General features: G+C 44.8%; 1 protein-coding gene and 1 long non-coding RNA gene across 4 annotated transcripts; one reads left to right on the forward strand and one right to left on the reverse strand.

Moving 5' to 3' along the window:
- Positions 1-13,679: 13,679 nt before the first annotated feature.
- Positions 13,680-94,445, reverse strand: E2F3 (E2F transcription factor 3). 2 transcript variants are annotated; one of them, XM_039237454.1, is made up of 7 exons: positions 93,665-94,445; positions 27,125-27,236; positions 25,236-25,437; positions 23,589-23,747; positions 20,498-20,612; positions 18,601-18,736; positions 13,680-17,331 (listed from the first exon to the last, which is right to left on the reverse strand). In XM_039237454.1, exons 1-7 carry the CDS (start codon positions 94,052-94,054, stop codon positions 17,069-17,071), a joined length of 1,377 nt encoding a protein of 458 aa, XP_039093385.1. In that variant the 5' UTR covers positions 94,055-94,445; the 3' UTR covers positions 13,680-17,068. The 2 variants fall into 2 exon arrangements, with proteins under 2 accessions (XP_039093385.1, XP_039093384.1); XM_039237453.1 differs by having other exon boundaries at positions 25,236-25,455; positions 93,665-94,443.
- LOC120235249 lies at positions 93,927-116,734 on the forward strand. 2 transcript variants are annotated; one of them, XR_005529350.1, is made up of 4 exons: positions 93,927-94,018; positions 112,173-112,252; positions 112,623-112,801; positions 114,434-116,734. It is a non-coding gene; the product is annotated as an uncharacterized LOC120235249 (long non-coding RNA). The 2 variants fall into 2 exon arrangements; XR_005529351.1 differs by having other exon boundaries at positions 112,683-112,801.
- The last annotated feature ends 27,445 nt before the right edge of the window (positions 116,735-144,179 follow it).

A 144,179-nucleotide genomic window follows, 5' to 3' on the forward strand; every position in this document is an offset into this window, starting at 1 on the left:
GCACTAGTCTTGATCTACTTTTCATAGAGCAAAGATTAAACGTCCTTCATTTTGAATGATTCTGAAATGAGCAGCTTATATATTTTTATGAATCATCGTATGATCTGGTCCGCACACCCCTTCCATTCTGCCATTCCTGTTTATCGTTTTAGGAGAAACTCAGCACATATCAATCTCTTACTGTTGAAAGCATAATGTGAGTCAAGTGCTCAATGCTGCAATACGTTGTTAAAATACTTCTAGGCATACGGAAACCAACTTGACAATAAACTATTTTTTAAAAAATAAATAAATAAAATACTTCTAGGCATTTTTTTAACCACCTTAAACTGCTCTTCTTCTACCATCTTAGAATGTATACTGTTTTCCTCAGATCTTTAAAAATGTTGACTTCCAGAAGAGGCCCTTTGTCCAGTGGTGGAAGAGCCGAAAAGTGAGCCAAAGTAAGAAGGAGTTGCTCAGAGCCAGAACAGAGCCAGAAAAAGTGTCTTTGTAATGATACCTGAATCTGTGCAATGAACATGGTGGCGTAAGACTTTTCTTGAACAGTCTGGAAAGTCTCCTTAGTTACACCATTATATAAGTAAGTTTAGAAGGTTACATTGAAACTACTCTATTTTTCATCATTGAAGCAATAGAAACCTTATTATAATAGTTAACTCTGGAGGCACCTGGGTGGCCCAGTTGGTTAAGCATCCAACTCTTGATTTTGGCTCAGCTCATGATCTCATGATCAAATATTTGTAGGGGTGCCTGGATGGCTCAGTAGGTTAGGCATCCGACTCTTGGTTTTGGCTCAGGTCATGATCTTATGGTTCACAGGTTTGAGCCCCATGTGGGCCTCTGCACTGACCGTGTGGAGCCTGCTTGGGATTCTGTCTCCCTCTGCCACTGCCCCTCCCCCGCTCGCTCTGTATCTCTGTCTCAAAAGAAAAGAAAAGAAAAACTTAACTCTGAGAGTTGCTGCTTTCCACATCATGTGCATCGGGTCTCCTGCAAGTGGTCCTGGGTGGGGCAGCTTTAAGTGATAGGAAGAGGCCAGAGGATGGTTTCCATTTCCTTTGCTCATTTTCCCTCGTGTCCTTGACCTCGTAAGGACAATGGTCATCCTAAACCAGGACAGGCTTTCCTAAATGACGCAGAATCCCATTAAAAGGTGGGCACTGCTTCGGTTATGCCAGATGATTGTCAAAAGGAATAGGAGAGGGAAAAAATTGGTAATTTTCCCATGAAGAAAGTTTGTAATTTTAAGAAGCTAGATAATTAAAAGATAAAAATGTACCTATGAGTTATAAGTATTTGCCCCCAAAGCACAACAAATAGGGTAAAAAAGAGCAGAGTCCTAAGCATGGTTTTAAACTGGGTTGGGTGCCTATTTCCACAAATATATATATATTTAAATGTATTTATTTATTTTGAGAGAGAGAGAGAGAGCATGCACATGCAGTGCCTAGGGAAAGGGGCAGAGAGAATCCCAAGCAGGCTGGGAGCTGTCAGCACAGAGCGTCGAGTGGGGCCGGAACCCACGAACCGCGAGATCATGACCCAAGCCAAAACCAAGAGTCAGATACTTAATTGATTGAGCCACCCAGGCGCCCCCACAAATATTCGATGGATTATTGCTTTATTGTCTCTGTTCTTCCATGAAGCGCATGCTGCGATTGCCAGAATGGGAATAGCAAAGCCCAGGATGCCACATACTAGCGCTGGGTGGTCAGAGGGGATTTGAGCTTTGGGGATGGGCAGTGAAGGGCATGTGATCCAAGGGTGATCCAGGTCAAAATCACCCAGGCTGGAATAGCCTAAGAAGCCACGGGCCTCAGAGAGCGAAGGAGTAAGAGAAAGCAAAAATGATGGGAAATGAGCCATAGAATTTGGAGGTGAGACAGAGGCAAGAAGGAACAAAGCAGCAGGAGGGTTCAGAACTGTCTTCCTCACTCCAGGTCTCCGCTTCCCACCGGTATTTTCATGAAATTAACTCTGGAAGCTGCAGGGCACAGAGCGCAGGGGCAGTGAGGGCTCCCGCTCTGATCAGCATCTCTACTGTTGGCACCTGTCTATGAGCAAGTCGTGCCTGGGGCCTTTGAGATGTGACTGTACACAGCTGGACAAGGGGGCTGGAGGAAAAGCAGTTTTTGTCAAGGGCAGCTCCTGGCGCTCTGTCTGCACAGGTCAGCGTTTGAAAGAAGGGCTAAGCAAAGCACTCTGTAATCCTGGTGCAGTAAAATGACGTTTTTCTGTCTCCTTGCCTCTCTTCGGAGTTTTTTGTTTCTTATTTATTTCTTGGTTTAAAAAAAAATGATGAATTGTAAAGCTTTGCTTTTCTCTTAATTCTACCCAACTCTTGAGTTTTCTCTCTCAATCAGAGGCCTTTACTGCAGCGCACAGCAAGGAAAAAAAAAAGATGACCTCAACCTATGGTGTGTTATTCCTCTATAATTAATTAGCAATCAGATAGGCAAGGAAAATATCACCTTTGGTGCTCTGAACACCTGTCTGTTATCAAAGAGGCTGTTAAACCATTACCTATATTCTTCTTGGGCCTTTAGGGACCAAATGTGAAGAAAACAATTTTAGGGGCACCTGGGTGGCTCAGTCGCTTGAGCATCTGACTCTTGATTTTGGCTCAGGTCATGATCTCAGGGTTTGTGAGATCAAGCCCTGCTTTGGGCTCTGTGCTGACAGTGTGGAGCCTGCTTGGGATTCTCTTTCCTCTCTCTCTCTCTCTCTCTCTCTCTCTCTCTCTTTCTCCCTCCCACTCCTGGGTCATACTCTAAATAAATAAATATTTTTAAAAATTTAAAAAGGAAAGAAAATATTTAAATTGTGTAGTGATAGGTAGTAGCATGGAAGTTTTGATGCTTAGTAACAAAGACCTGTGAACTCACCATGTAATTTAAGCATGAGGCACTGATACTGTCGCATCAAACTGTGCTCAATTTATCAGAATTGTTTTCGTGGATTGTGCTTTTGGTGTCGTATGTCAAAAGTCATTACCAAACACAGGATGACCTTGATTTTATCCTGTCATTTTCATGTTTTGTGGATTTGTGTTTTCTATTTAGGCCAATGCTTTTTTCTTTCCCTTTCATTTTTATCTTTTCTCTAAAAGTTTTTGGTTTTGGTTTCATTGATTTCAGCTCTGATTTTTATTATTTCTTTTCTTCTGCTTACCTTGTATTTGCTCTTCCTTTTCTAGTTTACAAAGGTAGAAGTTTAGATTATTCTAGATCTTTCTTCTTTTCTAATATATGCATACAATGCTATCAATTACCCTCTAAGCACTGCTTTTGCTGTAACCCCCAAAATTTTGGCAAATTACATTTTTACTTGCGATTACTTCAAAATATTTAAAAATTTCTCTTGAAATTTCTTTGATCCGTGTGCTATTGAGAAGTCTGTTTAATCTCTATGTATTTGAGGGTGTTCTACCTCTTTCTGTTCTTGATTTCTAGTTTAATTTCACTGTTGTCTGAGAACATACTTTGATTTCTATTCTTTTAAGTTTCTTAAGGCATGTTTTGTGGTCCAGAAAGTAGTCTACCTTGTTCTATGTAAGCTTGTTGTTGTTGGGTGAGACTTTCTGTGAGTTTCCATTAGATCTAGCTGACTGATGGTTCAACTGAGTTCAACTGTGTCCGAATGATTTTCTGGCTGCTGGATTTGTCAATTAGTGACACAGGGGTACTGAATTCTCCAGCTACAATATTGGGCTTGTCTGTTTCTCCTTGCAGGTTTTTTTTTTTTTAATGTTTATTTATTTTTGAAGAAACAAGAGACAGAGTATGAGAAGGAGAGGGGCAGAGAGAGAGGGAGGCACAGAATCCGAAGCAGGCTCCAGGCTCTGAGATGTCAGTGCAGAGCCCGACTTGGGACTCGACTCACGAACTGTGAGATCATGACCTGAGCCAAAGTCAGAAGCTTAACAGACTGGCCACCCAGGTGCCCCTTAATTGGTGTATTTAAACCATTGACACTAAAAGTGATTCTGGATAGTAGTTGAAACAATATCTACTGTATTTGAAAAAAAAATCTACCATATTTGTTACTCTTGTCTATTTGCTGCCCTTATTACCTTTTCTCTTGATCCACTTTTACTTCTTCTCTTGTTTTAATTGAGCATTTTGCATGATTGTATGTTTTTCTCCTCTGTTAACATATCATTTGTACTTCTCATCAAAACATTTTAGGGGTGCCTGGGTGACTTAGTTGGTTAAGCATCGGACTCTTAGTTTCTGCTCATGTCATGATCTTGGGATTGTTGGGGCAGGAAGACTAGAGGTGGCTGGAATCGGGTTCGTCTTTTCCCACGTCATTTAGGCTCTGACCAAATCCATGTTGGTTAAGATCTGGCAAAGTGATTTTCCTCGAGGGCAGGCCTGTGTTTAGGAGACAAAACACTCCAGGCATATTTCAAAATAGCTAGTTTCGCCTTCCCCAGGGGGAAATATTCTTGGATCTTTCCCCTGAGAATCTGGTGGAGTTTCTGAGGGAAAAACTGGCATAAGTGTGAGGGGCCCTCCTGAGATGGGGTCCTCAGGGGATCTTATATTCAACACTCAGACCCCGACAGTTGGTCAATTGCCTTTTAGATTTTCACACCACATGGGGGCACCTGGGTGGCTCAGTCAGTTGAGCGTCTGATATCGGCTCAGGTCATGATCTCGTAGTTCATGGGTTTGAGCCCTGTGTTGGGCTCTGTGCTGACAGGTCGGAGCCTGGAGCCTGCTTCAGAGTCTGTGTCTCCCTCTCTCTCTGACCCTCCCCTGCTCACATACTGTCTCTGTCTCAAAAATCAACATTGGAAAAAAAAAACTTAGACTTTCATGCTACTTGCTGGTTCCAGGGGCCAGTTCTGCTCTGGATACGCTCTCATTCTCCATGTATACTTTTCTGTCCAGTTTTCAGGGGAGGGCTTTGTTCTGAATCTCAATTTTCTGTTGAATCCAAGGAGAGTTGTTAATTTTCACATTGTTCAGCTTTTTTCTTGCTGTGAGGACAGAAGAACCAACTTCCACGCTCTTTACATGTTGGACCAGAAACCACCCACCTTTTTTGGTACAACTGTGAGCTAAAAACAATGTTTGCTTTATTTAGTTATGTATTTATTTTTAATACATTTTTTGAAGTGAACATAACCTTACGAGTTTAGTGTCTTCAAAGTATAACAAAATAGGAAGCCCGGAACCGCGTCACCTGGCCCTTTCTCTTCTCATCTCCTCCTAGTTCAAAATGCTTGCATTTCTTAATAGCCGGCATTCTTTGAGGTCTGCAGTGGGGCTCAACACACAATTTTTGCATTTTTTAAATGGATGAAAAAAATGAAAAGAAAATATTATTTTGTGACTAGTGAAAATTACACGAGTGTCAAGTTTTAGAATCTATCATTGTTTTACTGGAATATAGACCTGCTCATTTATTTACATGCTGTATATGGGTGTTTTCATGCTGCATGGACAAGGTGAGTAGTTTTGGCAGAGATCTTAAGATCCACAGGGCCTAAGACGTTTATTATCTGGCTCTTTACAGACAAAATAATCCAATCCCTGTTCCTACCTTTTAATATATATGTATATATATTTTTAATTATATATGTATATAATTTCATTTTATCTCTGGGCTACATTCTTGGTAATTGTGTCAGATTTACTTCCCAGTTTATAATGGCCTCTTTAGCTGTATCTAATCTGCTAATTTAGTCATAATTTACCCCCTTTTCTTCAACAATTATATTTTAAATTTCTAACATTGTATGTTTTTTTCTTTTTCTAATCTATGTGACAGGCTTTGATTATGTTTTATTGTTTATTCATGTTTTTGATGTCATCTTTTATTTCTTCAAGCATTTCGCATATATTCATTTTATATTCTGTACCTTTGAGGTCTAAATCTGATGTTACTGCTTCTGCTACTGATGCTGCTTAGTTGCCTCATGTATTTGATGATCTTTGATTGTGAGCTCACATTTGGTACATCAAGTCTGCGGTCCTACATGAAAGACCTGTCCAGGAAGGATTTTGCTCTGCGGAAAGCCAGGGAGATGACTATCAGCGGAGCGTCAGAGCCTTCTTCCAATATCTCTGGCTTAATCTGGGAGTCTGAGGATCAATACCTCATTCTTTCTCTGTTGGCCCAAGACTTCTTGCCCTCGATTCCAGCATCAATATTGGCAATTAAAGTGGTGCCTGTCTTTAGGCATACCTGTCTTCCTCTGTGCATGTCCCTCTATCTTTCTTTCCTTTTTTTTTTTTTGTTTTTAATTTTTTTAATGTCTTATTTTTTTTTGAAAGAGAGAGAGACAGGGCATGAGCAGGGGAGGGGCAGAGGAAGAGGGAGACACAGAACCCAAAGCAGGCTCCAGGCTCTGAGCTGTCAGCACAGAGCCCGATGTGGGGGCTTGAACCCACGAACTGTGAGATCATGACCTGAGCCAAAGTCAGACTCTTAACCGACTGAGCCACCCAGGACCCCCTCCATCTTTCTTTTCTGCTGAATTTTCTTTTTCATTCTTCTGGCCGTCGGGAATTTCCAGTAATCTCAGCAAAATAATAAAATAATGCTTTTTCTATGCAATCTTGATGTTTCATCACAGGAGGGTTACCTGGCTCCCTGGTGTGCCAAGGCAGGAATCCTATCCAGTCCTTTGTTCTGTCCTTATGACTAAGTTTTGCCCCCACATGCTGGTTTATTTCCTCCCCAGGACCAGGTAATAGAATTATGTTCACACTTTCTACTTCCTTCTTTCCTTTGGTACAGCCCTGTGCCTGCCCTTGTCTTCAGCGCTCATTTTATCCCCTTAACAGATCCCCAAACCCAGAGTCAACAATGATGGTATCTTCTCTTTGACCAAAGGAACACCCGTTCTTTGGCATCTTGCCAAGGACAGAATTCAGCTGTGGTTCTTTCCAAGCATCTTGGGTGTCCTGCTTCCTCCCATTTCTAAATACACACAGCCTCTATTCTCAGCCCTAGCCCCCTGAAACATGATCTCTTTGTTGGCATGGCTTAATTTTTATTTACTGATGTCGTTATTTCAGGTCCCTCCTGTGGAACTACAGTGTTCTTTCTTGCTCTTTGGGTCTCCAGAGTGTGGCCTAAAGCTAAATGCTTTTCTTTCTGGGCTTACATCACTGCCCATATACTGTTCTGTCGTTTTTAACTTGATAAGTGACTTCTAGAGTTGTCGGCGTCAGTTACAAATGGCTTCAGACGAACAGACAAGGCATATGAAAATACTTTGTAAACAAAAAAGCCCTGTACCATGCTGAGGGCTATGCGGGGATGAGATACACAGTCTAACTCAGGCTTTGGCTGAGGCAAATGCCCTTGACTTTGATCATGGGGAGAAACTGTCCTAAAGCCTTCTGAAGCTGCAAAGCGGTCTGCACTGGAAGAGATCACTGAGTCTTTCAAGGCGGAAATGGAACATCCTATTTAGAAGTGCCCACCGATGAAATGTGGTGTGGGAGAGTAGAAGGGATTACAGCGCTAGTGGACAATCTGGATGGGGAACTTCTGGAAGCTACATTAATTCAAAATGATGAACTAACCATGACAGCCAGGCTCTGGTTCCAGGGCTAAAACTAGGAAGAGGTAGATTTCTGTCACGCATGTCTGAGAACTGGGAAACCTTACAGATATAGCAGGAAGAGCATTGGACTAGGTTTCTGGAGACCCTTTTTTTTTTTTTTTTTTTTTTGGATGAAGAAAAATTGATTGCTAAACCATCACACGATGAAAGCAGCTCCTTGCTATGAGGTTGCCTTCCAGCTCAAATTCTGTGATTTTATCACCATTACCAGGTGACATGGCTTTGTCTGAGTTGAAAAACGAGGACTCGATTAGTGGTTTGCTTCGTGTCTCTTAGTTCCCTGGGTTCTAATGCCCATGTTTCCGCGTTCCTGGCTTGTACACAGTCGGTCACTGAAGGGGACGTAGGAAAGAGAAGACACAGCCACCATCTCCCCCTGAGAACTATTTCCAGCTCTTCCGTCACATGGGAGACCCAAGTCCTAAAACCTCCCAAAGGAACCATGGCTGGAGTTTCCAGTGTCGTTTCTGAGCCACATTCCTGATAACACGGGACTTTGTTCCCCATTTCCCATTGCACTTCCCAGACACTGCAGCATAAGGAACTCCAGAACTTTCTGACAGTACCCTTCACAGACACAGAAAGCACAATTGTAATTTTTAGTGTTGTAGACATTTTAGAATATTTTAATAAATTGCTGTTTGCCTTTCAGCCTTCACCTCCTAGATTTAAGGGCACAATGAAAAGCCTTCTCTGTCCATTCTCTAGATCATCCCAACTTGCAGCTACAAATTCTACTTCTTTTAACTTCTGATGGACTCCTGGCTGACGCCTTCTCAATAGCCAGAGCGGGAGTTCTCACTAAATGGCCCAGTGCATGACCAACCATTTAAACGTGTCGTTTTCCTTCATGATAGCAGGGTTGCTGTCCAGGTCTACATGGAGGCTCCCCAGTTCCTGAGACCCGAGAAAAATAATTCATTGGTTTATTGACGTTTGAGTTATGCTTACCTGGGCAATCTTCTACAACCACTCCTTCACCTCCATGCACAGGCCCAGGACTGGGGATTGGCCCCCAGGCCACCCCAGGTGAGAATGTCATTTGGTAAAGCTCTTCGGTAGGAAGGCTGCATCCTTCTTCCATTTCTGTTTCTGCCTCTAATCATCCGATCTTCCAAGTCTTTCAAATATGGCTTCAGAAAGAAAAATTGCTTATTTAAGATCTGGCCCCCAGTATTTACTTCCAGCTAAAACTTGTTCCTTCCCCAACCAGACTCTAAGCTTCCTCTTGCAGATAGGAACTATGTCTTTTTCTGTTTGGACTCCAGAAACTACACAGTGCCTGGCATATAGTAATTGCTGTATCCTTCAGTGACTAAATGAATCAATGAATGATTTCTTTTCATGGACACACTGTATGGGGGAATGCAAGGAACTTTTCTGTTATTTGTTATCTCTTAACATTGCTGAGACTGGCTTCTAAATATTTTTGAGGACACTCCATTTCTAAAACAATATTCAGACAAGGTTCTGTATTATATTTATACATCCCAGCCGTATGCTCACCATTTTATTTTATTTTACTCTATTTTGTTTTATTATTTTACTTCAGAGAGAGAGGGAGAGTGCAGCTGGAGGAGAGGGGTAGAAAGAGGGAGAGAGAATCTTAAGCAGGATCCACGTTCAGCATGGAGCCTGACATGGGGCTCGATCCCCCCACCCCATGATCATGACCTCAGCTGAAATCAAGGGACAGACACTCAACCAACTAAGTGAGCCTCCCAGGTGCCCCTGTATTCACCTTTATAATGGATGTAGCCCTACACAGTTGATTCAATAGTATCTTGTCTACATTTTTTCAACCGCTTTTATATATGGGCAATTCTTGTTTTTTTCCCTAGATCCTCCACCCCTACCTTCAGTAGTTCACTGGAAGAAGGACTATATCTTTGTATCATTTTGTTCAGCTTATACCACTGGCTTGAGTACAGAAGAGCCGCTGACCAAATGTGGAGACCCCTGGGTAGGGTAGCAACTATGGTGGATGACAGAGGTCAGACAATCAAATTGGGGAGATGGGACTAAGGATCTAAAGAAGATGAGATACAAAAATGTGGGGGGGGGGGAAAGGTACACAATGAGGAAGGGGACAGACAGCACAGATGAAAAGCTCACCACACCATGGTGTTGTCTCTGGGCTTTTCTTGTTTGTTTTGTTTGTATCATTTTTATTTTTATTTCTTTAGACACTTTAAATGCTTATTTATTTTTGAGAGAGAGAAAGAGCACGCAAGTGGGGAAGGGGCAGAGAGTGGGGGTAGGGGGTGGGGGCGGGTCAGAGGACCCGGGGTGGGCTCTGCGCCATAAGCAGAGAGCTGGATGCGGGGGCTCGAACTCACAAACCATGAGATCATGACCTGAGCTAAAGTTGAACACTCAACAGCTTGAGCCCTCCAGGAACCCCTGTAACATTTTTAAACTCCAGACTCATCTGCAAAATAGGAATAACTCCCTCATGTATGGTTTAGGTGGTTATTATGCCAGTCACTCTTCTAGGAACTGGGGGCACAGCAGAGAACAGCATGAAGTTCCTCTCCTCACTGAGCTTACATTCTACAAGTAGAGAAATAACAGATACATACTTTAGCCAGTGATGTATGCTCTGAGAAAACATAGAGCACTCATAGAAAGCACTTAAAATAGTATCTGGCATTCCAGTAGCCAAAAGGTAGAAACAACCCAAATGTCCATTAACTGACGAATGGATAAACAAACTGTGGCATATCCACACAATGGAACATTACTCAAGCATAAAAGGAAAGTACTGACACAGGCTTGAGCATGGATGAACCTTGAGGACATTGTGCTAAGTGAGAAAAGGCAGACGCAAAAGGTCATTTATTGTAGGATTCCATTTATAGGAAATACCCAGAACAGGCCAATGCGTGTGGACAGAAAGCAGATGAGAGGTTGCCAGGGCTTGGGAGTAAGGCTATGGGGTTTGGTAACAGGAATGGGGTTTCCTTTTGGGATGTTGGAAAATGTTCCGGAACTCACTGCACAAGACTGTAAGTGTACGAATGTTGCCAATGTTAACACATTAAAAGAAATAGTACCTGGCAGAATAGGTATTCATTAAAACTTAGATTATTTATTATTCTTCATAGCAAAATGAACAAAAATCTCCCAAATAGAAAATTACCTAGGTGATTATGCTAAGTGAAATTAGTCAAAGAAAGACAAATCATGACTTCACTCATATGTGGAATTTAAGATATAAAACAGAAGAACATAAGGGAAGGGAAGCACAAATAATATAAAAACAGGGAGGGGAACAAAATTTAAGAGGCTCTTAAACACAGAGAACACACTGAAGGTTGATGGAGGGGTTGTGGGTGGGGGGATGGGCAATATGGTAAGGGGCATTAAGGAGGACATTTGTTGGGAATGTTATATGTAGGGAATGTTATATATAGGGAATGAGTCACTGGATTGTATTCTTGAAATCATTATTGCACTATATTACTCCTGAAATCATTATTGCACTATATTACTCCTGAAATCATTACTGCAGTCATAATTTGCACACTTGTAACTTATAGCCTTTTCATGTGTAGGCATTAATAGCAGTAACTGCAGACTTCAAGCCGTATTACAAAGCTGTAATCAAGGCAGTATGGTACTGGCACAAAAACAGACACTCAGATCAATGGAACAGAATTGAGAACCCAGAAACGAACCCACAAATGTACAGCCAACTCATCTTTGACAAAGCAGGAAAGAATATACAACGGAATAAAGAGAGTCTCTTCAGCAAGTGGTGCTGGGAAAACTGGACAGCGACATGCAGAAAAATGAACCTGGACCACTTTCTTACACCACACACAAAAATAAACTCAAAATGGATGAAAGACCTAAGACAGGACGCCATCAAAACCCTTGAGGAGAAAGCAGGCAAAAATCTCTTTATCCTTAGCCACAGCAACTTCTTCCTCAACATGTCTCCAGAGGCAAGGGAAACAAAAGCAAAATGAACTATTGGGACCTCATCAAAATAAAAAGCTCTGCACAGCAAAGGAAACAATCTGCAAAAATAAAAGGCAACCGACGGTACGGGAGAAGATATTTGCAAACAACATATCGGATTAATGGTTAGTATCCAAATCTATAAAGAACTTATCAAACTCAACCCCCCCAAAAATAATCCAGTGAAGAAATGGGCAAAAGACATGAATAGACACTTCTCCAAAGAAGACATCCAGATGGCCAACTGACACATGAAAAAATGCTCAATGTCACTCATTGTCAGGGAAATACAAGTCAAAAGCACAATGAGATACCACCTCACACCCATCAGAATGGCTAATATTAACAACTCAGGCAACAACAGATGTTGGTGAGGATGTGAAGAAAGAGGATCTCTTTTGCACTGCGGATGGGAATGCAAACTGGTGCAGCCACTCTGGAAGACAGTGTGGAGATTCCTGAAAAAATTAAAAATATAACTACCGTATGACCCAGAAGTTGCACTACTAAGTATTTATCCAAGGGATACAGGTGTGCTGTTTCAAAGGGACACATGTACCCCAATGTCTATAGCAGCACCATCGACAATAGCCAAAGTATGGAAAGAGCCCAAACATCCACCGATGGATGGATGGATAAAGAAGATGTGGTGTATATATATAGAATACACACACACACAATGAGTATTACTCATCAGTCAAAACGAATGAAATCTTGCCATTTGCAACTACATGGATGGAACTAGAGGGTTCTATGCTAAGGGAAATTGGAAAGAGAAAGACAAATATCATATGACTTCACTCATGTGGAATTTAAGATACAAAAGAGATGAACATAAGGGAAGGGGAGCAAAAATAATATAAAAACAGGGAGGGGGACAAAACATAAGAGACTCTTAAACATAGAGAACAAACAGAGGGTTACTGGAGGGGTTGAGGGAGCGGGGATGGGCTAAATGGGTGAGGGGTATTAAGGAATCTACTCCTGAAATCATTGTTGCACCATATGCTAACTGGGATGTAAATTAAAAATAAATAATACAATAAATTAAGAATAAAATTTAAAGAATAAATTTAAAAACTTACCTAAATAAACAAAATTAGTAAATAAATTTTTAACCACTGGAATGCTATGCAGGCTTTGAGGAGAGTGAATGTGGTCTGTAAGTACAAACTTGGAAAGATGGCTGAATTTACAGTGAGGACACACAAAAAAGCTGATGAGGGTATACTTTATGTCGCAATTCACACGCACGGGCACATGCATGTGTAACTGCTGGGAAACGATGTGAGGAATATGCATCAGAAAATTGAGAATAGTGGTTTCCTCCGGGGTGAATAGCTGGGGGAGGGGGGGCGGCAATGGTTTTGTTCTTAACCTTTATACCCTTGTGTATTGATTGATTGGTTGTATGTATGTATATATATATATATGTATATATATATATATATATATATATATACACAATACACAGCAGTTTGGGAGTTTAGATGACAAGCTCAGCATTAAGAGTATGAGATGGGGTGCCTGGGTGGCTTCGTTGGTTAATTATCTGACTTTGGCTCAAGTCACAATCTCATGGTTTGTGAGTTTGAGCCCCGTTTCGAGCTCTGTGCTGACAGCTCAGAGCCTGGACCCTGCTTCAGATTCTGTCTCCTTCTCTCTGCCCCTCAACCCCCTCCCTCAAAAATAAATATTAAAAAAACTTTTTTTAAAAAAGAGTATGAGATGGCCATCCAAAATTCCTAACCTGCTCCTAGGTGGCATTAAAAGGGATACAGAATCTTGGACAAGAGAGGTAATTACCCATCTTGAGAATTAAAATCTTTTGGCTTCAGACTCATTATGAGGAATAAAACTGGACTTGTCCCATAGTGTAGGAATCCTTCAGTATCTGGACGTGGTTTTTGCAGGTGGCCAGAGAGACAGCATGTTCTAAGTGCTAAGCACAACACAGGTGCTTCACAAGGATGTCCCGTGTTCTCAAAGTCCCAAAGAAAGGTTAAGGCACGGGATGTTCTTCAGCTTCTGGGCAACCTTTCCCCTGGTTAAAGCGTGTCTTTAAAAATAAAGTTAATACAGGAAAATGAGATAGTATTAAGAAAAGCCATTTACAAGTCTGAACTCTTAAAAAAAATCATTTTATTGATCCTTTACCATACAAAATTTATTCAAATTACACCCATTTGAAGTGGTAAGATCACAGCTAGAGAGAACAGGTGTACCCTGTAACAAATCTATTTACAAAATCCATCATAAAAGCTTTTTTTTTTTTACATTATATTACATATTTTCTTTTTTAAACTAGCATACAACACAAAGCTAAACCGATTAGTAGTTTGCCTACTCCCAATTGTGGGAGAAATACTTCCTTTTGACAAAATCACGTACCCTGTAGGAAAAGAAATTCCCACAATCTGACTTGCCACGGCCACCCGAGTCACTCTGCAAAGCCATCTTCCTTCAGACCTTCCTCTCACACACAGGCTGTCATGCACGCCTCGAGTTCTTTCTTTCTCCTGAAAGCTAAAGCTTTAAATACTGCAGTTTTATTTACAGATCTACACTTAAAACAACAAAAACGGAAACAAGAACCACGACGAAAAACGAAAACGCAATATGACACTCTTAAAAAATTACAAACCAGCTAGAAAATACTCTGGCAGTGTTTACAAATTAATTGCTATTTTTTTTTTGTACAAAATTGGTAGATAATGAAAATGTGAGGAGACTACATATCAACTTAAATAAAACGACCGCTATGCACAGATCTGTACATATGAACACACACCTAACACTGTTTGACAGCTCATGTGTTGCCCTTTATACACTTTATTTTGTAAGGCTCACGCAGTCATCATTTGCACACTTGTAACTTTCAGCCATTTCATGTGTGAGCGTTAATAGCAGCAACTCAATGGTACCAGAAAACCTGCAGACTTAGTACTTAAAGTAACACAAATCCCGTAGTACTAACCCACTTGGTATGCCAGATACTATGTCAGAAAGAAAAGGACTAATGCAAATAGAATACAGCACGGACATCTAATTAAGCTACACCAGTTAAGCCCACTAACTGGGGGAAAAAAAAAAGTCTTATGCATGAAGGAACTCTTTAAGACTTATTAGTATTCCTTTCTTTTTTTTTTTAAAACAATAAATACGGCATTATTACATTACGCAAAGGCTTCGCGAGAAAGTCAACAGAACACACAGCAACCTAGCCAGGTGAGCTCAGTCTTTAGACTTTGGAAAAAAATCAGCTTTGTGCCGCTGGCAGAGAAAATTAGACAAAGCTGTAAGCAGAGGCAGCTAATCAGATGAGATAAATATGGGAAATGGGGAAAAGCTTGGCATAAATGGTTTCCCATACAGGAAAACACCCCACAGTGCATTTCTAGTAGGCACTTGACACAAAGCTCCCCCTCCCTCCCCCACCCCAGTGCTTCGTCACGGACCACACCGCTATTTGTACCAAATCCAGTGTGTGTGAGAGAGGAGGCTGGGGACAGAGGCCGAAGAAGAAAAACGAGGAAAATCTGCACCTTTGTTTTCCTTCCCAAACACACACCCACGCACACCCACACACAGAGTTTAAAGTGCTGGTGTCATTTGATTTGACCCCACCACCACTTTGCATATTGTGGAAATCTACCTGGAGTAAACTGGCTGGGGCTTTCGTGGTTTGTTTTGTTTTGTCTTGTTTCGTGTTTTTCCTAAGGGATGTTTTCGATTCAATTCAACACAGGAACCCACTGCTACCGTGTCAGGCACATCGCCTTTCAATTTAACTGTCTGTCTCATCTTGAGGTTTTTGTTTTTGTTTTTCCGTGACTCCCTCATACCTGCAGGTCTTCAGCGTCCAAGGAGTGGATGTGAGGTACCAGGCCACCTGCCCGGGGTGGGGGGAGAAGGCTCTCTCCCGGGGCCCATGGGAAAGCCATTCTTGGACGTACCTGGGAGGAGGTGCCTCCGACACGAAGCCTCCAGCAAGTGGGGGGGGGACCCCATCCCCGAAGAGTAAGGCGGGAGGCGCCCTGGCATTCTATCGCTTCTTTTCCCACATCCCGGCTTCCCTTGGTTCAACTCGACTCCTTCATAGAGGAAGGGGGCCCGGGCTCTGGCCAGGACTGCAGCCCCCCAGGCAGCGGGGGCGCCCTGCTCTTGCCAGCGTTAAGTGAATGCCCCGGGACAGAATGCCACTCACATGGCGGGGATGTCTTTCTCCCCGGAGGCCTCTCCATCTGACCCCATCCTGAGAAGTGGTCTCCCTGAGTGCAGTGTAAGAGAGCCCTTGCCCTTGCCCCACTCTTGGGGCCCGGCGGGGGGGGGGGGGAAGGGGGAAGGAAGCCCGAGGATGGAGGGATCCACACCTGTGGCTCCCTGGGACCTGCTCTGTCATCTGACCTGGTTTTCCTCTCGCGTGGGCCACCCGTGTCCGCGAGCCCCGGGCCCCACTCGCTGCCAGGAAGGGAAGCGAGATGGAGCTGGAGTTGGTGCTTCTCGCCGAGGCCGTGACACCTGCGTCCCTGGCGTCTAGATGCTCTGATCAGTAGAGGTTCTCTACCTCTGCTTAAATCATTCCAATGAGCAAAAAACCGTTTCAAAGTAAACAATTAAATTGAAATGGCGATGGGTGCCACAGGAATGCTTCAATGGCGGCTAAAAAAAAAAAATTTTTTTTTTTTTTAAAAAGCCTAAAACAATCCACAAAGAACTCCTAAGTGAGCGTTGGCTACAAATCAACTTTAAACTGACAAATACGTTGGGGACGGGGACTGGGAGTGGTTAACGGAGCCAGGAAAATCCACACCAGCTTCGGGCGGCAGAACGCGAGGGCTCTTCTGGATCCGCAACAGAGAGTGGAAACCGGGGTTCTTCATCCGAAAGGCTGTGCGGGTTCTCCCGACCTCCTGGCGGGACGCGCGGCCCATAGCTTACACTGAATTATGACAGTAATTTAAATATTCCTAAGAAGAGCTGAAGAAATCCATTTCGTACTTTTTGCATGACTTCAAGTTCACAGTCCCTGCCATTCCATTCCATATTAGCAGACCCCCAAAGACATGCATTCTGCGGAGAAGGCACGGCTTGAAATGCTATTAAGGAAGATTGCTGTTTTCGAGTGGGCCAGGTGGCCAGACCCCATTCTACAGCCCATCCATCAGGCACAGCAAGCCAATCCGGGAAGGGAGTGGGGGAAGAAAAATGGGGTGAGAGACACCTGATTGCACATTTTCTCACTTGCTGACTCATCCAGGAGATTTGGGAGCCTGGGGCAACGCAGGGCTTTCCCAAGGGAGCCTGCAACTGTGCGTTTAGACAAACAAAAAAAAAATTATTTTTTTTCCTTAAATTCATGAAAACATCAGCTTTGTTCTGAAGTTTGTAGTTTACTTCATGATACTATCTTGGAGGAAGAAGGTAGGAAGGGACAACACTGCATGACAGGTGCTCTGGTTCCATAATAAAAAAATATTGGTTTATAAGGAGAGTTCACACAATGCATAATCAGCTACACATAAAATCTTCCACCAGTGGGAGCTTTTCCAAATCGTAAGCATCGAAGAGATCGCTGATGCCTTCTTCCTCCCCAAGGCTTAGGAGATAGTCTTCTTGGAGCAGCGGGGGCAGTAAGTTCACAAATGGTCCTTCTAGGTTGGAAGGAATTTGGTCCTCAGTCTGCTGTAAGAGGTTGGCTGGGGAGGCCAAAGGAGAAAGGTTTGCCATAGAAATGGAACAATCGCTATGTCCTGAGTTGGTTGAAGCCAAGTCTAAAAGGGGGGAAAGTTGGGGGAAACAAAAAGAAGTTAGGAGCCAATCAAATGGACTTTTTGGAAGAATACGCATGTTGCTGTTAAAAGCATGCGCCCTTTGCTGCGATGATCAGAAGCCCAGACCGCCGCGTGCTGTTTGCAGCGACTGGCCGCCGGGCTCTGATCTGGTCTGACTCATTACTCTCTTGAAATGTCTGCAGTTAGCAAACAAGTATACAAATCGCTTCAAAGATCAGAGGCTAACAAGTTCCAACACTTCTTTCTGCTATCAGTTAGTCACTATTTATTTACTTATTGAGAGGGACAGATCTTGAGTGAGTGAGAGGAGAGAGAATCTTAAGCAGGCTCCACACTCAGCACAGCACGAAGCCCGATGTAGGCTTGATCCCGCGACCCTGGGACCATGATCTGAACCAAAATCAAGAGTCATTGGATGCTCAACCAACTCAGCCACCCAGGCACCCCCAGTAAGTCACTATTTAAAGGAAAAACAAATCATAACATCTGTAGTGAAATGCTGGCTTCTGAGCAGGGCTCACCGACTCTAACTTTGCCTTTTTTGAACTAACTTTTTAAAGATACCTCTAAAAACGCACATAATAAGGCATATCCACTTTGGATTTGTTCTGAAAAAAAAAAAAAAATGGCCTTTCATTTTACCATCTGAGGTGCTGTGTGTGTTTTTTTTTTTTTTTGCTCAATAGATCAGACCCTATTCACTTCAATCACCCCTATTCTTGCTGCTATATTGGGAGACAGTATGGGGGAACATTAAATACACACACCCCCGTCTGCAACTGAAAGAGAGGGGAGAAGTTAGATTTTCCCCTGGGGGCTATTCCTCCCATATCTTGTCCCCATCACACTGGGGGCAGGGAGGGCGGGTGGAAATTAAGTTACAGCTTCTTCTGACAAAAGGCTTTTCTCTCTCCAAACTTGTTGCCTTTCAGTGTAGCGATGATTCACCCGGCCAGCTCACAACAGCTTCACTCCGCACTTGAGCTGGTTTTCCAAAACACTGTAAGCAAACAGTTTTGGCTGATCGCGAAGCCTGAGGGACTCCATCCGCCGGTGGAGGAGTCCTTTGCTCAAGATAATGATTTTATTCTGTAACTAGTCAGAATGTCTTTTTTAAAAAAAGTTACCTTAATAACGTTTAATAGCAGAAGTTTTTATTTCGTGCCTAGACATGTGGTTCTGACAAAGGATCCTGCTAGTCACCTTCCTTTTGAACATAGTTTCCAAATGAATAAGTGGAATTTTTACCTTTGGAAGGGGGTTTCGGGATATTCCCATTGTGGTCTTGGTTGTTTGTTTTCATTGGACTGTGTGTTTCTGTCTCTTCTGGACACAAATACACCTCAATGGGCCCTTGGGTACTTGCCAAATGTATTTGTAGGCTCTACAAACAGAAGAAGCAAGAAAAGTTCAAATTCAGAAATGAAAGCTACAGTGATTTTCATCTAAAAATGGAAAGTAAGGGTAATTTTCATTCTTTCCTTTGCTTCTTCACTGGTGGCCCATCCCTGATCAAGAGCAGGGGCCAGCAAACTGCAGCCCGAGGGCCAAATCCAGTCCATCCACTGGCTTTGTAAATAAAGTTTTATTGGCAAAGAATCATGCCCATTCCCACGGTTTATGGATTGCCTCTAGCTGCATTTTTTTTTTTTTTTTTTTTTTTAACTAATAATATAATAATGGCAGAGGTGTGCAGTTGAGTTGTCCCAACAGAGACTTACGGCTCACAAGGTCAGGAATATTTACTGCCTGGTCCTTTACTTTTTTTTTTTTAAACGTTTATTCATTTTTGAGAGACAGAGAAACAGAGTGTGAGTGGGGGACGGGCAGAGAGAGATGGAGACAAAGAATCGGAAGCAGGCTCCAGACTCTGAGCTGTCAGTACGGAGCCCATCGCCGGGCTCGAACTCACAAATCATGAGATCATGACCTGAGCTTAAGTTGGACGCTTAACTGACTGAGCCACCCAGGCGCCCCATTGTCTGGTCCTTTAAAGAAAAAGTTTGCTGACCCCTGCCCCAGAGGAGGTGAACTGTGTTCTTTAAATATATTCCTTCTTTGCAAACTATTAAAAGGTCTTTCAAGTGTTCTACAGACAGTATTTCCAGGCTGTCATTCCTATCTGGCAGGGCTTTTTCATGTGAACTTTAACAACCACTGGACGAATGGCATTCTTAAGTGCTAGGAGCAGAGCTTCATAAGAGAATGTGGCACACTAACATCTAAAACTCTTCTTCATCTGGGTCACAGAGCTATTATTATCATTTAAGGTGAGAACTCTACCCTACATGGGAGTTTGCAAATCTCATTCTCTTATTTTCTATGCATTTCCTTTTTGCTATGTTTCTTTATTGTATAGTTACAGTCCAGGCCTATATTAGTGAAGATTATCTGAAAGCAACCACAAAAATACGCTCCCTACTTTCTTATAATACTCTATCAATTCAGCCACAGCCTTGTGTGATTTCTTAAAAGTAAACATGTTATAAAAGATAAATTCTGAAAATGTGCTAAGGTACGTTGGGGGGTTACTTTTTTTTTTTTAATTAGGGAGATACTTTTTTTTTTTTTTTTAATTTTTTATTTATTTCTGAGAGACAGGGAGAGAGGTAGCATGAGCAGGGGAGGGTCAGAGAGAGAGAGGGAGATACAGAATCCAAAACAGGCTCCAGGCTCTGAGCTGGGCTGGCTGTCAGCAAAGAGCCCGACGCGGGGCTCGAACCCACGAACTGTGAGATCATGACCTGAGCCGAAGTCGGACGCTTAACCAACTGAGCCACCCAGGCGCCCCTGGAGATACTTTAAAACATTTATACCTCTATTCCTGGCAGGTCCAGGGCAATCAACATAAAATTCCCCAATGGTTCAAATCAATCAGAACCACCAAATAATAGAGAAAGAAAAAGTACAAGAGGGACAGGGCGCCAAACATTGAGTTCAATGCTGCTATGTTAAATTTGACTTCTGGGGCACTCAAAGCAAATGAACTGTTGAAATGTTTTTTAAAGTTTGGGTTAAGTAAAACAGATGGGAAGAAGTATCAAGTTTTTTGGAAGATACACCCTTTGTCCGTGTCTCAATGATTCCTTAACTTCAGGCATTTCAGAAAGATCTCTGCAGATGAACAAAGACATTATCTCCTTACCTCTATTGGGTCAGGCACTTCAAGTCTTGTTTCTGGAGGGGCTTTGACAACTATAACAGTTTGGTCTTTAAGGCCACTAATTTTTCGAATATCTTGATATGTAACGTAAGCTAACGTAGGGAGCGTTAAGGAAATCTTCCAGTGAATTGCCTCAGATGTACCCACTTAGAAGATAAAAGAACAGATGCATGGAAAAATTCTTTGATGTATTTTATGACGTAAGAATATATCGGTGTCTCCGTCTAGATCTTTAAATATATGGGATCTCACATGAATCTTCTTTTCTGGTTGATATTCTAAACAACAAGACAAAAGCACAGCTTTTCCCTGCCCATTTCTAAAAAGCCCATGGCTACTTAAAATATCAAACACAGAAACGGAATAGTTAAACTATCCAAAGAAAACCAAAACCCAATTTGTTCAAGGATTTTCTAGCCATGTTCTTCTGGAGCATGGACATTCCATAAACTTCAGAAGTGTTGTCACTCAAATTGAATGATGGCAGATCCCAATTTACAGGGGAAAAAAAAAGTTCTATTACCCATATATTTTTTGCAACTCCAGTAACTTCTATCTGCTGCTTAACTATTAGCAAACGTCAGCAGCCACTCAAATGAATGGTGAGTAGCAAACAGATCTTTTGGCAGAATTCAGAAGACTGCTCAGGCAGATGGCTTGTTTTCTTAAGGGCACCCGGGCTGGTGGTGATTCTATACTGCCCATTGATAAGAGTGTCATTATTTCTCTGCTACAAAAATCATCCTCTGTATGGTATTATTAACTGTAAATATATCAGCATTCACAAGGAGGAAAGCAGCTTCCCAAGGCTCTGCAACTGAATAGATTTGAGACTCACCCATAGGAAGAGAGAGCAAACAGTATTTCAGTACCCTTGCTAATGACTTCTGTGCACTGAACAATTCTTTGGAGTGCCCAGCAGCCAAACCTGAGGATATCACAAAAAAATATGGTACCAACTGCATGATGAAAGTGTTCACGTGAGATTGCGTAGAGAGACACGTTCTTATTCGGCAGTAAAAGAACTCACACAGCTCTCTTCTATAAGGCACAAAGAGTAACATAATTAATGTACAAGGTCTTCTAGCCTGTAGTATTTTTTATGTGAGCCCACAAAAAATGCCTACGATAAAGCAGCAAATCACAACTCAATGAAGGCCTTTCTGCAGGTAATGTAATACAGCAAATAGAGTAAATGATCTGACATGTTTAACACGGAAATAGGGTTTGGGGAGCCACGAGGCAACGTCTCTTAGAACAGTGGACTTTTATTAGACATTGAAGGAAGCTAGGAACGTGCTGTGCAGAAAAAAGCACATTCACTTCATATCTGTATATACTTTTAGGGGCATCTTTACAGACTATCTATCTGAAGTCTCAACAGTTGAGACAACAGCTAATTCAGTGCTGAGCTCGATGGGACAGGCTCACGTGGGAGTCCGGGTCTTAGGTCCCCATTTATTTCATCAAGGAAGCAAACTGATGGTTATGAATTTTTACCGAGAACCCTCGGGGGAAATGACAGCCAGGTACCTACCCCCCGGCCCCCTGTCAAAAAAGCTATGTGACAAGAACTTATTAAAATAAAAACTCATCTACAATTACTCAACATGCTGCAGGAAGGAAAATTTCAACACATTTGTGAACAAGCTGTACCACATTCGGAACTGAGTGGTGAATTGAAATAAATTGTGCAAACACATTTTCTAATCTTACAAACTTAAAAGGACTTCCACTGTGGCTCCCTCCTGAATTTGCTTTTTTAGGTTAGCAGCTCCCCACAAGGAAGCTTTCAGGTTCTGGAACAAAGGCCCCAGAGAAAGCCAATGTAGGGGACCGTGCTGTAAGCTACACGTCGCAGAGAGCGACCAATCACAGACAACCGCCTCGTCTCTTCCTCCATGGGGCTCCCAACGGAACCTTGAAGGAAGGAGCCCCACTAGAGTTATTCTTGTTTCTTTCCTGGGAAACCCACTCTGGCCACCACTGGGGATTCAAATCATCACACCTCTTCTCCATGTCACTAATCAGCAGCTGACAAGATGAATCCTTTGGTCAAGAGAGAGCGAGCAATCGCAGTTTCAAAACATGGCCTGAATCGGAAAATATATGTCCCCACAGCCTCCAAGGGAAAGCCTGTCAGACATAAAGGGTCATGTGGAATGATCAGAAGCGGGGAACGCAAATTAGAGAGGAGGTGTCTTAAACTAGAGAGGAGGTGTCTTAAAACATGGGCTTTGTCTTCTTCTAGAAATTGAGAATATTGCAAAATCTTGTCAGCATGATGAAGTAAGCCATACATCCTTCTTGTTGGAAGGACAATGATGAGCAGTTTTCCCGTGATGGCCAACAGATTGTCAGCCAGTTGACAAGAACTGGCTTTAAAATTTTTTTATTTCCAGAGACTAATGGCTGTAGATGAATGGATGAACTGAGATGTCTCAAGCCTGGGGGTTGGAAGGGGTTCTGAAATCAGCTCTTGATGCTGTGAACCAGCATTAACGCACGGGAGAAGTTACAGTGTGTTTTTTCTCTACTCTTTTTATTCCTTCAGCTATAGCCCAGACAGATTCAGCAAATTCCAATTGCTCCAATATCTGACAAAAAGAAAATAGAATGTGAAAACCCCAACAGTGACAGCTAACGCCCACCAAAAATCTGGGGAGCCAAAGAGGAATCTGCTGGATGTTGTCATTAATATTAACACCGACACCTTACGTGTCTTATAATAGGGCTGCCTTACACTAGGAGTGTGTCCATATGTCCCAACCACATGAATAACATGATTAAAAACAAAACAAAGAAAAAAAAACAACAAAAAACACCCCACAGTTACCACCTGGCTATCAAAATAGATAGGAGAAGATACCATCCAGTGACTATCCTTCCATAAATACTGAGCTCTAAAACAAAGGTACGTGGATTTACACACACACATGCACACACACACGCACACACACGGACTTGGGTGAAACCAGAGTAAAAGTCTACTTGTGCGTAAGAGTCAGCCTGACAACTCTGGATGTAATCTAGAAGGCACTAACCCCCAAGGAACAGCTGACACAAAGGATATCTTTGATTCTCTGAATCCTCGGTTAGCAGTTTGAGGTCCAGGGTGCAGGTTTGGATCAGCTCATCTAATTTCTTCTCTTCCTGGCTGAGCTCGGTCACTTCCTTCGACAGGCCTTGACACTGGGCCAGCGTGCCCCCGTCCTCAGACAGACTGCAGCCCCTAGAAGCCCAAACACAGACCCATCGTGGCTACTTGGGAGACCGGAACGGAGGTAGGGGGAGAGGGAGGGCAGGGAGAAATGGTCTTTTGAGTAAATGTCTCCTCTTTTTTTCTTTTTATAAATTTCTAAAATGTTTGGTTATTTTTGAGAGAGAGAGACAGAGTACGAGCGGGGGAGGGCCAGAGAGGGAGGGAGACACAGAATCTGAAGTAGCTCCAGGCTCTGAGCTGTCAGCACAGAGCCCGACACGGGGCTCGAACTCATGATCCATGAGATCTTGATCTGAGCTGAAGTCGGACGCTTAACTGACTGAGCCACCCAGGAGGCCCTAAATGTTTCCTCTTGACACAGAAGGTCACGCTGCTTGTTAGCCGATTGTTAAAATCAGAACATTTATACACATATTTTTCCCGCACAGAGTCCTTCACCTCTCCCACCACAGAAACTAAATGGGAAAAAAACAACAATCCCAAATCCAACACTGCTATTTTCAGGTTTCTCTCCTCCAGAGGAGGCCTGTTTCTTCAGAAGGCTCAAATGCAAAGGGTGAAAGGAGGGCCTCCTCCCTGCCACATGCGTCCTAGGGGGACAGAGAAAGAGAGCGGGGAATGGATGGAGAGACATAGTGAGAAAAATGTGAAAGAAAAGACGAGGAGTGGTTCAAAACGCAACGAAATATCATCTGGAAAGTACAAAAGACCTAGGTGGTTTCTGAGGGCCTCACGCCACCCACCGACAAGGAAAGGAGGTTAAGGGAACAGATCTGTGTGCGATATGGGAGGACAAAGGCCACCACCCAACAGGTTTCTCTCAACCACAGGCCAAAATGGGTCACTGAGTCGTCACAAAATTCCAGAAAAGTACCAGAACTTACCCGCTCATCCTATCGTGTCTGGGGTAGTATTTTGCCCAAAGCCACCCTCTAAGAGATTTGTTCCTTCCCACAACACTTTCAAAGCTCCTTCTAAAATAGTGGCTCTTCAGGCGCTCCGTCTAATAATTCATGAGCGGCATTATCATCCATTTAATCACGTGTGTGGCTGACAAGTGCTAACATCCCTGCTTTCCAGAAGGAGCCGAGGCAGCTAAGTCTTGCCTCAATTTACCCAGAAAGTGAGGTGATGATCTGCTGTTTGTTGAGCCACGGATAAGGATAACGTGGCAATGTGTTAACACAGGGCCACAGTTCATTTCCAAACGCCTGTCAGAGATAAGCCAATGACATGTTCCTTTAGCTTTCACACGTGAGCACACACGTGGCATCACCACGAGATGGATGGCATTTTACTTAACATCTGCAGACCCCCTCTCCCCACCCCCCCAATGAATCCCAGGATCCCCTGGCTTGAGGCTAATCAAGCTTTTCATCTCTGAATGTATCTAAAGAGAAGGGCTCTGAGCAAAGGAGGGGCAGGGAGAAGGGAACCGCAGAAATGGAGTGTGGACATGAACGTGAAGCCTGGGACGGGGTCATGGCTTGTACTCACATCCATTGCACGTTGTTTTTCGACTTCTTCTTGATGAGGTGGATGCCTTCCAGCACGTTGGTGATGTCGTAGATCCTCCTCTTTTGCACTTTGAGTACCTCCGCTGCCTTGTTCAAATCCAAGACCCCGTCAGGGGACTGGCTCAGTAGCTGAATGAACTTCTTGGTGAGCAGACCAAGTGATGTGTCATACCGTGTTTTTTCTGAGGGAGATTTTGGAGCTTAAAGAAAAACAAAAGCCGAGCGGGTGGGGGGGGACAGGGAAGGGGGAGAGGTAAAGAAATGAAGGGTTTCTTTGCAGGTAGGCAAGCCCTCTTTCCCGCTGCAGCCCAAGTATTAGTGTCAAAGCAAAGCTGTTGCCGTCATTGTTGGGAAGTTATGGAAAGTTATGCAATGGCTTTATTAGAAAAGGAAAGGGGCGCCTGGATGGCTCAGTCAGTTAAGCGTCCGACTTCAGCTCAGGTCATGACCTTGGGGTTCACAAGTTCGAGTCCCATGTTGGGCTCCGTGCTGACAGCTCGAAGCCTGGAGGCTGCTTCAGATTCTGTGTCTCCCTCTCTCTCTGCCCTTCCCTGGCTCACACTCTGACTCTGTCTATCTCTCTCTCAAAAATAAATAGGGGCGCCTGGGTGGCTCAGTCGGTTAAGCATCCGACTTCGGCTCAGGTCATGATCTCACAGTCCGATGGTTCAAGCCCTGTGAAGGGCTCTGTGCTCACAGAGCCTGCAGGCTGCTTCAGATTCTGTGTCTCCCTCTCTCTCTCCCCCTCCCCTGCTCGCTCTCTGTCTCTGTCTCTCAAAATAAAATACATAAAGAAAAAATTTAAAAAAATAAATAAACATTAAAAAAAAGGAAGGGACAGGACAAGTTCCTGTTTGATTAAAGCATTTTACTGTGAATTTTTCAGGAGTTTCTACTTTGGCTTACCCTACTCCTCGAGTCTAGTGAAGTATCCTATACATGGTAGGTGTTCAACAATATCCGTTGAGTGAATGAAAAAGTGCTGTAGCCTCAGGGGGTGAGCACGTGGGAAGCCTAACCTGCTGGGGCCCGGGCTGCGAAATCTCCCCAGCACTTCATGACGGGGCCTTAGACCCAAGCTAACTGGCTTTGCAGACGTGTGTGTGTGACTTATTCAACCACTCTTTCAAATAATGCCTCCCACGGATGAAGAATACCGAAAGCCTTTCAGTGGAATGGCCCCGTCCCTCCTAAAGGCAATGTCCTTATTCAATATCGTATTTATTCTCTGACAGGTGCGCAGGTCAAGGCCTTTGCTGAGCAATACACACCGTTTGCGGACTGCCTAATTCATAAACTCCACGAAAGGGGCGACCAAAGCCTAATTTAGCATCCACGTTAAATGCCAAAGACATAAAGGGCTGCTTAGCTGTTGCCAACCTCTTTTTCTTTCTCTCCCAGAAGAAGCAATCGATGGCAAGGAAAACCAGCTGCAGCGTACTGGTGTCTGTCAGTTCTTACACTGCCTTATGCCGAGTTAGAGAGTCAGGCCCGGCGCAGACATTCCTGACTCTGGCTCGCTTTGTCTACACCCGGGTGAGCCTGCTCTCCAAAGTCATGTCCGTTAAGGAAAGTTAAAATTAAATTTGATTATAGAGTGGCGCCAAAGAACTTGTATTGCAAGCTGAAAAGTGACACCACACACGTTTAAAGAGGCCTCCCCTGGAGTCGGTATTCAGGTCCTGAAGTGCCTCCGAACCTTTGCGGGGTGTCTGCGGACACTGTACTTACTTTTCAGGATAGGAACAGAGAGAAATGAAAGAGGCCACAACACGCCAGCAGTATTCACACCGGGGCATCCTCCCAGCCGCAAGCTTTGAAAGGTGGGAAGCCCACACCCAGGAGGAGAGGAGATGAGAGCATCCTTACTTTTTGGACTATCTGGACTTCGCAGCGCGGCTCTTCCTTTGCCCTTGGGGGTTTTTAAGCCATCGGAGAGGTACTGATGACCGCTTTCTCCCAGCTCCAGCCTTCGCTTGGCCTGCAATGTGAAAGCATGAGCGTTGGTCACTGGGCACGTGGGCAATCGCAAGGGGTGGGGCTGTCTGTGACCCCACCCTGCCATGTGCCGAGGGCCGGGCTAGCACTTCAACCCTCTTCACCTGTGCCGGATTCCCCATCAGACGGACATATCCAGTGGTCCTTCAGGATTAGGCTCAGGAGCCGCCTTGTTCAATCATTCATTCATTCATTCATTCACTCATTTATTCATTCATCATACGTGCCAGGGGTGGGGCAAGACACCAAGAAGACAGCTGGCATCGTGGAACATAAACTCGCTTTTCCCTCGCAAAACTTTGCCCCCATCTCTGATCCGGGCTAGACCCCTTTCTCCTGCTCCCGCAAACGCTGTTTTGTTTTTGTTTTTGTTTTCTAATTTTTCAATGTTTTTTTACTTATTTCTGGGAGAGACAGCGTGAGCAGGGGAGGGTCAGAGAGAGAGGGAGTCACAGAATCTGAAGGAGGCTCCAGACTCTGAGCTGTCAGCACAAAGCGCTAGAGATCACGACCTGGGCCAAAGTCGGACGCTTAATGGATTGAGCCACCCAGGCACCCCAAAGGCTCTATGTTTATTTGTATCCTCGCACTTAGTGAATATCAGGGTTATTTTACTTATCTGTTTCTCATTTCCTTTAAGGCAGGGACTGTTTCCCATTTATCTTTGTACACCTAGTGCTTGGCACAGAGCCTGGGCTTCTGTAGGTATTCAATCACTCTATTTATATTCAACGCAAGAGTGATTGAATAGTAACACAACTAGTCACAGACCACAAATGGTCATTCATCAGAATAACAAATACTCCAAACGCTCCATCTTGGGCTTCACCTGCTATTACTGTCTCCGTTTCCATCATCACACCTGACAGGTGAGAGGTCTTCATCCAAGTTTGTAACTTAATTTCACTTCAAAAATATCCACCTAGTATCTACGGACGGGGCACCGGACTTAGGGAGCACAGGTAAAGCAAGACAGGTTAAGTGTCCCTGCCTCCCTAGTGCGTAGAGTCCGCGAGTAGACAGATCATGAAGTAACTGTTGTGTGCTAATGTTTGGGTGTGACAGGTGTTTGGATGGGAATGGCACCACCAGACACCCGACATGGCCCCAATCGAGACATCGAGGCTCATTTTCAGGGCAGACTCTCTTAATGAGATGCACAATTTCATGGGAAGTCCTCAGGACGTGGAAACAGAACTTCATCGGCTGATAACAGATACCCAGCTTCTCTGAAGAAAGCTATCAGCTCATCTCGCTCTGGTCACTACAGTGGGTACCAGCTGAGTGTGGCTCATCTGAATCAACCCGTGCGCCAAGTATAAAATACACACTGGATTTTGAAAACGTGCCCCTACCCCCCAAAAAGGGGCAAAACCCATCACCAACGGTTTTTATATAGATTACATGTTAAAATGATATTTTGGCTTTATTAAATATTATTAAATCAGATAGAATTAAAATTATTTCACCTGTTTCCTTTCATATTTTTTTTTACTATGTGGCTTGTATTGTGGCAGGCATTATCTTTCTTTTTAGTTAAATGTTTATTTTTAACTAATTAAATAAGGTAATAAATAATTTTAAAATGTTATTTTTAAAAATGTAATGCTTATTTATTTTTAAGAGAGAGTGCAAGCAGGGGAGAGGCGGAGAGAGAGGAGGGACACAGAATCCGAAGCAGGCTCCAGGCTCCTACCTGTTGGCTCAGAGCCTGACGTGGGGTTTGAACCCATGAGCTGTGGGATTGTGATCTGAGCTGAAGCTGGGACACTTAACCGACTGAGCCACCCGGGCGCCCCCACACATTATCTTTCTATTGGGCAATGCTGGGCTGAAGTTCACTCTCAAGGCCTAGGAACGATATTTGGCAAATTTCTCAACTTCATTTTCCCCTCCCAAATCTTCTGTCAAATCCTTGTGTGGGCCTGGTGTTTTGTTTGGCCCAGCAAGCGCTCCCTCTTCATGAGGGGAAAACCCTCTGATTGTCTTTGGGGAGCACCCCTTCCCTGTGCCAGCACATCTGTGCACACGGTGACCCAGCTGATCTCTGTGTTCCATCCTCCCCTCCCCTACAGTGACTGGGCCCGATGGCCCATGACCAAGCCTGGGTGAACAAAGGTCAACCCAGGAATTTTTCTAGAACTACTGGCAAGAAGCGGTTGTGCCGTAACACTAAGGTTGACAGAAGCCAGAAGCCACCTGACAACAGAGGCTCTAGAAGGGAAGATGGAGTGGAGAAACAGAGAAGAGGGTCTGAGGTCACCATTCAGAACTCTGAATCAACTGCTAGGCTGCAGACAGCAGCTGGTCTCCCCCCAGACATCAGCTAATAAAAGCTTTCTGCTGCAAGCTCTTTGAGCTGGGGATATGGAAGTGTGGTTCTGAAAGTGACAGCCCATAGGATGGGCTGAGTTCACGTGGGCCACAGTGCAGTGTGATGGCAAGCCCCATCAGAGTGGCAGCGTGGGCGGGCTACTTCTTGTGGCCTCCAGGAAATTACCACCAATAGAGGCACGCTTCGTGGGTGAGTAGAGAGGGGAACAGCTTTGCTCTGGAGGACTTTTCTCTCCACAGAAAGCAGTAGAGACGCACAGCTCTATTTCCTCCGCATTAAGGTCCCCAGAAGGAAGCCAAACAGGAGAAGAGCTTGGGACCCAGAACTCTTGGGCTCCTGAGTCTGTCAGTTCTTCCTGAACACTCACAATGAAGAATTACTCACTGGCCAGCAACCTGGGGGGCTATTAGTTTTTCCTCCCCATCCAGGCTACTGTTCCAAATTGCTTTGAGGCGAAGACCTACGGAAGCAGTAAGCTTGTAGGCTGGGGAAATTCCCAGGGATCTGTTGCTAAGAAACAGAGCTCTAACTTCAAGGACCAGGACCAGGACCAGGCAGGTTGTGTGACTTTGGATAGCTGAACCAATCTAAATACTTGATGGAAAGTCTACTAAATCTTAAAGGCACTTGTACTGCTGAAGAATCCTTAAGTCCTAGAATCCTGAAGATTGATGAGATCTCAGCCTCTAAGGGAATCACTCACCAAGCCTGTAAGTCTACACCAAAAAGAGAGGGGCTGTGGAGGAAGGGCAGCCCAGCAAATAGTCCTCGAGGGTAGAAATTGGGGGGAGGGTGTCTTTTCAACTACACAAGCTATTCCTACGGAGGAGACATGACAGGCTTTGAGAGGTGACCCCTGCATCATTTTCCTTTCCCAGATAGACGTTTCTGCCAGGTTATCCTGGTGGCATTCCTCCGCCGTGTAGAGAAAAGGCTGAACTGGATTTGAGACGAACGCATCCTGGTACTTCGCACTTACAGGTCGCAGACCTGAGGACGCGCACACTAACTGCACTCTCTTGGGAAAGAGCTGGCTGAACATTTGCTGGATGATGGAGCAGCATTGCCTTAACACATTCAGGCACACGTGCTTAGTAAAAAACAAAAGCAAAACCAAGACACTACACAGGAGGTTTTAAGCAGTACATGTGGTCTCTGCTCACACCAGGGCAGACGGAAATCTCTCTCCATCAGCTCAATTTTTGTTTGCTCTTAGTGTGACCATCTCCCCGAACCGTTGACTTCTTCTGTTTATAAAGAGGTCTTCATATCACACGGCCCCTATCAGTAAAGCAACTCATCTATCTGGTGCTCAGTGGAAGCCCCAGCCATCTGGCCCTGAGTAGGAATAAAGGGTGGGTGGGAGATGGTACGGAGAGCGCCCACGTGGTGTCTTTCCGAGGTATTATCAAGGGTGGCTTTATTATAAATGAAGTATGTTTTCATTTTAGAACCTAAGCCCAAGATAACACATTGTATTGTTAAATTGCTGTACAGTTAAATTGCTATAAAATTATTACTTACTTTATTTATATTAAATAAAATAATAAGAATAACTGTCACACAGCCTGCTTGGACACCCATAGTGTCTGCTTGTCTGCCATTTGTGGCCCCTATGTTTCCCTTCGGGGAAGAAACTTCTCCATGGTTCTTAGTTCAGGTGGTTTCTTTGTCTCGAAGCCTGATAAGCAGAAAGGCTGACGTTGCTCAACATCTTAGGCTGGCCCTTCCCAACAAGGGTTCACAGAAGAGTACTGTAATCTGGGCCCACCAATCACTGTATTCCAGTATCCCTTGGCTAATGGGCCTATGACCAAAGCAGGAGAATCGGCCAGTGCTGGGACTGTGGTTAGAAACTACGGGGAAAGTACTGGGTTCTTTTCATTGGGAGTTATTAGTAGGATGTAGCCTGGAGCTTCCTGGGAACTGAGCCACCATGGAAGTAAAGAGCTGGAGAGACTGAGTCCCAATGCCTTCAAGGGAGGTGCTAGAAATGGCCATGCCCAAAGGTAGGTCTACCCAAGACTTCCATTTTGTATGAACCAAAAGATTCCCTTTTTTGGTAGAAGAAAACTGAGGTAGATGACTTCTACTTGCATCCCGGAGTTCTGATAGATGTAGCATGCAAGTATTAGTTAGAACAAAAGGAATATCTGAGTGCTTATAAAGTATCATGCACCATGGTAATTGCTTTCCACTTGATTATGTTATCTCCTTTTCACAACATCCCTACAAGGTAGTTGTTATTAATTCCTAGTCTACAGGAGAAGATGGAGGTTTCGAATGCTCAGGTAACTTCTCCAAGATCCCACAGTCAGTCAATAGGCCTCCTCTAAAGCCTATGCTTATAACCGCTTTAAGGATTGTGAAAAACTGCCACATGAAAGTATGTGAAAAGTGATATTACACTGATGCCACCTTTAGGATAAACCTAGAGCTTTATTTATTTGAGAGAAAGAGAAGAGGGCATGCGCACACAAGCGTGAGTAGGGGCTGGGCAGAGGTATATATATATATATATATATATATATAAAGAGAGAGAGAGAGAGAGAGAGAGAGAGAGAGGGAGGGAGAGAGGGAGGAAGAGAACCCCAAATCAAGAGTTGGACACTCGGGGTGCCTGGGTGCCTCAGTTGGTTGGGTGACTGATTTTGGCTGGGGTCATGATCTCAAACTGTTCATGGGTTCGAGCCCCGCGTCGAGCTCTGTTGTCAGCTCAAGCCTGGAGCCTGCTTCAGATTCTGTGTCTCCCTAGCTCTCTGCCCCTCACCTGCTTGCACTGTCTCTCAAAAGTAAATATACGTTAAAAAAAAAAAGAGTTGGACATTCTGACGGGGCCACCCAGGCGCCCCAAACCTAGAGTTTTATTTTATTCATAACTTGAAATAAAAAAAAACTTTCCTTTATACAATAAATGCACATGGAAATTCAGACAGCACAAATGTGTATATGAGGAAAGCAAATCTGTCTCACTCCTGATCCCATTCCCTTCTTCAAAGGCAACACAATTAAGTTCCTTTGATCTCCTTTTAGACAGCTATGTGAATATACATATGTACACAGATACACACCCCTGCACCTTATAAAAAACTGTACACCAGTGATAGCATTTATGAACACAGGCTGACCTTATTTTTCATAGCTATATAATTCTGAGTTTATTAATAAGCCATAACTTGTTTACTTAACTAAACACCTACTAACAGCTCTCAACACTCTCCTACTACAAGTGGTCACCATGGCACTATGGGGTAGGGATCACTATACCCACTCTGCACTGAGGCAGAGAAGGTAAGGGTTTACCTTAATGAGTCACAGATGCCAGGATTTGAGCCCATGGCTTCCCTGGACTGATGGAAATGGCCCTTCTGTTGCCGTAGCAACTTCTGGACTACTAAGGCCTGACTCTGCCATCACAATGCACATGCGTGCTCCGGGCTGTCTCACCGGACCACGAGCTCAGGTCTTAAGTGGCCTTGCACACAGCATGCACTCAGACAACTTTACTTCTTTATTTTGATCGAAACAAGGAATAAATCTCCAAAGTCTCTTGGCAGGTAGAACACAAAGCTCTGAAATTACAACCCATAAGTTTGGTATGTATGTATGTGTAAGGTACTTACACACACACAGACACGTGCATGTATATGTATACATATGTTGGAGATTCAGCTCTACATACTTGTAAAGATTTTCAAGAAATATAAAGGGGAAAAATTAAAGTAGCAGAAGGATTTTATAGGGCTAAAAAAAACTATAAAACATAGACTTCATTATAAAATTTTCCATGTATCCACAGAGGAAAAAAGTCTTGAAAGACCCAAATCAAATGTTAATGGAGGTTATCTCTGAGAAGTAAAATTAAATACGGGGTAATGACCTCATGCTTATAGTTCTAACATATTTATTGGACAAAGTAATATGTCTTTAAATTTTTTTTTTTAATGTTTATTTACTTTTGAGAGAGAGAAAGAGTGCAAGTGGGTGGGAGAGGGTCAGAGAGAGAGGGAGGCACAGAATCTGAAGCAGGCTCCAGGCTCTGAGCTGTCAGCCCAGAGCCTGACGTGGGGCTTGAACTCACAAATCTCAAGACCATAACTGAGCTGAAGATGGATACTTACCGACTTAGCCACCCAGGCACCCCAAAGCCATGTGTCATTATACATACAAAAGTTACACCTTCTAAACTAGCAATCCTGCTCTTCGGAGTATATTCTGAGAACATTTATGTTGTTTCTAGGATCTGTCTATTGAAAACAGTCCAGCTGGTTTCTTGAATATTTATTATTTTTCCACCTATGTTCAATGTAAATGCCCAATTTCAGAAGAAAAATTCAGTAAGTTATTGTACATTTATATAATGGAAGGTTGTGCAATTAATAATGCTGTACATCTATATATATATGTTTTAAAAAGTAGGGGTGAATGTAAAATTTTATTTTTGTAGGGAAATTAATTATATGCATAGGAAGAAATGATATCTAAGGATATATATTAAATAGTTTAAGAGTATTAGTCTTTGGGTGGTAGGATTAGGGTGATCTTATTTTCTTCTTTCTGCATCATTGAAAAGTGATTGCGGGTACTTGCATAACAAGACAAAAATTTCCATTTGAGGTTAAAGAAAAGAAGGCTGCTGGTTTGTGTTTTAGACTGTTGAAAATCTTCTGTACCATTCCGGAGGCATAGGGTATAAGTTCAGAGCAGAAACGGGCTATACTACCAGAGACTCATCCCAGGCTCACGGTGGGGAGGGAAGTAGTGTTCTTAAGTACCATTGGGCTGAGCCACAGGAAAAAATTAAATCAAGAAAAAGGCATGGTCCATAGTTCACACACTGAACCCTAAAATAAACTCCCTTTGCCCCAGTTAATAAGAGATCCAGGCAAAGGAATGAACCAGATCCATGATACATTCTGTCTCACGGCCAAAGATGAGACAGGGCATTTCGAACAGAGGAAGAAGAGAAATAAAAGATGGAAGATCAAAAGATCTGAGGGCCAGGTTAAGGTCATTATAAAACTGGATTATGAAATAATCCAATGGAGAGAATCTCTAGTTCAAGACCAGACCACAGCTGAATCCCACTTGGATTCTGGCCATCCTTGGGTCAGTAGGTTAGGGCAGGAGGATTTTAAGAAAGGAATAGCCAGTTTCCAGCTGTGACTACATATTAACTCAATCTGGCTAACCATTTTAAAACTCATTAAATATTTATTAAGCACCTGCTGTGTACCCAGCCCCACACAGGCTGATGATTATACAGGCAGCACAGTGGTCCCTCCTATAAAAGTGGCTGCAGACAAGCAAATAATGGGAAATGCATGATGAACACCACCATGAGCCCAGGGCTGGGGACAGGAAGGCAGCAAGGGGGCCTGGACGGAGAAGGCGGTGGGGGTCTGGAGAGGGTGGTCCGTCTCAAGAGGGCTGTCCAAGCATGAGCAGAAGCAGAGAGACTTGGAAGGGCCCTGGTTCAGGGGTGCTGGTGAGTAGGGAGGGGCGTGGGTGCCGAGGGTGCAGAAGGGGCCACATCACAGTCCCTTCTGTGCCACACTTGGTGTCCCTTTTCGAGATGAAGTTACCCAGGATGAACAGCTCTAAAGTCCTCTCCAGCTTTCCTCAGCCAGGGTCAAGTTCAGAATTGACCAGGAGCAGCGTCTCTATGAGCTATTAGGTAGAAAGCCTAATCAGAGAGCAAAGTGTCTCCTAACAGGTGGGGGAACTGAACGGGAAGGCAGTTGGAGGCATGTAGAAACAGCAAGTGTGTGTTTCATCTTGGTGAAGATTTCCCCTTAAATCCCGCATCCCAGCCACCACCCGTGGAGAGTAGAGTCCCTCTTTTCTCTCGTGCTCCTCCCCCATGCCTCCTCGCCCCAGCTAAATTCCCCCGTCACTGGGTACCTCAAGCACCCCCAAACTTGGCCATTTTTTTTTTTTTTAGGCTACAGATCTAGGGTATCTTCACTATAATTTGTGTTTGCAGACTGGTCTAAGCTCATACATACGAATGTTTCTAAAGGAAAAGAAATTAGAACTTCCGGAATCGAAGCCATTTACTCATGAACTGGTGGCTGCTTCCCTTTCTACAGACATTTGTTTTCTTTTTAAGAATAATCTGAGGGATACCTGGGTGGCTCAGTCAGTGAGGCATCCAACTTTTAATCTCCACTCAAGTCATGATCTCACAGTTTCATGAGTTCGAGCCCCACATCAGGCTCTGTGCTGACAGTGTGGAGCTTGCTAGGGGTTCTCTCTCTCCCTCTCTCTGCCCCTCTCCCACTTACGTTGTCCTTCTCTCAAAATAAATAAACATTAAAAAAATAAAAATTTGAGACAGAGCGCCTGGCTGGCTCAGTTGGTAGAGCATCTGACCTTCGATCACAGGGTCATGAGTTCAAGCTTCACGCTGGGCATGAAGCCGACATAGAAACCAAACCAAAACAAAACAAGAATGTTTTTTAGATAACTTAAAAATAAAGTAATGCATATGATTTTTAAAAATCCTCTAGTTCAGGCAGCTAGTAATGGCTACCTCCCCAGGGAAACCAGTTTTCTTATTTCTCCTGGTGGTCACTTCTGCATCTGTTAAGGAATAAACTTGCACAGCTATTTCTGGAAGAAAATGTCCAGCCCCCAATGATGACTATCATCCAACTGAAGATGACCGCACCTTTTTATATCCATCACATCTTTTCCTCCATCATCTCAGGTATTCTATCAAGTCCCCACTATTTCTCCTGAAACTCCCGGGCCTCCTGCTGTCTAGACCCTAGACTGACTGTTCTGTGAGCCTGTTGCAAAGCTCTCTGTCCAGTGATTTTCCACTCACTGTCCAGTGTGGAAGACTGAAGGCGACATCTGTCCCTTTATTTGACTGCCGAGCCTCTGCACCTTCCTGTACAAGCGGAGAACTCCCTGCACTCTTTCCCGGCTTCCCCAGAGCCTGGACCAGTCCTGTCACCTCGGCGGGAGGACGGGCATGCACTGCTGCCCCGGACCCAGAATCTGGAGGTGCTCTGGCAAAGCCGCAGGCCAGCTGGTGACGGCTGCCAGAGCCCAGGAGGAATCGCTAGCGCCACTGGGCTCGCTGTGGTTCGACATTCTGACTGTGGTTCTGCCTCCTGATCCTTCCTGGTCCCTGCCCGTCCTCCAAGCTTGCTTCTCTAATCTCCAATATCCTTCAGTAAATCCCTTCGCTGCTTAAGTCAAGCCGGGGTTGCATTCTGTTGCCTGCGACAGAGTCAGGTTCCTGATCCCAATGCTAGTCGACTGCTTTCCTGGGACACGTCCGAAGAGCAGTATGGAAGAGGAAGTTGGAGTCCCTGCATATCTGACATGTGTATTTCATCCTCACACTCGGTAGTTTGGGTAAGTAGAGAATTTCTAGCTGAACATCGGTTGCCATCAGCAGCCACAGCTCCAGGGGTTTTTAGGGCCAGTGTTGATGATGAGAGACCTGGAGCCACTGATTCTTATTCACTTGGAACTACTCGGTTTCTAACCTCTCTGAGAGATGCCCAGACTGTAAAATTTATTGTAAAATTTCGTGACATCTGTTCAGGTGCGCAACTTTTCTCACTCACTGTGTGAGGGACTCTGGGCTCCTAGAAGCTACGGGGTTGGCCTTGAGCTAGAAGAAATATTTATGTTGCAAATCATCCCCTTTCATTTTCTCTCATTTTCCTGGATTTCCTATTCCTCTTAGAGGGATCCTCTAAAGCTCTTATTTTCCATTTCTTTGCCTTTTTGTTCTACTGAGTCTTCCTAACATCAAATCTAACTTCCATTCACTACAATGCTTTGGGGTTTTTCTTGTTTTGTTGGCAACTAGATTTTTCATTTCCAAGACTATTTGCTTTGCTTTTGCTCTGATCAATCCCTTTTTATAGCATCTCGTTCTTATTTTATGAACAGGAGAGCCTCTCGTTCACCACTAATTACTTCTCTTAAAATTTTCTTTTGTTTCCTGTTTAATCTATTTTCTCCATTGTCTTCTTTTCCTACTTAAAAAAAAATCTTAGCCTCACATTATAATTGTTGTAGTCCTTTCTCAAATGTCTGGTCAAGCACCGTGTCTGTCCCTATTTAAGAATAAAGCCAAACAGTGACAAGTAGAGACTGTACGACTCAGGATGAGGTGATATCCTTAAATGGAGCCAATCCATTTACTGTGAGATTTCTCAAAAACAATTTGGGGAATAGACTCCTAGATTCAGCTGCTAAAAGCTTGAGTCTCGTTTTGAATAATTAAAAACAACATCGACAAACTGTTTATTGTTATTTTCATAGGGTTTCAAGGGAAAGGAGAACTGTGTGAGAATTTGCCTTTCTTTTTTTAAAATAGTTTTTATTTATTTTTGAGACTGAAATAGACAGAGCATGAGTGAGGGAGGGGCAGAGAGAGAGAGAGGGAGACACAGAATCTGAAACAGGCTCCAGGCTCTGAGCTGCCAGCACCACGAACCGCGAGATCGTGACCTGAGCCGAAGTCAGACACTTAACTGACTAAGCCACCCAGGCACCCCGACAATCTGCCTTTCTGAGCCAGATGTGTCTATGTATTTAATTCTCACTCATCAGTGCATAATGTTGACTACCCCACCGTATGTGAGGCATCATGCCAACCACTTCCATCATAAAGGTTTCTTTTGCATGGATGAGGGGCAGATGCCCTAATATCCTTTCTACCCAAGGCTCTACCCCAATAATTGAATACAGATCTTAAAAAGCAAAAAACCTTGAAAACCTTTTACAGGTTAATTCTGTATCTATATCAAATTAAGAGTAAATGAATAAGAAGCTTAAGAGAAGGGCTTGATTAATAATGACATAGATTTAATGTTATGCAAACGAAATAAGAGAAAATAAGCAAGATTTCTAATAATAAGAAATATTGGGATAACCCTTTCTATAATAACCATTGCGGTCTCTCAAATGGAGAGGGCAAAAGGTTTTTACCCCCCCCCCCCCCCCCCCCCCCCCCCCCCGCTTAATTATTCTCTTTCAAGTCTACACTTTTCATGGAGGACTATTCAGTTTATCTTGATGTTCTGCTTCAATTCCTCATTTTTGGTTTTAGGATTNAAAATAAGCAAGATTTCTAATAATAAGAAATATTGGGATAACCCTTTCTATAATAACCATTGCGGTCTCTCAAATGGAGGGGGCAAAAGGTTTTTCCCCCCCCCCCCCCCCACACACGATGCTCAAGCTTAATTATTCTCTTTCAAGTCTACACTTTTCATGGAGGACTATTCAGTTTATCTTGATGTTCTGCTTCAATTCCTCATTTTTGGTTTTAGGATTTTACTTCACTTCAATACCAAAGGAATCAACCAGGAGCTAATGTTTTCTGCAGAAGGCCAGATAGTAAATATTTTAGACCTTGCCGGACACAGCCCGGTTTGAGTTCTTTAACTTTTCTGCTGCAGGAAAGCAGCAGTCACATGTGGGCTTTGTTGTATTTCAATAAAACTTATTTACATAATAAGCTGGGGGCCAGTTGGCCCAGGGGCCACAGCGTCTGGACTCATGGGACAAACCATTATCTTCCTCCAATTGATGTTTTTATTAAAGGATATTGACATTGCTCACAGCAAATACTGAAATTCTAGGAAGTGAGCCAATCATGTTTTTGGATCACCGAATTATGTCTCTGTCAGGCTTAGGGGGTATATGTAAGAACTAAAAAGAAGTACTAAAAATCCAGCAAATTTGAGCTGTCCATTTGAATAGCTGAACCTCAGCTCATCCATAGAAAACAATGACAAAGACACAAAGAGACTCCTTTTTACGTCCTCAATGATTTATAGCCAAAGAGATAAGTTATAGATGCAATGAAGAGGTATAAACAAATTCTTACTATGGGTTTGACAGATCAATTTTAGAGAAAATTAATTTAATTGCTTCATGATTTGTACTAAAAAAAACCTCTCAGCAAACTTTCTCCCATTCAGTTATTGTAGAAACATCAGAGTAACTATTCTGAATCAAACCAGTGCATCCACAGAGGATGACTTCAGAATGTGGTTGGTAAAATGGCTTGTGGCACATTGAGAGCACCTTAAACCTCAGAAAAACAGCATGTGTTTAATAACTGCCGTGGCTCCAAAGGACAGGGCACTTGGTCCTGGGGGACACAGTTTCACAAACTGTCCCTACACAGGCACATGATAAATGGACTCCAAGAAGTAAGAGCACTTTTGAAAGATTTATGAACCTTAGAACTCAATGAAGAACTTCCTCTTAAAGTAGTAAAATGTTACTTTAAGTATTATGAAGAACAGAAAGCAGACATCTGCTTGTCTTGCGTCATGTCAGGAATATCCAATACTTGGACAACTGACTGGAGGATCAAAGAGTGCTACTTTCCCATTCACTAAACTTTCATTTAGTGGCCAAGTTAAATTCCTATAGTTTTCAGGTTATAACAAAGTAAGGAGGAAACTGGGTGGAGGCCAATAAATTCCAAGTTGAGAAAACGAAGTGGGGAGTCCAGGGAGGTCAAAGTAGCTTGAATTTGGACAAGAGCACTGAAAGGAGAGAACTGGTCAGAGAGAGAATCTTGGAAATCTGCAGAAGGTCCTTCTTGAGAATTCGGCACAATACAGTGTATGTAGGTGAGGAAACTAAGCAAGGCCTGGAAAAACAAATGCCTGAAAGAAACAAAACTGCAGAGTGCCTAGAGTTCCCAAACGGCCTAGAATTATAAAATTGTAAGCACACTGTTCCTTCAATTGTTTCTAGCAGACAAACTAGGAACCCCCCCCCACCAAAAAAAAAACAAATATAAAGACCAAAACAAAAAGGAGCCTTCACAATTCAGAGGCACAGGTAGAGTATTCAGAAGGGTGTTGCTGCATTGGTGAGACAAAATTAGCCCTAGAATAAATGCTGCTCTGGTCCCATCCTACAAAGCAAGAACTGAAAGATCAAACTCTTCCTGAGAAACTTAATTGCATCTCAGAACAAAACTGAAGAATATTTACATAAGTACAAAAATGTCCAGCACCCAATAATGACTATCATCCAACCGAAGATTACCTGGCTTCCAAGGATGCATGAACATATGACCCAGATTCAGGAGAAAAGTCAGTGAATCAAAATTGACCCAAAACCAACACAAAAGTAGAGTCAGTTGATAAAGACAGAAAAAAGTTAATGTGACTGTACTGACTATGTTCAAAAAGCTAACTGGAGATACCAGTGATTTAAACCTACAGATTAAGCAAGTTCAATGAATCCCAAACACAAGCAAACATGGAGAAAACCGTAATAAGGCATATCACAATCTAACTGCTCAAAATCCCTGATAGAAAAATCTCCAAAGCTAGTGGGGGTGGGTGGAGGAATATGTGGCAGAGAAATAAAACAGATTTCTCATTTTTAATAATATAGCCAGAAGACGGTACAGCAGCATCTTTTTAAAACTAAAAGAAAAGAAATTATCAAGCTAGAATTCCATACCCAGCAAAAATAGCTTTCAAAATCCAAAGGCAAATAGACTTTTCCTGCAATATAAAAGCTAAAGGAATTTTTTTAAACCAGTAGGCCCACAGTAGAAAAAATACGAAAGGAAGACCTTCAAGCAGAAGGAAATGATGCCACATGGAAATATGGATCTATACAAATGAATTGAGTATATAAAAAATGGTAACTACACCGTAAATATGTGACTTCCTCTTCCCTTATATTTAAGTTTCTGTGAAAGACAATTGGCTAAACAAAAATAGTGAATTATATCATGGAATTTATAACATAAGTATAAGTAAAATGCATAATACTAGCATAAAGGCCAGAAGAGAAGAAATGGAGCAATATTATCATAAAATAAGTGGTATAATCTTAAGCATACTTAAAGAATGAGGAGGGGTAAGTGCAAAGAGCCAAGAACAACCGAGACAACTTTGAAGAAAAGACCAAGGTCAAGAGACTTGCCCTACCAGACACCTAGTCTAGTATTGTAAAATTACAGTAATGAGTGAAACGTGTACCTGCAAAGGAACAAGCAAAGAGACCAAGAGAATAGAACAGGAAACCCAGAAAGAATACCACACACACATGAAAATGTCATGGATTGCAAATGGAGCGCTGCAGGTTGTTGGAAAGGATGACTGTTTTTTGTCTGTTTTATTGAAGCATAGTTGACACACACATTAGCTTCCGGGGTACAACTGGGTGATTCAGCTACATCATTCATTCTGCTAAGCTCACTACCTGTGTGGCTATCAAAGAACGACTATTTAACAAACGCTGCCAGGACAATTGTTCATCCGAGAAGAAATAAAATAAAACTGGATCCCTACCTCGAACCACACACAAAATTCAACTTCAGATCTAAGTGAAAGGATCAAACTTCACAGTGATGAGAAGAAACAGAGGAAATATTTGGCTTCAATTGTTTCTTAAACAAGAAAGAAACACACAAATAATACATGTGAAAAACTACATTAAAATTAGCTCTGGTCATCAGAAGACCACAATAAAGTCAAGCCACAGGCTAGGAGAAGGTATGTGTGATGCGTAGAGTCCTAAAGATTATTATCCAAAAAAGATAAAGGATTAGAAACTGGTAAGAAAAAGGAATATAACCCGAGCAAAAGAGATAGAAGACAGGAATGGGCAACTCCCAGAAGAGGGCACCTAAATGGTCAAAATATTAAAAGATATAATCGGGGAAATGTAAATTTAAAAGAAACACTCTTTCCTGCTATCAGATTGGCAAAAAACCGCAAAGTCTGAAAATACCAGGTGTTACAAATACGCACAACTGTTGCACCTTGCTAGTGGGCAGGGGGTTGGGGTGTAAACCCTCTGGAAAAAAGTTTTATCTGTACTTAGTGAAAACCACCAACCCCTCTGCATGCACCGTGAATTCCTGTACATATGACAAGGAAGCATAAAAAAGATTTTGTACCAGGCGCTAGTTACTGACACTGATGAATCACACAAATTCTGAGTAAAACAAAACAAAACAAAACAAAACTAAGCTAAACAAAAAAACACCACAGAATGGACATGGTGCCCTTACATAAAGTTTTAAAACAGCAAAAACCTTATTAAATAGCCTTAGGGTACTACGTGTGTAATATGAGCACACACACACACAAGACATACACAGAAAAGTAGGAGAAACAGGAAATATAGAGAAAAAAGAGAAAAAACAATTGGGGAGGGAAACAAGAATCTTCCTGCATTTAATGATGTCATCACATGATGCCCTTCTTTCTATCCTTTGTATCTGAAATATTTCATACAGTTGATTTTAAAAAGCGGGTAGGAGTCAGCTAGCAAGGGAGAATTATGGGTATGTGACCAAGCACTGGAAGGGTAATCTGGCAATATTATTGACATTTTAAACATGCACAACCTTTTGACCCCACAACTGTACTTCTGGAAATCAATTTATCCTAGAGAAATACTAAGAAAACATGCACAGAGACACACGTACGAGGACATTTGTTATAGGATTATATTTAACAGCGGGAACTTAAAAAAAAAACAACAACATTAAATGTCTGTTGTCTGTTAACAGGGGGATGGTTAAGTAAACCACTGTGCATTACACACCCACACTGTGGAACATTATGTGGCTGCAGTGTTCTACAATGAAGTCCATCTTTGGCTTTACCCAGTAGGAAAAAAACCAAGTCAGAACACTATTTGCAGTACGGTCTCCAATGCAGAAACAAAAACAGCCACTGTTGACAGATACATAGGAAAGGCCTCGAGGGGAAGCCTGTCAGTGAGGCAGAAGGCAAAGGGTGGAGGAAGGCAGGACCCTCTACTGATGGAAGGTGGGCAAGTATACAGTGTCTCTGTAATTCATTTTCAATTGGTGAAAATAGAATATAAACAAAGGAAACACATGTTAAGAACACAATAATAGCCAAGGCACCAAAGAAATTATGAGAGACCTGAGGAACTCGAAGTTAAAGGTAGGAAGAGTGGGGGTGGCCCCCACTTAGATGGTGGGATCCTGGGGGCTGGGGTGCAGGGGGCCTCCAAAGAGAATGACAAAGGACAAAGGTCAATGAAAGAATGAATGGATGACAGGAAGGAAGGAAGGAAAGAAGCAAGGAAAGGTGAGAGCTTTTGGATTTTAGAATTATTGGCTGTTTCTATAATATCAATTCTCTACATGTTCTCTGTAGTTCAGTACCTCCCAAATTTTTAGAAAGTTAACTAAAATTTATTCAATGCTTACTGTGTACTTTCATATGCGGTTGATCTTTGAACAAAATGATTGGGGCACCGACCTGTTGTGTGGTCAAAAACTGCGTATAAATTTCTGACTCCTACCAAACCAAAACTTTACCAGAAGCCTTAATGATGGCATAAACAGTTGATTAGCTCATATTTTGTATGTCATGTGTACTATGTACTATGACAATAAAGTAAGCTACAGAACAGAAAATGTTAAGAAAATCATAAGGAAGAGAGAGTACATTTAACTGTGCCATACTGTATTTATTTTTTAAAAAATCCATGTAGGAGTTGACCAGCACAAGGTCAACTGCACATCATTTTAATTACGGAACAGTGGGTCCTCTAACAAACCTTTAACTTATTATGGTGATAATGTTTTTGTATTTATTAAAAAAAATCAATGCATAGGTGAAGGAGATAAAAGGTACAACTTCCAGTTATGAAATAAATTTAAGTCCTGGGGATGAAAAGTTTTGATGAAAAAAAAAATTAATGTAAACACAGTGACATCAATTCTGGGTGACACGGACTATTCAGAAGCATATGTCACACAGTGTCCCGGTAACGGGAAGACTGCAGAACAGTCTCTTCATCTACTCGTGTGGGTGATACTTGGTTTTCAGAGCTGGTGTTGCCGGGGTCAGTGAGTCTCCACCAATAATCCCGGGGGGTTCACCACTCTCACCAGGGCTCCTCCTTGCAGGATCACCGAAGAGCAAAATAACTGTGGAAAATCTGACTTCAACTCCAATTCATAGGACCCTCAAGAAGGTAAACAAAGGATTAAGCAACTCTCGAGGTGAGAGAATCAACCCCAAACACCCAGACCAGGGCAGATGATGGACCCTCCATTATCTCCACTGTTTCTCTCCCAATACCTTCCAGAGAAGCTTCGTAGGGCCCTGTTTGCGGGAAACAGAATATTAAAAAAGCAGTAGCTACCCATATAAGCAAGTTTTGCCCCTTTGTCATGGAGGGTTTTACCAACAGGCCTATGACCCTGCGTTTGAGAGGTCTCCAGAGTTTGAAGGACAAGATGGAGTCCCGGGCAAGTGAACACAGTTACGCCGATAAGATATGTGTTGGCCCCAAGATGAGACTTCAACTTTTGTAACACCAAGGAGTAGAAATTTACCTCCAAACAGGACCACCCACAAGTTTTCTGAAGTGGAGGAAACATAGAAAGGGTCTAGGATGGGGGTTCGGAAATGAGCCAGACCAGGCCAGGTAGGTAGGCAGGGCGGCTCATGGGCCATGTTAGTTTCAGCGAGTCCTGCTCTAGTAGGTACTGGTTCTTTTTTTTATTTAATTTAATTTATTTCTGAGAGAGAGACAGCGTGGGAAGGGGAGGGTCAGGGAGAGAGGAAGACACAGAATCTGAAACAGGCTCCAGGCTCTGAGCTGGCTGTCAGCAGAGCCTGACGTGGGCCTCAACCCACAAGCTGTGAGATCATGACCTAGGCTGAAGTCGGATGCTCAACTGACTGAGCCACCCAGGCCCCTAGTAGATAACCGCTTCTGCTTGACCTAGGAATTTAAAGACCACCCCCCTCCCCACCTGGAAAACACACAGAAGGATCCTCTTGATCTTTAAAGTTTTTTTTTTAATTTAATTTAATTAATTAATTTATTTTAAGTGTTTTTAAGTGTTTTTTAATTTATTTATGAGAGAGAGAGACAGCGTGATCAGGGGAGGGTCAGAGAGAGAGGGAGACACAGAATCTGAAGCAGGCTCCAGGCTCTGAGCTAGCTGTTAGCACAGAGCCCAACGCGGGGCTCGAACCCACACAAACGGTGAGATCGTGACCTAAGCTGAAGTCGGACGCTTAACCGACTGAGCCACTCAGGTGTCCCTAAATTTTATTTTTTTAAACATGTATTTCTTTTTGAGAGCGACAGTGCACATGAGTGGGGGAGGGGCGGGGAGAGGGAGACAGAGGATCTGAAGCAGGCTCCATGCTGAGCTCAGAGCCCCATCTGAGGGCTCGAGCTCACAAACAGGCCGTGAGATCATGACTTGAGCCGAAATCAAGAGTTGGGCGCTAAAGGACTGAGCCACCAAGGTGCCGCTAGATCCCCTTGATGTAAGGGCAAAACAAGATCGCCCTTAAAACAGAAACTACTCTTTGAAAGGAGTCAAGTTCCTGCACTCACATCCTGCAATTTTATGACTCCCCAGGTTCTGATATAGAAATTGGGCGTTAACTCCCTGTTGGGCTAACCTGGGCAAACCTGCTGATAGAGATCATGACTCAGGAGCCTCTGACTTACCCACTAAAGGTTCAGGACAAGGTCTTGGCTTTCTTCTACTTCATAATGAGCCACTGCCTTTGAGGCAAAGAAGAAAAATCAGACTAGAAAGGTCTACGGCAGAGATTGCTACTGACTGTGTATGAAACCATGTTCATTTTCGAAACGCACATAAGAAGACCTTGAGGACACACTAGGAAGAAACGCTATGAAAAATGTAGGACACAGTAGTGGTGATACAATAGTGTTGAAGATCTACAAACTTGGGGATATAGAATTCAACAAACAAGCAGTAAAGGAAAATATTCTTTAAAAGAGTTTTGAAAAAAAGTGCTACGCTAGTGTGATATAGGAAAGGGATGATGATAATGCTAACCTTATTAATAATAAAATCAAGAACAAACTATAAAGTTTATCAAGGACTAGACTTTATCCACAGCAGCATCATGATTATAGAAAAGCAACAATTTGTCTCCATAGGGTCTTACGCTCACGCGGAGCCCACAGGGCTCTCTTGGGGGCCATGAATAAGTGGCGCGTACAGCGAGATGGCCACTCTGATAGGCTGCCTGCCTCCTTTTTTTTTTTTTTTTTTTTACAAGTGCATTTTTTCCTAGTCATTTACCTCTCCCAACTCTAGCCTACCTACCTTAGAATGGTTCTAGGCATCAGATGTTACCTCAATAGATATCTGTTAACAGGCAAACTAAAGAGACACAAGGATCTCAAAAAGTTCTCCCCTTGAACCTGATGACTAGAACAATTTCTCCCTACTCTATACTAATTTCCAGATGTAGGCAAGGGATGGGGGTCTACGAAGGAGAGACTCTTTTCATCTCTGAAGCTCCCACATACATTGGATCTTCCTGCTGTTTCTCGACTTGGAAAGGTCACCTGTGGGCAAAGTGAGTTCACAAATGCATTGCTTTCTTGATGAATGACCCCAAGCGAACCTCAGAGGACTCCACGTGAGGGCTCACCTGAGAATCCGTCTAGACATTCCTATGGCCAGTGTTAACTACTTTGCAGTTAATCATCACCAATGCAAGAAGTACCTACTTAGTAAAAAAATATAAAACACTTATCTGTGTGATAAATAAAACTTCAAGATCTCTGCAGATCATTTGAAGCTTACATATCTGAGAACATTAGCTTTGTAAACTCAAATTGACCAACCCAAAGAAAAAGCCCTGATAGTTTTAATGAAACATACGATTCATGAATCTTGTAATTACGTTGGCACTGTTCTCAACTAATGGACTGACAATCTTTTATAAAATCGATTTCTATTTGTACTCATACACTGTGTGGCTCACTAAAATCCATGCACGTGTAGACAGTCACTTCATAAAAATCAGGGAGGAAAAGAGACAGGACTCTTAGAATCAAGTTCCAACTTAGGAGAATGTTCTTTATGAAGATATTCTCAGAGTGGTATACAAAGGTGAATAAAATAACAAACTCTAGGATCAGATACATTAAAAGGAATGTTATTTCCACCATGTTAGTAGAGTCCTTTAAGTCAGTTTGCGAACTAGAACTTAAAAACACTCTTTTAGGGGTGCCTGGGTGGCTCAGTTTGTTGGGTGTCTGACTTCGGCTCAGGTCATGATCTTGTGGTTTGTGGGTTAGAGCCCCATGTTGGGCTCTGTGCTGACAGCTAGCTCAGAGCCTGGAGCCTGTTTCGGACTCTGTTATCTCCCTCTCTCTCTGACCCTCCCCTGCTCATGCTGTCTCTCTCTCAGAAATAAATTTTTAAAAAACATAAAAAACAAACAAGCAAACAAACAAAACACTCTTTTAAACTGACAGGCTGTGGACTCATGGCAAGAAACGTTGGCCAAGACACAGAGCCTCCCTGGGCCTGTTTCCTCACATGCACAAAGTGAAGAGAAGACCAGAAATATCCCTGAGAGTCTCCCCAAGCCTCACCTACCGATAGAGTTTGCCTCTCGTTCATTTGCATATGCCAGCTTTGAGCAAGATGCCCCAGTGTGTACTGACCAGCACCAGGAAAGTGTTAAGTTCAGCAGAAATTTTTTTTACTTGATTTACAGTTACCAATACAAGGTAAGGGAAATATATGTCAAAAAACCACCGTGGAGGGCACCTGGGTGGCTCAGTCAGTTGAGCGTCAGACTTGGCTTAGGTCATGATCTCGTAGTTCATGAGTTTGAGCTCCACGTCGGGCTGTCTGCTGACAGCTCAGAGCCTGCTTTAGATCCTGTCTCCCTCTCTCTGTCCCTTCCCCCACCCATGTGCTCTCTCTCTCAAAAATAAACATTCAAAAAAAAATTAAACAAACATCGTAGGCTCCTAAGCGAAAATTTAATACCCAGAGTCTCTTGATTTGTGGCTTCCTCTGTAGCCAAATGCAAACCTCCTTCCTCAGCTCCTTCAACTGTTCAACCTGAGGTGTGACCAAGGCACGCTTTCCCCACTGGACCCTTTCGTGAGCTCTTCCCTTGGGCTCCTAAGGGTTTGGTTCGAGAGGTGACTAGAGTTGTAAAAGGGATGAGAGAATCTCTTTCTGTCCCCACCCTATTACCACACTGTTTATGACCAAATGGCACCCTGGTCAAAAGAGTTTGGGACACCTTTACCCCAGGGCCACCGTCAAAGAACACTTATTTTATTACGAGCTGTGCCCTGTCTTCAGGGAAAGCAGGAGGTTAAGAAAGTGGTGTACTCCATCCTTATCTCCCTGTTTGGCCAACTAGGACTCGCTTCAAGGAAACCTGTGCAGCAAGGGGTTAGTTAATAAAATCACAGGGCTTCTAGGAGGGAGAGTTAACCGCTCCTGAAGACATAACACTATCTGATGGCAGAAAGGCGGTAAAAGGTCTAAAAAGGACAGTAGTTTAGATAGCAGATGCTTCTGGGAGTCAAAAGCTTCCAAAGAGGGTTCAAATCAATCTGCTAAATGCATCAAAGCAGAGCCAGTGGGAAAGCCTAAGGCTGACCCGCATCCCTGCCCTCCGCTAAGAAAATCAGCAAGTCTATTACAGTGAAATACACAGGATTCAGAGAGAAATGGGTTCTTTAGAAGATGAGAAAGTCACCCGAAAGGAGGTGATTTAAGTTTCAAGCAAGTTGCAATTTCAACTACAGGGTTCTTGCTCTGACTGCCTTTGTCGTTTTCAAGACCACTTTCTCGCCTGCAACATCTGCTCCCAGTGACGGTCCTCATCACAAGCCCTGCCTGGCTCCCCACCCTTGACATACTGATTTAGGTGTATGGGTGTGGTTAAGTACGGGAGGGTTTTTAAATGCCACCCAGCTGATTGTAAAGTCTAGCGGGTTTCAGCACCACAGCTGTAAGCTGAACCCTGGCTGGCAATTCGGTCCCGAAGGCGCTGCTGTTTACGGGAAGTCCGCCTTAACTGGCCAAATACAAATAAGCACAATTATGGTGTGGCCAACACTCATCAGGGGTAAATATGTATTCTGTTCTGATATCAAATTATTTTTAAAGGCAGAGGGGCAAAGGGCAAGAAGGAACAAGGACGCTTTTGTAGAGGTAAGACAAGGCTTCAACGCCCCAAGACTTCTTAGCATATTATAGGAACCAGTTTTGCTGGTTTTTTATTATAGGACAAAGGGAATCACTGACCCAATCGCAGAATCTTGGATGTAAGATGTTCGAGTCCAAAGCATTCGTGAGATATCCCTGGGACTTGTGCAAAAACCCAGGGAAGCCTCCTACTAGAAGAACACCACCGTCAAAGGACGGACATTGTTGGTGGGACTCTTTACATGCTTCCGTATCAAGAAGATAAGGCCCAAACCCCGTCCACCTAGAAGGCAGAACTATAGGCTTGTAATTTTCCATTAAGAGACTAAATATGACTCGTAGGGCCACGGGTCTCACACCTGGGCAGACTCAGAGCCCCCCGGAGGGCTCGTTACGTGCAGACTGTTGGGCGCCACCACACAGGGTCTCTGATCTGCGGATGGAGGAGGGGGATTTGCCTTTCTGATGAGCTCGCAGGTGACGCTGATGCAGCTGGCCTAGGGACCACACTTTGAAAACCCCTGTTTTCTAGGGCCCGCAAAAGGCCCCATTCTTGATTGGTACCAAGAAGTATTTCCGTCCTGCTTCAGGCTTTGTGACAAAGTGACAAATTACCTTGAGTAAAATGAGGCACTGTCTTAGAACCTTGTTCTCCTGGAGAACAACAGTTCGGTTAACTTCATTCATTCACTCGTGAGTAAATGTCACCCTCGGAGGAGACAGTAGAAGAAGTGCCTTAAAAAAGAAGGACCCAAACATTCTTTCCCAATAATAGTTTGCCCATGGTTTGTTTCACAAGAGAATAGTGGCTATTTTTCATTTATAAAATGTTTATGATGTGGCATTTAAGGGGAGGCAAAGGTGGGCTTTATAACTAAGTGGTTGGGGCCACTGAGTTATATCTGGAAAAAAAATAACGTTGAATCAGTACTTTACAGAACACAAAAGGAGCAAATATTTAAATGAAAAAAAAAAAAAAAAAAAAAAACAACCCACAGGGGCGCCTGAACGGCTCAGTCAGTTGAGCGTCTGACTTCAGCTCAGGATTCGAGCCCTGCATTGGGCTCTGTGCTGACAGCTCAGAGCCTGGAGCCTGCTTCAGATTCCGTGTCTCCCTCTCTCTCTGCCCCTTCCCTGCTTGTGCTTGGTTCCTCTGTCTCTAAAATAAACATTAAAAGAATTAAAATAAATGAATAAATAAATAGCCATAGAAGTTCTGCAAAACACACATGCAAACAGGTCAACTTCTCTATGTGTGTGTAGAATGGGAAGAGTGGAGAATACTTTTTCTTTCTTTCTTTCTTTCTACTTATTTATTTACACAAAATTTTATTTATTTATTTATACAAAATTTTACACCGAGCCCGATGTAGGGCTTGAACCCAAGAACTGTGAGATGATGACCTGAGCTGAAGTCAGACGCTTAACACACTGAGCCACTCAGGTACCCCTCTTTTTATTTTTTTTAAAGTTTATGTATTTATTTTGAGGGAGAGAGAGAGCGAGGTGGGGGCAGAGAGAGGATCCCAAGCAAGCTCTGCGCTGTCAGCACGGAGCGTGACGCAGAGCCTGATGTGGGGCTTGAATCCATGAATGGTGAGATCATGACCTGGGCCAAAATCAAGAGTCAGATGCTTAATCAACTGAGCCACCCGGGTGCCCCATGGAGAGTGCTTTTTAACGGACTCAAAGTCTGAAAGCCATAAAAGAAAAAAGTGGAAAAACCTTGCTACATGAAAATTAATGTCTGTATGGGGCACACAAAACCTCAAAGATTAAGAAAATGACAAACTGAGAACAGTATTTGGAGATCATATCATGGACTCAGAGCTAATTAACCTCCCTATTCTATAAAGAGCCCTACAAACCAATAAGAAAAAGGTCAACAATCCACTAGAAGAATAAATACAGGAACATACAGTTTGGAAAAAAACCAAACCAAAACAAAACAAATGGACTTTAAATATGATGTCCAATTTCACACTTAAAAAAAAAGCATGCACATTCAAACCATATTCATATTTTATTTTGCATATCAGATTGGCAAAAAGCCAAAAGGGTTGTGACCTCCTCTGTTTGTGAGGTTCTGGTAAGTTGTGGTGGGAGTGCAAAAGGAGGCAATCAACACCACCACAAATTCACACGCACGCATCGTCTGGCCAAAATTCCACTCCATTCTGCAGTAAACTAGAGAAACACCTGCACCCGTACGAACTGATATACATGTGCCACGTTGTTCGTAATAGGCGAAGGCAGAAAGAATCCAAGAGTCTACTCATGGGAGATTGATTTAATGACCATGGCACATCCATACAATGGAATATAAAAAATACCAGGCCGTTCTATGCGTTCTGGAAAGCTCATTAAAGTCTATCATTAAATGTAAAAGCGAGGTGGAGAATAACATACAGCTATCTTTTCTAAGAAAAGAAAGTAAAAAACACTTAATTTTTTGAATTTCCATGAACAGTAGAAGAATTCACAACACGCTAAGAGACATGATGACCTGTAACGGCACAGCGTTTGCGGGTGGGGGGTGGGAACAGGCTAGAGAGCAAGGTTTTCAAGAGTACCTTCTTATGAAAGTTCCTTCATAATAGGTATTAAGATCAAATTGTCAACTATATCACAAATGAGAAACTTTGGTGTCCACAAACATTTTTTTTCCCTCTACATGTTTTCAGCACAATTCAAAGCCAAAACACACACATACACACACACGCACACACACACACACAAGTTCTTAGTAAATACCAGTCAAGTGATAGGGCTTGGCCGAAGTTATTGACCTCCAGGAGGCCAGACATTGGATGGCAAAGTCCACTCTAAATGCAAGGGCTTTCCAGAACGGCATTTACTACAGCGGGCCTCTGGAGATGAAAGAAGCCAGGCTTTTAGTCTTACTGGACCATTCAATTTCTATAAATACCCTCTTCCAATTAAGCCAATGAATTTACATTTCTTTGGAGCCCATGCTTTTAAGGGAAGCTCAAATGTTAGCCCTAGAATGCTTTCCACTTTGTGGCACTTTGCCCCCACCTTTGTTTTAATAAATAAGCAATCAACATCAGCACGGACTGTAGGCTTTGGGAATATACAATTCCCCAGATCAGGCAAGAAATGCAACCCACCCTTCCCCCACCTCTCAAGCCTGTCTCTTATCTCACTCAAAGATGAGGCAACACCTTCAGATACTGTACAAAGTACACCTCGGTGGGGGGGGTATACAAATTAGCGATAGTAATAACTTGAGCGTTTTCAGTACCTCTGTGTCTTCCAGAAGAGATGCCAGCTTTTACATATTTCCTAAAACATCATACTTTTAAATTCATTCCATATGTTTAGACTTACAGAACATTTGCAAAAATTTAATGTAAACCTTATACAAATGTGATACAAAAATTTTATTTGTTATTTTTTTAATGTTTGTTTATTTCTGAGAGAGAGAGAGAGACAGAGTGTGAGTGGGGAAGGGACAGAGAGAGAGGGAGACACAGAATCCGAAGCAGGCTCCAGGCTCTGAGCTGTCAGTACAGTCTGATGAAGGGCTCAAACTCACGAACCACAAGATCATGACCTGAACAGAAGTCGGATACTCAACCTACTGAGCCACCCAGGCGCACCACAAAATTTTTTTAAAGTAATGACAAACACGTTTAACTTACTCTGGGCTCATGTCAAGGCTCCAGAGCTACAGTTCCATGATCGTCTGTCACAGATCAAGGAGAGAGAACCAGTCTGCTGACCTCCCCTGTACCAACACCTCTCCATGCCCGGGATTCCCAGGAGGATGTCTACCAGTGGCCAGGAACGTGCCAGTCTGCACTAGCTCCTCGGAGAGCCCACTATCATTCCTCTTGACGTGTTTCTAAGCCAACGCATGGACAGCACTCATGACAAAACCCAACCAAAAAAAGCCCACTTCACAAACTAGCTTTGCACCGTCCCCTGCTCGGTTTAGCTAAAGTTACCACCTGGGATCCACTTGGAAAAAGAGAATGGGGATGGATGAGTGAAAAACTTTTCACATCAACCCTCAGGAATGACCCTTGAGTGAAATCCTAGTGTGTCACCAGGAAGTAGAGTGTAAAAGACCCAGAGACAGAGTGTGCAGAAGCGCCAGTCTTCCAGTCCTCCACCTAACTCACTGTGTGACCCTGGGCAAGTCACGTCCCCTCTCTGGGCCGCCATTTGCTCATCCCCAAAAGGCAGTGGTGGTACCTGAGGTCACACAAAGGTCTCTTCCGGCCACGCGGAGACTGGAGCTTGAGGTGCCTTGCTTCTGATAGCATCCTCTGTCACTTGAAAACCCGAGTTAGTGGCAAGCATAAATTATGTCGCTGACTGTGGGTTCTTCTGTTGGGGACTGCTGACAATGGATGGATGTGTTGTAACCCAACGCGTGCACAGAGTGACGGCACAGCCTAATCCTTTAGATTTCTGGCTCCTGATTATACAGCAGTCTCGGCACAAGATGACATAATATAAAAAATAAATTCTCTATTTCATCTTGTTTCCTATCCTTGGAGACTGGATCAGTGCATGTTCTGGGGAAGGGAAAAAAATCCCAGAAGATGGCTGCAGGTCTCATCTGGGGCATGGTGAAGGGCGTCCAGAGCCCCCAACACACAGAGCAGTAGCTTCGGGGTTCGGATTACATTTCTGTGCCGAGGGCTGGCGGCGGGCTGTCAGGTCCAAGGCAAAATGGCAAGACTTATGGCATTCACACACACACACACACAATGCAGTCTTGCTTAGCTCATTTGTCCATTGGGCAAGAAACAAGGGAGGCAGTGCCCTTCCCCCACATCTGTCAAAAGCCGCAGAAGGCCAGGCACTGCCTGGTCCTGTTCCCCTTCAAAGTGACATTAAACAGGATAATGGGGAGGTTCCTCTCTCCTCTGTGCTCTGTGGACCCACCAATTCTGCCCAACAGGAAGACACAAGCTAATCCATTAATCTAACTTATTACACTGCATCCTGATACTACCCAAGAAAGACAACTTACAAGACTGTCATCTTCTGGGTCCGAGGTGGCTGCCTTTCTTTATAAAGGTGCAGTAGGACAGTGACATGATAGGAAACGGCTTTTTTTGTTATTAAGATTTATCTGTCTGAAAACTTTTAGCTTTCTGGTTTCCCTCTAACTGCCTGTGCTGCCCTTCCTTCCGGAGGGGGGGGGAGGGGGTGGATGACCTATCTCATTTTTCATTTTCTGGCCAAACAGGTATTTGACATCAGCGGTCAGCCATGCTTCCGCCCTTCGGTGCTGCCCGCGCTGTGACAGCTATCCGGACCTGTGAAGAAGGCACTCGGCGCCTTCAGTTGTAAGCCCCTGCCCTTTTGGCAAAACGACTGCCGTGAGTATGTGCTGGGCCTCTGTTCAAAGTCAGATTTGCCATGCCAGGCAGTATTATTTCATTTCCCCCAAACTTTTCAGTCACAGATGAGAAAACTGAACGCCAGCTAGAGAGTGGCAGAGTGAAGGCATGAACCTGTCTTTCTAATACCCGATTTGTGTCCAAGAGTGAGGTGAAAATAACATCTTTGGCTCTAAGAAGCTACCGAAAGCAAGAAGTACATGGTTTTTTAAATCAGGGTAGAGATCAATGGTAAGATGCGTGTGGGCATAAAAGAAGAAACGTAGGTCTCAGAAAATGGAGAAAACGCACTCATTCCTACACGAAAGGAACACCTTGCTATGACCCGATGTCCACTCCCCACCTGGACATGGGACGAATGAAGGCTCAGGAGACTGGTACCGATCACCTAAGTGACAGGGACTATGAGTGGCCTGCAGCTCGGTGTGACTCCTACCCTCGGGGACCTAGCCTCAGAACAAAAGCCCAGCGGTCCTAATGCCAAAAGTTCACAGCCCAATCCCACAAGCCCCCGTCCATCCCCAGGATGGAGGAGGACTTTCTGCCAACTTTGGATGGACTCTGCAACATCTCCCAAGACTTACTAATAAAGTCTTGGGGAGCCTGGGTGGTTCAGTTGGTTAAGTGACTGGCTTTGGCTCAGGTCATGATCTCACGGTCCGTGAGTTCAAGCCCTGCGTCGGGCTCTGTGCTAACACTGTGGAGCCTGCTTCAGATTCTGTGTCTCCCTCTCTCTGAGCGCCCCACCCCCCGTACTTGTGCTCTCTCTCTCTCTCAAAATAAACATTAAAAAATAATAATAAAGTCTTGAACAGCTAAGAAAATGTGTATTCTCTGTTTTGTTGTTGTTATTGTTTGTTTGACATAACCTTTCATTTCCCAGGATCTTGCTTCCGGGTGGGGATGTAGGTAAGCCACATGGAACTGCAGGGCCAGCGTGCACACTGGCCTCCCACTCTGGGGTCTGGATTCCGCCGCAGTGGGCAACTGATATACAACGGAACACAGGATCAGGTCCACAACATGACGTCAGGTGGAGGTGGAGGGCCCACCGGGGATCCCGCAAGATGCTACGTGCTCTTCTTTCATGAAGGAACTAAGAGACAGACCAGCCTGTGATCTGCCCGATGACACTCTTCATCACAGTGTCAACTGTGAAACTCTACTAAAAAATGGGATATCCCAGGATATCCCAAGGATTTGAATACATGTATTTCACAAAGACTGAACTTGTTACATATCATGAGTAGCCAATAATAAAAATCGCCTTATCTAGGGGCACCCAGGTGGCTCAGCTGGTTGATCAAGACTCTTGGTCTTGGCTCAGGTCATGATCTTATGGTTCATGGGACTGAGCCCCACATCAGGCTCTGCGCTGACAGTGCGGAGCCTGCTTGGGATTCTGTCTCCTTCCCTCCCTCTCCACCCCTCCCCTACTTGTGCCCTCTCACTTTCTCTCAAAGTAAATAAATAAACATTAAAAAAAAAAAATCTCCTTGCTTAAAAGCACCGTATCAAATCATAAGTGTGTGGTGTGGACCTAAGAGTGTAGGAGACACCACAGAGATGCTAATATGTTATTTCTAAATCCAAAAAGCTTTCCAAATACGGCTGGGGAAGAGTGTTCTATCATCCTGAAAGCTAAGCAATGATAAAATAGTGGTAGGAAATTGAAGTAAAATAAATAAAATAATTAACTTTTAATCTGATGGAAGACACGTAATATTGGTGTACACAGTTAACTGTCACATAATCTCCACGGGCAGTAAAGCTACCAGAACTCCCATGGGCTGAGACACGGCCCGAAGCACTACCGTTTTCAGGCAATGTGATCAATAACCACCACGCTGGGGCTTTCAGATGGACAAAGTGGACACTCTGTGAATCACTGAAGGTCTGGGGAAGCTTAGCATCTATGTACATATCTATGTACATATCCAACACGGTACGCCTATGAAGAGAAAAATTAAGAGGGACGAGAGAAGAGCAGGTCTGTGAAGAGATGTCCCAGAGACAGGAGCAGACATCTCTGCACGTGGGGAGCTCCCATTTGGGGCAGATCCAGTGCTGTCCTGTCTACACTGGCCCTCCCACACTGTACCCGAGTGAGAATGCCCGGGCAAGCCCAACTTTCCTTTGACACACTGGTCTCCTTATCTGTCAAAAGATGGTAATGGTGCTCATGAGTCACTTGCTTCACACAAATGTTTCAGAGGTTACATGAAAGAGCAGATTTGAGATTTGTCGAAAAATGATTAATTGAGAAACCTAAATGTTTACTAACGGCTTTATCTACAGCGGTTCACGAAAAGAACTGCGTCCAGGTATAAATACGCATGTACAGAAACACATATATAATTGAAGGTGTTGCAGTATTTCAAATAATTCTAAATGTCGCTTAATTTATTGTTCCTATGTGATGATGTAAGAAGGCATAAAAAGTGGAATGTTATAGAAACTCAAATAATTCTAAACTTTGCTTTAAGAAATAGAAAAGTACAGAAGTTTCCAAGATAACTGGTAAAATGCCCTCTGACATGTGAGGAGCCTTTCCTCTGGTAAAGCAGCAGGAGGTGAATTTTTCCTTTAGATGAACTGGCCGCTGTTAAGAAGCCGGTTACCAGGGTGAGGAAAAGTCACAGGCAGATTGTTTCTGGAGGAGGTGGGGTGCGCGCACTACGGCCTGCAGGGCTCCCTGTACAGTGACAAACACAAGCAGCACCACGCTGGACCCCACAGCCACAGGGGGCCTTCCTGCACCCCATAAACAGAAGCTGGCAGATTCAGCCAGGAAGGGGCAAAGCAACCCACTGAGAGCAAAGACAGTCGTTCATGGGAGCAAGTGAGGCCTGGCGCGCAAATCAGAGTCAGGGGACATCCAGAGGGGCTCCATCTCCCTCCTGCAAACTGCCGGTGGGAATGCAAAATGGCATAGCCACTGTGGAAAAGTTGGGCGACCCCTCAAAAAGTTAGACGCAGACATACCACACGATCCAACGATCTCATTCCTGTGTCTATACTCAAAGAAACTGAAAGCAGGGACCCAAATGGATCCTTCTATGCCCATGTGTACAGACGCTTTCTTCACAGCAACCCAGTAGTGGAAATAACCCATCAAGAGATGAGTGGAATATTATTCAGCTGATAAAAAGGAATGAAATTCTGGGGCGGCTGGGTGGCTCAGTTGGTGAAGCGTCCAACTCTTGGTTTTGGCTTGGGTCATGATCTCATGGTTTGGGAGTTTGAGGCCCGCTCTGGGCTCTGCACTGGCAGTGTGGAGCCTGCTTGGGATTCTCGCACTCTCTCTGCCCCTCCCCTGCACACATGACTGCTCTCTTTCTCTCTCTCAGTAAATAAACTTAAACAAACAAAAAGGAATGGAATTCTGACACCTGCTACTGAGGGGTTAACCCTGAAGATGCTGCGCTAAGTGAAGGAAGACAGACGTGAAAGGGACAAATGCTCTGACCCCACTTACTGGAAGCACTTCGAGTAATCACATTCATAGAGACCGTGAGTAGAACAGGGCTTGCCGGGGGCTGGGAAGAGAGGGGCGCGCGGAGTTACTGTTAATGAGTGCGGAGTGTCTGTTCGGGATGGTGAATACAATCTAGAAATGGATACTGGTGATGGTTGCACCACATTACAAATGTCACCGAAGTGTACATCTAAAAGTGACAAATTTCGTATTAAGATATGTATATATATGTAACTTACCATAATGAAACGAAACAAGATTCTCCAAAGGTGCCCTCACCCCTGCAGGTGCCTCTCTTGCCTGCAAACATTGGGTTGCAGGGTCACCTCACGCCTGCCTCTCTGATCACCTTCCTTCTTGTTCACAGAAATGACTCCTGGCAGAAGGAGGCTCCGATATATCTGGGGACCAGAGTTAAAGCAGGAGGTTTAGGATCCTCGGTCCTGCGTTCATTCCACTGGTAGCTCCAGGCTGTGACCTCCCCTTCCAAATGAAAATAAATCATGCTTACGAGTTTTCATATCGACAGTAACTATCAACACTTACAAACACTTTAAAATTTTTAAAAAAAATTTAATTTTGAGAGAGAGAGAAAAAGAGCATACAATGGAGGGGAGAGGGGCTGAGAGAGAGAGAGAATCTTTTTTTTTTTTTAATTTTTTTAATGCTTTATTTATTTATTTATTTATTTCTAGGAGAGAGAGAGAGAGAGAGAGAGAGAGAGACAGCGTGAGCAGGGGAGGGTCAGAGGGAGGGAATCATAGACTGAAACAGGCTCCGGGCTCTGAGCTGGCAGTCAGCACAGAGCCCGATGCGGGGCCCGAACCCACGAACCGCGAGATCATGACCTAAGCGAAAGTCGGACACTTAACCGACTAAGCCACCCAGGCACCCCGAGAGAGAGAATCTTAAGTAGGCTGACCTGGGGCTCAATTCCATGACCCTGGGATCATTTCCTGAGCTGAAATCAAGAGTCAGACGCTCAACCAACTGAGCCACCCAGGTGCCCCAAGATCATTTTGGAGAGAAACTTCAGTTTCTCTAGTAGGTTCCAGAAAGCAGAGCAAATCCTAAGTAGGAAAAGTGGGCTTTTTCTACTGGTCTCATTGACTCCCTACCAAGGAGCCAAGAGACTGAAAAGGGGCCAAGCCCTCCAAGCGCCTGTGAGTGAATCATTCACACTCCCCAACTCAGGGGCCACATTTTCTCCTCTCCTCTTTGGACTGATGGATACGCTTGGCTAGTTATAAATGCCTTGATCAGAAGTAGGCAGGGGCCAAGGTAAAAATTTACAGTGGCCATCTGTTTCCATTGAGAAATTGTGGAAGAAAGCTCAATGTCAGATAATGTTGACACTACTAACCTAAGTTACTGTGACTTTTCTGGAAAAGCGATTTAAATAATTATGATTTCTTCGGTAGTAATACGCCTGTCACAACATATGCATTGGGTTAAGTACTTGTGGAATAAAGACTACGGTAAAAACAATTCCCTCAAACAAAAGAGGAGTTCAAACTGTTATGAAGCCCATAGTGTATTAACATGGGTAAATCCTTGGTATGTAGTGAGGGCGGTTCAAGGAAGTTCGATGAAGGAGTTGGGGGATGAGGAGATAATGGACGTCCAGCATCTTGGTTAGGCTGGGGTACCAGTGCCTTTAACAACGAGAATGTAGAATCCAAACCCAAACATACAGAAAGAAAAGTATCAGTACTGGTCATTTAACTATTTCCATTACGCATGCTTACGTAAGACACGGTTTGCCAGGTCAATGAGATGTGGCTTCTCTCGTTTCTTTCTCCTCCTTTTCCTTTTTTAAAATAAAGGTTGTAGAGAAACACATCACTGCATTTGTAATCAGTTAGGAGTATACGGAAGGAACTGCAGTTATTAAAATCAGATCCAACAGAGAAATGAGCCAACACACTAAGACGTGAAATAAAAACACAAACAAAAAGGAACATCTGAGTAATAAGTCTGTGTCCGTTCTCCAAAGGACAGCTTGCTCTGTCAACCCAGGCTAAAGGGTGGTCTACACATTCTAGAACTCGGTTCAAAATCTGAGCCATTTTGCATTCCGTTCCACATTGACAGAGTAGTTCTTTGCTGCTACTTATTTATAATTTAATTCCCCCGATGGTTCTAAAAACGAGGGAAGAAATATTTCCAAACAAAAATCATTATTTATACAGCTGGAGTTTCCATTTAGTTAGGAAAATTAGTAGAAAAAAAATGTTTGGTCAGAATTTGAGATAAGTTTTGAATGTTTCACAAAACCTCGTACCACCGACTTCTAAATCTCTTTTGTTAGATGGAAGTCTTTCCCCGAGTCGACAAGGGAGCCCCCTCAGCCCCCCCCCCCCCCAATCAACTAAATTAACGAATTCTGATCTGGGCAGCTCCAGATGCGGTGGAGTCTTTTTGAATCAGCAGCAAAAATAGCTCAATTAAAATACCATCCTAATATGTCGTTTGGTTTTGTTTGAAAATGGAAACCAGCAACTTGCTTGCACGAGTAAGTAGAAGACAACTGTTCAGGCCGGGGTCTACGGAGCAGAGGGCAGAGCAGACAGCTGGCAATTATCTGGCTAACTTAACCAGATAATCCATGCCTAAAAATTCACTCCGGTGCCCAAATTGCCCAGACTGGCTATATTCACGGAAGAACTAACGAGCGTAATTACCAAATCTCCTTCCAATCTGTGCTGCCGAGGCTGTGCCCAGGTGATGTGGATCACGAACTGGTCCTCAGTCCTCCACATCCCCCCAGTGAAGGGCACGCTTGTATTTTCACAACGTTAAATCTGAACACATCCCGAAGTGTCCTATGGCCTTGTGGGACACAGTTATCACATCCCGAATAAAGTATCGAAAATGTCCAATAGACCCAAACTAGCCAATGATAGTGGGGGCCACATCTTAAATGTATACACCTTGAGACAAACCTCGCAGGGAAGAGGCATGCTGTTACGCCTCGTGTGAAGAAATTCTAAAGGAAAAATAAAAATACTCAGAGTAAAAATAGGGAAAGAATCTGCAAGATTATGCAGATTCGTGTTAGCCAAAATTTGAAAGCGTGCCTTTTAGTTTATCACCAAAGTGTGAGACTAACACTCTCACGCGTACGCAGCACTCTGTGCTTATCACCAGGCACGCCTCCACTAATCCTCACAACCATGTAAGGTTCTTCGGGTGAATAGTGTTATTCCCATTGTACGGATTAAGAAAACAGGGCCCTCGGAGTTGCTAAAGCAGAGCTAATGTCAAAACTGAAACTTGAACCCAAGTCTTCTGGGTCCAAGTTGAGTGCCCTTTCCATCATGCTGTGCTGAAGGCTCAAGTTAACTTAACGCAAATAAAAAAGATCAGGTTACCCAGTCAAATCTGGTATTCACCATCACGGAGAGGCTTAGGGTCAACACACGCCATTAAATAAATCTTAAAACCAGGCACAGCTTGAGGATATGGATCGTGCAGGAAGGTAGTGTGAGGAAGGCTGCTTTCCATGAGCTCTATCTGACCCTGGGCGAGGGCTTGCTTCTGGACCCAGTTTCCTAATCAGTAAACACTGAGCAGAGAACCCCTAAATCCCTTCAACATCGCCCTCATGAGAAATCTGAGTGCCTTGTTTTTTCTGTTCACACCTCCTCAGAGTTTGGTGTTAACTCTTCCTCCTTCTGGATATTCGAAGCTTTTCCAAGTCTCTCCACCCTCCCTAACTACAGGAACACAGGGTTCTACGACGCACTTTACCAACTTTGGCCCAATTTAAGAGGTGAACAATATACAAACACTACGGAACAAACAGTTTTAGAATTATTTAATGTCCACATGTTACTATGCTAGTTCCATTTCCAAACTTGATTTGCATCAGTCAATTTTTAGACTCTTCAGGGTAGCAGAAGCCGGAATAATGGTCTTCCCCAGAGACAAATACTACTCCTTTTAAATTGATGCCATTTCAAATGCTGATAAATTCTATTCAAGATCACCAATCACCTGTAATTGGCAATGACATGTTTTACTTCCATAGAAGCTAGGCCCAACCAAGAGACTTCTATTTCTCAGTAGTACACCCCACGCGGCAATACCGACTTCTGATGTTTTAAAAGGTATGAGAGGCTTTCCCACTCCCTAAATGAACTTAACGGTCACACTTTCATACAAATCTGTGTTTGAACTTTACTTGAATTAAAGGGCTTAAATTATGGGCTGCGTGTTTCCTTCACTTTCATGCTTTCTTACCTCTGGTACTTTAAGAGAAGAAGGGAAAAGGGGTTACCACCCCCAAAGCATCGAATGTACAGAGAAAGAGGAAGATCTAGAATATTCATTTTAGCATACTAGGAAAAACCCAAACCCTCCTTTTTTATGAAGACGATCCTTTGATGTACAATCTTAGTTTGACAAAGTTGTCATTGGGGTGGCTCAGAGGAAAAGGTGACTAAGGAAAAAACTGTTAACAGTAACAGCCATTATTATTATTATTATTATTACTCTAAAATAACAAAAGGAACCCATTTTTCTTACTTCCTGTATTCCTTCACGGTTATGGTCTTCAGCAATTCAATGAAATTTAGCAAACTTCATTGTTCCCTGTCTTTTTTTAAGTGAAGAAACTGGCTTGGTAAACTTCTACTTTTATTATGCTCCAGTGGGCTGGTCTCACTATCAAATCAAAGGCCAAGCAACACTCAAGTTACCACACACTTAGGGCTCACTGTTAATTTTATACACGACAAGTTATAACTAACTCAGGCCTCAAGTTCTTCCTCTGTAAAATGGATACACCACTGACCGACTTCAAAGTGGGAAGAACACATAAAAACGACCATGAAATACTTTGAAATGGCCCATCACCACCTTGCTCACCCAAGGCCACACCCATCTGCACACCCGTGCCGTGCAGAGCAACCACGGCAAGGGCCAAGTGCTGTGGCTCTGGCGCCATGTTCTTGGGCACCATTTTCTTGTACCCGCCCGTCTGTGGCCCGTGGTTGGAACCGGTCACTGTCTACATTCATCAGCCAGGCTCTGATTCTATGCGTGTGCCTTTGCTGACCTGGAAGGGCAGAAGGCACTGACTGCTCGGGGCTGTCTGCGGAGTAATTAACAGTGCTCACACCAAGATGAGCGCAAGCATTATAGAGCTTGTGGCAGTGAACGGGGCCTGTGGTCAGGAAGAGGATATTCAGCTCCCTGACTGCCTTCTGGTCTTAAATGAAACAAAGAAGGGAAGTTCCAAGGTACAAGAGCTAAACTGAATAAAGACATTCTGGAAGAAACCCGTTTCTCTACAGACTTTGTAGAGGAAGAGCAAGCAACACGCTTTGGGTGATGCTGAAGAATCCACTGATGGATTTAGATGCTTTCTGTGGGTTAACGATGTAAGTGGCAGTGGGAGGAGTGAAACAGATGCATTACTTGTAAATTTTCTTCCAACACCTTGATGTCACAGTATAAGCCTTATCTAATTATGTCACAAATCATAGTGTCCTCAAGTTCAGGGATTCTTAGATCCTAGTGACCATTCCACCTCCTAATTAGATGGATCACAATTGGAGGGAACTAGTCAGAGGTTTCTTGGCTCCTTTGTGGGGAGCTCACCAGAAGTCAAGCCTCCTGACCCCCACCCCTCCCACGAGAACACTCCTTTCTTTCTGTTCTTTTCATTTTTTAAAAATGTTTGTTTTTTGACAGAGAGAGCGAGCGAGCACAAGTGGGGGGGGGCAGAGACAGAGGGAGGGGCAGAGAAAGGAGGAGACACAGAATCTGAAGCTATCAGCACCGAGCCTTTAATTCATGAGCTGCAAGATATGACCTGAGCAGAAGTTGGAAGCTCCTGGTTCTGAGTTGTCAGCACAGAGCCCAACAGGGGGCTCGAACCCACAAACCATGAGATCATGACCTGGGCCAAACTCAGACGCTGAACCGACTGAGCCACCCAAGTGCCCCCGAGAGCGCTCCTTTCTTTCTACCACAACAGGGACGTGCTGCTGGATATTTCCTTTCATAAATTCTTGCCACAAGTGAATCTGGGCTGTTTTTGATTAATATCCTAACCAAAAGATCACTGGGAAAGCTCTGTCCCTCCCACAAGGGAGGACGGGCTTGGTTTGACCAGCTGTCCCTGGATCTCCTGTTCAGTCATCAGGGCCTGTAATAGCCTCTTACAGTCCTGACCAGGTGAGTGCCTCTTGCAACCAAATAGAATCATTCACAGAAAGTCATCCCAAAATTTACAAAAGATTGTGGGAGAGGGAGCAGGTGGAGAAAAGGAGGAGCAAGAGATTCAAAAGGAATCAGTGGGTCCAGAGCAGGGATGGGATCACTGTTGATAGGAATCTTCACCAATATGAGGTAAGCCAAGATAGGACCTCTATTTTTGCATAATTCCACCAGGGCTCTTAACCTTTCTTTTGTGCCACGGACTTCTTAGGCCTTCTGGTGAAACTACAGATAGATAACCTTCTCAGACTAATGTTTTCATACACCTAAAACAAAACACAAAGGAAACACTTTGTATTGAAATATGGCTATTCAAAATACTAAAAAAGAAATTTATGATACAGTTATTCTTGTACTTTTTTATTAATGCATTAAATAAAAAGATTTACTAGCAGGTCAAAAAACAACTGTAATTAAAAACAAAAATATTTTCTTAAATGTTTATTTAATTTTGAAAGAGAAACACAGAGCACAAGCGGGGGAGGGGCAGAGAGAGAGGGAGACAGGGAATCTGAAGCAGGCTCCAGGCTCCGAGCTGTCAGCATCAAGCCTTGAACTCATGAGCTGCGAGATCATGACCTGAACCAAAGTTGGAAGCGCAACCAACTGAGCCACCCAGGTGCCCCTGTAATGTTTTTATTTATTTTTTTTAAAAGTAAGCTCCATGCCTAACATGAAGCTTGAACTCATGACCCAGACGGAGATTAAGAGTTGTATGCTCCACAACAAATGACACAGCCAGGCACCCCCAAATTACTATAACTGTGAAATGGTGATGAATATACACAATCTTTGGAGATTATCTGCGAACAAGCAATATTGAAATGTGATATGAAAATATCTGCGATTTCTGTGGGTGACGAAGTCCCAGGTGCCACCAATTCTACTGTGGTTTGTCACCACCACATTCACAGTGGAAGGAAATGCTAAAGTTCAGTTAGAGGGTAATAAGTATAAAGAAGTATAATCTAGAATCCAATCAGGATCCAGGTTAAGAACCACACACTGGACAGGGCGCCTGGGGGGCGCTCAGTCAGTTGAGTGTCCGACTTCAGCTCAGGTCATGATCTCATGGTTTGTGAGTTTGAGCCCTGCATCAGGCTCTGTGTCTCCCTCTCTCTCTGACCCTCCCCCCACTTGTGCCATCTCTCTCTCTCAAAAATAAACAAACACTAAAACAAATTTATTAAGAAAAGAACCATGCACTAGACAAAGATCCCTGTAGGGTCTTACTCATCCATGACCCCTGAAATCTCATGAGCACAAAATAGGTACTCAGTAATGTTTGAGCAGGTTCAACAGATAAGTCTGACTTATCTACTGGGTGACCTTTCAAACTCCAAATCTCAGCTAGTCCACCGACAGCCAGCCTACTTCAGCCTCTTCGTTCCTTTAGCAAATATTCACAGAGCACCTAGTGAGTGTCGGGCAAGAACATTCTAGGCACTGGGCCAACACAAGATGCTAACTTCAGATGGTGGTAAGTGTTAAGAAAGAAAACATGAAAACAGGATGAAGAAGGACTGGATGGTGGCAAAGGCCCTTCGGAAGTGTCAGCGGGGTCTTTGATGACAAGATCCAGGGTCGCAGGGAAAGATGTGGGGCCATCCCAGGAGGAACGACAGCAAGTGCAAAGGCTGTGGGGCAGGAAGAAACTTCTCGGCACAGGCTTTTCCTACATCTTGACTTATTCTCCTCTGAAGTGCTCCTCTCCTCCTGGGTCCCCAGGTCCCCTCCTGCACAATGTTGCCCAGTTCATCCTCCTTAAGCACTTTTGTGCTATGCGCCCCTTGCTCAAACATACAAAAAGCCCCCTATTCCTCAACATACCTGACCATATCACACCCTGTTTACTACTCCCTCCCCCTCCCAAACACCAACCCTCAGGCCTCTTTCAAGACCCTGGAAGAGGCTGTGCTCATTTCTCCTGGACCCTTCCCTTCTTCCCTCCCTCCCTAGCATTTTTGCATACTCCAGGCCACAGTGTTTTCTCCATCAGGGGGTTTCAGGGTAGCTGTTCCATAAATCACCGAATTCAACCATAACTCTACTAATCTGACCATTCCTCCAGTGACAGGACATTAAACTCCCCTCAAACTTCTTTCTTGTTTTTGTTTTTTTAAATTTATTTCTGAGAGAGAGAGACAGACAGACAGACAGACAGAGCATGAGCAGGGAAGGGTCAGAGGGAGAGGGAGACTCAGAATCTGAAACAGGCTCCAGACTCTGAGCTGTCAGCATAGAGGCTGATGTGGGACTTGAACCCATGAACCGTGAGATCGTGACCTGAGCCGAAGTCGGACGCTTAACTGACTGAGACACCCAGGCACCCCATCCCCTCAAACTTCTAAGTTCATGGTCTGTATCATACAGCTTGTCTTAAACAGACTTTTGTCCTCTGCTGATGTATATCTAATGGTCTTGTCTTCTAATTCAGCCTGCAAATTCCTTTAGGCGAGCAACACCCTTGCCTGCCACCTGCCACCTCTTCCAGAAATGTATGGAGCAGAAGTGGAGACACAGGCTGCTAGATAAATTTAAAGTCAGCCGACTAATGTCATTATCCCCCTCCAAGTTCACAGACCCACCTCTCCAAAGCCCTCCAGGAGACAAGACAGACAGGTTTGGTGAAAACAGCCACAAACTTGAGACTCATGACAGAGTAGACTGTATTCTAGATTGAGTGTTTCTCAGTGGCTCAGTCAGTTGAGCGCCCACTTCAGCTCAGGTCATGATCTCGCGGTTCGTGGGTTCTAGCTCCGCGTTGGTCTCTGTGCGGACTGCCAGCTCAGAGCCTGGAGCCTGTTTCAGATTCTCTATCTCCCTCTCTCTCTGACCCTCCCCTGCTCACGCTGCCTCTCTCTCTCTCTCTCAGAAATAAATAAAACATTAAAATTTTTTTTTAGATTGAGTTTTTCTTCTTCACAGGTGTTAGGGGTTGAATTCGTTCCCACCTCAAAATGCGTTGTGTTGAAGCCCTTAAGCCCAATGCTTCACAATGTGACTCTTCAGAGACAGGCTCTTTGGAGACAGCGCTGAAATGAGGCTGTTCGTGTGGCCTCTAATCCATAGAGGCTGGTGTCCTCGCAAGAAGAGATCTGGACACACAGGTGACACCAGGGACACACATGCACAAGGGACCGTGTGAAGAGGCAGCAAGAGGGCAGCCATCTGCAAGCCAAGGAGAGTGGACTTGGAAGAAACCAACCCTGTTGGCCTTGGTTAAACCTAACCTTGGTCTAGGACTTAACTGTGAAAAATAAATTTGCTGTTTAAGTCAATCATCAGTGGCATTCTGTTATGGCTGCTCCAGCAAACTAATATGACAGGCGTCTAAATTCAGATACTTCCCAAAAGCAGAGACCAAGACACGGACATGGGTGCAGGTAGTGTATTTGGAAGTGACCCCGGAAGTAGGAGTTAGCGAGCAGAGAGCACGACGCAGGTGTATTATTTAAGGGTGTGTGAACCAGGTCATGGCTATGGATAATGGGGGCTTGATTCTGCTGTGGCCTCCAGGACACCCCCCTGGAACTGTTCTAGAAGGCAGGGACATCTGCCCACTGGCTTCCTTCCATTCCTGAAGGGCACGGGGATGGTAACTCCCTTGACTTGTAGGTTAGTATGTGTACACCCGTGGCTCAACAGAAGCTCCTTGGGAGAAAGCAGAAAGTGAAACAATATGCACCTAAAGCAAGATATGAGTGGCAAGGAGAATCTGATGCTGGCGGAAGCCATCAGAGAGGACTGCGAACAGAGGCAGGACACAGTGATGCCATGTGGGACCAGAGGGAACATAGAGCTGCTTCACCATAGCTGATATGGCTGGTTCTTCCTCCAGAGGCAAGAACACAGATAAGACATCTGGAGGCAGCAGGAGTCTGTGCTGGACCCATTCTGAGGCCACAGAGATGTACCGACGGGTGTCCGTGACACCTGCTTTCCCTCCAGAAGGCAAACATGGACGTCATCAGAGAATCGTGAGGGGGTATCGAGGGACACTCGCTTGGGCATGCTCACTGTCAGCAGACTCTTGCAAATTTTTTTAAAAAGTTTATTTATTTTGAGAGAGAGAGAGAGCAGGGGGAGAAGCAGACAGAAAGGGAGAGAGAGAATCCCAAGGAGGCTGCATAATGTCAGTGCAGAGCCTGACGTGGGGCTCGATCCTACAAACCGCGAGATCCTGACCCAAGTCAATACCAAGAATTGGATGCTTAACCGACTGAGCCACCCAGATGCCCCAAATTCTGTACTTTTAATGAGAATTCGGGTTGGGCTTTTTTTTTTTTTTTTGCTATTTTCCAAAGCTAACCTAATTCTTTTACAATCAGCCTCTTCCCATTGTTGTAACTGGCCTTTGAGCTCTAAGATGAAACCTATGAATTATGCAAACACAATTGAGTTTAGATACTGTATGCTCTCATTCAAATTTTAGGTAGTACCTGGAAGCCAAACCATAAGAGAGATTCTCTCCCCCATCCACGTTTCACCTCTGGAATTGAGTTTTTAGGTCAAATACAGGGCAGTTTTGTACACCAGGTGAGAGATTTCTAACTCATATTCGAGCCACCGTCAGAGACCAAGGAATGTGACTGCAGGGCAAGGTTTCTAAATTACCCTCAGAAATGTCTTCCTTTCCTTTTGGCGAATAGTCGCCTGAGATTTATGATTGAACACTTTTGTAAAGTCCTACATCCAAGATAAAGTTATGCAGGGAGATGCCAGACATGAGTGGTATTTCCTGGTATTTTCCAATCCTCTGAGCCCTATCTTTAGGGTTGCCAGATTTAGCAAATAAAAACGCAGAACACTCAGCTGAATTACAGTTTCAGACAAACAACAAATAATTTTCATTATAAGTATATCTCAAATGATGCATGGGACATACTTCTACTAAAAGCATTTGCCGTTTATCTGAACTTCAAATTGAACTTGGCATCCTATGTCTTACATGGCAATCCTACCTCTCTTAATATTCCAGAATGGAAAATTAGCGAGATTAGAATTTAAAAGTAGAATTTCTATTTAAAATATGAACTTCCTGTTTTAACTCTGATAAACTACAGCAGACCATTCAAAGCATGACTAGTCAGAACAAGCTGCTATTCTAACAGACAGGATTCATTTTAGAAGTGACAGCTCACATTAACAATTAGGGTAGCTCAATACCAAAGGAATACAAGTTTAAAAACAAATGATTCAGGTTCCCCCTAGAAATCAGTGTCGTAAGAACAAAAACTCATGTATCTGTATGGAAAAGAGCAATTAAAAATGTAAGAATATTTTTATTTGGATAGCTCACCACTGTTTACTTAGTGCTCACAAAAATTAAAAATATCGATGGCATTGGGGATAGGGGTTGGTGGGGGGGGACACACAAGCAAAAAGCCGTTGAGAAGTTTTCTGACTGGATCGGAAAGCTTTCGATACCTCAAGCCTTATGGAAGAACTAAAGAATGTCCTCTCCAGTTTCCTCCTCCCCTCACAGTTTGAGAAAATGGTCCTGGATTTTTTTTTTTTTTTTTTTTTTTTTTTTTTAAGGAATTGGCCATAATAGGAGGACAGGACCACCTGAGAGCATGGTTTCTCAACTTCAGCATGATGGATATTTGGGGCTTCTAACTCTTGGTTTGCGGGAGGGCGCAGGGGAAGGCTATCCTGTTTGCTTAACTAACTGCATTCCGCAGCCTCTACCGGCTAGATGTCAGGAGCATCCTCTCCCCTTCCCTCTCTTCAGTTATAACAACCAAAAATGGGAGCAAAATTGTCCCCCATTGAGATTCACTGGCCAAGGAGAACCTTCAGTATCTTGGCTTTTCCTTTTCCCTGGCAACTGTACAGTCCTGAGTTCCGGCAATTTTTAAAAATACCATTGCACGGCAGATTAGAATAATGAGACAGAGAGAGAGAGAGAGAGAGAGAAAGAGAAAACTCCCAACAAATGAAAATGGTCCTAAATTTTTGTAGAGTATAATTAAAAATAAATAGGTCTGTCTGTCACCTCTGTATACATGGAGAGTCGTGTGCTAATACGAAGGCCATCTAGACCCGAGACCTGTCTTTACCCTGTTTCTCCAACTTGCTCCCCATACAGAATAAGAGCTGGCCCTTCTATCACCTTCTGTGACCCACACACACGTCCCCATTCAGTCCCTCTGTCTGAACCCGGGGAAGTAGGTCGTTCATCGTCCCATGGTAGGGATGAGAGAACTGAGAAGTCCTGAGAAGTGAAATAGCTTGCCCAAGCTCCCCAAGTCAAGAGATCTTCAACCTAAGTCACTCCAAAGTCCAACCCCTTCACCACCTCTCTCTGCTGGGAGGGAAAAAGAAAGTCACTAAATGCCTCTGACCTTCACTGTGTTTCCTCACCTGGAAATGACATTTCTTAGTATTTCTCAGAACTGTTGCAATAACTTGAAGGCAGCTTACTGGGCTGTGGGAGGGAAAGGACCAAAGTCCTGGGCACCAGTGAGCCGTGATATCCAGCGATTTCTGGGCGAGTGTAACATCCACCCAAGGTTCCCTGCACTGGAGCGTGGGGCCCATCTCAAAGGCCAGGAGAACCACGCCCTGAGTCCGAGACCTACTCATACTTGAAAATGAACCAGTGCCACTCACTTTGAAAGAGCACTATCAGGAATGCCAATGCAAAGAGTAAACATCATAATTAACCCTTAGGACTTTGAAGAGTGGAGAAGTCAGAGACATCAAGTCTGGCAGGGGAGGGGTGTGGCAAGTGGTGGGAGGGAAGTGACTCGCGCTCTGGGATTCCCTCCTTGCACAAGCTCTGCGTCACCTCCAGGGCTGCTCCAAATGCATGGTGGCAGATATGTGGCCACCTGGAGCCGTAAGCCTCCCTGAGGCCCCCAAAGACCTAGGGGTCACGGTGTTGGGTGCCTGTGGCTTAGTGAACAAAATCACAGAAGGTCTGAGTACAAGGAGGCTATGAAGATTCCAGGTTAAGTGTTCACCATGCAGTCTGGCCCCCACCTCCAGCACAAACGGAATCACGTGTGTTACCTGCCTGTTTTGCAGTAGTTTCTGGACCAAATTATGGTTTGGAAACTTCCAAGAGAAAAAGGAGCAAATGCAAAGTGTTTTGGGAACTCGGTCCATGAAGCCGAAAGGAAACATTTAATTTTGGGGTTACAAAGTCTCAGCAGGGTAAGAAGTAGCTGTAGAGCAAACCTAGGGAGGTTCCGGATTCCTTTTCTGTAAGAAATGCCATCTGTCTGAAGCTTGGATCACTAGGGCCTGGGAAGGGCAAGTAGCGATGGTAGTGAACATCTCTCTACTTTATCCTCGATGCAAAAACAGCCAACGCTGCGCCTTATATTGAACTTTTCATTCTTAATTACTTTCAGACACCTGTTACCCCGTTCTCCCCCAACATCACAGTGGAGAAGGTACACACTGTTGGATGGTCTGGGGGCCAGAAGACCACAGACAATTCCAAGAGAAAACTGTCCCACCCACCATTTCATGAAGCCATATTTAGATTCTGGGTCTAATTTCAGCAGATATCAGCACAGCGGAGGTACAGTTACAGCGGACAGATCGTTTGTCAAGAATGGAAAAACACAGGATGCTGGGGCAACGTTGCACTGAGGGGGGGTGGGTGGGAAGGAAGAAGTGAAGATACGTTTTACAGGAAACGTGGAGAGAAACTGCTACCTGAGTGGGCAGAGTTAAAGCTCTGGCCCTGGGAGGGACCGAGAGCCCAGGTCAGCCGAGGCGAAGCCACAGACAGGACGCCATGGTTACCAGCTGGTCACCACCAGAGCTTCCCGGCACGCCCACCTGGGGCCACAGTCCTAGGGTGACAGTGGGTGGTAATCAGGGAGACACCAGGCACAGGGTGGCCCGGGAAGGAGTTCCAGCCATACCTACAGACAGAAGAAACAAGGCCTGTGCTATATAAATAATAAAACGATTATACATTTACCTCTCAATCAGGAAGGAAACCTTGCCGGCTTTCACAAAATTAAGACTGTGGTCTATGCAGTGCAAGAGGAGATTTCTTTGATGGGCTGCCTTGTTTTATGATACAAGGTCGGGTAATGCGGACTGATTAAACAAATAAGTGAGCGACGAGGCACAATGACATATTTTTACAAAGGCCTGTAAGATTTAGTAGCAATTCCTCCATCCCTACCATCCGTGATTGCTGAAGAAAAAGTAAACGGAATGATCTGGGATATGAAAACAAACTTGTGGGGCGCCTGGGTGGCTCAGTCGGTTAAGCATCCAACTTCAGCTCAGGTTATGATCTCATGATTGGTGGGTTCGAGCCCCGCGTCGGTCTCTGTGCTGGCTGCCAGCTCAGAGCCTGGAGCCTGCCTCAGATTCTGTGTCTCCCTCTCTCTCTGGCCCTCCCCTGCTCACGCTGTCTCTCTCTCTCTCAGAAATAAATTAAAAAACATTTAAAAAAAACCAAACTTGACCCACAAATTGCCAATTTAATTACACATATGTGAGAAATTCACCAAAAACCTAATCATTTATATTCTGGACTAGTATTACAGTGCAGCTAGTCGGTTAGATATTTTAAATTATAATTTCAAATGGACTCATTGTCATAGGCCTCTGGGTCCCATTTTACACATGGAATCAATAGACTCCTACTAATAAATAGGATTACTTTCCTAAGGCTCCCGGTGGGCGCTCGGCTGGACTGGTGTTTGGAAGGCGGTTTCGAAGTTCTCCAAGGACAATTACTTCCCTGATATTCACCCTCAAGAACGGGAAGGACCCAAGAGAAATCAAATCAAGGGGCAACTGCCTGCAAAGGGCAGGCTTAGCCGGGCAGGGAGATGGATTCAGACAGTTTCAAATGCTCCTCTCCGGCGATGGGCTTACAGATCCACCAAGGCCTCTGTCCCTCCATCAGAGAGCTAACGCGTGTGGCGTGTTTGCACGCGATCTACATGGTTAGAAGCTACCCGGGTTGTGACTACGGCCCTTCCTGCCACAACACCCCAGAAGGGGCAGGGCTGCACTCCACAGCGTCCACTGCTCCCAGAGCTGAGGGAGGGCTAAGCTTCCGGCCCAGGAAGCATCTGCTGCACGAGCTCTGTCCCCTCTCATTTGTGTTCTGCTCTGTGGCCCCACCTTGTCCCGCGTCCTACATGGGAACACACACCCTCAGCAAGGCTGACATGATCAAGCCTCGCTGCCCCTGGATGTGAGTCCTTAGGAGAGCTCTTGTTGGTCCTTCCGTTTCATGCAGTACACTCTCTACAAATGCCACTGACTGCCCTGAGGGACACAGAGATGCCCAATACCCCCTCCCAGACAAAGGCCCCAGAAACACCTTGGGAGGGACTCGCTGCATCTGGCTACCATCATGGCTAAAAAGGAGGCTGGGAATTGCTTGGTCTGGACTCCTGCGTCTCCCACTGACTGTCTGGAAGTGTAGCCTGGACAAACTGCTTAACCACTGAACTTCACCTTCCTCATAAGGGTGCTGTGTCTGAAGAAACAGTATATGCAAGATGCTGTGTCCGATGTAAGTCTGGTACAAAAGTACTCAGTAAGGTGGACGGTATGTTTATTACCCTGAATTCATAGTGGATGAGGAGACAGAGCCCCAGGCTGTAAAACTGCAAGAAAGTACAATGTTGAAGACTAATTTTAATGAAAAAGAGAAAAATACACGTATAAGAGGAGGGGGCAGGATTTTCCTTACGTATAGCAAAACATACTACAAAGCTACTGTATTGCAAGCAGTGTGCCATTTTCTTAGAAGGAAACACAGATATCAGTAGAGCAGAGTAGAAAATCCAAAATGAAACCAACACAGATCTGCATGCACGTACACGTACACACACACACACACACACACACCCCACACACACTTTCATATGATAAAAGTGGCTTTTTTTTTTTTTTTTTAATAATCTCTACGCCCTGTGTGGGGCTTGAGCTAGTGACCTCGAGATCAAAAGTCTCATGTTGTATGAATTGAACCAGCCAGGTGCCCCAAAAGTGGCATTTCAAAATCATGAGTCTTGAGGATGCCTGACCCATTCAACAAGGGGAACTAGTCTGACTGTGCATTTAGAAAAAATATAAAGTTAGATCTCTAAAACACACACACACACACACATACACACAACCTTTCCAAGGAGACTAAAGATCAAAATAATAAAATTATTAAGTCAGAATAAAATACAGAGTACTATTTTTTAAATGTTTATTGCTGAGAGGCAGAGACAGAGTGTGAGTGGGGGGAGGGGCAGAGAAAAAAGGAAGACAGAATCTGAAGCAGGCTCCAGGCTCTGAGCTGTCAGCAAAGAGCCCGACATGGGGCTTGAACTCACGAGCCGTGATATCATGACCTGAATTAAAGTCGGACGCTTAACCAACTAAGCCACCCAGGCACTCCAAAATACAGTGTATTGTTATAATTAGGGATTAGGAAACTCTCCCAAAACAAGCCACCGACTTCAAAAACTATTAAGACTGTAGTTTTGTAGTTTTTTATATTAAAAAATGAGGGCACCTGGGTGGCTCAGTTGGTTAAGTGTCTGCATCTTGGATTCGATTCAGGTCATGATCTCATGGTTCGTGAGATAGAGCCCTGCATGGGGCTCTTTGCTAACCGTGCGGAGCCTGCTTGGGATCCTCTCTCCCTCTTTGCCCCTCCCCCACTTATGATGTCTCAGTGTCTCTCAAAATAAACTTTGAAAAAAAAAAAGTACAACTTTGGTAGAAATAGTTCATAGATAAAATTAATAGAAAAATGACAGAGGGGGGAAAAATATGTACTACACACACATGCATGCACACACCAAAGTCCAATATCTGAAACTCGTTAAAAGTTCCAATAATTTAATAAGAAAGTGGTAAATAGCCTTGTAAACAGAAATGGTAAAGGATTCAAAGAGGCAATTTACAGAAATACAAATCAGGTCAGAGATGCTTATGTTTACATCCATAAGACGAGGACAGTAATCATACCAAATTCAGAGGGATGTTGAAGTTTAAATCCGTAAATTCCACGTAAAGTGCTTGAAAGAATCCTGGCACATAAATACGCGGAATAAGGATTAGCCAGTAGCAGTAATAGTAGTAGCTGCGGTGGTGGTAACAAGGATTAAGAAAATCACAAAATAAAAATCGGAGATCATCATCTAGCATCACGAGCAAAGCCATAAAAGGACGCCTGTTATCCAATATTGGAAAGAGAAGAGGAAAACAGGCATCCTCTCCGCACGGGCAGTGGGGACATTGGGGCAGGACTTGCTCAGCCTGTCTGGAAGGCAATCTGGCCTCACCTATGAGCATTTCCCTCCCCATGCCCTGTGATGGACATTCAGTATATAGAAATGTCGCCTACGGAAAGACATGTGTTACAAAAACATGTACAAAGGCAGTTAAAATTGGAAATAACCGGAACCACAATGGCATGGGGAGAGTTAACTATATTCTGACAAATCCATACAATGGGCAGAGTGCAGCTGCGACAGAGTGAACACTGGCGTGGAGATGCATCCAGTGCCTTGCTAAGCACAAACTCCAAGCCACAATTTGCACCTTCGTATAAAACATGTATTTGCAAATAAACAAAAAAGGAAAAGGCCAAGCTGTTATTGTGGTTGTGTCTAGGAAGGGTTGCAGGCTGGGTGGGAAGACCGAGTATTTTAAACTTACCTCCATTGATGGTCTTTGATTTCTTTAAATAAGGCAGCCTGTACTAAAAACAAGTATTTTCTTAACAACAACAACAACAACAACGGTAAGGGCGCCTGAGTGGCTAAGTCGGTTAAGCACCTGACTTTGGCTCAGGTCATGATCTCAAGGTTCTTGGGTTCAAGCCCTGCATCAGGCTCTGTACTGACAGCCCAGAGCCTGGAGCCTGCTTCAGATTCTGTGTCTCCCTCTCTCTCTGTCCCTCCCCTGGTTGTGCTCTGTCTCTCAAAAATATATTTTTTAATAAAAACAAATTTTTAAAAAAGACAACGAAGTTAGTGTTTCTTAATCCTCAGTGGGCACCTGACTAGATTAAGTGTCCACGGCATTCCTTCAACGGCCAGCAGGAGCCCCACCTCTGCAGGTATGCTCCAGAGAGGGGCTATTACAGCTGGTTACTAACAGAATCGTTCAACTTGAACCTGACTCCACTCATAATGTGCTGATCTCATGGGGCATGGAAGGCAAGAGCAGTATCTGCAACCGGCAGTTACACTCCTCGGGGTGAATTAAGAAGCTCGCGTGCTGGTTTGTCAGTGCTCATGTGATTTACACAACACCAAGTTCCCCAGAGCAGCAGATCCGAGCTCCAAATCACGCCAAGCTGGGGCCGACATGTATGCCTATTGAGAACTCTTCTCTTAGGGGCAAAAATAGAAGGAAACCTACCTTACCTAAAAAAGGGCAGCCAACAAGCTGGCTGTTTCAACAGTTATTCTTGTATTCACAGCAAAAGGTGAAGCAAGACCCAAAAGAGCTCACCACGTGGAGACCAGTTACGGTCAAGTATGACGGTGCACGTCGAGATCCGTTTAAAGAAATGTTTCTAAAATTCAACTACGGTAGACAGACGAGGCGGCTCTTTTCTAACCTCTTTTACTCCATGGGGCAAGACGGGATGACCACACCCCAGAGCTGGTTTGGGGAAGGATGGCAGCAGCTGAGTCATGCTAGACCTTCAGAGGTGGCAGGCGTTTTAGGGGCCACACCTTTGGCCACGCTTATGACACAGAGCAGCAAATGTCGGAAGTCAGGGGCTTAGAAAAGCTGATCCTCACACTCTTCAGCAGAGCAGGAAGCAAGAAATGAGTACCTCCCGCCTTTTTCTCAACCTCTGTAATATAATCAACCACAAATGGCAAACTTAAAACTGTCACTGTCACCAGAAGTTGTTTTGGCTGAAGGTGGACGGAAAGGGGGCGGGGTTGACCACCAAAGGGCTAGAGAGACACTTTTAGAAAGAGAACCATCAAGACAAACCTGGGCCATAAGAAAGCCACATAATCTTTCACATGCATTTTCAAGGCCCAGCCTTCTATCAAAAGAAGCCATCGTTCCATCCCAAACACTCCTTTTAACACAGCAGTAATTAATTACACCGGTTACTTAGAAACAGCGCAGGGTTTGGGCTGGTGAAGAAGTGAAAAATTTCTGCCACTCTGATTAGGGTCCTTTTTTCCTTTTTCCATCCCTCTTCATGGAAAAAAAATCAGGTTAACATCTTTTTTTTCCCCTAGTTTCTAAGTTTAACTACATATATAAATAAAAGTCTTAACTAATCAAAATTTCTGATCCCAGGCTTTTGATTATAATTTATATGATGGCTATTCATACCCATTCAAACAGTGGGTAGTCAAAAGCTTTTTCGCACAAAGAAGTGTGGCATCTGCTTAATGCCTTTATTGGGGCTAGGGGACAGGAACTGCCCGGACAGTAACCGAGTAGCTGGCCACTCTGTGCCCAGCTCCAGGCTGGACGCCTTCCCGTGGTCTCTCATTTCATCTCTCTCACAATATCTTTAAATACCCAAATTACCAGACATGTCAGGAGAGTGACCATTTCATTTCCAGATAAGTTTTGTACATCTGGCTGGCAATTTGGTTATAAAGATTTTTAATGGTGCTAGATAAGAGGACCATTAAAAAGAGAAGGAATTAAAAGGAGGAAAATATTTGTCAGGCAAACATGTCAACAGTCTCTGGAGAAAAGGGAGGGAAGCAGTTTCCCTGTTTGCTGGATGATGAAAAGCCCAAAGAAGGCTAAGAATTTCTGTTACCAAGTTCTGGGCTCTGGCGGCAGGATCCTCCCGGAGTCCTCTGGTTTCAGGGAGGGACGCCAGGCCCAGGAAGGGATCAAGGGGTTCTGCCAGCTGTGAACTGTCCTGATACACCCAAGACTATCGCTTGTAAGCTCTGTCGTTATTAGAATTGCACTTCTAGAAGCAACACTGCAGAGCAATTAAGGCATTAGCTCGCCCCCAGCCCTTTCCTGTTGAGAGAGATCTTTTCTCCAACAGTGCCTCTCAAACCTGGGCACCAGAATGACCTGGGGTGGGGGGCTGTTTAACCCCACATGGCTGGTCCCCTCCCCCTGACCCCGGGGAGCTTCGGTGTGACTGGAAAGTCTGCATTTCTAACATGCTCTCGAGTGCTGCTGGTCTGGGACCACATACTGAAGAACCGCTATTCTAAGAAAACAGACCAGAATCTATCAAAGATAAGAAAAGGCTGCTTTTTTTTTTTTTTTAAATGTAGCAAAATCTTTATCAGTTGCGACCCGAGCCACACAAAGGCAGGGAATTTTGTCTGCTGCTGGATGCCCAGCGCCTGCAACGGGGGCTGGCCTGTACCTGGTGCTCTGCGCGCATCTTCTAGGTAAGTCAACGGAATCCGTGGGCTCCACAGTGGAAACCGGCCCACGTGGGCAGGGGTGGGCAAGGGAGAGTGGCTGCATTTGCACCAGGCGGCTCACAGGTTTTTTCCTTTTTCATGGTCACAACAGAATACATTTTTAAGTATTTCACAACCAGCTCTCTGGGAGGGGGGGGGGGGAAGGCTTTAGTTTGTTGTATGTGCCATTTTCCTTGGTGTAAATTCTTCCACCAAAGTGAACCATAAGCTACCATCTTGGCATCACTGAATGCAGACGTGGGGAGAGAGGAGCACAGGTGGTTCTCATAGCAGGTCGAAGGTCTCCACACACCCCTGGGAACAGCTAAGTGTTGGGGAGGCCGCACCAGGGCCGCCCAGCTGCCCCCCTCACGGCATATTTGTGTCTTTCTGGTCCTGCAGCCCAACACTTCTTTGTTTAAAAACGTTTTTTTAATGTTTGTTTTTGAGAGACAGAGCACAAGCAGGGGAGGGGCAGAGAGAGCGAGCGAGCGAGCATGAGCAGGGCGGGGCAGAGAGAGACAGAATCTGAGGCAGGCTCTGGGCTCTGAGCTGTCAGCACAGAGTCTGACGTGGGGCTTGAACCCACGAACCGGGAGATCATGAGCTGAGCCGAAGTGGGATGCTTAACCAACTGAACGCCCCACGCGCCCCCCACCGACACTTCTTTAGAATGCAAGGTAAATGACACATTCCTTCCAAAGCATTTAATCCTGAAAACTCGAAACTCAGATTTTCCATGTGTTTTAGTATGCGGGTGTGAATGGAAGTCTGAGCTACAGAACTAACTAGGCATCCGTTTTCTTTAGGTTAGTGGAAGAGAACAATTGTGGCACTTCCCAAGGATGCAGAACGGATTTATTTTTGTTACCTGCTTCTGTGTGTACCACAGTTAATATTGTCACTTGCAAACGATAATAAACATGGTTTTAAAAAATTTTTTCCCTTAATTTATAAATTCAATCTAATCTTCAACAATGTATAAATTTCCTGGTTGATTAGTGTATTTCAAGCTGTTTAGACTGCACAATTACTACACATGATGAAAAATGTTTATTACACATTTTTCTCTTACCAAGTATTTTATGCATAGTAATCCTTCTCAGTTGAAATTGATTCATTTTGGCTTGTCTATTAAGAATACACAGATGTTTCTTCAATCTCTACAGACAATTGCAATTATTTTTTAAAAATTTTACCTTTTTAACTTGTTTTTTGATATATACGTTTAAGATTCTTTTCTTCCGAGCATTTGTTATTTTTATTTTTAACAGAAGTAGAGTTGACACATATGATGTTAGTTTCAGGTGTACAACATAGTGATTCAACAATCATATACCTCGTGAAATGCTCACCACAGTAAGCGTAGGTACCGTCTGTCACCATGTGAAGTGACTACAATATTATGGACCATGTTCCTGGTGACTGTCTTATCACTGGAAACTTGTACCTCCTAACACACTTCACCTTATTTGCTAAGAGCTGATGTGCACTGGAAGGCAAGCTCTACTTAACAACGAAGGTACCACTCCCAACAGTCAAAGGCAATGACAGCAGACACTTCAGAGTTCAGTGCGTTTAGCACTTCACCCACATTATGCGATTCAACCTTTCCAGGAACTGAGGTAGAACCCCAAATCCGGTGAGGGAAACAGGGGTTGGGGGAAGTAGTGGTGCGCCCAAATCATCAAAGTGTGACATGGTCACGGTGGGATCAACAACCACGTGGAGAAGTAGGTCCTGAGCAGGTCTGTCTTCATTATCCAGGTAAGTAAATGATAAATGCAAAACTTCCTTGGCCTTCCCTGAACTGCAGACTTTGATCCTTTCTTCTGCAAGGGGCAGGAAGCTTCAAGTGGCCAATTCACAGCACGCCTGCCCATAAACCAGAGAAGGCTCCAGCAGGCTGTGCCGAGCACGTTTTCTCTGCATCATCTACCAAGGGTGGGAGCACAGCTCTGGGGTTCCGCCGGGCGGGGGGGGAGGTTAGGCATGCCAATTAAAGTCCGGCTATGAAAAATCATGTACTTTGAAAATCTCTACCATATTTCAAAATGTAAATGTACACCTTATACAGAAGACACATCTACGTGATTCTCGGTTTCTGCTCTTCCTTCAAGGTCTAGTACAATAGTCAACGGGGCCCAGGGTTGATTTTGCTCCCAGAGACACGTGGCAACGTCCAGAGGGAATTTTGATAGTCTTTTTCTAAATTTTTTATCTTTATTTTTGAGAGAGAGACAGAGAGAGAATGAGCTGGAGAGGAACAGAGAGAGAAGGAGGCACAGAACCCGAAGCAGGCTCCAGGCTCTGAGCTGTCAGCACAGAGACCAGTGTGGGGCTCAAACCCACGAGCTGTGAGATCATGACCTGAGCTGAAGTCAGACGCTTAACTGACTGAGCCACCCAGGCGCCCCTAATGTTCATTAATTTTTGGGAGACAAAGTGCGAGCAGGGCACAGTCAGACACAGAGGGAGACACAATCCGAAGCAGGCTCCAGGCTCTGAGCTGTCAGCACAGAGCCCGACACGGGGCTCGAACTCACAAACCACAAGATCACGACCTGAGCCAGAGCCGGACGCTTAACTGACCGAGCCGCCCAGGTGCCCCCCTCCACAACTCTGACAGTCTTAATTGGAGGGGCTACTGGCACGGAGTGAGGGAGGCCACAGAGGCTGCTCAACATTGTAGGATGCACAAGCAGGGCGTCTCCCACCAAACGACGTGTCTGGCCAAAATGTCAGTGGTGCTGAAATCCTGCTCCAGTTTCAAACGCCCTAAAGCTTTCTCTGTCCTCTTCTTCAAGTCTGGAGGCCTGAGAGACTCCATCAACGCTACCTAACGGCCTTCACCATCCTTTATCTTATCATGGGGATTGATGAACATGTTTCATGTTGCCTTTCTCCTAATGAGGGCGAAAGCGTCTGGGCCAGTCCCCTTTGAAGCCCTCAGGAGACCGGAAACTGTATTCTGCACAAAGTGGGTGGGCGATAAGTATCGATCCAACACTCTGCTTTCCCCGAAGGGGATAAAGATACAGAGAAATGAGACGAGCCAACGCTGAAGAGCTCCTGTGGGTGGAGGTGGGGGAGGGGCAAGCGCTAAATTGGGGTCACACGACACATTTCCTATAGGTGCTCTCATTCAATCCTTGGAACCACTGAAGCAGACAGGAAACACTTGTAGGCACCTACAGCTCATAGGTCTAATTTGTAAAAGGTCACATGCTGGTAAGCGACAGAGCACACTTCTGAGGCTAGATCTTCAAGCCCTATGCTCCTCGGGGGCTCCACAGCCACTTGTCACTGGTCTCCAGGGCTCAAAGCGCGCCTCCCTATGGAATTAGGGTGTCTGAGATGCTAACAGTGAAAACAGCAACATGAAAGGAAACTTTACATTGTCAGTGACATCGTCACAAGTTTCGCTACCCGATAGAGCAACAAAGTCGGTCAGTTCAAGGCGTGATGCAAAACAGGCTTAAGTACAGGTTACGAATTTTAAAAATTAATTACAAAGATGCTTAGAATTTACAGAAGTTTTTCCTCCAGAGGAGTACTCAAAGACTCATTTTTAGATGCCAATGTGCCGGAGCTTAAGAAAATTCAAGCTTTTGTTGTTTTTTCGTTTCTCTGTAATCAGCAAAATCAGAGAGCCTCGGAAATCACGGTCCAAAGAGCCATCTTTGTCCAATGCGGAATTATGTGGCCTTTCTTTATGCACGGCGCTCTCACTCTCTAGCTGGCGCTGGGCTTTGAGAGGCTGCAAAGCATTGGCTTCTTGAAGCAGCCAGGAGCCAGGTCCGGACCCGGTAAAGCATGTAATAAATAACATCTGATGGCTGGTGTCTGTGAGCCCTGGCAGTATTGATCCCCCAAATCAACCTGATGGATCTGTCTCGTTCTCATATTACACGGCGAGACGTGAAAACAACGAAAAGGCTTTTGTGGCAACACAATGTTTTTTTTTAAGTTAGGGAAACCAGTCCTGGGTCTTGCCGTTGTTCACGGAGACTTGCACTACGAGCTCTGTGCAAAGCCACATTTCCAGCGCGTGGCCCTCGCTTCGTGGAAGGCTGCCGGCCTCAGCGTCACTCACAACCAACTCCTACCAAATCACCATCTGATGGAGGGCACACTGGGCAGCCCTGGAAGTTAACCGTCTGGACCATCTCAAGTCTCAATTCTCGTCTTAGCCCTCACCCCCACGCTGCCTTCCCACAGGATCGCCGCCGCTCTCCTACTTCCAGGCTCATTCAGTCCATGGCGCCCATACCCGACACGGTGTGACCTGGTTCTCTTCCCAGGGAAATTCTTGCCTTTCTGTTCAGTCGGCAACCTGTTCCAGGCGGGCCTCCACCTGACAGAGTGAAGAGCCTTCCTACTACGGGGCAAGGTAAGCCCCCCGAGGGCAGGGGCGTCCGGCCTGTCAAGGTACCCTGTTCCGGCCGGTGCTGGCGCCTGGCGAGCGGGCAGCAGCACCCCTCAGACCTCCCGAGCCAAGATTCTCAGCGCCTCCCCGGGCTCCCTCCTGCATCACCCGCTTTGCGCCTTGGGTAACCCACCTTCAGACGGTGTGCGTTGGCGACGACCGGGAAGTACAGACACTGGCATCACGGCGGGCATGGGGCACAGGTGCGCCTGCTCACTCTTCTGGGGCCTGCGGGCTATTCCCTCCCCCGGAGCGAGGAGCGGAGACCAGCCTGATGGCAGCCCGCGGACTCTGCAGCGGCTGCGGCCTCCGCCTGGCCGGCTCCGGCTCCAGCTCCAGGACCCGTGCTGTGCTCACCTACGTGCAGGCGCGTTTGCCAACCGTCCCAGGAGATCAGAAGCTCTTGGTATGGCTCTAACTGAACAGGGTAGAGGCAGAGCGCCGAGTACGTGCTAGAGGCTACTCTTATTACCAGGTGAGCTTGGGAAAACACTAGATTCTTTCTTTCTGACGGGCATCTTGAGTCTCTACTATATAATTAATACAGGGGCACAGACCGTGGAGGACAACATCCAGGAATGAGCTGAGATTCTCAGCCAGGCTCCCTGGGTTCTGTTTCGGCCGCCCCACTCCTCAGGGGGGCCCTGAGCCAGCCCCTTAATCCCTCGCTGTCAGGTGCTTCCCATGGACAACAAGCACGCTGACAGTCCCCACTTCATAGGTTGTTATGTGGATAATGGGCTAATGTGCGTAAAGCACTCAATTTAGTGCCCTCCATATGCGCGGGCACTCGATAAACATTAGCTATTATTATCCCACAGACCAGAGACTGCTGAGTGGTAGCCCTTAAGCCAAATCTGTCCTAGAGACCTATTTTGTTTGGCTTGCACATTTTCCTTTTTAATCGAGCCAACGTTTTAAAACTGGTAGATTTCTGGCATTTTAAGGTTGAAGAGCCGGCAGCACGCAAGGCCTGCCCTCCCCTCTGGGAGGCGTCGCCTAGGGCAGGGTCCCGCAGCCCCCTCTTGATAAGAGTTTTGTTCAAGCAGAGCCTGCACATCACAATCCCCTCCCCCTCCACGCCCCCCCCCAAGCCCCCCAGGGAACCAACTCCCTGCCTGACCCTCTAGGAAGGCCAATCCCTCTTCTCCAATTTTACCAACCTATCCAATGTTAGGTTTTATTCTCCCCCCACAGTGACTTCAGTCCAAATGGCCTCACCTTGTGTGACCTGCCTTCTGCTCCCTACCTCTGCCTTAGGATGCTTCCCCAGCCGTGGACAATCCCCTCAATCTTCCGTCTGCACCTAGCACCGGGGCTCCACCCGAGAAAGCACAGCAAAACCATCTGGGACACTTCGGGGGGGAAAAAATACCCATGTCAGGACCCCACCCCCACAGATTGAATTAATCTGGGTGGGGCCCAAGTTTGGGTATTTTGGGGAAAATGCCCAGATGATTTGGGTAGGCGGCCTAGTGTGCTCCGAGACGGCAGACCATGGGAGCCAGGCCCCCCCCCAACCCGGCGGGCACTGCCTCGTCAGGTCCACACATCCAAGGACTAGAAGAGTCTTGTTTTGCTCCCGACTCCTGTTTAGTCTTGCTTGCGAGTCACCTTGTGTTTAAAGCCTGCCTCCCCGCGCAAACTCAACTCACACGTCGTCCGCATCCCCAACGCGGCCAGCACACTGCAGGTGTCTAACGAACACGCTTCTCAAGGACCTGAGTCTTCGGGGTCGAAGGCACTGAGGGGACTTCCGTGATGGAAACGCCACTGACCGACTGACTTCTTGGAGCTCACAGGTTTGGAGGAGGCAGTCAGGACACCGCGATGAGGCTACGGGGAGGCGCACTTGATGGGCCAGCGGGACGGAGGCGGGAAGAGAGAGAGCCCACCAGCAAGGGGACGCACCGGAGGGCCACCTGCAGGGCCTCGCGTGCCACACCAGAGCCGCGCTGGGGGGAAGGGAGGGCAGGACGGAAAAGGCGAGACCTCACCGGACGTACCTCGAACGCTCAGGAAGAGGTAGTTATTAATCTGGTACGTCACAGAAGCAGCCAGCGAAGGCTGCGATTCCGGCCTCCTTCTAGAAGTGAGGCAGAGGGAGAGGTGAGGGATGAGGGGGATGAACCGACCTAACACAAAGAATGAGGGCTGACAGGGAGCTGAGAAGGGGGAACGAAGAAGGCCCAGAGGCTGGCTCCCTGACTCTGGGGGGGCAACAGAGCCCTCCCCTCCCACCCCCTATACTGACTGGGCCTCCACGCGGCCCAGACACCCCGATTTCTGCCATTCAATCTTAAGCCAGACTGTGCAGATGTGAAATCATGTTAACGGTGCAATTCATGTCAACAGTGCAACTTTATTAACACGTTTAATCACAGAAATAAAGGTTTCAGTCACGATGCTATTACTACTGCTAGTACTATCGTAACGAGCTTATTCTTCGGTTCCTTCTCCCAAGTCAGCGCACAGCTTATAAAGGGTGAAGCTGCCCCGTGCCTCACCGCTCCTCCCCGTCACCTCCCACTGTAGAGGCGGAAGTGGGTTTAAATGGACACAGGGCTAGCGCCCCAGCCCCGGGAGGTAGGTACTACGGTCTTCCCGCTGTGCAGGTGAGGACAGGAAGACCCAGAGCAGGTGGTAAGCCCCAAGCCACACGCTGGCAGGCAGAGCTGGAATTAGAGCCCCAGCACTCCGGCTCCGGACTCCATCATCGGGCCCTCGTATTTAGCTGCCCTTTCCCTTTCATCTTTTAGGGCACGGTGAGCCTTTGTGCACATGAGCTTCCCTCTCTCCGAAGGCCTGCCTGCCAGGCACAGAGGGGCTCAAAAGGGATGGTGTTCGGGGCCCCAGGGCTACAGCTCTGGTTTTCTATCTCTAGAGCCTCAGAGGCCCAGAAATAGCAAAGGGCAAAGGAGGGGCGCGCCCCACAGGCTCAGAGTTCACCCCGGTGTCAGGAGTCACAGCGTCTGGGGTCATGAAAACGGGAGCGTGGAGAAGCCCTTCTCAGCAGTTTAGGCAGGAGCTGGCGGGGAGGACCAAGGGCATTTGGCTCCTCGTTCCCTGGAAGACGGGCTCCATTTACCAAAAAATTCACCTGGGGAAAGGAGTCGCACTGATGACAACCGCTGGAACCGTGCGGCCCGCTGCCCCCTGGCTGGGTGGCCGCGTCTATCCGCGGCCCCCTCCTGCCTTGTGGATTACAGACAAGCCACAGGTCCCAGCCCCTAACGAGGGAAGGGACTGCAGCCACCTCAGATTATGTTTCACTTTTAGGCTTCAGGGCTTGAAGGGATTCTATTTTTAAGCGTTCTCGGTTCCACGCATAAAAGAAGACATTTTAATGAAATTAGTTCTGGGTTCTAAGGGACGGTGGCTTCCTCTGCAAGAGTTAACAGGCCAGCCACTTTATTAAACCAGAAGTCTTCCCGCGGGAAGAGCATCTAATCCAGTGTCACCGGCCAAGCACCTAGGGGACCTGTGAAAACCACTCCAGCCACTCAGGGTGTGGACGGCCCAGGATAAAACTTCCAGTAGGGGAACTCCGCTGGGCGCCCGGGGCCTGAACAAAGTTTCAGAAATCCTTTTAGGTTCCATTCTCTGTGAAGTCCATGTTCCACCTTTTAAGTGCCAGGCAATGTCACGTACACAGAGAACAAATTTGTAAACAACAAGGCTTTAAAACTACCACCAGGTTTTTATACAAGTCAGTCATCCCTTCCATTAAAAAAAAAAAAAAAATCCCTTTCATTTAACATCTAAAAGAGAGCTTTGCTTATCCTGAATATCTGAGAATGGGTTGTTACTCCAAGACCCACTGTTCAAAGGTCACTGCCATGGGTGCACATTTAAAAAAATGGAACCACTCTTAAAGGGGGTTTTCTACACATCCCAATTTCCCCATCTAGAGCACATGAGACGTGGTTAACTTTCTCTTGGTGAATGAGGCTTCCTCTAAGAATTCAAAGTGTCCAGTTTCAGCCCTGGCTTTGTCATTAGCTAGCTTGTGACCTTGGGAAAGTAACTGAACTCTGCTGGGGTTTAATTTCTTCCCCTGCAAAATGAAGGGGATTGGGTCAGACAGCTCTCAATGTTAGGACTCAAACGAAGACCACAGAATTCGTCAACTGTTGCCTATGCTAACCTGAAGTGTTATTTTTTTTTTAATTTTTAAATGTTTTATTTATTTCTGAGAGACAGAGACAGCGTGAACAGGCGAGGCTCAGAGACAGAATCTGAAACAGGCTCCAGGCTCTGAGCTGGCTGTCAGCACAGAGCCCGACGTGGGACTCGAACCCACAAACCGTGAGATCATGACCTGAGCCAACGTCAGACGCTTAACCAACTGGGCCACCCAGGCGCCCCATGAAGCGTTATTCTTAAGAGACTGTCAAGTTATAAGATTACTGCCTGGACCGTACAGATAGCCCTAGACAGTTGGGTCAAAGCAACAGAAAGCGGACTGAAGTGGATTACAGTTGACCCTTGAACAGGGCTTTGAACTACATGGGTCCACTTGTAACTTGTATGAGGGATGGTTTGTTGTTTTTATGTTTTGTTTTTCTTGTTTTTTTATAACAGTACTCTCAAGTGTATCTTCTCTTGTGATTTTCTTAGTAACATTTTCTATTCTCTGGGTTACTTTGTTGTAACACTGTGAACAACATGTATGCAAAAGATGTGTTAACTGTGTTATTTCTGGTCAACAGTAGGCTACTGGCAGTTACGTTTTTGGGGAGTCCAGAGCTTTACTCAGATTTTTGACTGTGTGCGCGTGCGTGTGTGTGTGCGCGCTGTTCAAGGGTCAACTTTACTTTTCTTTTTACCCCTTCCTTGTTCCATCAGCTGTCAATTCTCCCATCACCCTCCAGCTGACATAAACCCCTGCCTTAGTTTACAAATCTAAGTAGTGGCTTGCTTTGCTCCCCAGCAAAGCACAGTGTGCATGGGCTTTGTGATAAAATCTGGCAACCAGTGGGCGTTATCTCTTCTTGTTCAAAGTGCTATCGCAGACGACTGTGGCCGCCATGGCCCCAAGACTGCCCCCAGTTAAGGCTCCGGGAAGACTAAGAATGCAATCTTGTAACCTGTACATTCTTTGAGTTCTAAAAACACACTGCTTTGTGGGGGGGTTGGGAGGGTAGAGGGTAGGGCAGGTGGGGCGGGAGGGAAGTGTTTCAAGCAAAAGTGACAACAGAAAATAAGCCAATTTCCTTCTTATTGGAGCAAAAGCTTTGAGCACTGTCCCTCTCTATGAACCCTCCTCACAAGCTTCCCATCCCGTTCTCTGCTGTTGCTTTTCCGAGCCTTCTGTAGAATTAACTTTTCTTGGTGTTAAGATACATTTTCCAAGTCACTCTTTGAAGCCATAGAGAGGATCAGGGCAGGAGGAAGGAGATACCATTAGTGGTTTCCTCCATTTACTGCTTTCCTAGTTATCGTGCCTTTTTAGTCCCGTGAAAAATCATTAGTAGAAAACAAGGCTTCTTAGCAGTTGTAGCTATGGTCGCTAAAACACAATCTTTAAGCTGAGAACAAGCATGAAAATATGCATTAAACCACATACTTTGTACCTCAAAGAATTCAGAAGTTCCTCTCTTTAAAAACCCAATGGAAACAAAGGATCTGATTAAGAACTGAAATCCACTTCTGTGCTATACGCTCTTTGGAGTGATTTCACGGGTACCAATACGGGACTGGATATCATGAGCGTGGGCCAGCGTTGGTTTTCACTCATCTTGGTTTGAAAACGTTAGTGAGAAAATAGGTAGTGCAAAAAGGCACGGGAGCTGGCTGGCCCGGCAAAGTGGAAGACAAGTAAATCCCATGAAATCAGAAAACCAGCCAGAAAATGAATGAGGACTATCTGAAGCTTTGCCAAATGGGTCCCAGTCCTGCAGAAAGGGGTTAAAGGGGTGGGTGGTAGATCTCTGGGGAGGCAATAAAGACCGAAGAGTTAAAAGGAAACTACTGCATTAGATCTCTGAAAAACAAGAATAAAAGCAACTTTCCCCTCACAGCCTCTAAATCTCCAGGTGCTGCTTTTTATTCAGGTCTAAGCTTTGAGTATTATTTTCTGTTTTCAAGGCAGCTTTACACAGAGCAGCATTAATCTCCGAATCTACCCTTCCAAGTATTACACAAGGTGACGACTTCTAGAAACACAACAACAACAACAAAAAATCCTTTCCTGTTTGCAAGCTTGAGTTCCTTAGCTCACAGGGCCACACTGGAGGGTGCTTTGTCTCGAGGATGATTAGAGTGGTGCCCTTGGTTCTGATTATAGAGAAGCTATTTGCACTGCCCGCGTCTGGGTGCTGCATTATATTAAAACTTCCATTTTGGGGTATGTAGTGACTAAAAATTCTCTCCGAGTTTAAACTTGGCATCAATCATATATCTCAGCAGAAGCAAGATTATTGAGTATAGAACCACAGGAACCCAGCATTTTTCTTTTATTCGTGCACAGGAAAAACACAGAGCCTGCTATCCAGCGCCTCTGGTTCCTTCATCCTTACACAGAAATTTCAAGCACTGTGGACTCTTTCCCAAAGTGTAATCAGCAGGCTGCTGTGACTGGATTAAATTAAATCAGATGTGAAAGGCCACTGTCTCTTGCATTAATAGATCCCAAATTTCCTAGGCCTTGGATGAAATGATTTCATCCATGAGGCAGAAAACGACGAAGCTCTTTTCTGCTCCAGAAAATAGCACTCCTGACTACGGTTCTCTACGGCTCTTCTGTTCACAACAGTTCACCATCTGGACATGAATTTACCTGGAGCGTGCCTCTGACCTGGTGGCGGCGGAGCGCTCAGTTCTACAAAAACCACGAAACACAGACTGCACCCAAAAGTTGGCGGGTCCCTGGCGTCACGGGAGGAGTGTGGCCCAGGCAAAAAAAAAAAAAAGTGAGGATGAGTTGATCTAAATTTATCACAACCCAAGGCACAAGATCGGGCTCAGGCAGTTCAACACCATCTCTATATATTCCTGTCTTACTGACATGCCCCTGTTTTACCCATTGCTAGAACAGCCACGTTTTGTGGAGTTAGAAACCCAGATTAATTGGGTACAAGGAATTACATCTCACTTTAAAAAACTTGTAACCATTTTACACATATGTGTAAACAAAGAGAGTATGCAGGAAGTCTCACACTATTGCTCTAAGTTAGAAAAGAAGTAACATTTCTGAACACCAGTCTTATTGGGCATCTATACTATTATTTACCAGGCACTGTGCTTAGTGGTTTACGCGGATTATCATCTTTAACCCTTCAAAAGAACCTTAACTCCAGTACTGCTGCCATTCCTATTTTACAAGAGGAAAACTGTTTTGAGACATTAAGCTACTGGCGTAAGAGCACGAAACCTGTAAAATGACAGAGGCGATTTGGCCAGTAAGGTAGTACTCAGGTTTTCTCCCCAAAAAGGTCAGGATCCGCTCCTGTTAAGGTCTTAGAGGTTCTTGAGAACCGGGATGGGCTGGGTCTGAAACTCTGGCCTCCTGAACAGAGTTCTCCACCTCTTCTTGGACGCAGAGTGTTTAAATGGTCTCTTTGCTCAGCCAATTACTTAGCTATATCCCCATGCTGTCATTCCCGGTTTAGGGAAAGAAGGTCAACAAAATGTCAAGATCTAAATCAAAGTCTAAGACAATTGTGATAGGAAGAAAATCACACTTCGCATTCAGCGCTCATGACTTTGGAATAATAATCTCCTGGCAAAAGCAGATAAAGTTTTGAAAGCACTTGGAAGGCAGGGAGGAGAATTTTCATACTTTAAATACGATGAAGTACGTGCAAGTTTGGATAGACAAGTTCTGGAAGCTCCACGGGCAGGCTAAGATTCAAAAAAAAAAAACCGCCAGCAACCTGGTGGAGGTTTCATAGCTTCCCATTATCAAAACTGCTCTGCCATAAGTAGGAATCCAATCCAAGAATCATGTCAAGGGCTGGTTGTCTCCGTTTAGGTTTATGATACAGTAACACAACGGTGGAAGGGGCCAACGTGCTTAAAATATAACCAAATATGTTTCCGTGGGGTCAAGGAACAGAACTTGAGGCCCAAAGCACAGAATATTCTTGTGACTGAGCCCCAGCATACTGGATACAGTGTGTCTAAGTAGGTACTGTACACTGTCTCCCCTGCCGGCAGACCCTTGTCACTAAAAACCAGGAGCTGAAGCCTGTATCTCATCCTCAGCAAGTATCTCCGGAGCTGGGAAGCAGTTAAGATCCAGCCATGGGAAAACTGGAAAGAGCATGGGAATCAGAAATTTTCGTTATTCCAAGCCCCATCGCATTTCCCCAAGTGCCGCCTATGTGCTGACTTCCTTAAAGACCCCCTGCAAGACCTTGATTCCCCCCAAAATAAACCCATTTGGAACTGAGACAAGGTGAGGTCAGCGACTGGTATCTATCAGCCATTTATCTGACTCTCCTTCGTTTCTCGCCTCGTGGGGGCCAAGCCTCCCCACGAGGGTGAAGGCAGGAGGCATGGAGGAAGGGAATGAAGGAGAAAAAGGAGAAAGGGGAGAGACCTCCGGGCCACACTTCTTTCTAGTATCAACAAAAAGAGAAGCCGCATACTGACCTAAATCATCTCTCCAAGGCGCTTTATAAATTACAGGGACAAAGGGAGGGGGTGGCGGGTGGCCTGGGAATCCTACAGACACCCTACCCTCTGACCCGCCCCCCTCCCCCTCCAGCACAAGGGAAGGGAGACAGAAAACAGAGCTCAACTCGGCCATTGGCGAGAAGCCCCCCCCCCTCCGGTTTTCAATCGCCCACCCATCGGCCCCCTAGGAAAAAAATACACGTAAACACCATACCCACCCCCTGGGGCGGACACTCCCGGCCCGAGGTTCCTAGAACCGGAGGCCGGGGCATTTACTTAGTTAGATTTTTCTTGCTTACTCATTTCCCTCAAGCACCCAACCCCCCGTTCCCACTCCAAAACCCCGCTCCACCGCCTACCCCCACGGCTCCAGCCCCCGGCAGAGCCCGGAGCCCCCGCGGCGGCCGCAGCCCCGCGCCGTCCCGGTCACTAACCTGCTGCTGTAAGGGCATTTCCGAACCCAGCCTGGCTCCGGGGGCGGTGGGGGGGCCGGCTGGAGAGGGGGCCCGGAGGGCCGAGCAGACCCGCGGCGCCGCGCGAGGGCGGGCGCCCGTGCTGGGGAGGGGGGGCGAGGGGGAGCCGAGGGAGGGTGGCCGCGCCGGGGGCGGGTGCGAGGGCGCCGGGACCGTCCCAGGCCAGGGAGCCGGCGAGCAGGAGGAAGTGGGTGCCCCCCTCTCCCCCTCCAGCGCCCCCTCCCGCCGCCGCCTCCTCCCCAGTCACAGGCGCGTCCTCCGCGCACGTGTGCGAAACGTCACCGGCGGGTCCCGGGGAGAGGGACAGACCCAGCCGGCGGGACGGGCACACGGCTGCCCCCGCCCTCCGCCACCGGGGGGCGGGGAGGGGGACAGGGCGGGGAAGGAAGGGGCAAGGGGAGAGGCGGGTCAAGGGCAGGCCCGGGGCCCGGCGAGGAAGGCCCGGGCGCTCGGGCCGCGCGAGCGCCGCCGCCGCCGCCGCCAGGATGCGCCCAGGCCGGGGCGCCGGCCCGCGAGTCCCTCGCCCCCCAGACAGCCCACGCCCCAGCTCGCACCCGGCCTCCAGCCCCACCTCTCCCCCCCCCGCCCCTCTCCGCCTCCCCCACCCCTTTGTTGCCGGGAGTTCCAGATCCCAAAATGTGTCAAGCGCGGCACGGCAGAGCCCCTGCGCCCCGAGGTCGCCGCAGGGACCCCCGGCCGCCAGCGGGCCTGCGAGGCCGGCGGGGGGAGGGCGAGCACCCCATCTGTCCCCCCGGTTCCCAGCCCCCGGCGGCGCCCCACTCCCCACTTCACTTATACTCCCTCCCCCCCCCACCCCCTTCTCCATCCGGGGCGTGACCCCTTCCTACGCCCGAGAAAGAGGAAGCTTCGAGTCGGAGGGGAGGGGAGGGTGGGGGTAGGGAAAAGTGCTGGGAAAGAAGGGGGGCCCGCGAAAAGTTTCCGAGCGTTTGACGCGGTCCGCGCCGACGCAGTCCCCGCTGCCCCGCGCGCCCGGCGGAGCCCCCCGACCCTCCGGGCGCCGGGCTAACAATGAGGCCCCCGCGGCGGCCCGCAGCGCGCCCACCACCCCGCGCCGAGCAGCCCACCTCCCGCCCGGGCTGGGGACGGTGGGGACCGGAGGGCATTACCGGAGGGCCGCCGCCGCCGCCGCCGCCGCGTCCCAGCGCTGGTGGCTGCTGCAGCAGCCCGGCTCTGCCGGAGGGTCCGTGCGGCGTGGTGTAGAGGAGGCTGCCGGCGGTGTGCTCCGCGCCGGGGGCACTGGGGAGCAGGGGCCCGGCGGCGCCCGCGCCGCTGTGCAGGGAGGAGGAACAGGAGGTGGTGGACGTGTTCGTGGTGAGGATCTGGAGGTACGCGCCCGGGGCGGCGGCGGCGGCGGCGGGGAAGCCGGGGCTGGCCAGCAGTGCCCTTTTGTCCATGGAGGCTGTTGCGGCGGCGGCGGCGGCGGCGACGGCCGCCCCCTCCCCACCCCCGGCGGTCACCAGGTACTGCTCCAGGGCGGGCTGGATCCCCTTTCTCATCTCTCGCTCCTGCTCTTTTTATTGCTACGGTCTATTCATGTATTGTTTTCAATTTCTTTTATTATTTGCAGTCGGAGTTTCCAAGTCTCTCCTCCTTCTCTCCTCCCCGCCCGGCGCTTCCGAGCCCCTTCTCTCTCGTTTCTTTTTATTTTTCCGCACCGCACGGGCCCCGGGGGCCAAAAATAATCGGGGCTCTGGAGAGAGGAGGGTCCCGGCCGCACGGATATCGGGCCCCGAGGGGGGATGGAGGCGTCGGGGGCGGCCGATGCAACGGATTGCGAGGCGGCGGCGGCAGCCCGGGTGCTGCGGCCGGCAGCTGAAAAATGGCTCCAGGAAGCTGCTGCTGACAATGAATGAAGGGATACGGTTTACGCGCCAAGGTCCTCCCGCGAAACTCAGATTTCCCGCCGGCTTTTCAAACCATATTTGCATATCCCCGCCCCTCAACCCGCCGAGGACCGTTCCCACAGCCCATTGGGCCTCCAGCTCCTCGCTTGAGTCCCAGTCGTGGCGCAGGGCCGCGACTGGCTGGTTTCCATTGGCTGCCTCGCCTCACGGTTACCGGGGCGACAGGGGCCTCATTTGCATGGGCCTCCTCGATTGGCTAGGGGAGAGCAGGGCTTTTCGGGGGTGGGGCAAAAGCCTTCCCTTCTCTCCCACGGAAAGCCACGCCCTGCCCGAGCTCCGCCCCGGCGCGCGGGCGGGGGCTGCTGACCTGGGCTCGCAGACTCAGCGTCCATCTGGTCTGGGGCACAAGTTTCGCTTTTAGAAATTGTCAAGGTGACGAAGGGGGACACTTGCGGGAATTCTCTCTCCTTTGGCCACTCAGTGTAGTAGATGAACAACAGCTGGAGATTCTCCCAAAGGTGTTTCAGAGGCAAGTGGGACCACGCGGACGACGCCTGGCAGGTGGGAACTGAGCCCTTTAAATCGTGGGTTTCTCTTTTCCTGAAATCCAACCAATGCCGCGGCGAGAGCGGAGCCCGAGGCCCAGGCTGATAGACAGAAGCATGTGGGCCGACGGGGACCGTGGGGGCAGAAGGTTCGGCTGCCGTGACCGCGGGCACCACTTTCGTTAGCCTTCCAGATCATTCCTGGCGGCTTCCTTAGTAGCCGGGATGGGGGGGTTACGTAAAAAATTAAACTCTGAAAGGCTTTGAGCAAAAGCTTACCACGAGTATGGGTTTGGAGTCCAGCCACACCTCCCCCCCTCCCCACCCCCTCCGCTGGCCCAGAAGCACCCAGGGCGGTTAATCAGGGCTGACCCGGGACCGATCTGCGGGTCTCTAATCCGCCAAGCAGTAATCCGAAGAAGTGCCCGCTTCCCACCATGACGTCTCGCTCCCAGCAAACGCTGCACAACTGGCACCACCGGCGCTTTACACTCTCGGTTTCCCACCAAGTTCTCCGACTGAAGGCAAACGCGACGATCCAGACCCATCCCAAAACATTTTAAAAGATTCTGCCTTGCCTTGCCTTTCTTCATTTTAGTAAACTAGGCGTTGTCACCAGAAGCCTATTAAGTTCCTGTCAAACGGATTTCTGTACGGATGCCAACTATACGTGGATCTTAAAATTGAACACTGCTTCTGTGAGATAGGACAGGAAAAGGGACGCCCGCAGGATTGTGGGGAAAGGTGTCCGGGTCAGTCAGTCATTTGCAGGCCCAGTCCCTGAGAATCCTACAAACGAGCTGCTAAGCTGGTGTTGGGGGGGTGATGAGGGCTGTGATTCTTTTCAAACATTTTTAAACTTTTTAAAATTTATTTTTTAATTAACATCCAAGTTACTTAGCATATAGTGTAACAGTGATTTCAGGAGTAGGTTCCTTAATGCCCCTCACCCAGTTAGCCCATCCCCCCTCCAGCAACCCTCTGTTTGTTCTCCATATTTAAGAGTCTCTTATGTTTTGTCCCCCTCCCTGTTTTTATATTATTTTTGCTTCCCTTCCTTTATGTTCATCTGTTTTGTATCTTCAAGTCCTCATATGAGTGAAGTCATATATTTGTCTTTGACTAATATCACTTAGCATAATACCCTCTAATTCCATCTATGTAATTGCAAATGGCTAGATTTCATTCTTATTGATGGCCAAGTAATACTCCGTTGTGTATGCGCGCGCACACACACACACACACACTCTCCACATCTTTTTTATCCATCCATCCACCAATGGATATTTGGGCTCTTTCCATACTTTGGCTATTGTCGATGGTGCTGCTATAGACATTGGGGTACATGTGTCCCTTCAAAACAGCACACCTGTATCCCTTGGGTAAATACATAGCAGTGCAATTGCTGGGCCATAGGGTAGTTATATTTCTAATTTTTTGAGGAAACTCCATACTGTTTTCCAGAGTGGCTGCACCAGTTTGCACTCCCACCAGCCGTGCAAAAGAGATCCTCTTTCTCTGCATCCTTGCCAGCATCTGTTGTTGGAGGGCTGTGATTCTTGTAGCCCATATGCAAAACTTTATTATTGTTATCGATAATAATAATTTCCAAAAGCTCATATATTCAGTCTTACGAAAAGCCTGACCAGATATGTCAGTTCAAGCTAGGACTCCTTAGTACTTTCAGTCCTGTTATCTAGGCTGAAACAGGATGGGCTAAAAGTACTCTTAAAGCTTGCAACCAGGCTCAGGAATGTAGGTGAGCAAGCCAGTGAGGGACACACGGGCTAGTGCTCAAACATTTATGGACGCTCTTTCATAAAACTGACACTATCTTTAGGGCAGATTAGGTGGTACTCAAAGGGCATCAATTCCTGGTTGGATGAGGGGCATAACGTATCGGCAGTTTCCTTGACCTTATGCCATCAGTGTTGCTTTCCGCCGTGGGTCACTGCCGAGGAACTCAGTACTGTAACCACTCAGATTATACCACCTGTAGAACATCACTGGCTGCATGCATTCGGTGGTGGGAGGGACAGTTCTGGACATGCAGTATTAAGATTAGAGACAAGCCCAGGATTTGGAACTGGGCACAAAAATCCCTACCAGGGCTCTCCACAAGTGATTATGTTAAGATGAGTACGGCCCAGTCACAAAGGAGCGAGTGTTACAATCCAGATCCACACCTGTGCTTCTTGTTGAGAAAGCCTTGAAATACTTATCCTACTTGAGCCAAGTTATAGTTTTTAACATACGGCATTTGGAAGAAAACAAACAATGTGACATTTTAATGTCTAGCGAACCCCAGGATGAAGCGGTAGAAGGGTCCGAAGAGAGAAGAGGAGGTGATGGAAAACGAGATGCTAAAATTTGAGGTAGGCTATTGATTTGCAGAGAGGCAGCATGTTTTCATAGAGAGATAATGGGCTTTGGAGCCAGAGTGATCTGGGCTTAAATTACAGCTCTGCCACTTGCTGGTTCTACAACTTTAATCTTTAAAAGCCTGTTTTCTCCTATGTTAAGTGGGAACTCCTACAGCAATGCCCATATTACAAGGTGGCGATGAAAAGCGGCAATAATAAATGTAAAGTGCCAGGCATATAGCAGGTGCTCAGTAAGTGGTAGCTGCTTATGATTCTACTTGATGGTGTGGTTTGCAGCTCTGTCGTCCAGTCTGACTCCCAGCCTCCAACCTTCCTGTTGCCCCTGGACGTCCACATGCTGTGGCAGCAGGGCTTTGTCCCCGAGTAGGAGCACAGTCATGTCCTGGCTACGAGGGATTATAGCATCCTGACTCAGAAGTTCAGGATAATAAAATCAAGTGAGCTCTGCCACTCACCCCACGACCCACCCCATCTGTTAATGGCCAGCTTCTGGCTGGTTCCTGAGTCTGAGCCTTCATGACCTTCCCTTGAAGGTTAGATTGTTCCAGCGCTAGAGCCAGACAACTCTTGCCTTCCCCTTGCTCTGACAGTGGCCCCAAACAGCTGGTTGCAGAATTGGCCTGTGTAGTTGAATGGTGGCCCATCAAAAAACAAAAACAAAAAAACACGTCTTTATCCTAAACTCTAGAACCTGTATTGTGAACTTATTTGGAAAAAGGAATATTTGCAGATGTAATTAAGTCAAGAATCTCAAGGTAAGATCATCCTGAATTACCTGGGTGAGCCCTAAATCCAATGGCCTGTATCCTGGTAAGAGACACCTAGAGGAAAGACGCAGAGGGGAGGAGAGGCTTTGTGAAGATGGAGGCAGAGGTTGGAATGAGCAGCTGCAAGTCAGGAAACGCCATGAGCCACCAGAAGCTATAAGAGGGAGGAGTAGCACCTCCCACGGAGCCTATAGAGGGAGCAGCACCCCTGCCCCGCACATGTAGATTTTGGACATCTGGCCCCTAGACGTGTAATAGAATAAGTTTCAATTGTTTTGAGCCACCCAACTTGTTAATTTATTACGGCAGCCCTGGGGAACTAATGCAGTGTGTTAGCCTGCCTACCTGAAGCTCAGACCTCTTAGCTGCTACTCACCTTGTTTCGTGTTGCTACTAACACCAATGACAGTATCAGCCTGGGCTATAGCCCCTGTTGAAGATTTTTCGAAGTATGACTTGTTGCACACTTATGGAAGGAGTTTGTAAAAATGCTGATTCCCGAGCACTACCCAAACCTAATGAGTCCTTTGAGGCAGAGCCCAAGAATCTTATTTAACAATGCCCTCCAGGTAATTTCTTCAAGCACTAGAGATGCAGAGCCAGAGTCAGCTGTATGACTTTGGACTTCTTTCCATTATTTCCTTTTCTAGCTACAGCAGGGGTTGCCATTCTTGTGTCTAAATGCCTTGATGGGTGTTTCTTATCTTCCTGACTCTTCTCATTCTGCCAGTTTACATAACGAGTTCTGAATTCTTATTCACTTGGGCACACATACTGTGTGTGTGTATATATATATATATGTATGTATGTATGTATGTGTATGTATATAAACATATGAAGTTTGATGTTACGATCTTCTCTGAAAGTCTTCATTTCCTTTTTTATTAAAAAATTTTTCAAAATTTTAATTGTTTATTTATTTTTGAGAGAGAGTGAAAGCAAAAGTGGGGGAGGGGCAGAGAGGGAGAGAGACAAAGGATCTGAAGCAGGCTCTAGGCTCCATTCTGACAGCAGACAGCCCGATGCAGGACTCAAACTCATGAACTGTGAGATCATGACCTGAACTGAAGTTAGATGCTTAACTGACTGAACCACCCAGGCATCCCAAAAGTCTTTGTTTTCAATTTCAAATTACAATTTTGCCAACATCCATAAGGTCAATATAAATAATACCCAAGAAACAGTACTGTTAAACAGTTTTGTGGCAATTCAGCGTTAAGTCTTCAGATAGAAAAATTGTAGGCTGAGGAAATTAAAGAAACTGCTCATAAGCCCAGAAAATCTTTGGAACATCTAACATTTAAAATTGTGCCTTTTGCGGGGCGCCTGGGTAGCTCAGTCAGTTAAGCGTCCGACTTCGGCTCAGGTCATGATCTTGTGATTGGTGGGTTCGAGCCCCACATAGGGCTCTATGCTGACAGCTCAGAGCCTGGAGCCTGCTTTGGACGCTGTTTCCCTCTCTCTCTGCCCCTTCCCCCCCTCTCAAAAATAAACATTAAAAAAATTAAAAAGAAAAAATAAATAAAATTGTGCCTCTAACTCCAGTTCAGACAAGTCTGGTTACCACATTGGATTTAGAGTGTATGGCTTTAAATTTTAGGGTCTGGAGAAGATTAGTTTAAGAATTTAAGGTTTTTGTAGTGCAGTTCAGTTCGTTGCCCATATAGAAATAAGATTCTCTGTTTTTACCTTCCTGGTTAGGAAGAGGAGCATGCCTGTAAGCCATTACCACATCAGACACTAATAACAAAATTTCTAGGTGCTTATCCTAGAAAATTGACCATTATAGTTATTATAGATTGTGGTTTAGAGTGTAGTTTCTTATCTTCAGCTCTTTGTCCAGGAAGGTACTGTTTGGATAGAATTTTTGCATTTTTAAATAAATCTAGGATGAACTTTAGGCACAGACCATGGCTTTCAATCCCATCTACTGAATCTGTATCTCTGGAGTCCAAGAATATGCCTTATAAATAGGATCATTGTGATGCAGGTGGTCCACAGGACGCACTTGGAGAAATAGCCACACTGGCATCCATCCATGACCTAGAAATCTCTGCCCTATAAATTGGTTTCTTTGGCAACTATGACATAGAACATACTCTTGTAGGTAGTATCTTTTGAGTAGCTAATGTTACCATTGTTAACGTAAGTGTTTATTTAGACTGTACTGTGATTGCAAATTGCCTCTTACTAAAGCTTTTCCTGGTCACTTAACAAGGAATGCTATGGAGACAAATTAGATGAGTGGAAAAGAAAAGTATGATCTCAAAGGGGTGTGTTTCCTTGCCTTTTTGAAACAGATTTTTTAAAATTTATTTTTTTAATTTACATCCAAATCAGCATATAGTGCAACAATGATTTTGGGAGTAGATTCCTTAATACCCCTCACCCATTTAGCCCATCCCCCTCTCTCAACCCCTCCAGCAACCCTCTGTTTATTCTCCATATTTAAGAGTCTCTTATGTTTTGTTCCCCTCCCTGTTTTTATGTTATTTTTGCTTCCCTTCCCTTATGTTTATTTGTTTTGTATCTTAAAATCTTCATATGAGTGAAGTCATATGATATTTGTCTCTCTCTAATTTCTCTTAGCATAATACCCTCTACTTCCATCCATGTAGATGCAAATGGCAGGATTTCATTCTTTTTGGTTGTCTAATAATACTCCACTGTATACACACCACATCTTCTTTATCCATCCATCCACCGATGGACATTTGGGTTCTTTCCATACTTTGGCTCTTGTTGATAGTGCTGCTATACACATTGGTTTATAAACATAGGTGCAAGTGCCCCTTCAAAACAGCACACCTGTATCCCTTGGATAAATACCTAGTAGTGTAATTGCTGGGTCGTAGGGTAGTTCTATTTTAAAATTTTTGAGGAACTTCCATACTGTCTTCCAGAGTGGCTGCACCAGTTTGCATTCCCACCAGCAGTGCAAAAGGGTTCCTCTTTCTCTGCCTCCTCACCAACATCTGTTGTTGCCCGAGTTGTTAATGTTAGCCATTTAACAGATGTGAGGTGGTATCTCATTGTGGTTTTGATTTGTATTTCCCTGACAGTGATGTTGAGCATTTTTTTATGTGTCAGTTGGCCATCTGGATGTCTTCTTTGGAGAAATGTCTATTCATGTCTTTTGCCCATTTCTTCACTGGACTATTTATTTTTTTGGGTGTTGAATTTGATAAGTTCTTTACAGATTTGGATACTAACCCTCTATCTGATAAGTCATTTGCAAATATCTTCTCCCATGCTGACGGTTGCCTTTTAGTTTTGCTGATTGTTTCCTTTGCTGTGCAGAAGCTTTTTATTTTGATGAGATCAAAACAGATTTTTACTGAAACAAAAAGTAGAGACAGAACCCAAACAACACAAATGTATGGATTAATGAATTATTATCAGGTGAACACCCTTGTAACCACCACCCAGGTCAAGAACTGGAACTTGACCTGAAGTCATGTTCATATGCTCCATCCTGATCACAGCCCCTTCCTCCCACCCAAAGAAAGCATTAGCTTGATGTTTTTAGTCTTCGCTTCCCTATATTTTTTTTTTAAGTTTCATCACCCAAATATGTATCTTTAGGAACTATAGTTTCGTCTTCCCCATTTCAAAATATGTTGATGTGTTTTTTAAAGTCTCTTTTATTTTATTATTTTTTTAAAGGTTATTTATTTATTTTTGAGAGAAACAGAGACAGTACAAGTGGGGAGGGGCAGAGAAAGAGGGAGAGAGAGAGAATCCCAAGCAGGCTCCACACTGTCAGCACAGAGCCAGACATAGGGCTCAAACTCATGAAACTGTGAGAGCATGACATGAGCTGAAACCAAGAGTCAGACACTTAGCCAACCGAGCCACCCAGGTGCCCCTAAGTCTCTTTTAATGGTTCCTCATCCATCCTTTTATTTTCCTTACAATTTATCTTGAAGCCTGTAGTGGCTTGAATGGTGGCCCCTCCCAAAAGATATGTCCACTGGAACCTTTGAACCAGACCTCTGACCTTGTTTAGAAAATGGTCTTTGCAGAATAATTACTGTAAAGATCTCAAGGTGAGATGACCTTGGTTTAGGATGAGCCCTAAATCCAATGTCCATTATTTTAGAAGAAGACAGGAGAAACATAGAGGAGATATGGAAGCAGAGGCAGAGAATGAAGTGATGGGCCCACAAACAAGGCACACCACGGGTTGCCTGCAGTCACCAAAAGCTAGGAGAGGGGCACGGAGCTGATTCTCCCTCAGAAGCCTCCAGAAGGAAATGACCCTGCCAACGTCTTGATTTTAGCTCTCTAGCCTCCAAAACTAGGAAAGAATAGATTCCTGATGTTTTAAGCCACCTAATGCATGGTCATTTGTTATGCACCAGCCCCAGGAACTCATTCAAAGAGCTTGGGCCATTTGATGTCCGGGCCTGAATTTGACAGAATTTGGCGCACTCATGGTGCCGGTTAACCATGTTCCTCTGTCTTCTGCATTTCCTGCAGATTTGCAGCTGGATCCACAGTATGGACCAGACTCAGGTTTGATTCCTCTGGCAAACCCAAGGCACACAATGTCAGTTTGTCCCTTGTTCTGTGATCTTAGCAATCATTTGTGATCCTTATTTTCTTTTACCCCCACGATACTTGTCCTCAGTCCTTTTCTGTATGTGAACTTCGCTTTCTTGGTCTTGAAGAATGAGAAGGGTTCAGATAAGCGTGTCTGTCTTCACGGAGCTCCGTCTTCGATTGTTATCATGAAAATGAGGGCTCACTTCCTGAGATTTCCTCCATCCCCACTTCTGTCTAGTCTAGATCTTCCCTTCTCTTCTTATGCTTGTCCCTGTCCTGGTCAGTTCGGACTCAGTACCTCATCTTCAGAGAGAGCCCTGAGGGTCAGCTCTGAGAGGCAGAGGCTAGCTGGCTCTAGTCCCTCCAGAACCTCCAACTAGTGTTCTTGCTCTCAGCTGCTCCTGGGGGGCAGAACCCCCCTCAGTTTCAGCTGCCTTTCCCATGTCACCCCACCCACGCCTCCGAGAAGGTCTGCTGGTTCTTTTGGGAGCTTCTGTTCGTTGGTCCATCAGGCGCTCCCCTCTTCTCTCCTTCTTTCTCAGACGCAGGTGCTGATACCATGCAAGCTCTTAAGGCTATTGATGGTCTGTTCCCACCCACCCCTTTGTGTTTTGAGCCTTGTGAGGTTACTCTGCCACCAAATTTTGTCATAAACATTGCTCGTGGGTTTCTGGTTTTCCTATCTGGCCGTCCTTTCTGTCTTCATGTGAGGGTAAGAAGAGATTGAAGAACAATGCTGCCTCGTCGCCACCTTCAGATTTATTTTTCCTTTTTTTTAAGTTTTAGTTTTAATTTTACTTAGTTAACTTATAGTGTTATATGAGCTTCAGGTATACAGTATAGTAACTCAGCCAATCCCCATCACCGCCTTCACCCATACCCCAACCCTCCCTTCTGGTAGGAAGGGAGTTTGTTCTCTGTCGTTAACAATCTGTTTCTTGTTTGTCTCTCTCTTTAACCTTTTTCCACTTTTGCTCAATTGTTTCTTAAATTCCACATATGAGTGAGATCATGTGGTATTTTTCTTTCACGGATTTATTTTGCTTGGCATAATACTCTCTAGTTCCATCCATGTTGTTGCAAAAGGCAAGAGTTCATTTCTATGGCTGACTAATATTCCATTGTGTGTGTATATCACCTCTTCTTTATTCCCTATTGATGGACACTTGGGCTGCTTCTCTGGTTTGGCTGTTGTAAATAATACTGTGATAAACATAGGAGTGTATGTGTCCCTTTGAATTAGTATATATTTTTTTGTATTCTTTGGGTAAACACCCTTACTTTCCCTGTTTTTAAATTATTGTTACTTGAGAAAGAGAGAGAGAGAGCAGGGGGAGAGGAGCAGAGGGAGAGAGAAAATCTTAAGCAGGCTCCATGCTCAACCTGGAGCCCGATATGGGGATCAATCCCATGACCCTGGGATCATGACCTGAGCCAAAATCAAGAGTTGGACACTCAACTGACTGAGTCACCCAGATGCCCTGTGCACCCTCTTACTTTTCCTTTTAATCAGATTTATTTTGAATCCACCACATTTGATTGTCACAAAAACAGTGCCATGAAGGCATACATTTCCATAAGCGTTAAGAGAAAGGAAAGTTTTGAGCTGTATTCTTTCTGGGTTATCAGATAGAACTTGAAAAAGTTGAGCTGAGGAGGAGAAGTGGAGCCGAGATACTTAATTTTACTTAGGCAGTGACTCCAGTGAGATCTAGTATAGGAGGCAGTCTGTTTGTACCTCTTCCTTGTGAGCTTTAAATAGGGAACATTGTTGCACATCACAAATGAGTGTGTGGCTAGAAAATTGCTTTTTCTTTTCCACCTTGGTTTCCGGGACAGCATTCCCTCTGGGTTCCCATTCGACCCTCCTGACTTTCTGGGACTCTTCAATGGTTTCATTTTCTTTATTCTCTTAAAAATCTCTTTTTCGACTTTCTTCTCCTCCTGTTTTACACATTCTCCCTGGATTATATTTTTAAATAATTATTATAGTAAAATATATAATATTTATTATTTTTACGTCTTGTAAGTGTGCAATTCGGTGGCATTAAACACATACGATGTTGTGTCACCATCGTGACTATGTATACCCAAAAGTTTTTAATTATCCCCAACAGACCATCCCCCCCTTCCCTCCGTCCCTGGTAATCCCCATGCTACTCTCAGCCTTTGTGAATTTGACTACTCTAGGTACCACATATAAGTGGTATATACAGTGTTAGTCCTGTGTCTTGTTTATTTCACTTAGCATAATGTTTCGAAGTCCATCCATGTTGTAAGGGATATCAAAGTTTTATTCCTTTTCATGGATGAATAATATTCCATTGAATGTATGTGCCACAATTTGTTTATTCATCTATTGATGGACTCCGGGGTTACTTCCACCTCTTAGATATGGTAAATAATGTTGCCGTGATGTTAGTCTACACATATCTGTTCAAGTCCATGCTTTCAGTTCTTTGGGGTACATACCTAGTAGAGGAATTTCTAGGTACTATGGATGTTCTATGTTTAACTTTTTGAGCAAGTTCCTGGACAGTCTTGACTTTACCTGTAATTTCAACACAGTCTAGATGGTGTTGTTCAGTAGAACCTTCTGAAACGATGGGAATGTTCTATAATTCCATACTGTCAGATACAGTAGCCATTAGCTACATGTGGCTAATGATTGCAGGAAATGTAGCTTAGTATGCTTAATAAATTGAATTTTTAAGATTGATTTATTTATTTTGCAACATAGTGTTATTAACCATAATCACTATATCATACATTACATCCCCATAACTTACTTATTTTATACCTGGAAATTTGTACCTTCTGACCCCCTTCACCCATTTAGTAAACTTAAAATCAAATTTCTTTATTAATTTTTTTATTTTATTTCTAGGAGAGAGAGAGAGAGAGAGAGACAGCGTGAGCAGGGGAGGGTCAGAGAGAGAGGGAGACACAGACTCTGAAATAGGCTCCAGGCTCTGAGCTGGCAGTCAGCACAGAGCCCCACGCGGGGCTCGAACCCATGAACCGCGAGATCATGACCTAAGCGAAAGTCGGACGCTCAACCGACCAAGCCACCCAGGTGCCCCTTAAAATCAAATTTATATAGGCACATGAGGGGGGCACCTGGGTGGCTCAGTCAGTTAAGCGTCTGACTTTAGCTCAGATCATGATCTCACGGTTCATGGGTTTGAGCCCCGCGTCAGGCTCTGTGGTGACAGCTCAGAGCCTGGAGCCTGCTTCAGATTCTGTGTCTCCTTCTCTCTCTGCCTACCCTCTCCCGGTTATGCTCTGTCTCTGTATCTCAAAAATAAATAAATGTTTAAAAAATTTAAAAAATAGGCACAAGTGGCTTAGCGGATCAAATAACATATACTTATAGGCTGTGACTTTTTCTAATTCTGTATTTCCAACTTGGCCATTTTTCCTGAATTTCACATATGAACTTCTACTGTGTTTTCATGAACATATCCTTGATTCGCATGATCTTTATTTCTTTTGTGAACTATTGCTGCAGAATTTGAATTCATTTCCTAATGTGAAATTGGCATCAAACTCCAGTCAATTCTACTGCCAAAATGATCTTGTCTACATCACCTCAAGACACTTTAACTGGATCTAGACTGTCTACTGGGCAATGAGATCTAAGTGAAGTTCCTAAAACGTTAGTCTGACAAACTTTGTCTTTCTGAGACTCCTCATGACCTGATGAATTAAGACCGAATTCCTTATCTTAGCCTACAGTTTCTCAGGTTCTCTCTCGTTTCATTTCACATCATTTTCCAACAGGCAACAAGACTCCAGCTGTACCAAACTACCTGGAGTTCCTCAAATGTTCTCTCCCACTTCCATTTCTGCTACAGCTGTTATTCTGCTTGAAAATGCCCATCACTGTCTGTCAAAATTATACACTGTTACTCATCTTTTAAGGCTCAGCTCAGGGAACACCTCCTCTCTGTAGATTCCTCCGATCACATTCCACCCCCCACAATATTTTTCATTCATCCAATAGTGTGTATTGAGCATGTACTTTGTGTCAGACCAGTTTACAAACTGTGGCTGTAAGTGAGAAGCAGATAGGCTGAAAAGTGTCTTCATCAAGCTTGAAGATAGGGACTAACAAATAGGGAATAATAATAATAATGACATAGTTATAGCTATATTTAATCATCATACATAATAAGTGCTGTGGTGTGAGACAGTACATGGTGCTCTTAAAGAACTGCAGAAGGACACCTCACCTGGGCTTAGTGAGAACCTAGGGAAGGCTTCCTGGAGGAGGAAATGGAGGGATGGATAGGAATTGTTCAGGTAGTAAAGCATGGGAGCAGGGAACATGAATGCATGGCTTCTTGAAAGCGATGAAGGTGGTTCAGCAGGAGATTATGGAGTACTTTATAAACGAGTATCAAGACATTTGGAATTTATCCTGAAGGCAATGAGAAGCTATTGAGACAATGTGTGACGTGATAAGATCTGGTCTAAGAAGGACTCCTCTGGCCACAGTATGTGGAATGTACTGGAGGGGCCAGGACTATGGCAATAATCCAGGTCAGCGAACCATGCTCCAGGTCAAATCCGGCCCATGGTCTGCTTTTAGATGCCCTGCAATCTAAGAATGGTTTTTTATCCTTTTTACATTTTTGAATGGCTGAAGAAAAATCAAAAGAAGACTATGTCCCAAGACACAGTAAAAAGTAAATCAAATTCAAAGTTTGGTTTTCGTCAATAAAGTTTTATTAGAGCATAGGCAAGCCCGTTTGTTTACACATCGTCTATGGCCGCCTTCGGTCTACAGGATAGAGTTGAGTCATTGCACCACAGTTGAACCCACCAAGGTGAAAATGTTTATCTGACCCTTCACAGAAAAAGTTGGCCAACCTCTGATCTAAGTGAGATATCACAGTGAATTAGACCAGGCTACCCAAGCAGATGTAGACGCCTTGTCTTTTCCACAGCATGTGAATTAAAATGGTAACCTATTAGTGTTTTTTTTAATTGTTTTTTTTTTCTCTTCCATTAAACTGTGGACATCTTCAGAGCAGATATTTTTCTTTAGTTAACCTTGTCTCTCGGTATTTAGCATTCTGTCCTTGCTTAGTAAATGTTTGTTGGATAAGTAGACGTATGTGGGTTTATATGTCTTTGACACCCATGTATAGATACACAGAAAGCATCTGCTGCTTTTGCTTGCTGCCAGGAACCCTGCGATTTAGTTGAAGCTGAGCCCTTTTACCCCCTCTCCAGAGGTGGCAAGGTGACTCAGGCCTGTCCAGGAAGTCTTTTTTAAGTCTTTGCTTTTAATACTTGGAAACTCATAGAGCCAACTTTCCTTTCATTTACTATTGCCTAGAGTTGACCTTACTTTCTTTCTTTTTTTTTTTTTTTACAAATAGTTTATTGTCAAATTAGTTTCCACATAACACCCAGTGCTCATCCCCACAAGTGCCCTCCTCCATGCCCATCCCCCCTCCCCCCCACATCCATCAGTCCTCAGTTTTTGTTAGCATTCAAGAGTCTCTCATGAGTCTTTCCCCCACCATTTGCCCCCTTCTTCTCCCCCTTGGTCCTTAGTTCCTCCTAATCCTCCTATACGTGCAAACATATGATATTTGTCCTTCTCTGCCTGACTTATTTCGCTCAGCATAACACCCTCAAGGTCCATCCATGTTGCTATACATGGCCAGATTTCATTCTTTCTCATTGCCATGTAGCATTCCATGGTATAGATAAACCACATCTTCTTGATCCATTCGCCCGATGATGGACACTTAGGCTCTTTCCATGTTTTAGCTATTGTGGAGAGTGCTGCTATGAACATTCGGGTACATGTGCTCCTATGCCTCAGCATTTCTATATCCCTTGGGTAAATTCCTAGCAGTGCTATTGCTGGGTCATAGGGGAGTTCTATTGTTAGTTTCCTGAGGAACCTCCACACTGTTTTCCAGAGGAGCTGTACCAGTTTACATTCCCACCAACAGTGTAGGAGGGTGCCCATTTCTCCACATCCTCGTCAGCATCTAGAGTTCTCTGATTTGCTCATTTTAGCCACTCTGACTGGCGTGAGGTGGTATCTCAGTGTGGTTTTGATTTGCATTTCCCTGATGAGGAGGGATGCTGAGCATCGTTTCATGTGTCTGTTGGCCATCTGGATGTCCTCTTTGGAGAAGTGTCTGTTCATATCTTCTGCCCATTTCTTCACTGGGTTGTTTGTTTTTCGGGTGTGTAGTTTGGTGAGTTCCTTATAGATTCTGGATATTAACCCTTTATCTGATGTGTCGTTTGCAACTATCTTTTCCCATTCTGTTGGTTGCCTATTAGTTTTGTGGGTTGTTTCCTTTGCTGTGCAGAAGCTTTTAATCTTGATGAGGTCCCAATCGTTTATTTTTGCTCTTGATTCCCTTGCTTTTGGGGATGTGTCAAGCAAGAAGTTGCTGCGGTGGAGGTCAAGGAGGTTGTTTCCTGCTTTCTCCTCTAGGGTGTTGATAGTTTCCTGTCTCACGTTCAGGTCCTTTATCCATTTTGAGTTTATTTTTGTGCATGGTGTGAGAAAATGATCTAGTGTCATTCTTCTGCATGTTACTGTCCAGTTCTCCCAACACCATCTGTTAAAAAGGCTGTCTTTTTTCCATTGGATATTCTTTCCTGCTTTGTCAAAGATCAGTTGGCTTTATACTTTTGGGTCCACTTCTGAGTTCTCAATTCTGTTCCATTGGTCTATGTGTCTGTTTCTGTGCCAATACCGTACCATCTTGATGATGACAGCTTTGTAGTAGAGGCTAAAGTCTGGGACGGTGATACCTCCTGTGCTGGTTTTATTTTTCAGTATTACTTTGGCTATTCGAGGTCTTTTTTGGTTCCATACAAATTTTAGGATAGTCTGTTCTAGTTTTGAGAAGTAGGCTGGTGCAATTTTGATTGGAATTGCATTGAATGTGTAGAGTGCTTTGGGTAGTAATGACATCTTAACTATATTTATTCTTCCTATCCATGAGCATGGAATGTTTTTCCATTTCTTTGTGTCTTCTTCAATTTCCTTCATAAGTTTTCTGTAGTTTTCATCATACAGATCTCTTGTATCCTTGGTTAGGTTTATTCCTAGGTATTTTATGTTTTTTTGTGCTACTGTGAATAGGATCAGTTTCTTGATTTCTCTTTCTGTTGCTTAATTGTTGGTGTATAAAAATGCAACCGATTTCTGTACGTTGATTTTGTACCCTGCAACTTGGCTGAATTCTTGGATCAGTTCTAGTAGGCTTCTGGTGGAGTCTGTCGGGTTTTCTATGTAGAGTATCATGGAGTTGACCTTACTTTCATCCTGCCCCAAACTGGAGGGATATCCATGGGGAAAAGTGAAAGTTTCTCCCTCTAGCTACTCACTAGTCCTGCTCTTGTGTGGTACATAGAACCTAATGTCAAGGGTGGGCAGGTGGATTAGAGCATCCTGGTGCTTCTTGGAATGCCCTTGTGTAGAGAAGAAGCTCTACAAGAAACAAACAGGAAAGGTAAAAGAACAGCAAATGCAAAAGGTGGAAGGCAAGAAGAAGAAAAGAAAGAGGTACAATGTGCAACTGCGGCAGTGCGATGGACAATTACCTGAAATGCTGTGTCTTTGCACAAGAGGAATCTAAGATGAGGGGTAGGCACTTTGGAAGGAATACTACAATTTTTAAGACATTGGATATGATTTGGGGCGCCTGGGTGGCTTAGTCGGTTAAGCGTCCGACTTTCGCTTAGGTCATGATCTCGCGGTTTGTGGGTTCGAGCCCCGCGTCGGGCTCTGTGCTGACTGCCAGCTCAGAGCCTGGAGCCTGTTTCAGTCTGTGACTCCCTCTCTCTCTGACCCTCCCCTGCTCACGCTGTCCCTCTCTCTCCTAGAAATAAATAAAACATTAAAAAAAAAATTTAAAAAAGACATTGGATATGATTTATCAAATGTAAAATCATCTGAATTTGTGAGTGCTTTACAGATTATAAAGTCTTCTGCTTTTACACTGAAATATTTTAATTTTACAAGTAATATATGGGTACATACTTGTTTAAAATTTTTAAAACTAGGGGCGCCTAGGTTGTTTAGTCGGTCGAGTGTCTGACTTCAGCTCAGGTCATGCTCTCACCACTGGTGGGTTTGAGCCCTGATTGGGCTCTGTGCTGACGGTTGAGAGCCTGGAGCCTGCTTCGGATACTGTGTCTCCCCCTCTCTCTGCCCCTCCCATGCTCATGCTCTGTCTCTCTCTGTTTCTCAATAATAAATAAATGTTAACCAAAAAATTTTTTTTAATTAAAAAAATATATATATACAACAAAGAGCTAGGCTAGGTGCTTTTACCCTCTGTAACACAGTGGTGTCTTTAACCTTCTGAAAAACCTAGGTATTTTTACCCTCTCTAACACAGAGGATTATAGAGATATAACGTCCAGTATAGTCTCATACGTGCTAGATGGCAAAGCCAAATTTCTGGCTCGAATGTTCACACTCTTGACTCAAGAATCCTTCTGGAACCCGTGCCACTCTAAAGGGGAGCCCAGTGGCCTATACACACAGCTCGAAAGTGGAACACTGGCTTAAACTGAGTAGCCAGCTTCTCCAGAGAGCAGTGCCTGGTTTCCAAGTCATTCTCAAATGAGACTGCAGATCCCAAATGTTGTGGGTTAAATTGTGTCCCCCTAAAAAAGACACCATCAAAATTCTAACCCCTGACACATTAGAATGTGACTCCATTTGGAAATAGGGTCATTGCAGATATAATTGATTAAACTAAGTGAGGTCATACAGGAGTAGAGTGGGCCCTCAGTTCAATGTGACTGGTGGTCTTATAAGAAGATAGCCAGATGAAAACACAGAGACACAGGGAAAATTCATCTGATGATGAAAGCAGAGATTGGATTGTGCAGCTACAAGCCAAGGAATGCCAAAGATTGCCAAGAAACTACCAGAAACTAGAAGAGATAAGGAAGGATTTCCCTACTGTTTTAAGAAAGACCATGGTCCCAGCAATACCTTGATTCCAGACCTCTAGCCTCCAGAACTGTGAACCCATAAATTTCTGTTGTTTTAAGCCACAAAGTCCAGCCGTTCCAGGGCACCAATATACCAGGTAAATTCTACATAACAGAGGCAAATGCTTTTGCTAACAACTTCTTCATAAAAAATAACCATAGTCTTTTGGTCAGGATGACATTTTCTGTTTATATCTTAAGTTGCTCAAGACAAAACAGAAGCTTTTCTAAAATGCCAGAAATAATATGATTTTTATCTTTCAGTTACTCAATGAGGATTTAAGAGGTCAAAGAAAAATAGTATGTCCTTGGTTTAAGAGCAAATAGTCAATATTTAATCCCTGAAGTTATTTCCCTCAATGTTTTGTTATAATTTTTTTTTAAACTCTGAGGTTATTTTGTTGGAAACATATAAGAAATAGTTACACATTATTGTTGTATGAGAACCGTTTTTGACTTAAACTCTGGTAGGAAATGTATAAAACATGGATGCTACCTGAAGCATATATTAATTTTTTTTCTCTCCTTGCAGAAGAAGCCTGCAAGAAGGTCGCTGAATTTCTTCATTGAACTACTTTTGTGTTGGGAATGACCTCTATGTAATAGTATGAGGTGAAGGTCTTTCCAATTTTAATATATCGCCTATCCTTACTACCCTAACCTATCATTCCTTCCCTTAGAGTAATTTCTTTGGGCTAGAGAACAAAGGTGGGGAGAGTGACTTCAGAGATTATAGTAATTCAGACACCTGAGAGAGGCAGAAGATGAGTGTTTAAATTCTCCGTGGCTCTTGTCCCATTGGCTGGTTAGCATGGAATAATTTACTTGGTCTGCTAAAATTTACTGGCAATGTCAAAGAATCTGGATTGGAGAGGCTAAATTTGCTGGTGGAGAAATTACAATCATAAGAGCTTGGGGTGTTGTTAGAAAGACCGGTAGACTTGTTATATGGACAACATCCTTATGTGCATAATGTTCTTAGATGGACAACATTCTTACCTGGACAACATTCTTACTTGGACAATGGTCCTTCTCCATCTAGGAAGGTCACCTTCTCCCTTGGGTGAGCCAGCTTTGGGAGTGACACTCTGGAGCAATTAGGAATAAAGGTCCACCCACCAAGGAGCAAGTGGAGCCACCTCATCGATGAATGGAGGAGGGGTGGGTACGAATACTACCTTCATACTCTGGTGAGGAGGGAGAACGCACAATGGGGCCTTGAATAGCAGTATTCTAGAAGCAGGAAGATGGGAATCAGTGCTAAGGAGAAAGCCCAGCAGAGAGGGAGCAGGAAAAAACAAAGGAGAAAAGGACACTCCGAGAACGACCTTGCCTTTCATTGGTTTTACCTAGAGCTAACCATTTTCCTCCTGCCCAAAGCTGGTGAGATACCCACCAGGAACAGTGAAAGGCTTATCCCTCTAGGAACCCACTAGTTCTGCTCTTGCAATGCCCCCCCCCCCGCCCCCAATGTGGAACTATTCACTATGTGGCAGTCATCATTTTGGCCTTGGGTTACAAGAGGAAATAATTTGCCCTTCACCTTTAAAATCTTTCCTTCTCCTTTCAGATGACTGCAGGGAGAGTGTAGGTCTCGGTTATAACTTCTGAGTTACCCCTCGCAGGAAGCTCGATACGCTTCTTGGGAATGAGGACGTTGTTTTATACATTCAGGAACATCTCCATAAATATTTGTCGATTGATTGATTATGTCTACATCGCCCATCAAATCACATCTACCTAGGGTATGTACATATAAACATCCTGCTCTGAGACATATTTCTGACCTGTCATATTGAATATAAAACAGAAGGAAATAAAGCCAGGGAACAAGCACATGTTATGCAGACGTACTTGCTTTATACACTGCCTGGTTCAGAACCAACGGCAGAGATTTGCAGGGACTAATACACTTCAGATGAGCAAACGCTAAAATCTGTGTTTGCAAATAAATAGAAATGACTTTCTGGAGGGAAGAAAGGTGGCGGAAAGGGGGTGGCGTAAGGAAGAATGTGTAGAATTATGAGAAGAACATCTGGTTCAGTTAAAGAATAAAACCTAGGAAAACACAACCTCTGGGCCTGGATAATCTTCAGTTTATGTTGATGATAGCTTCAGAAGAACTGGGACTTTGTCCTTTTCTTTATAATAAGAAATAGGTGTTTGGTCTTTGTCCCCTTTTCTGGGGTAGTGCTCCCATTCAGTGCCACCTCTGACCTTGGGGTGGGGAGAAGGACCAGAGGTTGAATCAGTCACCAATGGCCAGTGATTTCATCAATCATGACTAAGTAGTGAAGCATCCATAAAAAACCAAAGAGCTTCTGGGTTGGCGAGCCCATGGAGATATGGAGAGAGTGCTGGGTCTGAGAGAGCATGGGCATGCCATGCCCTTTCCTCATACCTTCTGAGTTACATCCTTCTGTGATAAACCAGTATTCTAGTAAGTAAAGTATCTTCCTTGAGTTTTGTTAGGTACTCTAACAAATCAATGAGTCCCAAGGAGGAAGTCATTGATACCTCCAGTGTATAAACTGGTTGATCAGAACCACAGGTGATAAGCCAATGGGCATCTTAAGTAGGGGTGGGGTGGGGGCAGTCTGTGGGATGCACTCCTTTCCCCCCACATTGGAAATGGGTGTAGACTGTTATAAGACCCCAGGCCACAACCGGTGTGCAATAAATATTTGTTGAATGAAGGAAAGAAACTCTGGAAATAATTTCCTGCTTCTGTGGAACACATTAAACCTATGTTTTTTTTTACATCAAAGAGTTTTTTGTTTTGTTTTGTTTTAGATGCTGAAGTCTCTTCAAACAACATCCTGCTGAATATAAATAAAGGCAGAGCCACCCTTGAATCAAGTTCAAATGGGAAGTCCAGTGATGTCTTCCAATCATCTCTACCAATCTCCCGTCTCCATGCCAGATGCTCTAATTCACTAGGCCTGGGGAGCAGCAGATCTGGGTGTTTGGGGGAAGCTTCCTAGGTGGTTCCGACACAGAGGCAGGTTTGGAAAGCACACAGTTCCAGGGCTCCCCTGGGCACTAGACTGCGTGCTTCACAAGAACAGGGAGTCTACACACGCTGCACCCTCACAACTGGAGGGCCACATGCCGCTAAGGCACCAACACTATTTACCATGCTTCTGTTACTGCAGCTGCTTGTCTGTGGCCCTCCAGGTTCCCTTCAGGCTGATTTTGGATTACAAAGATTGTTAGAGTCACAATAGACGCTCAGTGAATGTCTATTGATTTAGTCTAGCATTCTCAGAAAATGTGGGGATAGGGCAGATTTTTCTTCCCTTCATCTGAGACAGAGCTTTCCCCCTTTGAAATGTCTCTTTCTGACATTTTTCTTCACAGCATCCCAGTGGGTGGGGAAAGACCAGCATCCCCCTCCCACCCCATTTTATAGATGGGGAAACTGAGAACTAGAAAAATGTATTTGTTTACTCCTTGCCAAAAAGGCAATTCAAAGCGGAGCTGGGACTGGCTTCTATGGACGTATTTACAGTGATTGTCTCTCCTTAAGCCACAATAAGGAAGATCTTTTCTCCCGAGAGTACATTAGAACAAGCCCTAATATAAATGTCTTCTACTCCGCAGATAACTGGTAATGTATGATTATGATACGATCTCATGATTTTGTTCAGCAACAAACACAATCTTATATTTTATTTCAGAGATGATAAACTTTACAATCAGATAATGTTATTTTTTACACTTTGGGTCCCTCAGCCCCTTTTAAAATACTACTTAGACTTTTCCTATCAGCAGTATTTATATACTGCATTTCCCATTTATTTTCATCAAGCCTGTTCTCTCAAAGATTCTAATAAGCTTCCTTTGTAACTGAATCCCTCTATTTCCTCTCCAGTACCTATGAAAGAACAGACCTCCTCTGAAAGGCACAACATTTAATGTATTAGCTTCCACTCTGATTCTCAGACTTTTCTAGATAACCTTGAAAGGGCATCAGTTCTATGGTGTTCTCTAATGAATATCATGGGGACGTGCACATTTTGACCCAAACCACGAGAGGAGCTCCTTTGGAAGTTATCCCAGATTTAGGTCTGCAGGATCATAAGAATGAGTTTATTTATGGACAATGATTATGTGAAATCTGTAAAAATACAGAAAATTCTAATCATTGCCTTACTCTCAAGCGTCTCTCCTCAATCTGAGCATAATTTCTTTCAGTTTTGATCAGGATGTGTGATGCATACCTAATGGGCTTCCCACCGCCATCTGGCAAACTGTGCAAGTTCACAGCTCGCACTACGGCAGCAGCAAGCAATACCACAAGCCAAATTTAAAGTAAAAGTGGGCTACGGGACAGTTGAATCCGTAAGAATGAGTTCTCTTTTAGCTCCAGAAATGCTTTTTGGTGGGGCAACCATCTTTAATAGTTTGTAAGTTTCCATAGCCTTCAGAGAGGGCCCTTTTTACCTGCGCTGACGAAGGTAAATCTGAGTTTCCAAATTGTGTTGTTACCCAAGAAAAGTTTGCTTATTTGTGGAGTTTCAAGGCTTTCTTCAGTTAGAATCACTCATTCATCACTAGTTGTTAGAAAACAATTGAATTATATTAGGAGGCTGGGTTCCGAGGACTTTCTTTTAACTTGAGAAAATGCTCATGTATATCAACCAATATTCAAAATTGTGTTTATGAATAATAATTCTAGGAAAACACCTTAATTGACTTGCTTGAAAGTGTTGTTACTGTCAGTTATTCTTCACTTCAAGATGGGTCACTAGGTGCCTCTAAGTAACACTGGAGGAGCAAATGAAGATGCTGAGGACTCTGGCGATTGCAATTACATCCAGGGTAATTGATGCTCTTTATAATGCTTGCATGAAATAATTTTTCCCTTAAGAAATACTTACTTCCATATCCTTTTCACGTTATCCTATTCCCAGGTCGGAACTTATCTTTGTATTATATTCACTTATGTAAGTCCATAATATTTTAGTTGTGAGTGTAACTCAAGCAAACTGACTTGAATTTGCTTCGACTCCAAGGAGGAGCTGAATAACTATTTCATTGGTTCTAAAATTTGCATTACAATTTTTAAAAATATCTCTGAAATAAGATGAGTCTAACACTTGATAGCACATTATGGTTTAATTGCAAGTGTATTTACATAAAATACATACTAACAAAGTGGTGCATCTCTTAACTGATGGTGTCTTAAACTTGATCAGATATGGGAAGTCACAGGAAGGCCATAATGCCGTTGAGTCTCAGGAACCACTTGAACCAGAAGCTCAAACCTTACTAGAACTCTCTGTCTGACCATCTTCCCTCATTTGGGTTGGCTTCATTTCTTTCAATTCAGCCTGGCTTCCTCCTCTACATGCAAGAGACAGGGCTCCCAATGGTGCTCCCAGTTTCATATCTTCTGGGTTCCACAAACTGAGTCACAAACTCAAAGCTATCAGTAAAGGCACTCACTGTCTTAGTTTGGGTCAGGTGCCCATCCCTAGATCAGTCCCATTTGGTTGGGGGAAATGTGGTTGTGAAAGACTCTTAAGGAGAATACACGAATCAGAAAGGTCCTATAGGAGCCATGCAGACAGGAGGGATGGTGGAGAGTGCAGAGGAGTCAGTTCTGGGGCGGGGGGGGGGGGGGGGAGGGGATGTTACCACTAATGATCTTGCTTTGAGAATGTTAAACCTTTACTGGTCCACTTCGGCTCTTTGTTCTCTTCCCAACTGGAGCCACTGGTTCTCATTGATAGCTCCACCCTCGTGTTCAGGACATATTGCAAGAGGGAAAATTCAGGAAAAATAGAGGTATTTATAGATCACATCCCCTTGCCTCTTATTCACAGAGGGCAAGAATGCTTAGGGAGAAAAAGTGTGTGTGCTGATAGCAGGTTCTGCCATTTATACAGGACTCCAGACCCTTCTGGATTATACCTCAGAGGCTAGCAAGCTAACAATCCACTCGCAGCCTCCTTTGCAAGTAGCTTCCACTAGAGACTCAGTAGGTGGAGTGGATAAGATGAGCTGGCAGCCCCTGGGGAGCTAGGGCCCCGCAGTGGAGACTGATTTTTCAGGAGCACCCGACACAACCATGTGATGCCCCTTACTCTCGGCAGCAGAAAAGAGGTTTCCTGGCATCAGACAGCATCTAGTGTGATTGGGTATGTCTCCTGGTGGCGTTGTTCCTGGCCATTTGGCCGCCAAACTTGGTTCTGGCCTTCTGGGAAATTCTGTAAGCCTGGATAGCGCATGATAAATCCATTTCATTTGAAATAAGCTAGCGTGGATTCTGCTGTCTGCGGCTCATATCCCTTGCTGATACTCTCACACTGTCAGCAAGGACATTACAACTTTTCGTTTAGTCACAAAAAATAGTAAAAATTGGGTCTACTGGAGAAGTAGCCACATGGAATCAAGTCTCTCTAATCTTTTATCCTTTACATCCACTTTTGAGCTCATCCAGTATGTTCACCCACATTATCTCCTAAGAGATGGACAGAGGGCATAAGCCCCTGTTATTACTGAGGATGTGGGAAAACAGATGCCCTTCCTGAGAGAGATACATGGCTAAAGGCATACACTCTGGAGTCCAGTTCACTAATCCATGGCTTTGATCAAGTAGTTTGACTTCTCTGTGCTTCCATGTCTAACTAAAATGTGAAATGAAGATGAAAAATACCTACCTTAAAGAGCTGTTTGAAGGAATAACCTTAAGCAACCATGCAGAATATTTGGGAAGTTGCCTTGGGCACAGTAAACTCTCAGTCAGCATTTACTTTCATACCATTTACCGTTGCTGAGTATAAACTGGTATATCCTTACTGGAGGACAGTGTGGCAATATCTATCAAAAAGTCTGTGCACTTCGGCTCAGCAATTATACTTGGTATCTAATCAACAGAAATACACTTTCCAGAATGTTCTCCAGTGGGGAAATAGTTAAATAGATTGCATCATATCATGGAGTACTGTGCAGCCATTTAATAAGAATAATGGTTGCAGCCCCCCTGGAAAACAGTGTGGAAGTTCCTCAAAAAATTAACAAGAGAACTCCCCTAGGACCCAGCAATAGCACTGCTAGGAATTTACCCAAGGGATACAGGAGTGCTGATGCATAGGGGCACATGAACCCCAATGTTCATAGCTGCCAACAATAGCCAAAGCATGGAAAGAGCCTAAGTGTCCATCAGCTGACGAATGGGTCAAGAAGATGTGGTTTTATCTATACGATGGAATACTACATGGCAATGAGAAAAAATGGAATCTGGCCATGTGTAGCAACATGGTTGGACCTTGAGGGTGTTGTGCTGAGCAAAATAAGTCAGGCAGAGAAGGACAGATACCATATGTTTCACTTATAAGTGGAACAGGAGAAACTTAACAGAGGACCATGAGGGAGGCGAAGGGGAAAATAGTTGGGGAGAGGGAGGGAGGCAAACCATGAGAGACTCTTGAATGCTGAGAACAAACGGAGGGCCGATAGGGGTGGGGGAGAGGGTAAGGAGGGTGATGGGCATGGAGGAGGGTACTTGTTGGGATGAGCACTGGGTGTTATATGGAAACCAACTTGACAATAAACTATAAAAGAAAAACAAATAAGAATAACAGAAGTCTGTACCTTCTACAGGGAAAGATCACTACTATCTAGATTGTCCATGTATTCAACAAATGCTTATTGGGGATTTGCTTTGCCCAAACTGGTCCAGGTGCTGAAAGTTAAAACTATTAAGTCATGGAATAGTCTATGCAGTATGACCAACGGGAGTTGAACAATAATCTGCATCTGTGTACAAATGTCTCCTGGGCTGTGGTCACCTCTGCCCGGCGATAAAGAGGCCTCAGCTGGCTCTCTCCAGGCCAACCAGAACGGATGCCGAGGCTTGCTTTACCACATCACCGCTTCTTGTGTATCCTGGCTCCATCTTGGAGGTCTATAAATGGCCTGAACCTTTGGAAAGGGCAAGAAGGTTCTAAGGCATGAACAGCCACCATATCTGTTGGACAGTTGATGGTTGTCCAGCTGGCTGCTGTTTCTAGAAAGTCCCTGCCAGAGGACAAGCACAAGAACATCTGAAGTGTTCCTGGGCTCTGCTTACTCAAATGGCTCCTGGGTCTCGGCAGACATTGCCTTCGCCCCCCGGTGGCTTTGCTGCTCACAAGGGAGGACGGCTGAACCTCCCCTTGGGTGGACATGTTGCTTGCTTCGCATCCTGCTCTCATCTGGACTCACACAGACCCCCTATCGTGTCCTGTCCCTTCCATTTCTCCACTTCCTAGCTATCTCTGGTGGCAAAGCAGTTGGCTTTTTCATGCATTCTATGTCCAGGCTACTGTTTATGCTGCGAATATGGCAGGGCTTTGACTTTGATACATAAGATCAAGATTCGGGATTCCCGAGAATACTTACTTTTATTATAGGTCTTTGGAATTCCCAGCTTGGGCCATGTGCCATCTTGATTCCTGCAATGCCCCTGCCTCATACTCCTGCTTTAATGGTGTGTGTATGTGGGGAGTATGACTAAAAGAGTGAAAAAAAAAAACCCACCCCAAATTTAAAAAACCATCCGAAATAACAACAGCAAGTACTGAGGACAAAACCACAGTGATTAATATACCAAAATGTTATTCTACCACACACGTTAGTGGGATTTACCTCTGAGGAATGGAAGGGGGTTGATAGGAAGGTGAAGCAAACTATTTTCACTCTGAAAGCTACTTTTGGTTTCTTTGGATTATTTATAGACGTGTTTTAATGCTATCTTTAGTAATGAAAACTAATGATAAAACACAACAGTTTCCAATGCAGGCCATAGTGTTTGAATCTCAGGCTTGGTGTCCGTGTGTGTGTCCTGAGCTTCTCACTCCTTTGAACTTCTCATCTACTGACCGTACTTATGTCCTAATCAAGGCCGAGTCTTTCCAGACGCCTCCCAGAGCTCACCTCCTCAGGAAGACTTTGTGGATTTCTTTCACACGGTCTACTCCAGACTGGGTTGGGTACCCTTTCCAGTACCTGTCTGCACTCTCCACAGACTATAGTATTTCCCAGGTGGCCTTAAAAACTTGTTTATGTGTTCATCTTCCTCTCTCCGCAAGGATAGAAATTGTGTCTCGTGCATTCCTAGGACTCCAGATCCCACCATAGTGCCTGACACGTGGGAGGCTCAGTACAATGCTTATTCGAATTTGGTTCCTGCATCCAAGTCAGAGAATCACTGCCCTGAAATAAATATGTGCAGACGCAAAAAAACAAAACAAAACCAAAAACCAAAAAACAAAAAACAAAAACAAACAAAAAAACTAACAGCAACTCCTTTTTCCTTGTTAACTGTCAGGGTTTTTTTTCTTTTTAAAAGTTTATTTATTTTGAGAGACAGAGAGCGAGAGCATGAACAGGGAAGGGGCAGAGAGAGAGGGAGAGCCAGAATCCCAAGCAGGCTCCGTGCTGTCTGCACAGAGCCCATGGGGCTCAATCTCACGGCCTCTGGAGGTCATGACCTGAGCTGAGATCAAAAGTCAGATGCTTAACTGCCAGAGCCAGCCAGGCGCCCCCCTGACAGTTCTTTTTTCTGTATCTTCCATATCTTACCTTTCACATCAGTTGTTCCTTCTTCACATTCCAAAGGCAAACTTCCGTTCTCAATTTACCAGGAAGATTCAGACCCTCTCCTCTTCCCTCTAGTCATAACCAATTATGTGTGAGCCAGCCTGCTGAGACTCCTGACTACCTGTGCTTTTGCAAGCACCTCCTTCTCCCCCCACGAGCCTCGGTTCCGTGAGCTCGTTAATTACCACCACTGTCTGTTATCTCAGACATAGCTGGGCCTGACTGGCACACTGCAACAAGGGGATACATTCATGCACTCAACCATTATTGGGCACCTGTTGTATGCCAAGCGCTATGCTGGATGTGAGGCTCCAGAGACCAATAAGAGGCTGTCTTTGTCCTTGTAGCAGTTAGGATCCCAGCAGAAGATAGATGGAGCTTCAAACTGGGTCATTTGACGAGAACGTAGACAGAGTTTAGGGAAACCACATGGGATGGCATAGTCCCCTGAGGCTAGGAATAGTGGGAACTACCATCCTTAGCCCTGACGTGGGGGAAGCTGGGAGATATGGCTGCTGGAACATGGGAGAAGAGAAAAGACCAGCAAACTATGTAGAGATGCTTCCTGACGGTGTGGCCTTCAGTCAAGGGCTGAAGTCAGGGCTGAGATCAGCCCCGAAGTCATCAGTCAGCTGCTGGCAATCTAGCAAGGAGGGAGCTGGGAATAAATACTTTGACCTCACTCTCCTTACCCTACGGTGCCTTTTCCCAACCAGTTGGAAGCCAGTCGGGGAGGAAGCCAATTGATGAAGTGTATACACCAGCCTCCTGGAGCCGAGCGGAAAGCAGGTGGGTAGAGTGGACCCAGATGGGCAAATAAAAGGTATCCTGTGAGTCTTCAAGGAGATGAGTATCCACCAGAAATAAAAACAGGTGCTTATAATATAGTCTGGGAAGTGATGGGGTGGATGCATAGGATACACTGGTGTGATTACTGGATGCCAGGCACTATTCTGAGTGTTTTACCTGCATGACCTAAAAAATCCTACAGTGTACAAGGTACTGGGGCCGGAAACTAGTCTGGAAGGATCAGATAAGTTTTTGGGGGGAACCCAAAGTGGAGATGAGTCCTCAAGTTTGGGTGAAGCTAGGTTTAAGGATGGGGCGAGAGCAGAGATACAGAGAAATAAAATGGTGTGATTGGAACCTCATGAAGTTCACTGTTGAGTTTAGGGAAGGCGGTGTTTGGATGATGGAAGGCCAATATAAATGTTATCAAATGGATAATGGGCAGCAAATGGGCCATTTTTTCATGGAGATTGAACTGACATGTAACATTATATTAGTTTCAGGTGTATGACATAATTATTTGATATCTGTGTATATTGTGAACAGATTGCCACGTAAGTCTAGTTAACATCCATCACCATACATAGTTACACTTTTTTTCTCGTGATATAACTTTTATGATCTACTCTCTTAGCACCTTTCAAAAGTGCAATGCAGTCACTATGGTCACCACACTGTACTACATCCCCATGACTTATTTAGTTATAATTGGAAGTTTCTTCCCCATTTTGTCCCCCCCACCCCTTTCTGGCAACCACCAATCTCTTCTCTGTATTGATGGGCTTGTGTTTTGGTTTTGTTCTTGTTTTTTGGATTCCACATATAAGTGAGATCAATGGTATTTCTTCCTCTGACACTTACCATAATGCCCTGTAGATCCATCCACGTTGTCACAAATGGCAAGATTTCCTTCTCTTTCATTGCTGAGTAATATTCCATTGTGTGTATATACCACATCTTCTTTACTCATTAATCCATCAATGGGCACTTAGGTTTCCCTCAACGATGGGCAGCAGATGTACAGTTTCAAACAAGATAGTGAAATGGTGAGCTTGGCAATCAGGGGTACCTCCATCTCCTGTCCCCTAAAAACGTGCACGGCCCACGTACTTATAGACCCATCATGTTTCTAAATAGTAGTTCTTACTGACTTGCGCTAAATTAAATCTAAACACTCAAGACCACCTCAGGGATGGCCCCAGAGCCCCCCAGGATGGGAGATCATTTCTGGCACCAAGCCTCTGCTTTTGGGAAGGAGGGCTGCCTGTGCCAGTGTAGCTTCCAGCCACTACCCTCCCTGTGAGGGCACTTGGACTCCCCACCTTTTTATCTTCATAGTTACCACATTTACATGAACCAGCAGGTGGGTGTGCCATGGATAAGGCAATAATATTAATAATAATAATAATAATAAACAATAAATATTTGTAAGTAATAGGTCATTGGTAGGATCATAATCAACTTCTACCCCTCCTATTCTCACAAGTTTACTGTACATCATCCATTAAAAATTCAGAAAAGGATCAAGAAGCAAATACAATAGAGGGGGCTAAAGAGGAAGAAGAATGTAACATTTGGACCAAAAGCTTTTGCTGCCCTGCATGCTGTATAGATGGTTCGTGTTTCTCCCATTCCTGAGCTGAACATCCTGCCTTTGCCCTTCTTTCTGGAGTTTGATACAATTTAGGCACTTTCTTGGAACTATCAGAAACCTATCATCCCTCACATGTGTGAATATTTAAGGGTAGCCAGCTCTAGAACACAAGACACTGAGTCCAGATAGAAAGCTTCTAAATCACTGGTGTGTAGACCAGATGGCTCTCTGGAAGCAATATTTGGGCTTATTATTGGGCTTATTGTTAATTGGTGGAATATTACACTCCCCACAGTAAAGTAGTGATTACAAGACCAAGCCCCCCTTCAGGAATTCATCACAATAAATGGCCTCTTCTGCCTTCTGTTAATTTAATCTCCAATCCACTATGCGTCATGTTAGTATTCTCTAATAGAAAATGGATGACATCCATGCTTATGCAACTTCTGGTTGAGTGCTTTATGCGCCAGCCATGCTTATTTGTGAGTCATCATTGTGTCTGTGTGAAAACACTGCTGCAAGCTGTGTGTGCCTGTGTGGGTGTTTTATGTATGGGTGTAGTCGACAGCCCGGGAAGCCAAACCTGTTGGTGAAGGGATTTTCACTTACCTACGAGACTGAGCTGAACATTGAATCGAAATCAGATTAATTTCAACTGGTTATTTATACATAATGTAAGGCTAGCAAAAGGCAACGTAACCAGATGGCAGGCCCTTTTGCTCGCAGCTACTCTCTGGGGGAGAAGAGTGGACAGAAAAATCAAAGGATTCTTCCAGGCCCAGAAAAATCAAAGGATTCTTCCAGGCCCGGCAGCCTGTGGTTAGTTCTCCAGTCTACCTGGTAACAAAATGGGCTTCTCCAGCTCTAGAGGTAGAGTAAAACTTTCTTTCTTCGAGTAAAAGATAGTGTGTAGTATAACAGATAAGAGGATAGAATCTGGATCCTGACCATCTTGCTAGCTGCGTACCTTTGGGCAAAGTTTCCTTATCTGTAAAATGGGGTGATAATAGTATCTATCTCCTAGGGTTGCTATAGGGATTAAACGATGTAATACATTAAGAGAACTTAGTACCTATCACAGTGGTACTCAAATAGCTGCCTTCTCTCGGAAGGTTCAGGAAGGTTCCCAAGGCTGGAGCTTGAATCACACAAAGGAACACGGTCTCAGACTCCCTGAGCTGAGCCTTAAGAGGATGGCTCACATGGGTGTCCTAACACTTGTCTTTTCTCTCCAATCTCTCTTGCCTGTGTGGTCTTCTCTTGGTGATCACTGGGCAGCTCTGTCTTGTCCTTGACACTCAGGTAAGGGCGATTCTTTCTTTCCCTGGAGTTCAGTGTTCATGCAAGCTGTGGTGTGTGTCTTTTTATCAGACTCTGTTCTTTTCCACCCCCAGCCCCGCAGGCGCCGGTGCCTCCTTGCCAGGGATGATTCTTTTCATCTTGCTCAAGTTCGGGCAGCTCCGTCAAACCCCCTATTTGCTCTGATGGAGTGTGGGTGACTTCGTGACTGCCTTCCCACCTTATCTGAGACCAGTTTGTTTTCCCCAAAGTGCTATAATTGGCAGGCTGGGTGTTTCCTGTTTTTCTGCGCCCTGTGGGCATGGTAGGGGGACTCAGCTGTCACTGTGTGCCCTCTTCATTAGAAACCCCGAGCTCTGTGCGTGTTTCTATTTCAGAGAGTTCATTCCACCTGCTGGACTCCATTTCCACAGGCTCCGGATCCCTTCTGCAATTAAGAAGGCAGCCCTTGGAGCTTTCCCATCCGTGGCTTTCCAGTTGAATGTCTCACCCAATTTCTCCCCAGCAGCGAGTTTCATTCCCTGCAATCAGAAAAGATAAAGACCAGCACACAGATGGGTTCTTTGCAGATCTGAGTGTTGATGACGGTGCTCAGTATTTCGTGACCCCTGAGAGAAGGAGTCGGGGTCAACAGCCCCCCCAAGATGCTGCCCTGCTTAGTTCCCATATCTTGTATCCTTCCTGTGCCACCTTTTTGAGGTTTATGGTATCGGAATGTGCTTCTTACCTCCCTTGACTGCTGCTCGTGAATTTCTGGAGGACTTGCTTTCACTTGTTTCAATTATTTCCTGAGGAATTAGCTACAAGGCAGCTTCATGGTCCACAGTAATCCAGAAGTTGTATTTTTCCTTTTTAATATGAACAAGACCTACTCCATATGCAGTAGAAGCCTTGACTTTACTAGCCTATGTACCACATCTGCCTCTTTTATGGCCTGGCTTTTTCTTTCCAGGGCTCCACACATAAATCAGCAGCCTTTCTACATGAGCCATCTGGTCAAACGGCAGCATATATTATCTCCAGCTTTCAAATCTCTCCCCAGCAACCAAGGTAATGGTGGATCAGAGAATCATCTGTAGGCCATGTGAACTGATTGGCTAGAGTCAGCCACAGAAGTGAGTCTCTCTCCCGAGCAGCGATGGAGGAGAGCGGTTACTGCATGGGTTTTGGAGAAACACTGCTAGGGTTCAACTTCTGTCTCTACCACTTAGTAGCTAGCTGTGCAAAGGTGAGCAAGTCATTTAATTTCCTGTGCCTCTATTTCCTCATCTGTAAAATGGGATGATGAGAATTCATCTTACCTATTAGAATTTCTGTGAAGCTTAAATGAGTGATTATAGGTGATGTGTTTTGAAAGAGTGCCTAACTCCGGCGCCTGGCTGGTTCACTCCATAGAGCATGTGGCTCTTGATCTCGGGGGCATGGATTCAAGCTGCATATTGGGCAAAGAGCTTACCTAAAAAAATGAAACCAAAAAAAAAAAAAAAAGAGGGGCACCTGGCTGGCTCATTCGACAGAGCATGTGACTCTTCATCTCATTGTCGTGAGTTTGAGCTCCGTGTTTGCCATAGAGATTATTTAAAGAAATAAACTTTAAAAAAGGAAATTAAATAAAATAGTGCCTAGCTCATTATAACTATTTGGTATGTAGTATCTACGACCTTCTTTTCTACTCTGTTGTTCATTGTCTCACTAGCTAATTCCAGCAAGTCCTGGTCTTCAGTGACCGAGGAAGCAAATGTACTCTTTTTGAGGAAGAGTGAAGTCAAAATATAACGGCCCTGCTGATAGAGATAGGAGTGAGAAGGGTTAGAGATGAAATAAAAGTGGGAATTACTGAAGCTGCGTGATGGGCACGTGGGCGTTGCTGCATTTACTGTTTTCTCGTTATTGTGCATATTCATTTTCCATAGTAAAAACTTAAAAACAAAACTAGAGAGGCTTCTGGGTGGCTCAGTTGAGTAAGTGTCCGACTTTGGCTCAGGTCATGATTTCACGGTTCGTGAGATCGAGCCTTGTGTCGGGCTCTGTGCTGACGGCTCTGAGCCTGGAGCCGGCTTCGGATTCTGTGTCTCCCTCTCTCTCTCTGCCCCTCCCCCACTCACGCTCTGTCTCTCTCTCTCAAAAAAATAAACATTTAAGAAAACAAAACAAGAGGTGAGCTCTGTCAGTGTGGACAATGTGCAGTGAGCTGGGAGCTCTCATAAGATCTGGGTGGGAGGCCAGAGGGTGCCAAACAGCCTGGAAAACAGTCTGACAGGGTAGATCAAGAACCCTGAAAATGTTTCTTCTAGTGACAATTGCTGCTTGAAAAATTGCTCAGAAACTTGGCTTAAAACACCATTTTATTATTAAGACAAAAACGGGGCACCTAGATGGCTCAGCCGGTTAAGCATCTGACTTCGGCTCACTGTTTGTGGGTTCGAGTCCTGTGTCGGGCTCCGTGCTGACAGCTCGGAGCCTGGAGCCTGCTTCGGATTCTGTGTCTCCCTCACTCTCTGTCCCTCCTCCACTCGCTGTCTCTCTCTCTCAAACATAAATAAACATAAAAAAAAACCCACACTATTTTATTAAGCTCACAGATTCTGTGCATCAGGAATCAAATGGTAGGGATGGCTAGTCTGCTCCGTGACTTGTTTGGCCGCAGCTGGTAAGCCCTGAAGGCCAGGCAGCCGGAATCTTCTGACGGTATGTTCAGTCACAAGCCTGGACTGGTGTTGGGACTGTCCCTGAGGGAGTCTTTCTGGGCCTCCACGTGGGTTGGCCTCCTCTCAGCTTGGTGGCCTTGTGGCCGTCTGGTTGTTTATGTGGTGGCTCAGGGCTCCAAATGCGAGTGCCCTGGCCATCGAAGTTCAGAGGTCACATAGCATCGGTTCTGCTCAGTCTGTTGGTTCAAGTTGTCACAAGTCTGTTGAGATCCAAGGAGACGGGAAATAGACCCCGGCTCTCTATGGGAGGAGTGCCAGAGAATTTGGGGGTCAGGAGTCAAAACTGCCTCAGTGTTTATGTCTATGACCCAGTGATTTCGCTTTGAAGGAATTTATCTTAACAAAATCCTTCAAAATATGAACAAAGTTTTGTGTGCAAATATATATACATATACATGTATATATATTTCAGCATAGTTTAGAATAATGAAATATTATAAATAAACATTTTAAAAAAGGTTTAGTTTTTTAAAATGTTTATTTATTATAATTTTTTAATATTTATTTATATTTGAGAGATAGAGACAGTGTGAACGGGGTAGGGGCAGACAGAGAGGAAGACAGAATCCGAAGCAGGCTCCAGGCTCTCAGCCATCAGTGCTGAGCCTGATGTGGGGCTCGAACTCACAAACCACAAGATCATGACCTGAGCCAGAGTCAGACACTTAACCAACTGAGCCACCCAGGCACCCCCTAAATGTTTATTTATTTTTGAGAGAGAGAGACAGAGCATGAGCGAGAGGTGGGGAGAGAGAGGGAGACACAGAATCCGAAGCAGGCTCCAGGCTCTGAGATAGCAGCATAGAGTCCGATGCGGGGCTCGAACCCACAAGCCATGAGATCATGACCTGAGCTGAAGTCGGGGGCTTAACTGATTGAGTCACCCAGGTGCCCCTAGAAATAAACCTAATGACTCACAATGGGAAAAGGAATAAACAAATGCCGGTAAAACATAAAGAGCGTGTGATAGTGCCAGTGTTTTTAGTACAGGGGAAGTGTTCATATTTTCATTTAAAGTGATAAATATAGGATTCATTTTGTATATAACATTTAATCTAAAATATTTTAAAAAGTCTAAATTGCTAAAAATTGAGTAGACAAAAATGCAAAGGAAACATATTAAATATTAATGGTAACTATCTCCCAGCAGTGAGATTATGAGCACTTAAAATTTTTCCTTTATCATTTTCCGCTTTTCCAAAAATTTCTGCAATTTGCATGCATTGCTTTTGTAATTACAAAAAAAATCTGATTTATTGGATGCAATTAAAAAATAGTGACTCTTAACCAATTTGCTTGTTATATTAAACTGAAAAAAATATTTGCTGACTTGATGAAAACTTGCATTTATATCAGCAAACATACAGCCTCTGGGCTCCACCAGGGAGACGGATGGACCAAGTGAACAGTAAAGGGATTGGCAGCGTTTTTCTGAATCCAGTTGAGCCCCGTCCGTGCCTCTCCCCTCCCCTTGTCCTCTCTATTTTTAGGACCGAGAGAACTTGTGTGTGCAAGAGAGTGTGTGTGTGACATAGGACATTTGCATCCTCCCTGTCTGTTCAGCGAGCAGAAGACAGGACCAGGAAGCTAAACCCCAGCCCGCAAACCTCAGCCATGAGTTTCCTCTGCAGTGAACTTTGGTTCTTCAATAGGCCTTTCTAGCTGGTTTTTTCTAGATCACATCCTCCTGTGCTACTCGACGGGCAGGGACCCTTCCATGCCCAGATCCTGACCCACTTTTCCCTGGGCCCCAGGGAGCCCTGTGCTCTGCCACCCACGGGCTCGGCTCCCCTTTCCAAGGGTGGCAGTGTTGGCCCTGGAATCGTGTCATCCCTCCCTGGTCACTCCCTCCATGCCTGCTGCACCTTGATCAGTGAGTTGATGAGATGGGTTATCAGCGAGCATTTGTCTCCAGCCTCATCAGAGGGCATTCCTGGAACGCGTCTGCCTGAAATCTGTAGCTACCGGTAGCACTGGGGTGGCCACCTGTCCTCCCGTCTCAGCCTCCACCTAAGTCAGATGACTGTACGCGCGGTTCCAGTGGCCCCCAACTTGTCCTTGGCTCAGGTGAGCCTCTGATGATGCCCTGTGCCATCTTTCTTTCCCCAAGGCTATAGCCTCTTGGGACCCATCGATAAATGTAACAGAATAGGGGCGCCTGGGTGGCTCAGTCGGTTGAGCTTCCGACTTCGGCTCAGGTCATGATCTCACGGTTTGTGGGTTCCAGCCCCGTGTCGGGCTCTGTGCTGACAGCTTAGAGCCTGGAGCCTGTTTCAGATTCTGTGTCCCTCTCTCGCTCTGCTCCTTCCCTGCTCATTCTCTGTCTCTCTCACTCCCTCAAGGATGAATAAACATTTAAAAATTTAAAAAAAATGTAACAGAATAATATACCTGAGTCCCACTATGCCATGTGACTCCAGATATAGTTTCCCATAATCTAAAAAAATTTTTTAGTATTTATTTATTTTTAAGAGAGAAAGAGAGCAGGCAAGTATGCACGCAAGTGGGGGAGGGTCAGAGACAGAGGGAGACACAATCCAAAGCAGGCTTCAGGCTCTGAGATGTCAGCACAGAGCCGAACACAGGGCTCAAACGCACCAACTGTGAGATCACGACCTGAGCTGAAGTCGGATGCCCACCCAACTGAGCCACCCACGTGCCCCTATAATCTTCCATAATCTGTGTTATTGTTACTTGTTTAAAAAAGATCTCATGACGCTCCTGGGTGGCTCAGTTGGCTGAGTGTCTGACTCTTGATTTTGGCTCAGGTCATGATCTCACCATTTGTGAGATAGAGCCTTGAGTCAGGATTCTCTCTCTCTCTCTCTGTCTGTCTCTCCCTCCCTCCCTTCATCCCCCATGCTGGTTCTCTCTTTCAAAAATAAACAAATAAACATATAAAAAATAAAAAAATCTCAAACATTTAATCAGTTGATACATTTAGTAGGCAACACTTGCAACAAACTGGCTCCAAAACAATGTATTATTAGCAGTATTATTTTCATAATCTCCTGGTCTGACTCACTGATAACAGTGCTCTCATATTAATATTAAATTCCTCAGAATAGTTTTAAAAACAGTTTAAGTAATCAAAACTACTCATATTTTGTTTTAGATTACCTAGAATTAATACCATTGGGCTTTATAGCATAACACAAAATTGTCTTCCATGCAACTTACCAGCACCAGCTGTCGATGTCCTTACTTTCTGGTTTGTCTGATATAATATGAACGGAGGATTAGAGGAAGAGATGAAATATAGTTTAGTATAGAAAGGGAAATGGTTTATGATGCAAACTCAGACTAATATGGTTAAATCATTTAATCCTCTTAAGTGATTTGCAAAACCAGCAAAGATTTTATTCTCCATTCCAGCCCAATTTTGACTACTAGATTGTTTATAAACTCAAACAAACCAAATGTCATCTTTGCTACCTGCTACTCCCAAATTTTTAAGATCTTCTGGAGATGTGTAAGGGTGCATAGCGGGATTGCTGCTTTGGTGACGTTTGGCCAGGAGTCTTGCCTCGGACAATGAATTGTGAGCGGAAATAAGATGCATCACTTCCTAGTGAAGCTTTGGGAAATGAGGTGTGCTTTGCTGTATTCTGTGCCCCAGTGGGGTTGAATTGGGACTTTTTTCACCCTGGTTCCCAAGTGTGTGGATAAGCAGAGTCTCCCTAACCTGCACCGGACATGTAGCAGGTTGGAGAAATGCACTTATGAAGCCACTGAGATTTCAGAGTTGTTGTTACTGAAGCATAACTTAATCCGTTAGATGAGTAAAATAGGTAGCTAACTAGCCAATGGGTAGTTGTGTATGTAGATAGACAGATACACAGACAGTGAGATAAAAAATCAGATATCCTGTAGTAATTGTTCATGGGTCGGACATGAAGTCTAGAAATCATGACTCCAAAATCCCTACTCTAACACTGATAATTAGTTTACTGACCACTATCTTTGGTTACAATTCATTTGTATCTCTTTTCTCTGAACTAAAAGTTATATGTCAATCCGGTCACTATTTATATAGAGTTTTCACAAGGTTTTTTTTTTTTTTTTTAATGTTTATTTATTTTTGAGAGAGAGCGTGCATGAGTGAATGAGCAGGGGAGGAGCAGGGAGAGAGAGGGAGAGAAGAGAATCTGAAGCAAGCTCCAGGCTCCACACTGTCAGATCAAAGCCCAACATGGGGCTTGAACTAATGAACTGTGAGATCATAACCTCAGCTGGAGTCAGACAGTCAACAGACTGAGCCACCCAGGTGCCCACACAAGGTATTTTAAATGGGGGAAAAAAGGCAAATTGCAGTGAAAGATACACAGTATGGCTCAATTTTTGCAAGGAAAAAAAATTCTATATATTTAGAGAAATGTCTGGAAGACTATATACCAGGAATGAATTGTAGTGGGAATACATTTCTACTTAAATTTTTTTCTACTTAAAAAATATAAGCACATGTCCTAAACATGTATTATCTTTGTTCTAATCAGTGTCCATCCCTTTGGGTAACTGCCCTGCCTTCAGTCCGTGTGATTCTGGGTGTCCCTTCCCACCGGCCCCTCCCAAGCCCACCCAGGGTCAAAGTGGATATATATCATCTGAACTTGGCCATTCAGATACTGTCCTAGGGTCTGAATCTCCGTACAGGTACGAAGGATGGTTTGTGGAGTTGTATCGTCTGTTGGCAATGTTAAAAAAAAGAATCTTTGGAACTTTGGTTTCTGTATTTCTTTTTTTTTTTTTTTTTTTTTTATTTTTTATTTTTGAGAGAGAGAGTGTGTGTGGGGAAGGCACAGAGGGTCTAAAAGTGGGCTCCGTGCTGACAACAGCAGGCCGGATGTGGGTTCAAACTCATCAACTGCAAGATCATGACCTGAGCCAAAGTCGGATGCTCAACTGACTCAGCCACCCAGGCGCCTCAGCTTCTGTCTTTCTTGAGGCTTTAGGAGATACTTTGCTTTTAGGGTTATGCAGTTTCTTCTGTTCGTTTTTTCTTTTCTATTCTTTTATTGTATTTTATTTTATTTCATGTAATCTCTACACCCCACGTGGGACTCAAACTCATGACCCAGAGATGAAGAGTCACATGCTCTACCAACTGAGCCAGCCAAGCACCCCTGTTCTTTTTGTCTCTGGTTTAAGTTAGCCTGACTTGATTTGGGGATTTGCAACAAAATTGTTTTTACTGACACGACACGTTTTACTTGTTTAGTTTACAAGATTAGCAAGACCAAATGTAAAGAATGAATTTGTTTTTGTTCTCTTGCCCACAAAGAGTTAAGTCATGGAAATGTTTTTGGCTTCTTATTCTTGCTTCTTTCAAGCTGGATGTGATTATTACCAAGTGTCTTTTAAGAATGAACAAGACATTTATAATCAGCTAGTGCTGGGTGGGGGTGTGTGCATGGTTATGTGGACACACTTAGTGGACTCAGACACACCGGGGGTGTGTGAGTCAAGGTGATACAGGCTTGGGTGTGCGATGGTGAGAAAGGTGGGCCAGTATCCTTCTATTCTGGCTAGCCACCCACCATTCCATCCACACCTCCTAGTTATATATGAACATTTTATTTCTGGCTCCTTTCATGTCCCCAAGCGATGGGTCTCCCTCTGTAGCATTTTGGTCCAATGCTCTCCAGTACTTTTAATATAAAAGCTATTCCAGGGATAGCGTTTCCTCTCATTCCCTATTCAATAAATATATGTTGAGCTATTGCCATGTGTCGAGACATGTGCCAGTTGCTTGCGATCCAAAGCAAGTAAGACAGGAGTTTGTCTTTATGAAGACAGGACCGTGGGAAATAGACCCCCTTAGGAAACCAACCAAGGTAACTTCAGAAGTTCCCAAATCCTGAAGTCCTCCCCCCACTCCCCACTTCCACGGGAGTGGGAGTCGGGTAGTCATTAGTGCCACTCCCCAGTATTTCTGGTTCTCCTCCTTTACAGCACAGGGTAGACTTGCACTTCCCTCCCCCTTGAGGTCAAGAGCAGCCATGTGACTTGCTTTGGCCAATAAGATCTGAGTAGAAGTAACATATGTCACTCCCGGGAAAAAGTCTTAATGAATAAGTGTGTGATTCAGTGACTGGCCATGTTCCAGACTGTGAGGCTCTGGTAGCCTGGGTCCCGTGTCAAGGGTGATTTGGAACCCAGCTCCCCACACTGGCCCAAGATAGGCAGTGATGTAAACATGAAAAGACTTCGTTGTTTTAAGCCAGTGAAATTTGGGACTGTTTATCACCTCAGCATCACCTGACAGATACAGTGCACATCTCCTAGACCCAGCAAGAGTTTGTGTGGCCTTGAAACAGCTGTCTAGTCTGCGTTAGGGCTGGGGCTCCTGGGTGACCTGTAACACTAAATGAACAAAGGTAACACTGAATTCAGTCTAACTGGAATTCCCAGAAGGAACAGTTCTTTTAAGTTGGGTAATTCCCCCTAGCTTCAAAGGGGCCGCCTCACTGTGCCATGAACGTCTTTGAAACCCAAGGGCAGACCTACTTGGCAATGGTAGGTTTGTACCTGGTGGGGGAAAAATAAAAGGGACCACCCCTGAGAACCAGGATTAGAATTGTCTGTAAGAAAACAGACCTGGAAGATGGCGGGCAAGCTGGCATGCCCTACTCACAGTCTCTAATCTTGAGATCTGGGCTTCCCACATCACTCTGCATTTAGAATGAGTTGCTGAAGCCACTTCTGAGATGTATTTCAACGGGAAAAAAATGGCGCAGACATCACTGGGAATTAAGAAAATGCAAACTAAAACAGCCCGATGGTCATTTTCCTCAGTTATTAATTTGGTGAAGTATTTTAAAGTGTCCTGTGTTGGCAAGGGTGATATAAATTGCTATGATCTTTCTCCAGACCAATAGGTAGCATATATAAAAAACCCTAAAAATATGTATGCTCATTAATCCCCTCTTCTGTGGTAATAAAATTTTTAGCTGGGCTACTCAGAGCAAAGATTGTATTCCCAGCTTCCCCCACAGCTAAGAATGAACACGTGATTAAGTTGTGGCTAATGGGATGAGAGCAGAGGTGATGTGGTGACCCCCAGATTGAGCTGTAAAAGGACAGAAGTAAGATCTCTCATTTCCCTTCCGCCCCCTTTTTTTGTCCTGCTGTCTGGAATACAGATCATATGGACAAGAGCATTATCTAGGGAAGGCAAAGCCACAAGAGGGAAAGAACTTGGGTCCTTGACATCCTAGAGCAAAATCACCGTGCCAGCTCTGACTTTATCCCAGATAAAAATGCATGTATGTTAATTAAGTCACAGCATGTCACACATGTGGCCCGAAATATCCTAACTAATGCATCAGAATCCCTACTTTTAGAGACTTATCCTCAGTCAGTCATTGAGGATATATGTAAAGATTTAAACAACAGTGAAATTTATCACAGACCTTATGTGAAAGTTGCATATAAACTACTAGTGGTTCAGTTAAAGAAATTATAGCTTATTTATACCACGGAAAACCAAGAAGCCATTCAAAATTATTACATTGTAGAATATTTGCTGATGTAGAGAAACACGCATTTTTTGGACTGTGCATGGAAGACAAGGAAATGATTACTGGTGTCTGCAATCTCAGCCTTCCCCTCTCGTCACCTGCAAAGGATTCTGACCGTGTCTATAGGTCTCTTTCTCTCCCTCGTTCTCTGTGGAAGGACCTGCCTTGCTGGACGAGGTTTCTTGGGCTTCTGCTTTGAGAGTTGAGAGGAAAGGAGAATGGGGAGAAAGTTAGGAGGCACGGTGGTTGGGGCTGGGAGGATATTTTCTGCAGGGTTTTGAGGTAGGAGAGGTGAGCTGTTGCATGTGAGAGGGTTGGTGGGAAAAACAAATCTGCCTGTGGACCATATGCCTTATCAAGGTATCTGGGCTGAAATTATTTCAGGCTGCTGTGAGGTGCAGGCATTGAACCTTGGGGCCTCTCAATGCTGGACAATGAAATAGGTCCTGAAGATACACAGATCTGAATCAAATGCCCAGGTGTGTGTGTGTGTGTGTGTGTGTGTGTGTGTGTGTGTGTGTGTTACCAGCTTTTCCTCTGGGTGGGTAAGATAACATTTTCTGCTAGTACTTCTCCATGTGTAATGAAAAACAAATCCTTAGATTTTTTTTTTTGTAATGGTTGCTGAGCCCTGATAATGAAAGTGGAAACATCAATTCATCCTGGCCTTTTCTCTTAACACAGGAGAGGTAAGAGGAGAGGAGGTTAAGTTCCCCTTCACTGGCCCCATCTCTCAGCAGCACGCACCTCTACCTGCTAGAAAGGACTGTGGGCCTCCCCACCAGGCCCTGAACCCATTAGAGTCAGGCCGGGTGGTGTGTGACTGCAGCTCCCCAATCACCCACCGGCAGAGGATGAGGGGACATGGGGAATAGTCTGCTGCTTTATTTCTGGGGTGATGGGGCCATGGACCCCATCATAGGCATCACTACTTCCCTGAACCCTCACCGTAACCATCAGAACACCTGCTCCTGTCCCTGGCTTTTATGGAATTTCCTGGTTTGGGGTAGACCTGCCCCTCAGCTGGCTGGAAACCCAGTCACCATGACTATATCTAAACAGGGAGTGAACTCTGCCTCCGGAATTCTTGACCTATAGATGTGGCACATACCTGATGGCTTGTAAATGACAGCTTCACAGAACATTCCATTGTCCCTTTTGCCCCAGTTCATGGAGTATCTGTGAGGAGCAATGGCTGAAGTCCCAGGTTCTGGTCATCTCAGTGTAGACAGGAAAGAGAGAATGGTGTTTTGTGTATCCACATCGTGAGAATTGATCACGTCACTTGCTTGGCTATTTTTAGCTGCCCATGTCCCCAGGGACACATCCTGAGGTCCTCTGGGCAGCTAGAGAGAGAAAATAGACAGAGAATGTAGGGAACACCTGTGCCCTGCTGGTGGGACTGCTAATTGCTGCAGCCACTGTGGGAAACAGTATGGAAGTTCCTCAAAAAATTCAAAATAGACATATCATAGGCACTACTGGGTATTTACCCAAGGAAAACAGAAGCACTAATTCAAAAGGCTATCTGCACCCCTATGTTTACAGCAGCATTATTGGCCATAGCCAAGGCATGAAGGCAGCCGACATGTCCATTGATAGAATATTACTCCACCATAAAAATGAATGAGATCTTGCCATTTATGACAACATGGATGGACTCAGAGGGTACGACGCTAAGTGAAATAAGCCAGGCAGAGAAAGACAAATACCTTACAAGTGCGCTTACATGTGTAATCTAAAAAACAAAACAAATGAATAAACAGACGACAGACTCAGACCTGTAAATACAGACAACAGACTGATGGTTGCCAGAGCGGAGGTTGGTGGGGGGATGGGTAAAATGGATGAAGGAAGCAGGAGATCCGGGCTTCCAGTTGTGGAGTGAATAAGTCACGGAAATACAAGGTACAGTGCAGGGAATGTAGTCAGTGACGTTGTCACAGCACTGTACAGTGACAGTTGGGAGCTACACTTGTGGCGAGCAGAGCATAATGCCTACAATTGTTGAATCACTATATTCTACACCTGAAATTCATAGAACATTAATGTCAGCCATACTCAGATTAAAAATAGAGTGTGACAACCAAGGTCTTTCCATCTGTAGAGGATCCCCTTTAATTGGCCACAGTTTTTAGAGACTTCGTACCAAACCTTTGCTCCATGGCGTGTGTCCCAGAGATTGACCTGGAGTTTATTCTACAGGTACCAGTTGTAGTTCAGGGGTAGATGGGAGAATGAACGAGAGAATTCATAACTACCATGGAAGGAATATTTCAGTGGGTCATGCGGAAGGTATTAGTTGGCGGTGGGCCACTAAGCTGCCCGGTCATCTGGGTGACAAGTGGTATAGTTCTTGGGGAATTGTTCCCCAGGTCTGCTGGCACATTTAACCATCTCAGCGCAGGTGCTGGATGGAGGACCCATGGACCTGAATGGCGGGGTTTTAATAGGAACTGCAGGAGTCTTTGTGGGTTTGCAGTCATTGCACGGGGCTGGAACATTCCCCACGTGGAAAATCCCCCACTGACTTGATGGCCATCTGAGGATGTGTCCATATGCTAACACGTGCCATGTTACGTAGAAGCAGAATATGATGCCCTAAGAGAGCCATGGGTGGTAAAGTCCAAGTCATTTCTTAGCACTGCATATGAGTGGGCAATGGGAGCAGAAAACTTTTTAGGCAGGATTGTCTATGTGTTTGCAGGAATCAGTGCAAAATGAAAACAAGACCCCTTGTTCAAAACTTATTAAGACTTTCAACACAAAAGCAGGGGACCGGGACTAAACTGTTAACAATAATTGCTGAGGTTATTTTCTTTCCTCCTTTTAAAAAATTGTTTAATGTTTATTTGTTTTTGAGAGAGAGCGAGAGTGAGCATGAGCAGGGAAGGTGCCTAGAGAGGGAGACACAGAATCCGAAGCAAGGTTCCAGACTCCGAGCTGTCAGCACAGAGCCCAATGCAGGGCTCAAACTCACGAAGCACGAGGTCATGACCTGAGCCAAAGTTAGATGCTTAACCAACTGAGCCATCAGGCACCCCTGATTCCTGCTTTTAATCTCTATGGTTTTATAAAGTATTATTTCCTTATGGACTATAAACTTTGCCCATAGGAACCCCCTAGCCACCAATCCATTTCCTTCATTTCCTTCACAGCCAAACTTCTCAGAAGACCAGGTTACAATTGCTATGTCAACTTTTATTCTGATTAGACAGCCATCCACATTTTAAAAATCAAATTTTAATCCCCCACAAATCCACTGAACCTTACCAGCAGGGATCACATGTGTAAGGAAAGGGTGCTTCTAGACACCAGTAACAGATAATCTGGCATTCAGTGCCATAGACGGTCTGGAGATAGACAGTTGCAGATGTTAGTTTAACAGATCAACAACATCACAATCAACGTCATGCTTTTGCTGCGTGTTTGTAAGACTTCTCCTGCTCCCACCCTGCTCAGCTCCTAGAGTCAAGGCTGGAAGAAGAGAGATAGAGGAATGCCAGATGGAGAAAGGTTGTCTTACACCACAGTGTGTGCAGGCTCAGCTAGGAAGACTTGAAGTCTCGATTCAATCATGGGGCGTCTGTCACTGAGAGATGTCCTCCTGTGTCTTGTGGTTAGTGCTGTTGGCTGGAATCTCCATGGTGCTATCATCCAGAACATCTACACAGAGTCTCCTCGTGAGGTCTCTTGGCATAGGCTAGTTTGGGCTTGCACACAGCATGGGTGCTGGCTTCCAGAAACACGTATGGCAAAAGAATAGGTGGCAATGCATGGCATTTTTGTGCTCTCTGCTCATATGTCACCGTGCCATCTCCACTGCACTCTGTTAGCAAAAAGACTAAAAATAAACCCATCCCAGGATCAAGGGAGGAGACATTGATTCTATGTCTTAACGGGAGGCATTTCACACTTATGTTATCGAGAAGAGCACACTGGGTGGAAGACATTGTTGTGGCCGTCTTTGAAAACTACAATCTACCACGAACCCTTTTATTAAGAAAGCAACACTTTCGCAGAAACCACCCAGCCAAGTTGCACTTTTATCTCTTTGAACCCATCTAGGTCACATGTGCGCCTAGTTGGTAGGGAGGGTGAGAAAGGGAGCATTTGACTTTCAGGTCTATTTAGTGGAAGCTGGTGTGGGGAGGGGGAAGGGCAAGATTGTCAGGTAGGCAATCAGCAAATTCTGTCACACTCCCGCCCACGCCAGAATCAACTACTCCCTCCTCTCTGCTCTTTGTCCTCTGTACAGGCTTCTAGATAGCACCTATAAAATTTTTACTGCATTTATTTACTTGTTTCTTTCGGCTATGTTCCAAGCCAAAAGACTATGCAGGGACTGTGAATTATCTGTCTTAGCATCTCCAAGGCCTACTGCTATGCCGAGCACAGGGGAACATTTAATAAAACCCTATTTGAAGAAATGACAGGTTAGGTTCTAGAATTTCCTGAGTAGAATAACTTACGGGCTTAGATATTTGGGGTCCAAGAGTACGAGTTGTTGTAACGTAAAGACACAAAGAAGTCCACCCGCAGTATCAACAATAGCTAAATTGCCTGGCGGCTTATAGACAGCCAAGGAAGGACCCAAAGGTGCTTCCCACCCAAAGATGAATAATCATCATCCCAACTCCCTTGTTTCATGTAAAGTGGTTTCCCTGACATCATTCTATCTGTTCCTCATAACCACTTTGAAGGCTCAGAAGGGCAGATTTGCCATTTTGCAAAAGTATCTCAGATGTAGGGTAAGTGACTTGTTCAGGCTAATATGTGGGGGGAAAGCATGGTAATTTCTTTTTAAATTAACTGCACATACAGTTTAAGTCTGGAAGTCTGTGTGATGCAATCAAAGCACTTACTGCCTGCTTGGTTTGGATTTGGCTCTAATTGCGGGTGCAGTTTCTGAAAATAACCATGAAGTTTAAAATTACAAGTTTACATACACACATCGAATATATATATATAATGCCTATATATATATAAAATGCCTATATATATATATATATATATATATAGGCATTAAGATACACACACATAGGTACACATATAGAAATATATATAAAACCTAGTGCCATTTACCTGGAAGTTATTTGAGAGGATTATATAAACGATATTCTAGAAAAATAGCTATGATTTTCCTTACACATAATTTTCTCTGAAAAGTGAGGGTAGGTTGATGTCGGTTTGAAAATGTGATTTCATCCAGTTCTTGAATGCCTGGCTCATAGCCTCGCCCGTGGTGGAGACGTGTCAGAACAGTAGTCTGTCTCCAGAATTGTGCTGGGGAGAGCCCCACGGAGCCCGGCCACGCACGGGAAGGCTGGGCCGTGGCAGTCAGAGCAGAAATCAAGTCATCAGAATGTGCAATGGGGATTCTGCAAGTGAAAGAATGAAGGCTACCCAGGGTCCTCCTAAAAATGTTTCTGCATTCCCCTAGGAGATAACTCCCAATCTGTATACGTTCAAACAAGGGATCCAGAAGCAGAGGAACAAGAATGATGGCTTCCAGAAGGACGGGTCAGGGTTAATTATGAAGGAAGTCACTGAAGTATAGAAGTGCAGGTGAGTCAGTATTCCTTATGGCCTGTTTTAAGACCAAGCGTTTGAAAATCTATAGAGTCAATACTATTTCAAACAAACAGTTTGGATCTTTACCATCCCAACCCAATAATTAATGGTAAACGTTGTGATGGCTCTCTACATTTCTTCTACAGTGTTTATCTTAGTTTTCCTGTGCAAGAGTATCTGTGTATAAACCCTAACTGTTCCAGAACTGTGGACGACAGGGACTCTGTCTTCTTTATCTCTGTGTCTTGCAGAGACTCAGCACATGACTTTGTACTTAGTAGTTTAGTAAATGTTGTTTGAATTGAATGGTTCTGTGTAGCGGCTGCAAAGGCAGATAATAGAGAGCAGGTCCTTGACTTAATTAGGTTCAATCAATATATCATAAAATTCCCGGGGAAATTCAATTATAGGTCCAGGCTATGAAGGTAAGAGCAGTGTCTAAAAAACAGCCAGGATTATTATCTATCTCTTGGCATTCAGAAGAATTGACCCTCATATCCTGATGCCTGTAGGAAGTGAAACAAATATCTGGCTGGAAGTTTAAGGGGCAGTCTTCTATAATCATGCTTGAGATACATTTTTTAAAAATTTATTTTTGAGAGAGAGAGAAGGAGAACAGGGGAGGGGCATAGAGAGAGGAAGAGAGCGAATCCCAAGCATGCTCAGTACTATCAGCACAGAGCCCTATGCAGGGCTTGAACTCACGATCCATGAGATCATGAGCTGAGCCAAAATCAAGAGTCAGACACTTAACTGACTGAGCCACCCAGGCGCCCCGAAATGCATTTTTAAGACTACTCCATGCTTTTTAAGAGCTGCTTTTTAAGAGTAGCAATGTCCAACAAAAATGTATATTCCTCGTAGACCAGATCTTTGATATGGCATAAAATATAATTACCAGTACCCAGAAGTCAGACACGTCACATGCAGAATATCTTTATGTCCCTGACTGATGCTTATTATAATGTTGCATGACAACCGTGATAAGGGTGAATGAACCTTGAACTGGCTGGCAAATAAAAAATTACTTTTCATTTTGTGAAAGCCCAGGATGGATGACAATGTCTCAGACTCCTGACTTCTTCCTTATTTGATTATTATGATCTCTGACACCTGAACGTTGGGTCAAAGTTTAAAATTGTGCATCACTAGGGGCGCCTGGCTGGCTCGGTCAGTAGAGCATGTGACTTGGTCTTGGGGTTGTGAGTTCGAGCCCCATGCTGGGTGTAGAGATTCCTTAAAAATAAAATCTTAAAAAAAAATTTTTAAGCGTCCTTCTCTAGAACTGCCTCCTATGATTGTGATGGCGGATGGGACGGGCACCCCCTTCAAGTGTGCTATTCTTCATGGCTTCAATTCTCAGCTCTGAAAGTGCCTGTGTACTCCAAGCTTGGCATTGCAGCTTGAACCTCGTATCTGAGCTCAATTCCATTCATTAATTCATTTAAAGTAAATTCATTTTAAAGTAAAACGTATGTATTTACCATCTACTAGTATAGTTTATTTGGTGCTGGAGATATCATAAGACGTGATCTCTTCATTTCAGGAGCTCACAGACTGAGAGAGACGGAAAAGTAAGCCTGTATCCATGATGCACCATTATTGGGGCTACATAAAAGCATATCCAGAGGGTTCTGGAAACCCTAGAGTTGGGGAAGGGACTTTCCATGGGAGATGGCCTTCCTAGTGGTCATTTCCACCTACCTAAGGCTCCACATTTTGAATAAATAATTAATAGTTTTCTCTCCAAAACTAACATTGCTTCCTAAATTCCCCTATTTTGGTACATAGCTCTACCATTTAGTTCCCCAGTGATTTAAGGTTAAAATCTAGTGTTTCTGTTTTTCTTCAACCCCTGAAGCTATTAGCCATTAGGTCTTGTCTACTCTCGCGTTTCATGTCAGGTCCCCCGAAGCCCTGTGGACAGTAACGCCCAGAGACTTTGGCTTTTACCTCTCCACACCATCACTCCTGGCACGTGGGATTGTCAAAGTTAAATAAAAAACAAAACAAGCTAACTGGCTCCAGCCACCCACTCGTCCACACCCCATCACCTCACTTGCGGGTTCTTGAACTAGCCTCCCAGCTAGCCCGGACCTGCCGAGGCGGTCGCCCTGGAGCGGTGCCTGGCGACTCGCTGGCTTGATCATGTGGCTTTAAGACGAAGGGGGCAGGAGGGAGAGAAGAGCTCCACACACCTGTGAAGTCGTCTGCCATCACTAGGAGGGGGTATGACAGCAAGAGGCGTAGGTGGACGGTGAGTCCCCAGCAGTTCACCGGGAATAGCCCACCGGGAAGCAGTGATGGCCAGAGGGACAAGGTGCCCCGGTAAAGAGAGAAGGGCACACGTGCTAATTTCCTGTGGCTGTTGTAGCACATTCCCATAAACGCGGTAGCTGAAAGCAATGCAAGTTTATTCTGTCACAGTTCTGGAGACCTGGAAATCCAAAACGAGCCTCAACCGGGCCAGGTGTCACCTGGGCCCCTGTGTCTCCAGGGGCTGTTGGGGTGAATCCGTTCTTGGTTCTCCTGGCTCCTGGCAGTGCTGTTCCTTGGCTTGGAGCTGTATCGCTCCCGTGTCTGGCTCCGTGGTCACAGCGCCTTCCCCTTTCCTGGGTGTTTCACCCTTTGCTTCTGTCTCATAAAGATACACGTGGTTGCATTTAGGACCCATCCTGATAATCCAGGATCATCTCCCCATGTCAGGATCCTTAATTTTGTTTACATTATTATTACATCTGTTTACATACATTAATAATGTATGCCTTAATTGCATACATGTGCAGAGATTTTTTTTTTTTTTTTTTTTTTGCCATACACAGTAATAGCCACAGGTTCTGAGATTATGGTGCTGATATCTTTCTGGAGGTGGGGTGGGAGGTGAAGGCTTTATTCAGCCTACTGCAGTAATCGACAAGCTAAATTTGAAATCATGATCCTGGCTTATAAATCTGACCTCGTGGTTATTTTAGGCACAGAGGTGGGTTTTTTCCATGAGGATGAAGCACAGGGTATTTCTTCCCAGGGAAACATCACGAGCAAAGGCCCAGGGGCAGGTGTGAGGATGTAGGAAAGAGAATGGGAACAGGCCAGTTGGGCTGGAAATGTCATCCATATTTTGTCATAGTGGGCACTCAGTCTGGCTATATAATCAATGAGGGACGAAGTAACAAGAGTCAGAGCAGCTGGGGGCTGCCTCTGATAGAGGAAGAAACCTGTTGTCAGAGGACCGATTTGCTCTCTCTTTGTAAAGGCCACTCCATTCCTAACTGAGCAGCTTTATGCAGAAGCTTAAATTAATGATCTAGGTGTCTAAATGCCATGTCTGGACGCCATCTCACATGTTGGTCTCCATGCGCTTCTAACATGTCGAGCCTCAGACAAAACTGTGAATAAGATCTCATCCCTACCACAGCCCACTAGGTCATTCAGGATTTGGCCTCTGGATGCCTCTTCACCATCAC

This window comes from Hyaena hyaena, unplaced genomic scaffold, assembly GCF_003009895.1.
Source record: "Hyaena hyaena isolate Hyena2069 unplaced genomic scaffold, ASM300989v1 scaffold_125, whole genome shotgun sequence".
NCBI lineage: Eukaryota > Metazoa > Chordata > Mammalia > Carnivora > Hyaenidae > Hyaena > Hyaena hyaena.

What these genes read in the sequence shown, in the direction of transcription:
- E2F3 (XM_039237453.1), bottom strand. Translation starts at nt 94,054, where the DNA reads ATGAGAAAGGGGATCCAGCCCGCCCTGGAGCAGTACCTGGTGACCGCC. An exon ending in AAGTCCAGATAGTCCAAAAA is followed by an intron (nt 25,456 to 27,124) that starts GTAAGGATGCTC and finishes TTTTTCTTTAAG; the next exon opens with CTCCAAAATCTCCCTCAGAA. An exon ending in AAGTGCCTGACCCAATAGAG is followed by an intron (nt 18,737 to 20,497) that starts GTAAGGAGATAA and finishes TTCTGTTTGTAG; the next exon opens with AGCCTACAAATACATTTGGC.